Genomic DNA, 139726 nt, shown 5'->3' with positions numbered 1-139726 from the left:
TTGTGGGGAGGGGTTGCTGAGCCGAAAAGTTTGGAATTTAGAGCTCAGATCAGTTTATTTTATTGATTCACGGGGTACCTGGGGAAAAATGTGGTACGGTCCATACCGTAGTGACCGTTACATTGTCGGCGCCCCTGTTGTGCATGCGTAACCAGCTGCCACTGTCGTGCATGCTAAACCAGCTGCTACACTGACCCTGCAGCATCACAAGCTACTGGTATCAGCCAGGATAGATCACTGGTATTATCCAGGGTAGATCACTGGTATTATCCAGGGTAGATCACTGGTATTAGCCAGGGTAGATCACTGGTATTAGCCAGGGTAGATCACTGGCATCATCACATGTCACTGATATCATGCCTTATGACTGGTATCATCACAGATCCGTGCCTTTATCACAGATCACTGGCTTTATCACAGATCACTGGCTTTATCACAGATCACGGGCTTCATCACAGACCACTGGTATTATCACAGATCACTGGCTTTATCACAGATCAGAATTTAAAGTTCCTAGAGGCAGAGGCGGCGTAGCAGAAACGCTAAGTTCTACATTCACCAGCTGTATCACATTATTGCCTGGTGTTCTATTTCCAAGGCAGGTCTAGGGATGCTGCCATCATACATCATGCCTCCTGCATGCCCCTGTCGCCAGTAACATATGTGTTCTCTTCTCTCTTGTGTTTTCTTTTGTCTTGTCAGTTGGTGCTGTTTGGTGGGTTCTCCAAATGTCTGAGTGCTGTGCTGGATGTCTCTACCCTGGTCATGGATCCGGCGTGCAACCGGGGATACTACGCCGCTAACTTCACGTCTGATGTGAGCACTGTGTGTGATGTGTGCATACATGTACTACATAGCACTGTGTGTGGTGTGTGCATACGTGTACTACGTGCTTGCTCTTTCGTGACCTGTGTGTACGTTGTGTGAGAAGGGAAAAGTCTGAAGTCTCGCGGCGTGGCCCACGTGACCAGTATTGGCAGTGAGTAAGTACAAGCGTATATTATGGGTGCGTGTGTGGGTATCACTGTATGCATGTAGTTTAGCTACACTTTCAGATAACTTCCTTCGCTAGTATTCTGTTCCAAACCTCTTCTGTTCTCTATGGCGTTTTGGTCTCATTGCAGAGATGTCTGGCATGCGATAACACTAGCTACTCATCGTACGCTGGACGTCCTTTTTGCGATCAATGTCCGTCGGAGACTAAAACTGCGGCGGTTGGCTCAACGGCCATCTCGGCATGCAGCCTGTGTCTATCGGACAGCTTCTGCAATAACCGCGGCGTTTGTGAAGTCAAGAAAGCACGAGGTGTGTACACGCCAACATGCACAAGCTGCAATGACTTTGGTTACGTTCCGTCCGATGAGTGCAAGTCACCCATCTACGCGTTCATCATCGTCGGATCTATACTGGGTGTTCTTGCGGTCCTGGCCATTGTGCTGGTGGCCATCAATGTGCGCAGGTGAGTCCACACACACACACACACACACACACCTGTCCTGTCCTGTCCTGTAGAGCCACTGCCACAGGGGTCACGTGGGCCCCGGAGGGGCATCAAAGAGGAAGATGGAGCACGCAGCCTGATGGCGCCGGAGATGGTGGAGCAAACGGAACCGGCGAGAACACACGCATACATAACTGAACGAATTACGCTGCTGGGCAGTCGGGCGCGGGCCAGTCCTCGAGCACCGGTGACGACTGCGGCCTTGCACAGTCCGAAAGCAGCGGGCACACACAGCACAGTGCGCAGCACAGCAGGCATCCTGCACATAGACTTGCCGGGGCTCGGGAGGCTGAGGTGCGGAACAGCGGTGAACAGCTAGACCACCCTTGCGAAATCAACGCCCACAATCTCCACAGTGGCAAGCCCCTCGCTGCTCAGCAATCGGCTTTGCCCGCTCAACCACACATTTGTGGCGAGCACGATCTCCAGGGCGCGAGAATGACCGATTGCAATCCGCACATACCACTGGGTCAGGCCGAGGCACATTCTCCACAGGCTCGGCGTACATAGCCCGCCAGTCAGCGCGGGACTCACAGGCAATAGGGTACCACACACACACGCACACGCACACACACACACACACACACACATCCACATCCACACGCACACCACACGCACCACGCACGCACGCACACACACACACACACTTTGTGTAGCTGGGGGATCATGTATACATAGCCTACTCTTGGCCATGCTACGCACTATTACGCACTATTACGCACTATTGCACCAAAACAGAGCAGCGCATAGTTTGTATACACAAGTTTTGTTTTCAAACAATCTACGATAAACAAAGAGGATGCTGGGAAAACAATTGGTCCATTTGAATGTATGTAAGGTGACCTGGTGGGTTACGCTCGGCTTAAGTGCGGTGTTCTGAAGGGGTCATGTAAGAGCCGTTTCTATGCGTAACATACAGGTGATGACTTCTAGGGTCCCTCTGCTATTCAATACAATACAGCAGTGATGACCTGTGTCTGCCTTGCAGCCTAGGCCATTCCTGTTTTCATGTAAGAGTACAGCAGTCTATGTGCAGTAGAGTCACCCCGGTGTTTATACCGGCATGGTGTCCTTGGTGAAGTTCTGACCTGTTTCTTCTTCTTGGGCGCTTTGCTCTTCAGCGCCCGACAGTACTATATCAGTATAATGTTACTGTTATTATGTTACACTCAGTATGGCATCATTCCTCTATTTGTCATCACTCTCTGTATTTGTCATCACTCTCTGTATATGTCATCACTCTCTGTATATGGCTTTTTTGGTTCACAACTTCACCATATGATGCCATAATTTGGAGTCATACAGAGAAAGTCTCAACCTGAGTGGAGATATAATTATTACAGGGAAAATCGCGTCTGGAGTTATATACTATAGAGAATGACCTGGAGTTATATAGAGAATGACCTGGAGTTATTATAGAGAAAGTCGCAGTGAAGCCATATAGGCACGAAGTAAACAGGTGATGACGTATAGAGGAGTGAACACATAATTATAGAGAGCTGGTGAACTACTGAGTGCTACATATATTTCACATCTACTTCACCCGTATAAATAAGCCAAGCCAGCTTGATCATCCATGTTTGGCAGGACTAAGTGGAGTCTAATTCAACGGATGAGATAAGTACTATGTTTGTTGAGTACTATTTATACACAGCATAGGTAGAGCTAGCTAGAGTGATCTCTACTGATGAGCTAATGTCTTGTTTCTCAACCTCCATTGTTCAGGATTGTTCAAGCACGTCATGAGAACGAGCGCCTGTTGAGAAACTCCCGGCGTGAAATCAGCGAAATGACGGATGCCTGGAAAATAGACTCGACTGAGATCGTGCTGAAGTCACGCATTGACTTGGACTGCCCCGGCGGCTTTGGAGAAGTGTGGCTGGCTGACTACCGAGACATGAAGGTGGCGGTGAAAACGATATCCGCCGGGCAGCTCATGCTAAACCCCACGGCTCTGGAGGACATGAAACAGGAGATGCTCCTGATGAGGACCTTACGTCATCCCAACATTGTCCTCTTCTTGGGAGGTGGGGAGCTACCCAGCAACCAGGTATGTGTGTATGTGTTTTAGAATTTTTTTAGAAAACAATCCTGCTCAATGAAATCCAGGCATGCCTTGCATCATTTCTCAGCCCAGCGTCTGCAGGTCTGGGGCTGTGCAACGGCCGGCGCGTACTTCGGCGACGGGACTGGATTTCATTGAGCAACACTGTACTGTGGGTGTTCAATTGCCAGATGGCGGTACCGACATGTCTCATCCATACAAGACGGGTTGAGCACCCACCAGATCTCCTTGTGGAAGGTATTACATGTAATTCCTGAAACACTACCAAAGCCAGGCTTTTGGTGATTCGGCATGACCTGAAGGCAGCAGATCTCTCCGTGTGTTGTTGTTGTTGTTGTTGGTGTTGCTGCTGCTGCTGCTATTGTTGTGTGTGTGCACGGTGAATCCCTTTGAAAAATAGGGATTCACTGGCCGAAAAAAATCACTTCAATCAGCAGTGCGGTGTAGGCCAGGCTAACATTAGTAGCGGTCAATTCATCAGCCTTGCAAGCTGTTGAATGGTGTAATCCCAGCACAAGTTGCTATGTCTAACATAGTGTATTTGCTATCATTGCTTCAGCGATTGGCATGTTTAAGTGTAAGTTAAAGTGTTTGTATGGTTATTGTGAACACACACACACCACACACACACATACAGGGTGCATTCATCGTGATGGAGTACATGAGCAGAGGAACACTGACGGACACGCTGCGCGACCAACGGGTGCACATTGACAGAGAGCAGGCGCTACGCTTTGCCATGGACATTGCCAAGGGCATGCGGTTCATCCACAGCCTGACCCCGCCACGACTACACCGGGACCTGAAGAGTGCTAACTGTTTAGTCAGTGAGAAGTGGATAGTGAAGGTATGCTCTTCTGCCGTGTGTGTGTGTGTGTGTGTGTGTGTGTGTGTGTGTGTGTGTGTGTGTGTGTGTGTGTGTGTGTGTGTGTGTGTGTGTGTGTGTGCCATATGACAAGTAACCATTACCGTAATTTCGGTCGCCTAAGAACTGGGAGGTCAGCGTCCTAGCCTAGACCGTTTTTATTTTCATGTATTACAGTCTAAGCACAGTTGGGTCACCGCGTATACATTGGTATACAGTGCTGGTGAAATTCTAGCCTGGTCGTTCCACGGCGCTCCGTTCTACGGCGCTCCGTTCTACGACACCTGACAGTTCTCTAAGCAGTGATGTAGCGTGCGAGCATTCTGCATGTCTGTTGTGAAAGGTGGCGTGGCTATGTCTGCATAACGACAGTGATGCTGCTGTGTGAAAAGCATGCTGATGTACTTGTTCACGCGTGTGCAGATCTCTGATTTCGGCGCATCGAAATTACTGAAGGCTGCTGATATGAATCGCGATGCAGTCTTATCGTTCCGCAAAGGCTCTAGCAGGGATGATGAAGACGAAAGCTTTGTCGAGGTATGTGGATACGTGGATATGCCTAGTGTCCCTGAAGATACGTTTCCGGTATCCAGTGATATGCTTGGAGGTGCAATACATCCAGGCGTGGTTTTTAGACGGAACCCATTTATGTGTTGCTGGTGTGTTCTATATCTGATCTTGTCACCATTCTGTATCTTTGGTCCTGTCTGAGCATTGTCCACTCTTTCGTAACGGATGAAGCACTTCCACCAAGAGAAAGCCCAAAGTAATGTGAAAGTATTGATGGGGGTGAGACAAGACACTGTTCTGGAACCAAATCTTTGCTACTGCAGTGTATGTTTGTGACATGAGCACGCATTTCATTTTTCCTTGCCTTTCGCTTTCGTGAGAAATCACACCTTGATATTTTAGTGCTGTCATTGTGTCCTCCTTACCTTGCCTTGCTTGCTATATTATTTCATTTGCTCTGAATTGATCTTTAGTACACCGTTGATTCCTGATGAGTGTTGCACGAAAACTAGTTAGCTTATTTCCACCACTTTTTCTTCTTACATGTACTTTTCCTTACCTTTTGTTTTCGCATCGTCTCCATTGCTTGGCATTGTAATCCAATGTCACTTCAGCTCGTCCTCCTTGTTGCGATATAATAATTGTTGTGTCCTCGCCGAATATTTAAATGTTTTTGTTTTGTTTTCTTTTTCTTTTTCTTCAACGGTGTCTGGATGGTGTGTGCATGGTGTGCGTGCATGTGTGTGTGTGTGTGTGTGTGTGTGTGTGTGTGTGTGTGTGTGCATGCGTGCGTGTTGTAGTTACTGCCTGATGGTCAGAGTGACCGTCACTTCACCTTGCAATCACCTTTGCTGGGGACGAAGCAATGGGATATGACGACACAGGTTAGTTAAACAATGCTGCTGTGGATACTTCCAATCTCAATTTACACAAGTTGTTCTTTAAACAAGGCAGAACAACAGAGACCAAAAATCGTTACTCAGAGTTTCGTGTTCAAAAATACTCATCAGATTATTTTTAACAATCACTGCGTCATTAGAATGCTACTGGTGGCGGCCGTGTTGCTGCTGCTGTTGTCATCATTCTTGTGTTCTTGTCATCATTTCCATTCCCATTGGGAGGAGTGCCAACAGTGGTGGAGGAGGTGGAGGAGGTGTATTTTGGCGGCGGCTCAATAAGCAGCAGGTCTTGCCCATTGCACACTCGGTGGTGCTAAGTAGCCGAAGGGAAGAATGGCCGAAGAAATAGGAAGAAGCTGGCAGGGATGTAGCACAATGCAAACTACTGACGCGCAACGAACAGCGTTCATTTCATACTCGGACCCCCCCCCCCCCCCCCACGCACGCCCATCAAATTAACGCAGTTCACTGACGAAGTAAATCGGATGCATGTACACACACATGTACTGTGTCGGGCTCGCACCCCTTCTCTCCCCCCCCCCCCCCCCCCAACCTCATAATAATGCTCGTTTTAGGGACAACATTAATTTTTTTCGACGACCCCTTACTTTAATAGGGACTGGCAACTGGCTTTGACCTGAGTGTCATGCCGGTCTTGTGTTAGAGCAAGAGCCGAATGAGTTGGGTGACATCAATCTGTTATTTGCCACTGTAGATCGGGACTCTGCTGTGGAGAGCGCCCGAGATGTGGAGAAATGAACCGTACGGAACGCCGTCAGATGTTTACAGGTTGGTTTCTGTGTGTGTGTGTGCATGCGTGCGTGTGCTTGCATGTATGCGCGTGCATGTGCGCGCGTGTGTGTGTGTGTGTGTGGGGGTGTGCGTGTGTGTGTGAAGGATGCTGCATGGCACCGGTCTTGTTTAATATCTACATGTGGGCCATGGTCCAGCAATGGTACAAGGCAATTGCAGACATTCCGGATATCAGGCTTCCTGTGGCGACAAATGCTGGTGGTCGGCTACTATTCCACATGTCATGCACAGATGTTGTGAAACGGCACGGCTGCCATTTTGCAGACGACTCTGCACTGGTTGCTACCCACATGAGGGTGCGCAACAAGCCCTGGCTGCATGTGTGCATGTTTGCGCAATTGTCTGAGTGACGCATGCAATCTTCCTGTGCTTGACACTTTCTCTACAGCTTTGGGGTAGTCATGTGGGAGATCTTCACACGCGCCCAGCCCTACGAGGACAGGTCGTTCCGTAACAAGTTTGAAATTGAGGCATTGGTGCTGGCAGTAAGTTACTTCCGTCCGTCTGTGCTTGTGTATCGCCTCGTGTGTCCCTGTGCTGCCTTGTCTGTCCCTGTGCTGCCTCGTCTGTCCCTGTGCTGCCTCGTCTGTCTCTGTGCTGTCTCGTTTGTGCTTGTTCTGCCGCGCTGTGCCAGTGTGCTGGTGTGCCTGTACCTGTCTCGGCAGCACTGAACTCTCCCTTAGTATTCTCCATCAGTCTCTCCTGGTTGAGTGTTCAGATCTGCAGAATGTTTTAGTATGTTCTTCTGCTTTTTGCCTAGAGTAGATTTTAGAACGATTGTCCAGAAGCTATAGGTTAACAAGAATTGTAACGAAGAAATGACCCACGTTGAAACGTTAGATTAACATCCTGGTCACCGTATAATGATTACAAGTCTACCAGTGCGTATGCATGGTATAGTACATCGGTCAATGCCCAGCATGGCCTCCCCACTGCGGCCACCTTTCAAAATCCCTTCACCAGTTTAGACATGGGTTGTCATAGGGTGATGGAATGATAGCTTACAGGGGGCGTCGGACACACTACGATCACTACGGTATTGACCATACCACTATTGGTCCCGAGCATGATCTACCCTGTGAATCAGTAAAAGACACTGGTTTGGGCTCTAAATTTCGAAAGTTGTCAGAGGAGCTATCTCAACCGCGTGAGTAAATTGTACAGTTCAGATGGCCGACAGTACCATCCTAAAATACCTTCCGACGTTGCCCCTGACTAAGAACTGAGTTGAGTAAAGATGATAATCACCTTTGTTTTGCCCTGTGTACTCAGGGTACAAGACCGACCATACGCAATGACTTCCCGGATCTGTATCGGGTATTGATGGAGTCTTGCTGGCACGATCAGCCTGATGAGAGGCCCCCGTTTGACGACATCGTACGTAGCCTGGAGAAGCAGCTGGAGACGGCGCGCATCCCTACCATGTCCGTTGAGATCGACAGGTCCGACGCAAGCCACCGCAAGATAGTCCGCAAGCGTGTCCTGATGTAGCCTGAACGTTGAGAGCAAGTAAGATGTCCGGATATGTACCCCAGGCCCACTAAGGCCAACACGCGACGCGTGCTTAGGCCAACTCAGGCCCACAAAACCTAACCCGGGCTCGCCCACTAAGGCCAACTCTGGACCACTACATTGTAAGGCTCACTCGGTTCCGCTAAGGCCAACTCACTCCCACTAATACTACTAAACTGTAATTGCTGACTTGGGAACCATAACAAGCAACAAGTAATGCTCGTTTGTGTTGTTTGCGATCACCGAGCAGCTGCAGCTGTAAGAACATGCCCGGTTTCTTCGATAAGCCTCATGTTTGACTATTCTGCTAGAGGGTTAGCTGGCTACCCAGTAACGCTTCCAGTCATGCCCTGCAACACTGCAATTCACTTGAATGCACCTATAATAGATCATACTCTCAGATATTAGAATGTTGATTTTATCCAATAGCACAAGACCAGTAACGATGCATGGTACCAGTGAGGTGGACATTATTGTCTCGTCCTCGCCGATACAAATCCAGTAGCACAAACAGCTAGCGTAGAGCAGCAAGACGACTACATGCAGTGCCTGGACATTTGTTTAAATTAAAAAATTGGTTTTACGGCTTTTATCAAAGGAAATGCTGTCGTGGAAGCGACTAATTTGGCTGCCAATCAAACAGCGCCCGTTATGTACACGATATTGGCCCGTCCGTTGCCGAAGCGAATTACAGGGTATGCTAGAAATGTGTTGATGCTATTTCGATCTAATCCATGCCATGTTTTTCTTCTCATTTCACAAGAACAATTTTATTTATGAAAATGAGTACATTTTCATCAGTATAAAAATAACTTCGTATTCGTAGTGTAAATTCTTGATGTAGAATTGCTTTTTGGTAAGTTCAGGATTTCTAGGTATCATTTATTTTATTTGCATAATATTATGCTTTGACATGATTCTTTGAAATACAACAATGCCCCCCTCTCTCTCTAACTATAAAACTTACTGACACATGACAGCATCAGTTAATTGATTACTTTGAAGTATATTCTTTGAACTAGGAATGTCATGCATGGCAACTAGTCATAAGTCATTTTCAACGAAACTCGATCTGTGCAAGTCAGCTAGCACCACGACCTGTGAATACTGGGCAGCACGCACTCACCCCTATCCACAACCTGGCTGGGTAGGGGGGGGGGGGGGGGATACGGGGCTTCAGGACCCACCAGCATGGATGGGGCATGGTAGGGCACGGGGACCCGTACAGGGCAGTAGGACCCACCAGCATGGATGGGGCTAAGTGGTGGGGCAGGGGAGGGAGAGGGTACAGGGCAGCAGGACCCACCGGTATATGGGGCTGGTTGGGGTACGGGGGTGGGTACAGGGCACTCCTTATGCAGTCCATATAAAGGCAGGGGTACCGGGCACTCCCCTGTCCCCGGGGAAAATCGCGGAAAAAATCGCAAAAACGCGGGGGAAAAACGCGGCACAATATGGCATAATTTGCGGTAAATATGCGGTGATTATTATTGATATGCGGCAAGTTTGCAGTTGATATGAGGCAATTTTCAGTGAGTATATAGTGAAATCAATCAGTTACAAGTCTCTGGTGTAAGCACTCGTCATATTTGAGACGTTGCTGACCGAACAGTGCACTGTGTGTACGTGTAGTGCAACAAAAGAGTTCAAAAAACACGGGAAAATCGCGGAAAACGCGGTCTTTAAAAAATTTTTAAAAAATCGCAAAAAGCGGGGAAAAACGCGGCCGCGGAATCGCGATTTTCCCCGGGGACAGACTCCCTATCCCCGTACAGGGCAGCAGGACCCACCGGCATGGGGCTGGGTGGGGCATAGAGGTACAGGCAGGGCGCTCCCTATGCAGCTCATACAGCTACAGGCAGGGCCTGCCAACAACGGGTGAGGAGGGGTGTACAGGGCACTCCCTATCCCAGCCCTGCAGGACCTGCCAGCATGGGGCAGGGTGGGTAGAGTGTTCCGGGCTGCGTGGGGCACTACTGGCTATGCAGCCCCTGCCAGTATGAGGCTGGGTGGGGTGAAATGATCACAGGGCTGGGTGGGATGAAATGATCACAGGGCTGGGTGGGGTGAAAGGATCACAGGGCTGGGTGGGATGTGAAATGATCACAGGGCTGGGTGGGATGTGAAATGATCACAGGGCTGGGTGGGATGAAATGATCACAGGGCTGGGTGGGATGAAATGATCACAGAGCTGGGTGGGATGTGAAATGATCACAGGGCTGGGTGGGGTGTGAAAGGATCACAGGGCTGGGTGGGATGTGAAATGATCACAGGGCTGGGTGGGATGAAATGATCACAGGGCTGGGTGGGGTAAAAGGATCACAGGGCTGGGTGGGATGTGAAATGATCACAGGGCTGGGTGGGATGTGAAATGATCACAGGGCTGGGTGGGATGAAATGATCACAGGGCTGGGTGGGAGGTGAAAGGATCACAGGGCTGGGTGGGGTGAAGGGCACCACTCACTACGTAGCAGCAGACCGGCCAGGTTGCCAAACACAGGCACTGTATAAGGCATTAAGGGTGCGGAACACTGAGTAGCAGCAACAGCAACAGCAGCACTGTCAGACATTGTGAACGATGCCAACCCTCTCCAATCTCCTCTGACAATAACACTCTACCCGTACACCTGGTACACGTGCCTACAAGGCAAGGGCAAGGGTAGAAGATTAGGGCAAAGGGGTGGGATCGGGGCAGAAACCTCACCCTCTACATGCACCCAATGCTCTATCCTAGCTGCCTAACCCTCCGCTCTAACCCTGACACATAGTTTACCCGTGTGAAGAAAACAACAAGAAGAAAAAGATCAAGAGGTGCGATGAGGCATTTTACACCCAAGCAGTGTGGCTCTGTTTCACAGGCATGCCACGGTGGCTTTGATACGGGCATGCCACGGTGGCTTTGTTACGGGCATGCCACTGTGGCTTTGTTACGGGCATGCCACGGTGGCTTTGTTACAGGCATGCATGCATGCACGTGCCATGCACAGGACTTGTGTACTTCGGTGCCATGCACATGAGCATACATGCCCAAACCAAATTCCCTTTAGGCGAAATTTCACCTCCAAAATCCGACTAGAACCACTTCAAAACTGGCACCCAAGTACTAATTTTGATACAAACCGCAGATAAAAGAATCCTTTGTTGGTCATTATCCGTAGCGTGCTGAAATGGATTATACTCACGTTTTGCACCTTTTAACTTTTCATGCACATGTACCGTATAGGCGCGAATAGGAGCCCCGGGGCTCTATTTTCCAGAAAACACATTGAGGGGGGGGGGGGGGGTTATATTTGAGTGAGGGCTTTATTCGAGAGGGGGATTTATTTTTATTTTTTAATAAAGCCAAATAGAAACATCAATTGCTTCACCCAATTCCTGCTGATCAGTACATATACACAGAAGCCTTGCTTGGTAGTTTAACATGTTTTTAGATTTTGACAGCAGCGTCCTCACCTTGTAACATGCTGTCAAAATGATCAGTACATGTAGTGACTGCAATTGGTTTGTTGTATGGTACTTGAAGTAGGTACATGTACAATAAGTACACCCTGTTGCACTTGCATACCGTACACGGTTCATGTACTGCACTGCATAGTATGGACGTTGCGTGCTCGATTATAGGCCCGGGCTTTTATACGAGACGGGGCTTTATTATTTCGATTCCCTCTGACACACGGGCTCTATTGGAGAGGGGGCTCTATTCGAAGGGGGGCTTGTATTCGAGCGCGTTCGGCAATTGCCTATGAATAATTTTACGACGCTTGCAAAGGGTGGCCACACACTAAATGTATGTTTCCTGACACTAGTTCGTACAGGATCAAATAGGGATTCGTCCACCACGGGTTCAGGACGTGTTTCTTAATTAATACGTGCATTGCACCATAAAATGATGCCTGCTGGCTGTCGGGACAGCACTGATAATGGAGTTGCCCCCTCTTGGACGCTATGATTGTACCTTCTTGATGACACCCAGGGAGTCGTACACAAACAGGTTTGGGTATGGCTCCCTGCTGAAAAGCCAGCTCACAAACACTGAATACCCAAGCACATCATGTATGCAATTGTGCAGAGACAGTCACGTGATCTCAAGCACACAACATGGGCAGAGGCAGTCACGTGACTCCATCTCAAGCACACAATATGTGCAGAGGCAGTCACGTGACTCCATCTCAAGCACACACCATGCACAGAGGCAGTCACGTGACTCCATCTCAAGCACACACCATGTTCCAGTCATGTTCGTCACTGCATAGCAATACGACCACATCTTTCGTATAGATTGAGTATCAGAGCTAAAGGGGATCATTCAAAAAGGTACATTTTCATTTGAGCATTGAATAAAAAACAGTGCCGCAGTGCATGGATTCTTGAGAGCGCGAGTGAAAGCAACTAGTTAAACACACACAGTAGTATGTACAACATGATGGAGTGTGACTGTGCCACACATCACGTGGACATGACTCAACAGCAAGCAAGCAATCACTGCACTTACATGGCAGTGGGCAGTGTGCAGTGTGCTGGGTGCTGTATGGGTGATGTGTGCCGTGTTGCGTGCTGTACACAGTCATACTCTAGTACTGGCGGGATACGTAGAGGCAGCAAATCAATCAAGGTAGTTGTCTAGAACTTGCCAAGACGCTGAGTGCGGGAAGACGATGATTCCTGGAAGCGCTCGGCGAATGATGAGTCTGCACAAATAATGACAACACCAACACAAGACCAGTGAATCCATGATCAGGAGTTGTCCGGGGCTAAAGATTGTGTTTTTTTCTTCTTCAAAATGAACAATAGCATTTTTCAGCCTCCACCCACCCACCCTTTCTGCAGGAAAATCGAATTTCACAATATTATTGTTTCAATCTCCAGCACCCAGAAGCACCTGGGCACTCTCCATGTGCAAAAATTATTTTCAAAACAAAACTCCTAAAACCCACCCATCCCCAAACAAAACTATTCGATTCGGGAAAAACCCATTGATAACCTTGGACGACCCCTTTGGCCATGCCAACTACTTCATAAGTTTATTGAAGAGCATCTCTGCCAATCACATGCTTGAGAGCTGCCTGCCTGTGTTTCAAATATCACCGTGGAGTGACACAAATTCACAGCAGACTGAGCAGACCACCGCCAACTCACGGTTCAATGTGTCATCAAAGCTGATGTCTTCGTCCAAACCGAGAAGAACTTCAAAAGACGCCATCGAGCTTTGCAGCGGACCGAGTCGCTGAAGCTGCACGGAAAGATGAGGACACAGCAGAGCAGTACAGTGCACTTAGTTCACTACAGTACAGTACAATACAGTACAGTACACTACAGTACAGTAAAAAAGGAAAGTTTGCCGGATTCGCGGCCGCATCACCTGACGTGTTGAGTAACACATCAAGCAAAGACATTCATATCGGCGGGCCACCAATTCGTCCGTATATCCTGGGTGTCGAATGCAGACCTCACAAGTGAGTCAGGGGTACAGTAGAGTACAGTAGAGTAAAGTCTGTTCACACTAGAGGATACCAAACACAGACAAGGTGGCACATCTCTGTGACTAGATACATGTGTCCTGTACCGGAGAGGTATACTGATGACAGATTGCCGTAGTGCCTTGTATTAAAGCCTGTCTCATATAGAAGTCTGTATTGAATAGAAGCCTAATTTTCAAGATACTCTGTCGGCACATAAGCCTGGTTTTAGTGTTGACAACTTGACATACATAGAAATACCTGTCTTGCATAGAAGCATGTCGCATGTAGAATCCTGCAAAATTTCCCCCAAAAGTCATATAAGCCGCGGCCTTTATACACGACTTTACGGTACACAAACAATTGCACGAAAACAGTGTTCTTCAACGTGTGTAGTACCATTGGGGCACTCACCTTGGACGTGATGGACCGTTCGACCTTCATACGCATGACAGCATGCTCTCCCTGAGCACTGCGTACGGTCTCTTCTTCTTGTGCCATCTGCGTCTTGAAGAACTACACAGCACACAGAAAAGGAATGGAAAGCAGCAAAAGATCAGTTGCCTTGTCATACTGTACAATCAACCAGAGAAAGTGGATGCCCCATTATCATACTGTCCAATCAACAAGATATCGGTTGCTTCATCATACTGTCAAACCAACAACAAGATATTGGTTGCCTAATCATACTACCGTCCAACCAACCAAGAGAGAAAGTGTAGTGCACGTTCACCTAGACAGCCAGACTTTGTTTGTCCACTTCCACTGCCAGTCGGTAGGGAAAGTGGCCAGATACAGTGCAGCCTACTTCAGTTACTAGTGCCCAACCCAGTGACCTACCAGGCGCGTACCCAGGGAGGGGTCCACAAGGTTTGGACGAACTCCACTTTCTGTCAGCCAACTGAACGATTTTTTCGTCGTTTTGTTGCCCTGCGCTGCGGGTTGTGCTGTGCTGTCAACGAGTCGTCAAGTCGCAGATTCTACGACTACTCGACGTCGTGATGCACTGTGCATGCGCTGAAACACGCGACTCGCGCGAGAGTTGGTTGACGTGACATCAACGTACCCCATGTAACCCGCCTCCCGCCGACCCTACGTACGCGCCTGCCTACCCAGATATTTTCATGAAAGGTGACATCTAGCTGCACTAGAAGGCTAAATCACAACCATGTAGCCATGATTGTAGACACTACCCCTTTGAAACCAACACCTTGGAATAGAGTCTGGAAGGGAGGGGGGGGGGGAGGAGGGAGGGAGGGAGAGAGAGAGAGAGAGAGAGAGAGAGAGAGAGAGAGAGAGAGAGAGAGAGAGAGAGAGAGAGAGAGAGAGAGAGAGAGAGAGAGAGAGAGAGAGAGAGAGAGAGAGAGAGAGAGAGAGAGAGAGAGAGAGAGAGAAAGAGAAAGAGAGAGAGAGAGAGAGAGAGAGAGAGATGGATAAGGACAGGGATGGGATGACACAGTCACACTTACATTCTTCTCTGATGTCTCCAGCGCATGTGCAGGGGGTGGCATACCGTGTGCAGGCCTAAAGCAGTAGATAAACACACACACACACACACACACACACACACACACACACGCACACACACACACACACACACACACACACACATGTCGTGTCCACAGCAAGAAAAAAACCCAAGATAACTACACACACCGGATGCAGACAAATACATCCACAGTACCTATCAATGACTGGTTTAATACATTAGTAACAGTGACTGGCGCCATGTATCGGTTTTCATTACGCTGTGCGTTGATGCTAGACTGCTGGGTCACGTGACTTTCAGCACTGTGAGTGACTGAGTGTACAATCATGTACACAGGTCCTGGGTTCACTTGTACACAGCTGTACTGCACTTTCAAACACTGTACCCCATTCTATGTCCTTCCACACAGAGAATGCCTACACGTGCTCGCGAGTTGGTGAGCGTAGTATCTTCTTTATTTCTCCAGTCCGAAACAACAAGACTCCAGACTCAACTCATGCACAGCAACTAAAAGCCGCGAAGTCCGTTTCACGTGTGTGCGCGCGCGCGCGCGGGAAGCGGCACATGCTAGATGCATAACATGACATTGTACTATTATCACGAATGTCCCGGGTGGCCAAGGAATGCAACAGCGCATATGTAGATGTGGGTACTGCAGTGAGCTGCCTCGAACTCTTGGACGGAAAGTTGACATCGCCCAGAACGTCTCCGTGCATTAATAACCAAAATGTGCCTGCCTGAGATCAGTGTTTCAGAATGTCTACAGGCTTGGACTACTACATGTAATCCACAACACTAAACTACAAATTTCAAAAGTGGTTTGAAATGTTTTCGTGAAAGTACTCCTTGTGCCGGCTGGACTAAATGAGTGAATGCCTGAAACAATCTTAGGGTTTATCAAAGACAATGAACACAGTAGGTTTCCATCTGGCATACAGAGCCTTTTCATCGTCCTTTATTTACGCACGTATTGCAGGCAAATGCGAAGCCCTGCAGCAATGCAATTTCAATTAGCAAGCTGAAATGCCGACAGTACAATACAGCACATTGCCTACCCGTGCCTCATGGCATCAGGGCCACCCATAACACCATCATTAGGTCCAGACAGCTCCTTGGTGTAAGTGGTCTTTGGCAGAACGGTAGCCTACAACACCAGAAAGAAGTCATGGTGTCAATCAAACATTCAAGCCTGGGGTGTTCTCCGTTCAAATATTCTGTACCATTATCGAGATGTGAAGGTTCTCGGCTAGCTAGCAATATGAGTAAGGGCGCAAAGAGCAGACAGCGGCGTGCTTTGACTTCTCTGTTTGCAAGAAACAACCGTAGTTATTAGACTTTCAAAGATTTCAAGAGGAAACAAAACTGCTTTCGTAGTCCTCAAGTACAGTCGTCGCCAAAAAAATCCGGCCAATGCCAAGTATACGCGTACATAGGTATGGTAGGTAGATCTACGCACGCGGTACTTGATCGCGGGTTCATGCACTGGAGTGGCACATGCACTAGACTCTAGCTCTAGACGTCTAGTCTAGCCTCAACTACAAAAATGTAGGCCACTGCCACTGGTATGGACAGCACTGAACAGTCTGCGCCGCACTCTGCCTGCTGCAGTCGGTTTGAGCACTGCATGCAAGCGCCGAGCCTGAGTCTGAGTGAGTGTAGCGACGGTTTCAAATAGGACATACCCGTAGGTTGCAAACCGGAACGGACTCCATATTCACTTTCTCTCTTAGTATTTTGATTAGAAAACATATGTCACAGTGAGACTACGATGTGTTATAACTAACTTATACTCCGAGCCAAAATTTCATGGCTCTGCGATGAACAGAAGCGCCACACCAAGAAGGGGAGTTTTTCACGTGTTGAGTTTGACGACTTTCGAAAAATCAACTTCTTGTCGCAGGTAAACAGCGGTTCGCCTCTCGCCAATAAAGAGCCGCATACCAATCGAAACTAATGGAGAAGCACACACAAGGCTTATTGTTATTCTGTACTGGCCGTCGTGGAGCGATAGCAATTACCTAATTTCAGACTAAGAGTGAATTTGACGTGCACTCTAAAACCTTTCCGGTTTGGAGCCACCTCTGATTTGAAGCGGAAAATTGGGCAACTTGGAGGCAATGGGTCAACACAAAGGAGTGGCTCAGTTCGATTGACTCTGGCCTCAGATCAAACTTCAACATGCCAGTTTCCTTCCACAAACATATTTCGAGTGAACAATCTACGCTGATGATAGGTTTGCATGGTTTGGGCCTATACAAATTTGGCTGACCTGTCAAGCCGTTCCGGTATCCACTGCACGTATCGAACCGTCGCCTCTACATGGTGTACATGGTGTATGCGCCGCTATGCGGGCCTAGCCTGTCAGCATGTGAACAGTGAAGACATAACTGCAGTACATGCAGACCCGGTCTACCAGGGCACTACCACTACATGTACCAAGTATGATACAGTGCATGCGGCCCAGTACAGCTACCGGTAGCTAGCATTGCATTTGGCCGGATTTTTTTGGCGACGACTGTAGTTACTTCTTCAAAAATTTCTTTGGTGTGCATCATCATAATACATATGCATGCATGTGATGATGGGACGCGTAAAAAGACGTTTCCAGAAATCATGCAAAATTCACGCTGGTTACGTCATTGATGATGCATGTGCATGTGTACATCGATAGTACAATAACGACGTAGATCTACGTGCGCAGTGCGTATCTACTCTTGGTATGATGATCATGAATGATGCATGATGGTCAAGAACAAGATTGTAACTTTTTTTGTGTGTGTTGAAATTTTGGCTACAAATAGTATACAATACATACATGCTGTTGAGATTGCTTCCGATTGATTGGGCTTTACTGCTCAAGGTCTCACGTCGAGATGAGAATGCACAGTTTGCAGTTTTCGGTACACCAGCTCCAGGATGGTAGTGTATGTGGATGGGCCACTCTGTGTTGCTGAGTCTCAGGCAAACCCAACCACACAGTCTATGCATCCCAATACCCAACATTGGTACATGCATCCCAATACCCAACATTGGTACATGCAGCACTGCAGAACAGAAACAACTCAGCATCATCAAGTCGACAAGACTCGATGCCACACATACTAGTATCGCGCACGGCACACCAAGCACACCATCGCAAAGTACGTGTTTGATTTACCTGACTTAAACAACAATCACCCGAGTCGACGGCTAAGAATAAGAAACTACTACAAAACTATGGCTACCAAAATAGAGAAAGTCCCCTGTGTGGGACAGGAGGAATAACTAGGAAATATGGACAAACTACAAAAAAAGAGCTTACTTGTAGCTGAGCTGTGACACACAGCAGTAAACATAGGGAGCTCACAACAACGGATAAAAGAAACTGACAAACTACAAAAAAAGACGATAATAATATTAATAAATACTAGATAAAGCGGAGTATCCAGATTATCCAGGCGCTAGGCAGGGCTGGATAACAGAGAGGAAAGGCTAGCAATGACGTGGCGCATCGGGTTTTGTGGCACTGCAAGGCACACACCCAGTCCAAGATGAGTGTTACTAGTCGTTGCAGATAGCATGGTTGCCTTGAGCACCAGCTAGCCGATGATTTCAGTGACATACAGCACTGTCTGGTGAGCAGCTGCCGGTTGGATGGTGGCTGACAGCCGGCAACCCAAGACCGTGCAACAAGGACTACTCCGATCACCTTAAGGTGATAAAGATCAAACTGGCAATGCAGCTGTTCCAATTATCACAGCTGGCGTATTGTGTATGGCAGCGCGGAGTGATGCGCTGAGAGATGAACTTTAATCCAATCATCTGGTAAAGTCTCTGCAAGAACGACTTGCACTTCTTGATAAATACGAGAAAATCTTCCCTTCTGATATAGCTGTGCTGTGTGTGTAGGCTGAACAAGCACTGAGCCTAGAATTGTGACCAGGTCATGTGCTGCTCCGTGTGTCGGGCTTGGGCTTGCGCAGGTCAATTAGCTGATCCTGGCGGTAGTGCAGGCCTGATACACAGACACACAGACACACATAAACACACACCATGTACCAACACACACACACACACACACACACACACACACACACACACACAGCAATACAAACATTTACGTCGGGACAGAAGGGCACAAGAGGTATACACAGCTGTCGTACTACAATTATGCCAGCTGGGAAATCTAGGCAAAGGTGAGAACCATCACTCCATGCACTCGCAATCATGCAAAATGGCAATTTGTTGGCAAGTACAAAAGTTTTCTGAGCGAGTGGCACTAAGGCCGCGGTCACACCGAGCTCGATTCAGCCGTTCAGCCGAAACAAGCGCTTGTTTACGTCACTATTACCATGGAAATGGCTGAAAAATGTCCTACAAGCGACTTTCAGCCGTGGCTGACTCTCAGCCGTTTTTTTCCGGCTTGTTTCAGCCACAGCTTGTACAAGCGGCTGAAAGCCGAAGTTCAAAAAATAATTTGAGTGCGCTTGGAGCTCCGGAGCACACCATGTAGCTAGTTGACATGATGAACTGATATTGATGTTCTTTCTTGTGTCCGTGGAACCGTGCTATCCCTGTGCCTTTGGTTTTGACCGTGAGTCTGTCTACCCCAACTACACTGTATTCAGTTTGATTTGGATTTTGTCCGACGACCATGGATTTCTGCCGCTGTGCCTCTAGACTGCTGCGTAGATTGTTGGAGCTGTGGTTTGAGGCCAAGACAAGGCACCACACTCACGACCGAATTCATGAAGAAAGCCGGGTACGAAGAAGAGAGTGGATTGCAACTGAGTTCAAAAACGGCAACCGGCGGGGCAGAAAGCTCGACATCAGGAAACACCACCCGAACCATCGCGTCCATGCACACCGAACAAATAAAAAGAGCACGACTTCGCAATTCAGAATCCGGGCTTCCTTTGCTTCTTCATCAAAACTGAACTGTGAACACTAGAACAAGTACAGTTTTAGATCGCGAACGTTCTGCTCACGGGCTCCAGTTTCTTGCAAACATTGGTGTGTTTCGAGATATTCAAAATTTGGCGGGTAAGAAAAACAAGCCATTCAAGCTTTGCACTCAAGGTCTGGTGTGACCGCGTCACAGGGATCACGCAAGCCAGCTGAGCGCCAGCGATAACAAGCCCAAAGTGGCTTGTTTCAGTGTGACCGGGGCCTAAGGTACAAGAAGGTGACTCAACAGTTCAATACCATACAGTATACAGTTTTCCACAAACATGACCTGATGCAGATAGAACACATAGGGCTGAATAGCAGAAGCAATACCTGGCATCGCAAGGAGCCATTCAACGTGCTTGTGAAAGCTACACACACGCACATTACACTAGCAGTCAGGTAAGGCAAACGACTTACGGTATGTGCCTTCGGTGTCCGTTTCCGTCAGCTCGTACACTTGCTTGCGGAAGATGTCCTCAGCCATGCCGGCAGCACGGAGCATCTATCCCCCCCACACACACACACAGATCAACAACACGTGATACAGTAAGATAGGGCACCGAAGAAAGCAGGGGCTCAAGGTGCAGCCTAGCATTGTTCTAAAATGCTCAAAAAAATGTTTTTATTCTGCGATCATGGAGAGCACCATACGATTCATGCCATTTTCCAGCCTAAGTGTTCTTTGCCGCCCGATCATACTCTATTATCATACTGTATTATGCATAATTTCAGCGAGATTCTCTTGCTGGCTATGAATGCAGTAAAGAGCACCGTGTCGACACGCGGACATTGGTCAAGAAGAGGACAGCAAAATGTGGAGCGGCCAATATCGATACGACATGTCTCAAGTCTCTGCCACCAATAGACGAACTCAAGGAAAAACAGAACATATCATAAGGAAAGACTGACAGGGACATACAATCTTCAATTCAACTGTACCAGCTATGTGCATGCGTGTGTGGACGTGTGTGTGCGCGCGCGCGTGGACGTGTGTGCGCGCGCGCGTGGGCGTATGTGCACTGGATCTGTGCATTTGCAGATTTGCGTGCTTCTCTTGCGACGGGCGCATACATGGTACCAAGAGTACATAACCCCCCCAGAGTGTGCAACGCCGATCCAGCTCTGTGTAGGGTCTTGGTCGAGCGGAATCGGATCTTCTGATGTCATGCGTACACTTCACACCAGCGCAAGGCCGGTCTCGAGGCAGGGCACCATTGTTTTTGATCCAAGAGTACCCGCGACTCCCCGGGTTCCCCTCAGATGTGTACGGTATTATGACGCAAAGATCCGATTCCGCTCGACCAAGACCCTATGCAGAGCTGGATCAGGTGTTGCACACTCTGGGGGTTATGTACTCTTGATGGTACATGGCGCGTGTATGCGTGTGTGTTGTCATTGTACAGTCAAGTAGTTTTAATACAGAATGAAAAGTGGAGCAAATAACACAACAGTACAGACATAACCGAACAGCTTGCGACGTACCTTCTTAATTTTCTTCGGATCGGTCTCTGCCGAATTGGCCATGAAAGCTTGGCGGATATGGTCGGCAGTGACTACCAACACCAGTACAACACACCAAACACATCATTGTTACATGCATTCGTTTAACACTATGGGTAACCTGAAGCCCAAAGGCAACGGTGCCTGCACCAGGGATGGCTCCGGACCAAACAAAGAGATTGAATACCACATCAACAGTATCAACAGAATTGTTCATGGGTTCCTTGAGCCTGAGTCAGAATAAGTTTTCCGCATCCGTAAGAAGGCCACCACCCTCAAGGATCAAGGTGTAGATGCAGCTCCTAAAGCGGTGGGAGGTGAGTAGATCAGACCCACCAGAAAGTGGTGAACGACCCCAAATCACAATCAACAGCATATGTGAAAAAGGCACTGGGACACAGAAATAGAGACTACACATGATCGATTGAATTGGTAGCGGCATTGAAAGGGTGATGAAGCGCCCAATACCACTGACCAGAGCTTTAGAGACATGTTTGAAAGTTTCTCCCGCTGAGGCACAATCAACACGTGGCAGGTTCTCACAAACTAGAGCAGTGAGAGACCTGGTGACAACGAAAGGGCTAGAAGTGCAGAGCACATTCGCTGAGGCAACGACTTACTTCTGTCTTTCTCCGTGTTCTTGCCAAACGCTAAGCGCGACGCCAGTAGTAGCTTGCGGTACGCGCCGAGAACCTACCAGCACATTGCAGCAAAACAAACATTATCAGATACACTCATACCTTGGCTATCCGGACCCTGAAGTTACGTGCACTTTTGATCTACGAGCACCCTATGGGTGAGATTCAGCGGAGATATTACTACTCTTTCGTTACTTTTTGTGGAAATAGTGACGTCAAATACCATATCGATGGCCTTTCCCCATCAAAATGTACATGTATGTGAATAGGAGTTGTGGACATTTCAAAGTAACGAGCAGAGCCCGGTCCCGGACCGCCCGGATAAACGAGGTACGCAATACTGAAGAAAGTACGCCACCAGTGAAGCAAACCCCTCGTCACAGTTCATTACAATTACAACTTTTACAAGCACGTCCAAGCGCAAAGAAAATATGGTACGCTGCCAATGAAATGTAAATAACAAGATGCTCCGTCTCGAGATACAGCAGGGCTCGGTGTGTGCACCGCTGCTACACTGGGCTCGGTGTGTGCACCGCTGCTACACTGGGCTTTAACAGTGTAATGGACCACACAATGAACCGCTTCCAGTTCGCAGACGGTTTTTCGTTTTGCCAAATGTGCAACGAACTGAGGGCCCCCGCAGTGCACGAAGACCAGCTACGGCAATGGCCAAGCGAAATATGACCACTGTTGAGATCTCGAGCGTGCCGCTGAAGCCGTGCAGTTGTGCCGCTCAGCTTAGTGCACACGCTCGTCATGTAACCCACTGCACATCTCTCGAGTGAGCGGTCGCGTTGAACTGACCGGCACGGTAACTTGTTCTTCTGCTTGCCGTAGTGATGCAAGCTGGGTATTCTAAAGCGAATAACCTCTATCCTGAGACTGACAGGATCAGTCCAAGCTGCCATTTTCGTTCATATACATTCAGCATGCATAACTGTATATCCTTACAGCCTGCTATCAAGAGTAGATAAACAAGAGTGTGCAACTCCGGATCTCTCCTGCACAATCTGCAGATACCCCGCGCCCACGGCGGAATTTTTTGTTTACGTCACCTTTTTTCAGAGAAACGCGGATTCTGCCGCAGAGCAGTGTGAGAGCACGTGCTGGGCACCGACCTTGTAGTGTAAAGCCCAGCCAAGTGCACGAGGGAAAACTCTCCAAAAGGCTCGCAGCGCGTGCGTCGTCGAAAAGATTACGTCAACAAAAAATTCCGCCGTGGGCCAACCCATCCGCGAGTTGCACACTCTTGTTTATCTACTCTTGCTGCTATGTATAACACTGTCTCTGCAGTCTGCACTATGCACAGATACTAGTATGGGTTTGCATCACTCAAACTCTTAGTCTTACTCATGTGCCCTGATCATCGTGACACCCAGAGCTGTGTGCTGTGCACCCAACAGAAAGGCAAATCATAACGTTCACGAACAACGAGAAACAATTCACCCAGTCACCGGGATCTTCCCGACCAAGACCGGCAGGCCCACACACCCTCGAAAATAATCACGTGGTACAGGACATAGGGCACTTAGGGGTCAGGCAGGTGGACGAGGAGTCCCAAGATCGGGGTTGTAGGTAGTAAATCTACATCTATCGAGTTATAGAATGTACACGTACTACTGCCGTACTGGGTCAGAAGGACAAATGGAACAAACTACTGCCTATTACTAGTACATCAAAGCCTAGAACGAAGCTTGACAACGACTTCAAGTGCAAGCGCCGCGATTGCAAAGATGTGGGGCAATGCCTAACTCGTCAAAAGTGTATGAATGGCAAATAAAAATGTAATCTTCTTCGAGATCGAAGGAAAATCCGAACACGAACACAGGGAGGTCAAATCGCTGCCTTCCGACAGCTACACAGCGTTACATGGTCAACATAGAACTCACCTGTGGTCGAAGAGGAGATGTTGCCATGTTGATTATTGTAGTTCGTACAGAAACAGCGATAGTCACAAGAAGAAATCAGCAAGAAGAGCACAGCTCCAAACACAGCTCAGCTAGTCAGAAGGGAAGTGCACGTGCCGTATCTCTCTCCCTCCCGTTTTGAGCCGACACACGTGAAGCAGAAAACGCGCTCGCCGCACCGTACCGCCAATCACGATCACGTCATAATTGTTGTACATTATTATGTCCCCAAGAGTTCATAACCTCCAACAAAGGCCCAAGAGGGTGCAACGGGGCATCTAGACCCAGCGCTCGGGGGGTTATGAACTCTTGATGTCCCCTATAAACCCGTACTCACCCCCATGTAGTACCGGTACATCGTACACACATCATGACCTCCATATTTGATCCATTTCCCCCAGGGAGTCATAAAATACGACTCCCTGATTTCCCCGCTGCCATGCCCCTGCATGCACATTAATTTTGTAGCCCGTTTTCCCTCCTTCTGACCCTGCACATGCACATAAACCACCGTACATTTGATCTAATAGAGAGGTTCTGCAAAACGAAAATGTGTACGAACTTTCGCTCTACGTCATGAAGTGAGTTTAATACTTCGTACGAACTTTCGCAACTTTGGACGCGAAACTAATTACTTGCAGGGAACGCGAAATGAACTTTCGTAGGAAGTTTCGTGAGACCATGGCGTACGTGCACTTGGCGCGTGCAAACTACGAAAATGTGCAGAACACAAAGTTCGTGCGAAAATTCGTACACATTTTCGCAAGGCCTGTCGCGAAACTTCGGTCGAATTTTCGTTGTGCAGAACCTCTCACAGCTGCAGCGTGAATCACTTTCAAATGGGTCAAATGTGGAGGTTATGAAGTGTGTACGGTGAATGTGTATCACTATTGCATGCAGGGCTAGGGGTAGGGGGAAATGGTGCAATTATAGGGGTTATGAAGTGTGTATGAACTATTGCATGCAGGGGTAGGGGGAAATGGTGCAATTATAGGGGTTATGAAGTGTGTATGAACTATTGCATGCAGGGGTAGGGGGAAATGGTGCAATCATGAATGATAGGGGTTATGAAGTGTGTATGAACTATTGCATGCAGGGGTCGAGATCCAAATATGGGGTGCGTATAACAGTACCGTGCTTGCAGATCCATGACATCCATACTATGACCATAGTAACTAGTCAGCTAGTCTCACTACAGTGCACTGCGTTCATGTTTCATATTGACCTTAGAAATACTAGTCTAGTCTAGACCTTTTGCTGCACTTTCAACCGCCTCTTTTACGCCCGGCCCACACCGTCATTCAGCTCCTTCTTCTGCATAGAACCAAATAGCATTCCTTGTGCATTGACACTTTCTACTGCCCACGCATCTACTTTGACTTTTCTTCTTCTCTCTGCTGAGCTTTGCCGTGACCATTGCTGTTGCAGGACGTATGCTGTCTGCCTATAAAAGCTGCTGTTCACAATTCTCTACAGTTCAGTTAGAAATGCCAGTTAGAAAGTTCAGTTAGAAAGTTCAGTTAGAAACGACAGTTAGAATTGCCAGTTAGAAACTTCAGTTAGAGACGCCAGTTAGAGTTAGAGTCAGAGTTAATGTAGTCTTCAGCTTAGTTCAGTAATAATAAAGTTAACAACAGTGTGCTCACTGAGACCCGTGTGCATTTGCCTCCGAGATAGACTGCGGCCCGCTACATAATTGATGCCAGCGGTGGGATTCGCTACAATTACTACATAATTATGTACACTCTTTTCTTCACTGGCCAAGACATTCTCAACCTATAAGGTCCCTTGTAGACTAGAGCTTTAGGCCGGTAGATAGTTTGGTTTCATCGAAGGCAGTTGCCTTTCTATCTCTCTTTCATTGCTTTGTCAATACAGTCGTCCCTCTCTAATCCGGCACTTTATAATCCAGCACCCTCGATAAACCAGCACAATTTTCAGTAGCCAAAATGTCCTCTTCATGCACATTGCAGCAGTAAATCAGATTTGTTAATCCAGCACCCTCCCTAATCCAGCAGATTTTCGTGGCACAAATGGTGCCGGATTATAGAGGGACCACTGTATTACAGTAATAATACAACTCTATCGATTTACGCCATTTGTGTGCGTTTTAAGACTCATAATAAGAGTTGTGCTAGGGCTAGGACCCCCCCCCCCCCCCAAATATCCATGATTCGCTGCTTTTCCTCCTGCCGCACTTCACGATTCGTTTGTGACTTTCTGCGTCGCTAGCTCTGTACTAGACATTGTTAGCGTTTTACCGTTCACGCTATTTCGACGGTCGGCCTGCACCGTTTTTTGTGTGTGTACGACTCGACTCGTACTAGACATGGCATTTTATAGTTCACGCGCTAGATCCAACAGCACTCGTACCCCAAACCCAAAATACCGTCGGTTTGCAATTTGGTACCGTTTCGACGATAGAAAGCTCTTTTTAGCGGGAGAACGAAACGGTACTAGGGAGGTTCTGCTATACGTGAAACGTAGAGAAATCACGTAGAGAGCAGGCGTCTGGGTTAGAGTCTACGGCTTCGCGTGTTTTGGCTCCAGATTTCTACGCGGAGGTGAGGTTCTCTACGTTGTGGCACACGCAGAGGAAATGCGTACGGATCTGCTGGGTATCATTCGAGTGCAGGCAGAAAACTGCCAAATATGGAAAGGGAATTCCCGGTACACATTCCACGTGACTTCTCTACGTGAAACGTAGAGCAGAACAGGATTTCTTTACGTTACGGGAACGCGAAGAGAGTTCGCGTGATTCTTTGCGTCGCGTTCCCATAACGTAGAGCAGAACCTCCCTAGTAACTTGTAGGGTTACCTCACACGCGTCAGGAGTCAGGACTCAGCTGCCGAATGTTTTTTTACCGTGTCTCGATATTTTACTACTCCCTGAAAGGAAGTTTTTTCTTTCTTTTGTATTTGTGGTACGAAGTTTTTTCTTGGCTTTTGGCTTTTCGATTGGTTGATTCTTGAGCTTTCTCCAGTCATCTCCCCTGCTATTTTCCCTCAGGACCAAAGTCAGAAATTGATAAAAATGGTGATCCGGCCTGTCGATAGGCACCGGCGGATTATGCCCGCGAAATCATGGAATTATGCTTTCATGGATTCTCGCATTATGCTCGCAAAATCCTCATAATGCTCTGGTACGCGGGGATACATATTCACTTTGTTGTGCTTATGGAGCCTAAAAGTTCGGACAATTGTGCCTTTTTCGTACTTGCAAGTGGCCATAAGTACAACAAAATACATGAGTATCCCCATACCAAGGTGTCCATGCATACTAGAGATCAACCTGGAAAAGAGAAAACATTACTTCTTCTATTCATTAGTTGACTTCTTTTGCTTTGAAAGATTTTTTCCTTACCTTTGAAAACTGTCATGTTCAACTGTCTTCGTAATCGTCATACTCGTCCAACCGACTGTCACCCTAACCCTGCGAATTCTCATAATCAGCTCATCTCTCCCGTAGCTCCAGCTCTCCTTCCATCATTACCGAACATCAACTATACCTCAATTTGTTGAATTATTAGAGCAATACCCATAGCCTGCACAGTCATAGCTGCTAAGATCCAGACGTCATGACTTCCTAACAAGCATAGTGTACATGTACGCGGAATTTTGCGGACTACCCATCACTATCTCGTCCGCCCCGGGATCCGGATACCTGATAAAGGCTGATTCACTCGCATCTTCTGCTACATGTGCTGTATCAGGGTGAGAAAGAACTTTGAGAAGACGAGTTCGAGCACGCAAAATGTATTTCCATGATTTCCACCCTGCTTTTCATTGAAAATACTATCTGCATGACTTCCGAACCCTTTGCTATGCAGACCACCAGCACTGATCAGGTGCATTGTACACAATTGTGTAGCCTACATACTAGAACTGTGATACAATCATGTCATGCAGTTATGCTCCTACCTCCGAAAGGATGCCAAATTATGCTCCAAATTTTCAACCACCAAATTATGCGGCATAATCCGCCGGTGCCTACAGGCTGTCGACGGAATGCACGGAATGACTGTGCGCAGGTGTAATTACTCTCAGCTTCAAGCTCGTACCGTGGGGTACACGTGACCTACCCAAATCGTCGGCACGGCGCTCACGGTACCGTAGTGGGAATCGGCCCACACATCAAAAACAGTAGACTCGCCCTCTGTACACGCCGACCGTCGAAATAGCGTGAACGGTATTAGGGCCGATTCCCACTACGGCACCGTGAGTGCCGTGCCGACGATTTGGGTAGGTCACGTGTACCCCACGGTACGAGCTTGAAGCTGAGAGTGATTTACACCTGCGCACAGTCATTCCGTGCATTCCGTCGGCAGGCCGGATCACCATTTTTTTCAATTTCTGACTTTGGTCCTGAGGGAAAATAGCGGGGGAGATGACTGCAGAAAGCTCAAGAATCAACCAATCGAAAAGCCAAAAGCCAAGAAAAAACTTCGTACCACAAATACAAAAGAAAGAACAAACTTCCTTTCAGGGAGTAGTAAAATACCTACTACTCACTGCATTCGACCTCACGGAATACCACGGCATGCCATTTCCACCCCCCAGAGACCCTCGGCACCGGAATGTCCACGGCGCGGTACGGCAGGAGCCACGGAATGAACTCGCGCCAAAACTGCCCCTCGCGTGAGCAAATCACCATGGGTACTCACGGCACGGCACTCACGGTACCGTAGTGGGAATCGGCCCTTAGTGAGGTTTTGCATTCCGAATTTCGGTACAGCGTTCTTCGGTCATTTGTCGAACATCAAAATGTCGAATTTTCGCACCAACGTTTGTTTTGCAAGTCGAAAATGATGTGTTTTCATTTCGTGAGCCCCAGCATCAGCAACGTCCTGTCCCGTGCTCCTTTTCTTGCTGATTCCAACGAACTTTGATCGCCCAAAGAGTCGAGGGCCAAACCTGCCTCCTCAGTCGTCTCAGAAAAACCAACTCCATGGCCAAGTCAAATTTTATGCGTGTCGCCATAGTCTTTTCAGCCACACAGATGACGGTGAGGACACTCCAGGCGAAAGAGAGTAGACAGGCAGTGGAGAGGAGCAATCAGAGGTAGCTAGTAGTAGTAGTAGTATTCTTTTATTTTCCATCGGAAGCCTCAACAGTGATGAACACAACTCTTAAGAGGGCCGATAACAGGGTAGAGGGGTGTGGGGTGAGGAAAAAAAAATAAAATAATAATAATAGGAGATATTTAAACTAAACTAAACTGATACTTGGAACAATAAAGCAGCAGTAAGCAGTAAGCAGTAAACACAGGTATACAATACAAGCGATGCAGATGAATGAGGCCGTTTGCTGAAAAGAAGATCTAAATACTTCTGAAAAGACGCTGCGTCTTTAAGCATGGTCATAATGGGATAGTGCAAGAATTAAAGAGATGTTTTTAAAAACGAATTTAAACTAGGAACGCAGTAAACACAGTTATACAATACAGGCGGTGCAGATCAATGAGGGAGTTTGCTGAAAAGAAGATCAAAATACTTCTGAAAAGACGCTGCGTCTTTTAGCATGGTCTGAAGGTGCTTAGCAAATGTAGTGCGGTGCTGGGTGCGCCACTCCACAGGCAAAGAATTAAAGAACAGGGCAGCACGATTTGAAAAGGAATTGACACCGTCAGTCGTCCGGAATTTAGATATTGCAATAGCAGCATTAAAAGAGCTTCTTGTTGTCCTAGGGCCGGTTGAAACTTGAGGGAAAAGGTCCGTCAGATTTGGGAGAGGGAAAACGACATGATTAACATGGATAAATTTAGCAATGCTACGAATAAGGTAATGTTCAAACGGATCAATCGACAATCTAGCTAACAGCGGCATGACGTCCTCTTGTAGTTTCGAGCCACAAGCAGCGCGTACAGAACGACGATAAACGGACGAGAGTCGCTGTCGGTCCTTGGCGGATAGCTTCATTGCAAAGCAAGAGCAGCAGTATAATAAGTCAGGCAGGATAACCGAGAGGATAAACTGCCGTGTTGCCTTCAAACTTAGTTGCCGAAAACACCGTCGAAGAGCGCCAATTTTCGTGCAAGTCTTCCTAACGATAAAGTCTATGTGACCAGACCAAGAAACATCACTGTCTACAATGACTCCCAGGATTCTCGTGCTAGACACTTGAGTCAGAGGCTGTTGGTTAAAAACGATTGGAGTTGAGAGGGGTTGAGAAGACTTAGAAATCATCAAAGTTACAGTCTTTGTTGTATTAATGCGCAGCCCAAGCTCGTCTAGATCCACAGAAATTGCAGATAACGAATCAGTAACGGTAGCGACGGCCTCAGCTTGTGTACGTCTGCTGGCATACAACGTCATGTCGTCAGCGAACATCGGGAGCTTGCAAGAAAAGGCCTCTGCTGTCAATGGGAGCTTCCGTACATATATGTTAAATAGCACCGGACCCAGAATGGTGCCCTGTGGCACGCCACTAGTGATTGCCACCAACGGAGATGTTCCAGTGTGGGTAACCACCCGCTGTTGTCTGGCACAAAGGTATGATCGGAACCAGGCCAGGGCCACTCCCGAAATACCGACAGCTGCGAGAGCAAGAAGAAGCTGTTGATGCTTCACCATATCGAACGCTTTTTTCAAATCAATACAGACAACCGCCGTATGCAGTCCAGCGTCGCGCGAGACAAGCCAGTCGTTCGTAACCTTGGTGAGAAGCTGTCCGGTAGAACGGTGCTTCCGAAAGCCAAACTGGTCCACATGGAATGGGCAACGATCATTAAAAAAAAGATGTATACGAGAAAACACAAGCCCCTCCAGGAGCTTGGCTAGGATAGATGTTAAAGACACTGGGCGGTAGTTAGAAGGGCAGTCGCGGGGGCCTTGAGTTGACTTCAGAATTGGTGTAATGTTTGCAATTTTGAACAAGGATGGGAATTGACTAGACGAGAGGGAAGTGTTGAATAAGATAGCAAGTGATAGAGCAATTACGTCTTTTGATATTTTAAGTAGACACGGAAGAATGCCGTCCGGTCCAGGGGCTTTATTACTTTGGAGGTCACCGATCCGAAGCTTCACCTCTGCTACTGTAACGGCTGAAAACGTAGTAAGGTCGTCGGATTTAGCAGGTCCCATTGGGAGCTTGTAATTCGCTTCCTTATCTGTGACAATCGAGTGAAAATAGTCGTTCAATCGCTCAGGTGGGATGGTAACTGTTTGCTTCGGAGAGGAACGCTTTGTGATCATATTCAAGGCTTTCCAGAACTGCCGAGGCTCCCGTTCATACCGCTGGCACTGGTCTGAAAAGTAAAGATTCTGTAGGTGTCGATACAAGTTATTGCACTGGTTGCGCAGCCGCTTGAATTGTACAGATAGGCTCTCGTCTCGAAAGTTAGTAGCTTTTAGTTTCTTGAAGACCGATTTGCGCTTTCTAATCAAGGCAAGGAGTGGCGAGGTCATGAACGGGCAATTTTTCCGACGGGACTTCCTGTGTTTCCTGGTTACGTACGGTGCGATGATATCAAGCACAGCATTGACTTTCCCTGTCCACTCGTCCAACATCAGGTCTGGGGTACGGGATGTAAAGATATGAAGATCGGAGGACAGCAGCATATCGCAGAAACGCTGAGCGTTGAAGTTCCGGTAGTCTCTGCGTGTTTGATGGGTAGTAGTATTGCTCCGCGCATCCATGATGGGCACTGGGACGGAAGTAATGACGAGGCGATGGTCTGAAAACTCACAGTCCACGACAGAGGCTGACGGAACTCGATCAATGTTTGTGAGAATACAGTCAATGGATGTACGGGTAGAGCCTGTTATTCTTGTTGCTTCAGTTACTTTATTGGCCAGTCTGCACGGAAGTAGCAACGTGTCTTTGAGATGGTGGAACGCACTGGACGTCTGACGCAGAAAGTCCACATTTATGTCACCTAGCAACACAATATTCTCGCCGTCCAGCTGCTCCGTGGATGTAGCGAGCCGATTCCAAAACTCTACCGGCTCGGATGGGGGACGGTATATGCAACCAAACAAGGTACTATCTTTGCCTGTGCCAGCTCTAAGCCACATCAACTCTAGACTGGAGTGTGAGTGGTCCAAGATGTGCTTAGCCTTAACATGTTCCTTTACGAAGATGCAGATCCCGCCTCCTTTACGACATGGAGTGCAGGAGGATAGGCAAGTGCATCCATCAGCGCACGGCCTGTCTCGACGTAAGAGAATTGTGCCTGGTACAGAAACCTCAGTGTCCGAGATGCTTGAGTCGAGCCACGTTTCCGTAACCGCCAGCAGATCTAGGCAGTGCTCATCTATTAGCTTAGTTATAACATGGGTTTTATGTCGTAGGCTGCAAATGTTTATGTGGCCAACATTTAGTCGGTTGGATGGATGAATTGTAGAGTAGAATGCTGGGGTTGAGGGATTTGGAGACGAAGGGGTGAACACAGGAGCATGCGGGTTCAGGGGCTGTGAATACCGGTAGGTGGTGTGTGGCATTATGTGAGTGCTGGAGCTGTGCCGTCAGCACCAAAGCGCCATTCACGAACTGCAAAACCGAGCGAGTCCGGCCAAAATGCTTTGTCCTGTACGGTGGTGGCGTCCGACGCCAGCACTGTGACCCTGGCAAACCCTGTTCGGAAGCGCTCCGAGGTGTACACAACACTCTGCACGATGTGTACATCCTGTGCCTGACAATGCTCTGCAATTGATTTGGCATCACATTCGGGGTCCACGTTGCCAACGTAGAACACTTTGACTCTTGGCTTACCCGTTAGTGCACATCGGGTGGTGCTCTTTGGAAGCTTGGGTGCCAGCCAGCGAGACGATTCCTGTCGCCTGTACGGCTTGGGAGGCTGGCGTTGTGGCCTTTGGGCAGCTGGGGCAGCTGCAGGGGCAGTATTTTTGGGCTGCAATGCTGGTTGTTGGTGCAAAGTTTCTGCATACGTGGGTCGATGTTGTGGGGTGGAGGATACGGTTTTGGTAAAGCTTGGTTCAGTGGGGTCATTGTTCAAAGTTTGAATCACCGTATCGTACCTCTCAACTTTGGCATGCAGGTCGTTCCTAAGTTCCCGTACTTCCGTCTTCAGGCACAACACCTCTCTGGCAGAATCGTTGAATTTAGCTTCTATTTCTCTCATGGCGTGTAACTCAGTCTTCAACTCTCGGACGACATTAGTGAGTTCAGACAGAGCTGAGCACAGGCTGGCAACAACACCCTCATTAGCAGCCAGGGGGCTCGTGCTAGTAGGTTCACTTACTTCTTTGTCCTCATCCAGCGATGTTCTGAGCAGGGCAACAAGATCGGGTCTGGTGGCTTTTCGTGGGATTTCCAGTCCACGCTGCCTGATGAGGTCCCTCAGCTCCCCGTCGATCAGGACTGCAATGTCCACTTCAGCAGCGGGCTTATTAGCCATTTTATTACTAAATAAAGGACTTTTCCGGTGGCCTAAAGCCCAGGAAATTACAAAAAAGGCCGCTTTTCGGGAGCCAAAAAAGGTGCTGCCGCCCGTGACTGTACATAAATATTAGCTGACGATGCTATGTCGCCAAAGACGCCTGCCAAGCGATGCCGAGATAAGAAACCTCTTTGAATAAATCACGCGCTAGCGCTCTTCCACAAGAAAATGCATCCGAAAAATATTTTCGGCAAAGTGAGCTTTTTCCGAACAAACACTCCGAATCTTCGTGTGCATTTTCGATCTCGTTCCCGCGTGCCGAATCTTTTTGCCGAATTTCGGAATGCAAAACCTCGCTAATGTCTACTGAGTCTGTATACTGTACCAAGAGTTGTTGTGTTGTTGTTGTTGTGTTTATTTTAATTCGCAAACCAAACGGGCAGATCTGCCCAATGAAAAGGGGGGAGTCATGGACTATGGGTTATGGACTCTTGGGTTATGGACTCTTGACTGTACGAGGTGATTCGTAATTTTTTAACATTGAGTCATTTCTTAAAGGGGAAGTATACCCTAAAATCAAATTTTCACCAGTTGTAGTCTTCGGGGTGCTGAGTCGAATGGTCTTGGTCCGAGGAAGCTGCGACGCTCCCTTCCTACTTGAATCCCAATCGAACTCGCGCACTTCCACCGAAACTGGGTGACTGCGCCCTACTAGATGGGGATTTGTATGCAAAATGTCACTAAAAGCGCCATTTCGTTCTTATAAAAGCACGGATGACCGCGATTGGCCCATATGTTGTAGTCTTTTGGACGCTGAGTCGACTGGTTTTGGTCCGAAAAGGCTGCGATGCAGCGTTCCTCCTTTATTCCCAATCGAACATGGCTGAACAAGCGGTCACGTGCTCCTGGGTGCCCAAATCACCTGGTCACCGCGCCAGCAGGCGACAACTTTCACACCAAGGTTCAACTCGAGTTCAACTCGAGTGACAGGAGTGCACCCAAAAAAGGTCAAACAGGCTAGTAAGTTGTACCCTGCAGGCACGGTGACCAGGTGACTGGTGTACGCAGGAGCACGTGACCGCTTCTTCAACCATGTTCGATTGGGAATAAAGGAGGAACGCTGCATCGCAGCCTTTTCGGACCAAAACCAGTCGACTCAGCGTCCAAAAGACTACAACATATGGGCCAATCGCGGTCATCCGTGCTTTTATAAGAACGAAATGGCGCTTTTAGTGACATTTTGCATACAAATCCCCATCTAGTAGGGCGCAGTCACCCAGTTTCGGTGGAAGTGCGCGAGTTCGATTGGGATTCAAGTAGGAAGGGAGCGTCTCAGCTTCCTCGGACCAAGACCATTCGACTCAGCACCCCGAAGACTACAACTGGTGAAAATTTGATTTTAGGGTATACTTCCCCTTTAACAAAACGGTAAAATATCTCATTGCCAGCGCCTGAAAAAAGTCACGTCAAAATTCGTTTTGCCATTGCCATTGCCAATGTTCTGTCAAGTTCCCCTCCAAAATTGAGACTGATATTCCTTCAGGAAGTGACATTGCAAGAGCTTTCAGTCTGCAGTGCGCGATGTTTACGGTAAAATAGAGTATAAGAGAGTCATAGCCGCTGGTTTCAACCTTCAGTGACAACATATCAAGTCTGCGCAGCACATCATCTTGTCCAGCATGTCACCCAGCCAACCTGCGGCAACAATACTCTCGATCTTATCATCTCTGATTTCTCACACCCCTATGCACCACAGCCTATGCACCACTTGGACGATCTGATCATGCCGTTATCATTGCCGAGTTTCTCCAACAGCATCCACGACGCGAAGATCCTGCTGTTCGACAGGTTTGGAAATACGCCCTTGCTGACTGGCACCGCCTGAGAGCCTACCTCCGCAACATAGACTGGCCCGCCAAGATCCATGGGTGTGCGGAGCAGTCCTGTCAGCGCGTAACTGATGTCATCATGCATGGAATGAAACAGTTCATACCATCCAAAGAGCTTGTGGTGCACCAATCCAACCCTGTATGGTGGACACCGGACTGTTCTAACGCCAATCATGCCAAGGAGCGGGCATGGAAGCTGTGGCGACGCGATCCCCGCAACGATAACCACAAGGTCCAGTACATCACAACTGTTAACCACGAAGTGGAAGCGTGTCATGCAGCGCGATTAGCACATCAACGTAGAATTCCCAACAAGCTTACTGCAGGTTCCCTCCGGGACAAAGAGTGGTGGTCAACCATTAAGAGCGCAGCAGGCAAGGGACGTTGCTCTGACATCCCCCTGCTGACCAACCATGCAGGACAAGAGTTCCACTCTTCTCGTGAGAAAGCCGAGTGCTTTGCAGCGCATTTTGCGAACAAGTGTAGCCCTGGCAATAACGACCTCTGTGCTGCTGACCTGCCTGACCTGCAACGACCTGCCTATGCCACGCTAAAGCACATTCACTTCCGCGCAGCAACGGTCAAACGGCACTTGGCGAACTTGGCTGTATCAAAAGCAACTGGACCGGATGGCATCTCTGCTCGTGTGCTCAAGATGTGCTCATCTGAACTTGCAGACCCACTGGCAAAGCTCTTCGCCCTCTGCTTCTTAGCTAAGCCGGTGTGCAACCTGGGGCATGGAAACTTGCCCATGTAGTCCCAGTTCACAAACGGTCCTCCAGATCTTTGGCATCTAACTACCGACCAATATCACTGCTATCGATCATGTCGAAAGTCATGGAGGGCATTGTAAACACGCAACTGGTTAACTACCTAGAGAAGCATGAGGTGTTGCCAAACAGCCAGTTTGGATTCCGCCGTGGTAGAGGAACGCAGATATCTTAACGGCTCTCCAACATGAATGGGTCCACACCATAAGTACTGGCGGTTGTGTCCAGGTCCTCGCCGTGGATATTGCAGGCGCGTTTGACCGGGTATCGCACACAGGAGTGCTGTACAAAGCAAAGCAGGCCGGCGTCGACGGACGCCTGCTTGTATGGCTACAGGACTACCTCACCAACCGAAACATCCGCGTTGTGGTTGGAGGCCAGACGTCAGATGCTCAACCCATCCGGGCTGGTGTCCCCCAAGGCAGCATCCTAGGACCCAGCCTCTTCCTTCTATACACCTGTGATATTGAACAATGTTTAACTCCAGGAACGCAGTTGAGCAGCTTTGCAGACGACACCACACTCTACAGCTTAGTACAGCCAACTGACGATCTCCAACAGTCCACCGCCTCCCTCCAAGGGTCCCTCAACAGTCTTGAGAAGTGGGGCCGCAAGTGGCGTATCTGTTTTGAGCCAGCCAAGACACAGCGCATGACTCTACATCGCAAGCACGTTCCCCCCTGCACTCCACCAGTCACCTTTGGAGGTGAAGCACTCCAGGAGACAGATACCCTGAAGCTGCTGGGAGTCATGCTCGACCCTACTCTCTCCTACAGAGCGCACACTCGCAGTGTTGCACTGCGCGCCTCCCAAAGGCTGGGTTTCCTACGAAAGGCAGCACCCATCCTGGACGACCATGCTCGAGTGACGGTCTACAAGGAATTCGTGTGACCCCTACTTGAATATGCCCTACTGGCCTGGTCGAGCGCAGCCGCAACTAACATGGCCCAGCTGGACAAGGTTCAGCAACGTGCCCTGCATTTCCTGGGACCTGGAACCATCCTCCAAAGTCTTCAGCTTCGTCGGATGGTGGCAGCCCTGTCATACTTGTTCAAGCTGCACTACATTCCAGGGCCTCCCCAGGTAAAGGCCATGCTGCCACCAACCAAGCCCCCTGCCGTAGCTAGCATGTGCACACGGCAAAAACGTCAGACGCACCATGCCTTTCAGCTGAAGTGGACAGCCCCTCGCACAGCCCCTGACTACCTCCTGCGATCCTTCCCCTTCTTCGCCATCACACCCTGGAACAACCTGCCTGCGGACCTCCTGCTTCACGAGCCTCATTCAAGACGCCTCCAAACCTTCAAGGTCAACGTATGTAAGGATCTAATCCGAAAGAGATGGCTCCGCTGTGGTCCACACAGTACCTGTGACGATGATATTGAGACCCATTTAGTATTTACCTCTCTACTAGTACTTGCTTGTTATGATTATTGTTCTCTTTCTTCATTTTCCCTTCTTGTTTAGTCATTACACGTATTTATATTATTTGGTGCAATACTAGCGCCCCTTTCTCGCACCAAATTATTATTTTTGCTACCTGACCATGCACCCCCCCTTTTTTTTGATGCCAGGTTGCAACGCTAACGCCGAGACCCCTGGTCGGTCGAGTTGCTCCCTGTACATCGGCACGTCGTCCCTACATCCCCTGTGTCTTGTCTTGTGTTTGTCTCCACATGTCTCTTTGTAGGGCTGTGTTCCCAATAAAAAAATATTTAGCTGAAGAGGAAGCATATGATAGCTACATACTGGAAACGACGCCTGGGAAGGAGGAATGTCGGTGTGTTGACCCTGGTAATGGCCAAGCATTGGCATTCACTGAATTTGCTAACAGATGTTGATCACAATTGCACATGAAATCAGGGTGACACACCTATTGCTATGCAAGCTTGAATGGCTTGTATTTGGATGAACATTATCTTGATCCAGTCTTGCTGGACCATCCTGGATACGTAAGGTCTCCATCTATTGAAAACTGACTTGAAATTGTGCTGCTAAGGCCTATTTTACCACAACAAATAATATGCGGAAAAATTGCCATTTTTCAACTGCCACCTGCTTCCCAACACCAAGGATTATGTGAATGAGAAACCCAACATTGCAATCCAAGGACATCAGTATTACATTTTTAGAGGAAGAAATGGAAAGATTCACACCTCGAACCCTACGGAAGGCTATTTTACTTTCGTGAAGGGGAAGTTAAGGCAAAAATTAAAATTTCACCAGTTGTAGTCTTCGGGGTGCTGAGTCGAATGGTCGTGGTCCGAGGAAGCTGAGACGCTCCCTTCCTACTTGAATCCCAATCGAACTCGCGTACTTCCACCGAAACTGGGTGACTGCGCCCTACTAGATGTATGCAAAATTTATTTATTTATATTTATTTATTGCAACATCTCAAGACTCGGCGGAAACACCGGCCAATATTACGAGAGTGGGTGATTGCCAACCACGGCGATAAATAGAAAGAAGGGGAGGGAAAAAGAAAGAGTAGCAAAACGAACAGCAACAACAACTCCGTAAAGAAAGATAATGTCAAATAAAAACAGTGAAAAACACAGAGACGCAAAGGACATGTGGATAATGAGCTATGCATGTCGTAGTAAATAAGGGGCGGCACGGATCTTAAACAGGCGGAGTGAGGTCAGGTCCTTAACTTCTCTAGGTAGAGTGAGCCAAACTGAATAAGCAATAAAGAGAGGGGAGCGCAAAAGAGTGGATGAGTTACACTTAGGGAGTAAGAGTGAGTTTCTAGTTCTTAGAGAAGAGAACCAATTAAAACACATGAGATGAGGTGGGCACAACTCAAGCTTAATAGAATGGACAAGAGAAGCCAGGTGTGCACTGCGTCCATGTGATAACGGGGTTGTGTGAGCGATTTTATAAAGGGTGGATGATGAGAGCATGCGGGGTTGACGGAGGAGAATTTTAAGGATTTTCTTGTGATGTATTTCAAGCTTTGCAGCAGCGGAAGAGGATAACCCAACCCAAGACGTATCTGCATAATGAAATATTGGGCGAAGGTAGGCGAAATAAAAAAGAAGCTTGCAAGAAAGTGGGAGGTAGGAGCAGTGGGGGGAGAGAATTCCTAAGGATTTACTTGATTTTTTACAGATATATTCGATGTGAGGTACCCAAGAGAGTGCAGAGTCAATCACAATGCCAAGGTGTTTGTGAGAAGACACTATGTCAATTGGATTTGGAAAGTTGGCATGGATGAGGGTTGTGAACTCCGGCTGGGGCGGGAAGAGCATGATCTTTGTTTTTGATAGATTTGGGGACAACCTCCAGGACGACATCCAGGAAAGAACCTCCTGAATGCCAGCACGCAAGTTGTTTTTCAGGCCAGTGAGGGAAGCTGATGAGGTGAGAAGGGTCGTGTCGTCAGCAAACAGAGACGTTCCAGGGAAGACTGCAGGTAAGTCGTTTACGTAAATTATAAATAGTAGGGGACCAAGAATTGATCCTTGAGGAACGCCCGACAATACTGGCTCTGCAGCCGAGGATGTGCCAAGCACAGTTACGTACTGATAACGCCCAGAGAGATAAGATTTCAGCCAGGAGAGTGGCTGTTTGCGTACCCTGAATGCATGCTCGAGCTTTGCCAAAAGTCCTCGATGCCAGACGGTATCAAAAGCCTTGGCCAAGTCAAAGAAGCAAATGCCAGCAAGCGCTCTGTTATCCCTATGCTGGCACACCTGCTGCACGATGCGGGAAATGTCCCTAAAAGCACCATTTCGTTCTTATAAAAGCACGGATGACCGCGATTGGCCCATATGTTGTAGTCTTTTGGACGCTGAGTCGACTGGTTTTGGTCCGAAAAGGCTGCGATGCGGCGTTCCTCCTTTATTCCCAATCGAACATGGTTGAAGAAGCGGTCACGTGCTCCTGCGTACACCAGTCACCTGGTCACCGTGCCTGCGGGGTTACTTACTAGCCTGTTTGACCTTTTTTGGGTGCAGTCCTGTCACTCGAGTTGAACTCGAGTTGAACCTTGGTGTGAAAGTTGTCACCTGCTGGCGTGGTGACCAGGTGATTTGGGCACGCAGGACCACGTGACCGCTTCTTCAACCATGTTCGATTGGGAATAAAGGAGGAACGCTGCGTCGCAGCCTTTTCGGACCAAAACCAGTCGACGCAGCGTCCAAAAGACTACAATATATGGGCCAATCGCGGTCATCCGTGCTTTTATAAGAACGAAATGGCGCTTTTAGTGACATTTTGCATACAAATCCCCATCTAGTAGGGCGCAGTCACCCAGTTTCGGTGGAAGTGCGCGAGTTCGATTGGGATTCAAGTAGGAAGGGAGCGTCTCAGCTTCCTCGGACCACGACCATTCGACTCAGCACTCCGAAGACTACAACTGGTGAAATTTTAATTTTTGCCTTAACTTCCCCTTTCAATAATGACGAATCACCTCGTACTGTATACAATCACTAGCAGCACCCCAGCCCAGGCCAGCGTTGCCTGGCCGAATGTGGCATGCGGGTGAAGTAAGTACATGAACAGCACACTTGCTCAGCACGTGGTGGTGGCCAGACCGCTGAAGTCCTGGTGAGGAAGGTTCTTCATGGTTGGAAGGAGAAGGAGGGACATCTGTTACGCCTTCGGGAGGCTGGTCAGGGTTGTCCATCACCTGGTGGCGGATGAAGCGGCTCAAAAAATTCATAAACTTTAATACGAACAAAAGTGCGATGCGCTCTTCACTGCAGATCAGATGCAGAGTGCAGTCAGTGCAGATCTTTTGTATCCTTTTGTTGCAGATGTTTCTATTTGCAGAGAACGGTTCACGTGGTCCGCAGCGCTTGTGCGGCTGCTAGTGCTACCTAGTACCTATGCTGTACCTATACCACCTACAGCTACACTGTTCGCACGCTTCGCGTGCTCAGCACGTGGTGGTGGCTACACGATTCGAACGCTTCGCGTGCTCAGTGCTTCTGTGGCTGATTCCGCTAGCTACAGTCTACACGATTCGCACGCTTCGCATGCTCAGTGCTTCTGCGGCCGCTAGCTACACTGTGCTACACCATTGTAGTATTTGTACACTGTTCGCACGCTTCGCGTGCTCAGGCCAGCGCTGCTCCGCACACGTATAGCGCAGCGCTTCAGCGTGACATACACACACACGTCACAGGTGCCTCTTCTTTATAAGGAGCGTGACACACACACACACACACACACACACACACACACGTCACAGGTGCCTCGTAAAGATGTAGCATGCTGCACGTAGATCTACGTTAAAGGGGAAGTCCGGTGAAAAATTTAAATTTCAGGGTTGGTAGAGTTTCGGCCGCTGAGTCGAATGGTGTTGGTCCCACATGTCCCCGACAAAGCGTTCTCGAGATATTTCCGTTTGAAAAACTGAGTTTCGGGGGCTGCACCATGACGTCATGCGGCCGCGCCACACCCTCCGCAACGTCATAGCGTGCAGCTAGGTCAAAAGGAGTGCGTGAAAGCAATAGTACAGTCAGTGCTATTTCAAATGATTTGGCGACCCATAGTAGGTGGTGCAAGCGACTCCGAAGACGTAACTCCTTGTGAGAGTGAGGATGCAGCCATGGCTGACCTTCATGAGTTCGGTCTGGGGCTGAGAACCTCGGTATTCAGCTGAAGAAATGGCCGCGCGGGCCGGTCAAGAGTGAGCGCTACTGAGTTTCCGACTGATGAAGAAGCAGCAGCTATTGCAGACGAAGCCGATATAATTATCAGCTCGCTGGAGAGCAGAGTCGCCAAAAATGAAGAAGAGTGATGCGAGTGCTCTAAGACTAAATGTTGTTCCATACCGATTCGCTTAGACTCCAGTAACCCGCCACATGGTGATGTTTTGGTGCGAACTTGGCGTATTTCGGACACTCAATTGGAGAACAGTGCAGGCTCTTTGAACTACGTGCACGACTCTTCGCTCGCAACGCTACGGGATCTGAAAGTTCTAGGTTCGGGAGCTGTTCGCTGTTTTGTCACTTATCACGGTTGTGCACTCATCGCTGTAGCATAAAATAATGAGGCGGGAGCGTTCTCAAAGCACAACCACCACCGGCAAGGAGAAACGCTCGTTCTCTGACTACACGACTGACATGATACGAGTGTAGTACATGACAAGTCCGTGTGTTGACTAGTTTTCTGAGTCTTGTGACTCGAGTCTTGTTGTACATAGCCTAGTATAGGCCTACCCCAGCATGGCAGTGCGGGAGTAGTTCCGTGTGTGATGAGTTTGTTGACTACACTACACTCGTCTACAGGTAGCATGCACGCAGCGCATTGCTAGAGCCGTAGATAGAGGCCAGTGCATGTCGACGGAAAAAGTCCAACTCGGAAACGGCTAAAATACGGTATAACCTCGAGGTTTACCGAGCTGAAAATCACAGGGTACGTAGTGTTTGTAACACTGAATCGAATGGTGTTGGTCCGAAGAAGCTGCGACAAACGGTTCCCCAATCGAACGCGCTCCGAATATGGCCGTTTTTGTACACATCTAGATGGTGTGGCCACCTGGCTGCACGCTGTGACGTCATCACCTGGATCTGGGTGAGGCGCGCTCAAATCCGCACATGTTCGATTGGGCGTATCTGACGAACCATAGGCCGCAGCCTCCTCGGACAAAGACCATTCGACTCAGCGCCCCGAACTCTACGGACTGTGAAATTTAAATTTTTCACCGGACTTCCCCTTTAACCGTCGTTCGTGCACGACTGCACGAGCGATTCCTTGTCGTGCGATCGTACTAGTATACTACTATAAGTATAACAGAAGCCTTGCTTGGTAGTTAACATGTTTTTCGATTTTGACAGCATGTTACAAGGCGAGGACGCGTAGTGCTCCTGACTACAACCATAAACCGGTTGGCAGAGTCCCGGTCTTGCGACCATTTGAACCGTATTGGGAAAACCCGTAGAGTAACGAGGGTCCGAACCTGGGTTTTCCCAATACGGTTCAAATGGTCGCAAGACCGGGACTCTGCCAGCCGGTTTATGGTTGTAGTCAGGAGCACTACGCGTATACGCGTCCTCGCCTTGTAACATGCTGTCAAAATCGAAAAACATAGTATACTACTACTCAGGGAGTCGTAAAATACCGGTATTTTACGACTCCCTGCTACTACTACTACTAGATCTACGAGTACGATCGACAGTACTCGTACCGGTATCTAAAAAAAAAGCAAGAAGTTGCCTCTCGCACCTTGACCAGGGAGTCGGAAAATACCGGTATTTTACGACTCGCTGATCGATCTTGATCTGACTCTTTTCCTGCCGTTTTTTTGCGGCCACGTGTTCCAGCTTTCAAAAAATCTTGTTCATTTTTTGAACTCAACCTGAAATTTCCTGTGATATTCGCTTGCCTTCACTTCAGAATAGAGTTGTAGTAGTTTAGCTGACTTCTTCCTTCTCAACATAGTCGTACAGAGCCTATTTCACTGTTCATAATGTTTGGTCGTCTGGGCCACGTCACCATTGCCGGTGCGGCGATGGGAGCCATTGCTGCCGGAGGGTACCTGAGTGCGAGCAAAGAGAGAAGCTTGCTGGGAACTTGCTTCGCAGAGCGAAGTTTCCTGCCTACTGTGCACGCAGCATCTGTGGATCAGGGAAGCAGTACGTCGGCACAGCCAATCCCAGTACCACCACCTTCCTTCGTGCCGTATACTCATGACTTACCAACGGACAGTGCCTACATGAGAGACGCACCATTCCTAGGCGAATATGTTTACTGGGATGAGAACTGGGATAAACGTGACCCGGAATATATCCGAGCAAGCACGCCACCCAGCAAACGTGAGCCCGATGGACCTGAACTGCAGCGGCCCACGGCGTCACGTCGTATTATTCTCATCCGCCATGGTCAATACAACACATCGGCACGTTCAGATCTCGAGCGGACTCTCACTGACTTGGGACACGAGCAGGCCAGTGCGACGGCTGCACGTCTCGAGTACTTGTTAGCAGACACGCAGCCATCGCTGCTCATTCACTCTACGATGACACGGGCCGTGCAGACATTCCAGCCGTTCATCAAGGCCTTCGCCGCGGTCGATTCGAAGAGCTGCGACTTGCTGCGTGAGGGTGCACCCTACCCGCCGGAACCGCCATCCAAGAACTACAAACCAGCGCATTATGTGAGTATGGCCAAGAGTACATTAGACCCAGAGTGCGCAGCTCTGATGGGTTGTTGTCACGGAGAAATGCCGGGATGACATCATGTTAGTGATGTAGTGCTCACAAGCAGAATTCAAGCAGGTCTGTTTCTGCACAGCTGCAGCTCAGTTGTACGCACTACTCCACTTCCCTCCTCAGATCTGCAGCAAATAATTACGATCTACAAAATTGTAATCCTTAAATTTCGCCGTGACAGACACCCATGCAGAAAAAGTCCAAAGCAACACACTCTGGGTTTCATGTACTCTTGGTATCATTTAGGACTAAGTTGCTATGGTTACTGAGTGGGCGAACATGAGCGCAAATGATCTCAACTACTTACACCGACTAGCCAAGAATTTTCTGTTCGTAACACAACGTCGGTGTGATGCAGCTCAAACCTGGCCCTGAGATCGTGCAGCTGGGTGTTAGCGAGTTCGGTCTTCAGTGGGCGATTACTACAGTTGGGGCCATGGAAATCCAATCCCGTTCATAGCGAACCGCACCCCTTCCGGGCCCTCCTGGAGAGTCGGGTTGCATGCAGCATGTCCACATGTCAGACCATTTGTTCACGCTGCCACGTAACGTCGGGGATGACTTTGGTCCCAGCTGGAATACAGTCCATACTGGTAAATGCAAATAAAATCCAACGTTCATGGCTATAATCGACCCCAAGGTGGGTAAATCCTCATTTGCGTGTTTGTGAGTTCATACTTGCTGCCATTGCCTGTAGCGTGATGTGAGTTGATACATGCTGTGATCACCTTTGCATGTTGTGAGTTGATACATGCTGTGGTCTTTGTGGGACCCTGCAGCAGTTTCACACCGACGGAGCACGCATTGAAGCAGCTTACCGACAATACTTTCACCGTGCCGATGTAGACCAGAAGACGGACAGTGTGGAGGTGATTGTTTGTCACGCCAACGTCATTCGCTATTTCGTCTGCAGGTAGGTGTGTGTGCGTGTGTGTGTGCGTGCACGTGTGTGTGAGTGTTAAGCTCTCGCTGAACAAGAAGCACATGACCTTCGGCATTGTATACCAGGGCATGCCACCATGTGTGGGTGTGCATGTGCACTGTACTTGGGCTGCATACATACGATCTATTAGTCTGATTCATAGACACAGCTCTAGGATTCTAAGTTACACGTACTGCCTTGTAGATCTACTCGTCCTCGTATGTCGAGTACTGACCTCTGACAACTGAACCACTCACTTGAGAACTGAACCGCCAGTGTTGCACTGGGGATCTGAGCTGTGTTGTGAACCTACTTTGAAGTACCAGATGTCAAGAGCTGCTTTACTCGGGGCAAATATGTACAAAAATGTTTGATTCCATGTGCTAGCTCTTTAGTCTTTACTTCACTCTCTTTTTGTGTTTCCGTTGTGTACACGCACCCTGTAGGGCTCTGCAAATCCCCCCATCAGCATGGCTACGTATCAGTCTGGCTCACTGCAGCCTGACAGTATTGGACATTAGACCCACTGGACGGGTGTCGTTGCGTGCGCTGGGAGACACTGGACATCTTCCGCGCAAGCTCATCACATTCTCATGAGAGTGGATTGCTCTCCATCTGCCCGGGTTATCCGCACTCTGCACATTCTCATGAGAGTGGATTGGGTTCCATCTCGGTCACATCTATACACTGTATGGCTCCTCTTTGCACGTTCTCATGAGAGTGGATTGGGTTCCATCTCGGTCACATCTATACACTGTATGGCTCCTCTTTGCACGTTCCGAATGGGATACAGTGATATCTACTCGTAGGTCTTTTCGCACAACTGCCTGGTGCTTATATACACTATGATGTCACTATTGGGCAGACCAGCATGGCATAATGTCATTATGATGTCACTATTGGGCAGATCAGCATGGCATGATGTCGTTATGATGCAATAGGATATGCATAGGTAATGGGTAGGTGAACAGATACCAGTATATTGCTGTGATATTTACCGCCCAGCAATCAGTGTGTGAATCTTGCCTTCGCCAGACATAGCCCCCTAGCCCTAGCCATTGTTGAATTTCCCGAGTTATTTTCAACCCGGAAATGCACCATAAAACTATTGCTTCCTCTTCGCCTTTCCTGGGATTTTTTAATTTATTGCGAATTGTGTTCTGTCTAAATCAATCAGGACCATGCTAGATAACTAATTTTGTATACGCTGCGTTTTACAATAGCCCGGTAAATTCAGAATTTGTGTTGCGTAAACGTAGTCTACGTCTTTTTCCATTGTGCTGTGATCCTTACGTGTTTGGTTGGGTTGAGGGTATGGTCGTAGTAGGAGATGGCTTCTTGTTTAAAGCCTGATTCATACTTCATTTAGCATACGGGAAACGCGCCGCGTCGCGAAAAAGTTGATCTGAGGTCAACTATTTCGCGTGCGGGAAAGTCATTGCGCGACGGTGGCGCAATACCGGTAACTTTCCCGCACGCGAAATGAAGTATGAATCAGCCTTTTGGCTATTCCACGAATCCCATATCCCCAACTCTCTTTCTCTTTCTCCTCTCTCCTCATGCAGTGCAATGCAGCATTCCTGCAAGCATGCATGTGTCATGTAGGCATGCATCCACCACGTTCAGGTCGACATTAGATGAAGTCAGCGATCAGGATCAACTTGTAAAGAATACGCGGAACATAATACAGTGCCTTGCAGAACAAGGCATGTTCTCTTTCTCAAAGAATTATGGTAGTATATGAAGTACTATTGTCTAAAGCACTATAAAGTTACAAAATTACAAAATTACAATCATGATGGTGTTATCTGATAATGATGTTGCAAAAGAAAATGAAAAAAGAAGCTATGCTATTTTCTATCAAGCCTGCATCGTAGATGTGATTTCTTCTACTTCAAGTTCTAGTACTTTGAAGTAAGTGCATGCAGGGATTGGCGAAGTTCCTTTTCAGACAGAGCCTGCAGCAACAGCACATTGCCACTTGCGTGCCATCAAGCCCAGTCTTGGCCCGGGAGAATTGAGTCTATTTGTCACGGTTCTGATCAAGCGGGTTGCTGACAATCGACCCGTGGATCTCCAGGAACAGTGGTACATAGGTCAAGTAATCCAAGAACTCCACCAGTCCTTTCTTCTCCCGATTCAAGTGATTAGTCACCTGCGCATAGCACACATTGCCAGTTACACACTGAATTACATATAAACTGTCAAAAATTGATTGAGAAATGAGGTCGAGTTTGCAGAGTGAATGGGAAGAGAGCAAGTCTGCTCTGAAACCTTTTTTCCTACTCTGAATTACACTGACACAATAGAGCGCTTCTTAGGGGTGGTCGCAAAAAAATGTTGTCGTCCCCGAAGCGAACATGATTCGTTTGGCGGAGGGGTGCGAGCCCAAATAGCAAGTCGACCGACACTGTACATAATGACATGTACATGCATGCGATTTTCGTCGTCCAGCATAACAAGCTGTGTTCGTTTCAGAGGGAGGGGACGGGGTCGGAGTACGAAACAAACGATGTTCGTTTCAGGCACGATAGAAAACCTTTGCGACGACCCGTTAATGAGTGCCAGCTCCACTGCACTGTGACTGCAGCCACTTCATTACACAGAAAACCCTACATCATCACCAAAGCAAGTGGTCTCTTTGGTGCAAATTTCTATTATCTCAATGAAATTTTCGGTAATAGACTTCTGGTGCACATCTATCATACGACCACACAGGACAGCCATGTTGGCTCCCACTCCAGCCAATCCCTGCATCAATAGGTCACATGATGTTGGCGATGTTGATTCCTATGTCCACATGTCACGATCACATTCTAGACAAACTTAGTCACATGACAAATACATGTGAGATCACTCTATACAGGCTCGTGATCATCTCGTTCACCAAATACGATGTCAAGTCACGCTGTGCACTCTTTCTTTGTGCCTTGATCCCGGCTTGAGGGTGGTGGCGTTCGTGCAGATGCGGAAAGCTCGGTCTCTAGCCAAGTCTTACACGAACCGTGACTTTCTGTGCATTATTTCGCCGGCTCGTTCACCCCCAGTCCCCCCCCCCCCTTACATCCCCAGGTTGTCCATCGGCTGTGTATCATACATTGATGATCACAGACAGCGGACAGCTCACCAGGCTGACATGCTCCGGTGTCAATCCACCAGCAGTGAGCTCTATGGCCAGGTTTCCAGTCGTGACCACTCCACCCCGGTGCTCCATGTCAGCTAGAAGATAGAAGAGCTCCTGTAAGGAATGGGAAACGGCATACAATCACAGGATACAATCACAGGTGTTTAACACCGCCGTTGGAGGTGGTCCGGTCGGAAGGGGGTCCGGGGGTTTCCCGCGGGGAAATTTTGAAATTTAAGGGTGCAAACATCCTGCATTCTAGGCACTTCTGGGCGAAAAAGTGGTCCGGCTTTGCATGCAGGCGGACCGGCTGCTACGCCCCTGAATCAGATTAACACCAAACCAGGTTCAGTGGTGCACTTAAAACCAAGACTAAAATAATAAGCAGCCCCAGTAAGGTACTACTGTAGTGACGTTAAACATGTACAAGTGCCCACCCACGCCGAAGTTTTCATACGATATCCCTCCACTCCTGGAAATAGGTTCCCAAAGAAAACGCTCCACTATTTGCTCTTGTACTGGTACGTTGCGCAGACACATACAGACAGCGTGGATGCATGTCTAACTACATACCGGGGTGGGTGCTCGCTTATGATAAGCGGTTTATGACACTTTTCTGCACTGTCCTAAGTGTCAGCTAGGCCAATACATCTGGCAATTCACACAGAGTGCAACGCGAAACTGACCTTAACTTTCTTCATTTTGACCTCCAATGCTTCAAAGTCCATCTTGTTCACCAGTTTCTTGACCATATCGCTAACAGTGAGACAAAGAGATACGCCGCATAAGCACTTCTCAGTCTTGAGACCATGATGAGCACACGTTGACCAGGCAAATCGCCAGGCTGCTGTATTCTTGTCTGAACTAGTTACTTGTCCAAAGCACCCACACTCCACAGTATGTATTGTCTAATGGTCAAGAAAACAGGATATTGTGTATATCGTGGCTACGTTACAAATAGTAGATGGTGGGCAAGAGAAGTGTAGCAAATTGCCACCGTTGCCAAAGTGTCAGATGATAATCTTGCAGAGTGTGCAAGTGGGTTGAGCTGCAACAAAATTCAAGCATTATTTTAAAAGCATAGCATCCCAGGGTTTCCAGGCACTAAAGCATTGAAAGTTGTACAGCTTGCAAGAAGATCCGAGTGTAACTGCTCTGTGGACATTATGTGTCCGTTGCTACCACCTGTGTGCGTACTGCCATGAAAGGCGTTCAGATTCTGCAGCAACCGAAGTGACGCACTCTTGGTATTATTAATCGCATTTTCGCGTCAATGTCAGCAATTTCCAAAGGATAAATGCCCACAGATTCGCATATGCTGAATGGAGATGGTCTGTTGCAGCCATAAAGTACTAAAAGAGGCCAGATAACGAGTGGCAGCAGAGGAAAGAGAGAGAGAGAGAGAGAGAGAGAGAGAGAGAGAGAGAGAGAGAGAGAGAAAGAGGAGCCCGATAGAGCAGATACAGGTGATTCATGCATGGATGGATGGCATCACCCACTGTGGCAGTCATGTGCCTGTGCGTGTACTGGGTGACGTGTACTTACTCCAACATAACAACTCTTTCAGATAGTGCTGCTACCAAACAGTACAACTTGAAGTCAAGCTTTGGTCGATGAGCTAACTCCAGCACCTACAGATGTTTACAGCCAAGAGACAACATTAGAATATCATTATCTGGAGAGGTAATCTGTCTAAATTTCCCCAAAGTTGCCTCCCTACACATGTGCAGATCAATGAAATGCTGAGGCTCAGTATTAGTTATCATCCAGCTGCATGCTGGGGGCTCAAATGGGCACATATCAGCATCCTGGCCTGCTTCCACAAAACCCTTACCCCCCCCCCCCCCACACACCCACAAACCCACCCGGTACACTCTCCCAGCTCCTGTGCCCATAGTCCTCCATGCTCAACAGCAGGGGCGTTGGAAGGTAATTTAGTGTGATATGGTCAGCCATCTGAAGTACAATTTACTCGTGGGCGAGGGGTGGCTGAGCCGAACATTTTGGAAATTTAGAGCCCAAATCAGTGCATTTTATTGATTCACGTGGTACTTGGGGCAAATAGTGGTGCGGTCAATACCGTAGTGACCGTACCGAGTGCGACACCCCTGCTCAACCTCAAGAAAAAATGTTGGAACAGACCGGGAGATACTGTGGCTTTTCTTACTAGTCTTGTATAGTATGCATGTACATGATACACTGGTACTCACATGGAAAACAAAGTCCATCTCCGGATCAGAGATCAGCTGGTTATTGACTGCTTTCAGGGCAAAATCCAATTGTTCCAGATCTATCTCATCGTCCTGCAGGAAAAAGGCGCACATGCCACAAGCACACCTTGCGTTGGATACGGTGCATCCTCTGAACTCAAGACATGAATGAATTTTGGGAGACACAGCACACGGCAAGCCTTAGTTAATGGATGGCAAAGTATTTGCCTGCACATGGCAAGGACCAAATGTACCTGCCCTCCCCCACCTCCCCAGAAAAAGGGTCATAATACCCATCTTTACCAACATTTTGGTGGAGAACTGAAGTTCACAAAGTCATCATGCATTGGTCAAAGCTAGTACACCTACCATACAGTCCACACGACTACATCACATGGGAAACTGATAACATAGCATAGCCTATGGAACTTAGAAGCTAGAAGTGATGACCAGCTCACCCCAGCCATTACATACACCAGATGATGTCATTATGATGTAACTATGATGTCACTCACCTCGTCCAGATCCACATTGTTGTAGATGCGCTCATAGGTTGGAATTCTCTCTTGACTGCAGGAAGAGAACAGGGAAAGTCATGGCATACATTTACCCATAGTCAATGTTGGCTTCAGAGGCTACGCGGCTATGATATCATTGTGGCAAATTTTGTGGAGTGGCAGTACAAGCTCTGATTCATCACCCCATCTTAAAAGTGATGACATCAGATTCTAAGTCAACAAATAGCGACGAATAACCACTTCTGGCTCAACTCTGCCCATAGCGAAGTACAGTACAATATCATTCATATTGTGGGCAGGCCACCCGTATCGCATGCTGGTGTGCATTTTCAATCCTTATGCCAGGGGTAGGTCCTCAACTTGGAGGACCCAGGCCAGTTGTTTCTGGCAGATGCGTTACCCTGCTGTAAGGAAAACCATTCAAACTTGAATGAATTTATATACTGTACAAAACCTGGATCCAACTAGACCCAAGAGTCATATATCATTATGACTCCTGGCTGTGACATAGCATACATTAACACAAGCATCTGCATGCCGCACTCACACAACGAGCAACCAGTTTGGGGAATAGGAGGGTTTGTCAATTGCTTTGCCAGGCTCCGAGTGGGTGACAGCTTAGAGCTGTGTGAATGTGTGTGTATGGCAGCTGGGCAGGGCCCTGCTGCGGAGGCTGAGTGAGCCGTATGGAGGCAGCCGGGCAGGGCCCGGCTGCGGAGGCTGAGTGAGCCGTATTGAGAGGCTGAGTGAGCCGAGGCTGAGTGAGCCGTCTGAGTGTGAGAGGCTGAATGAGCCGTATGAGGAGCCTGGTAAGCAAGGTTGACTCCCCAAATAGAGAACCTTCTATTCACTGTTAACTGTAGAGGGGGTGCCACAGATTGTGGACAATAGTAGAGTGATATTGAGTTACTGAGTGTACAGTCGGTACATAGGTGACATTCGGTTATGCTCTGGCACCCACAATAAGTGGGCTCAGTCTGTCTGATCAGCGCTTACCCAGGACCGGTGCTGCCAGCTTTCATGGCAGTTTGCATGTGGACTTCCGTCACTCGGCAGTGCAAGGCACGGCCGAAGTCTCCCCAGGAATGGACGGAAGAGCACGCACGGGAGTGGGCATGTGAGCGGCGGTAGGGTGGCACGAATGGAATCGCTTGAAATCTTGCCTGGAGAGAGCGTCAGCAAGAATGTTGGTAGTTCCAGGTATGTGACGGGCGGTGACCATAAAGTTACCCTTGGCGCAGATGAAGAAGAGCTGCCGTAGGAGTGACATCACATTAGGGCAGCGACTGGTGCCAGACTTGAGAACAGCGGCGACAGCTTCGTTGTCGGTATGGAAGCGGATACGCTTGCGACACCACTGGTGGCCCCATGTAGCACATGCAATGCAGATGGGATACAGCTCCTTGAACGTAATGCAGAGCGGAGTGTGTTGTGGTGACCAGGTGTCGGCGAACCAATGCGTGCCGTAAACTGCGCCATGCCCAATGGCGCCAGATGCGTCAGTTTCTATCAGGATGTCGCTGGCCAGCGTCTCCTGGAGATCGAGGAAGAATGACTTGCCATTCCAGCCATCGAGTAGGTGAGACCACCAAAAAAGGTCCAGATGACATTCTGGAGAGAGACGGATGCGGTGGTAGGGCTTGGAAACGTTGCGCGTGGCATCATACAGTCGGCGCATGAATGTACGGCCCGACGTGATGACGCGGCTGGCAAAGTTCAGCTTGCCCAACAGCTGTTCAAGCTCCCGTAGACGGCAGGATTGGTGTTGGCGAAAGGCCAATAGTCTGGAGCGGATGTCGTCAACCTTGTCCTGTGGGAGACGAGCCACTTTCTGGACGGAGTCCAGTTCGATGCCCAGGAAGGTGAGACAGGAGGTTGGGCCGACTGTCTTTTCGTCGGCAATGGGAACTCCCAGGTAGCGGAATACGGAGAGGACTACGTTCAGACGCTGCGCACATAGCGTTGAGTTTGCAGGGCCACAGAGCCAGAAGTCGTCCAGAAGGTGCAGGAGGTGGGGAACCTGGAACAGTTCACAGCTTATCTGGCAAAGCGCGTCCGCAATGCAGTTAAACAAGTAGGGTGCGGACCTCAGCCCGAATGGCAGTACTTTGTCATAGTAGAATTGGCCCTGCCACTGGAAACCCAACAAATGGTATGCAGTGGGTGCGACCGGGACCAGTCGAAATGCATTGCGTATGTCGAGCTTCGCCATCAAGGCACCGGTACCTTGACGTTGCAGAAGCTCAATGGCATCGTCCACTGTGACATAATGTAGGGAGAATGAATCCTTGTTTATTCCATCATTGACAGACATACGGTCAGGGTAAGACAGGTGGTGAATGAGGCGGAATTTCCCGTTGTTCTTGGGCACTACGCCGAGCGGAGAGCATACAAATGGGTGGAAAGGCTGGACAGGGAAAGGACCGGCCGATTCGTCACGTCGGACCCGGTCAGCAATTTGTTGTTGTACAAACTGAGCATGTTCAATGGCAGTTGGGAGGTTGCCAGAGATGATAGATACAGAAGCACCAGAGTGGCCAATGGGGAACCCGTGTTGCAAGCCATTAAGGATAAAGTCAGAGAGGACACGACTAGAAATACGAGGCAAAAGAGTCATTAGGCGGGCTATGCACAGAGGCGTGGGGAGACTACTTCGCTGCGACGGGCTTGTCTGTCTGGCGGGGTCCCCGGCGACCGGCGTTGGTGCAGCGAGCGGCGGGATGACCTCGGTCGCCGCAGGTTGAGCAGACGTGCAAGCGTTCACAGGGCTGGTGTTGGCATGGGCGGCCACGGTTGAAGTTGAGGCAGATCTGGCGGGTGCTGCCCGCCCCGGCCAGAAATGGCTGCGTAGGACGGCTGGTGTTGGTGCCAGCTGGAGCATGTGGCCCTGCCAAATACTGTGGGCAACGGTCACGGCTGTGGTGCGTTGTGCAGCGCGGACATGATGGTCGGGGTGCCCGGATCAGGTGCAGGCTCCAGAGGCTTTGGTCGATTGCGTCCCAACGAGCCGAGGTTGTTGCCACCGCTGCACGGAAGGCACGGTCATACCCCAGTACAGCTGGGGTCGCAAACTGCTGGTTGGCAGTACAGATAATGTGCTGGTACGTCACCAGCTCCAGTGCTCGGAATGGCACATGTTTCAGTGCGCAGGCCATGTATATTGTGTAGGCTTCCAGCCAGGCAGTGAAGTCGACGATGGAGCGCTTCTTAGTCACACATAAATTGAGGGACACACGCCGGCCCTCTCCGTTGGCGGTACTGAGCTCCAAGGGCTCGGACCCTGCACCCACATTCTCTGGGAGGAGATCCTCCAGCTCAATATATTCGCCGCGTGTGATTTTGTCAAGCAACTTACGCGGGACCGTGGGAACAATAGAGCTGGACTCACGAGTGTTCGCCATGGGCGCTGCGATCGGAGGCAGCGCGGGTTGCATGAGGGAAATGTCCATGGGGCCGGAGTCGACCTGCGGCGGGTGATGGGTGACGGTGTTGGACGCGGTTTGGACCACATCTGCCACTGAGGGGACCGCCGCCTGAGCATGGCCGTCCGGATCCTGGCGAGCTGAAATTCGCTCCTCAAGGCGCTTGACTCGAGCCAGCAGGGGGTGCAGGGCAGTCGACACGGCCGCCGTAACGGAACGTGGATTTAGGCCAGTTGTGGTAGGCTGGCCGGCTGGGGAACGGCGGACGGGATATCGTCCTGCTCCGCACGGGCATTGCCGGAACGATCGGCCGCATGGTCCGCAGGGGCTCGATTTGGAGTGTCGGCATACGGGGACGACGAGGCGCGCCTGCGACTGGAACGCCTGGGCCCGGGAGCCGACTGCTTACGTGCACGGGGCATCTCCGTGAGCTGTGGTAAACCTTGAGATTGAGGTTGAGAAAGAAATCCACTGCCAATGCGGACAAAGCAAGAACTGAAGTCAGGAACAGTGGACTTCGGAGAACAATGAGCGTGTGAGAGTTTGTTGGGAACAGAGCATGCGCCTTCTGTGTTAACATATTTTTTGCGCGTGCGCAAAAAATCATCTCTCAAACCCTATACAGTGAGTCTTCCATTGGCTTTCACTACACTAGACTTACTCAACAATGCAGTACTTTGCAAGATAATCCAGCGGGTCAATTCCTACAGAGGTCCAGCAGAACAACAACAACAACAAGGCGATGGTGCCATCGTGAGAATAAAGAATTCAAACAACAACAACAACAACAACAACAACAACAACAACAACAACAACAACAACAACAACAACAACAACAACAACAACAACAACAACAACAACAACAACAACAACAACAACAACAACAACAACAAGAGTTGCGGCAGGGGTGGCAGCAATGGCGGCAGAGCCAACAACAATATACGTGCTCAGTCAGGATTGTGGTAGGCTAGTGCAGTGGTACGGATATAACAGTAATCAACCCCAGCTGTTTCAGGTCCCAACTACTGGTAGTAATAATTTTACTACTCCAGCCCGGTGAACAGCTCACAAACACTGACTCTGTTACCATGACAGCAGATATGAGAAACACAAGCTAAATGGGACAACAAGAGTATATAGACCAAGGACAAATTCCACGCAGATATCCCGTGGTCAATGGGGGTGAGAGATGTGCATAATTACAAGTATGTCGCAAAAATTAATAGCACTACACAACAATCTACTCAGCGGCCTGACGAGTACCCGTCACTGGAAATGCGACAAGGAAAGTAATGGTATTCTAGTACTAATGAGCACGTGACTCTTCACTGGTATGCTACTAGTATGGGACGTTTAGATTTACCTTTCAGATCTCGCCAGTCGCACTCCTTAGCTCCCATACTGTCTTTGGGTTTTCGCTCGTACTTGAACTTGCGTCTGCATTGCACAGCAGCACGGGATACAGCATTCAAAGGCCTCCACCACAATACGAGGACATCTGGATTTTCAGCTGAGGATCTGGCCAAGCAGTAGGCAATTGAAGCCAGCTAGTAATAAAGGCTAGTGACCGTTTGTGACATCCCCTAGAAACACAAGTTCTGTGACATGCAATCCACTTTGTATAGGACAGAAGACAGAAAATGACATGCCATAGTTCTGTGACATGCCATTTGACTCAGAAGTTCTGTGACATGCCATAGAAGCACAAACCCTCACTGAGTTACACATTCACTGGGTAAGCACGGATGCCAATATGGACATAAGAGTAGCAGGTGATGTCTCGCGCCACTTACAGCTTATGTCGAGATGTTGGGTCAAATTCTCCTTCGTCATCATACTCCTCATCTGATTCTTCCAGGGCATCACTTCCAAGACCTGCTTTCTTCTTTTTGCGCAATGTCTGTTCAAGTATATGTACATGTAGAACAGAATGTCAAACTGGTGTGCGTGAGGGAAAGCTTCGAAAATGCACTTGGACCTCGCTCTCTATATCATCTTCTCTTCTCCCACCCCATGTCTCCTTGTCCTGGCACACCTCAGGCTTGGCTCCTTTGCTTTCCCCTATTCGTCTCTTTCTTGTCAGGCACTCTTTCAAATTCCACTCAAAAATCAGTGTTGCATAAATGCACACTCAGACACACACACTATCTTTCTGGCTGTCTGCCTGTCACCAAGGCCTTCACTCAAAGTGAAGCAAATGACATTGCACCAGGAATACCTGGTGCCTGGCACGGCCTGATCATTGAGTATAGACCAAATCAGGCCAAACACGGAATCATCATACCAGACACCGTGCAAGATCAACAGTACCTACATCTTCAGCTCTGGGTGTTGGCGGTGCACTCTTCATCCTGCTCTGCATCTGGCTGTTGCTCCTGGGACTATTGGGGTCGAGGTTATTGCCATCGGTCGAGGGAGATTTGCTGCGACCTCCACGGGCGCTGTGAAAACCACCGCCCTGAAAAGCCAAACCAGAGAAAAGAATTGAAAAGGTATCTCCAGAGCCACTGTGTTCATCACAGCCACCTTCCTCACTAACAATTGAGCAAGCGATGAACGCAAGTCAGATACACTTTTGGTATCTGGTTCTGAGGTTAGTAAGAGCCTTGGACAAATACCCATATATTTGAGCGTGTAGCTCCTCATTTGTCAGCTGCTCCAACTAGATTTTCGTCTCCATTCTGTTTACCTGGGAATGCAAGTCTTCATTATCTCTATCTGCGGTCTCCTGGCTCCACTTGATGCCACTCGGTACATAGAATGTGTGGAGGAAAGGTGTGGTCAAAATTTGCATCGGCACCGATGGTGTGCTCTTTTGGGGAATTCCACATCTACAAAACTAGCCACCTTGCACACATGGAAGACAGTCTACTGCTGCAGTATCACGTGACCATGAACAAAAAAAATCAAACTCTAGTTGAGATCTTGCCTACCTTGCAATCCTCAAGTGAGTGTCTTTGTGGAAGGTCTCATAATAGTGTATGCTAAGCCGCACAATAATCGGAATTAGCAACTTCAGTCAAATTTTCCTTTCTCGCAGGTCCACTCACCCCATCGTTGTCGAGCTTGTGTCTCTGACGGAGTGTGCGAGGGCCCCTTCCTGTATACACACGGACACGGACACGGACATGCACATACACATACACATCATGCACACACACATATGTACACACGTGCGCGTGCAAACGCACATGTGGTGGAATAACGTTGAGACCAGACACATTGATCAAGCTGGCATTTCACCTGACAAGGAGTTGGGCAATGGCGGCCAAAGTACAAGCAAACAGCCATACACACGTTGATACTGCAATGAGTAGCCATTATAGTTGCAGACCCAAAATCACTATCGTTCCATACTTTCCAAATACTCAATCATGATAGCAAAAAGAATACTGAATAAGTGAGTGTGAGCAAGAGAGAGAGAGACTCGGAGAGAGGGAGAGAGAGAGAGAGAGAGAGAGAGAGAGAGAGAGAGAGAGAGAGAGAGAGAGAGAGAGAGAGAGAGAGAGAGAGAGAGAGATAGAGAGAGAGAGAGAAGAGAAGAGTGGGAGAGGGAGCAGAGCCCATCAACCATGTCCTTACCATCCTTGGCTGACGGTGGTCTCAAAGTGTTGCCTTGGCCAGATGACTGGCCATCTATACACACATGCAAGCAGCACAAATACACATTGCATACAGGTCCTGTGTGGTAGCTACATGTATATGCCATCTGACCTGGGTTTTTCAGTTTTGCAGGTGGTGGGCTCTCTTGATTTAAATATGGATGTGAAATTTGAATACCTGCCAACGTTTACAAACCTGAGATCGGCACAATGACATATCTAAGTATGGAAATGTATTCAAATGCAGCTGTGAGGCTAGCGATAAATGCAGTTTTGGGTGCCTATTACCACCCTGTATATCGGTACGTTCCCGGCCAAATAGGGCTGGTTGGCAGGTAAGAATTTTACCTCTACAACGTACATAAAGGGATGTGAAGTTTGACCTCTACAGTGTACTGTACATATATGGATGACAGTGTGTTGCAGTACGCGACACTAAACAGTTCAAACGCACAGAACGCATGCCGCAACGCTCACCTTTGCCATCATCTCCTTCGTTCCCGTCGCCACCGGATCCTTTCGGCCCATCGTCACGCTCCGCTCGGTTCCTGCAGGAAACATGCGAAGAGAAATGATCAACATTTGTAGTTTCACATAGCATAGTGTCAACCTGGTGAATAACAAACTCGGTTAAAACAACAATTTGTAAACGACACAATCGTTGGACCCAGTGACCATTTGACTGCATGCTTTCAATATCACAAATCACGACAAACTCATGAGCAACGATACATTTCTCCTGCACGATCAAGGGTTGTCATTCGCAAGATGGACTGCACTTTCCCCCACTGTCTGGTGCAGGAGCGCAATGTGAAGGTGCTGAAGTTTCTGATTATGAAGCGGCTGATATATCTGCTGCAACATCTCATTGTGTGATTGAATCACATACCGCATTTTCGGCAGCATAATCTGTACTGGAATATAAACCGCACCAAGATTTGCTCACACAAATACCAACATCTACCCTGTCTACAATGGGTAATTAGACCGTCCTAGTATAAGCCTTTGTTTGGGCGAATTACCGGTGTTGAAAGTGCGGCGTTTACTCCGGAGAACACGGTACCCCTTAGAATTTAGTCGAAAAAAAGAATCCCATTATGAAGCAAGAAAAGAGAAACCAGGCTAGTGAAGTGAGGTGAATGCACTTATAGCAACGCACACTTTGACGGATGGTCGCGGTGAGCCTTTGCCACCTCCTGCACCGCCTCTGGCTGACGGCACTCTTGCCTTGCGCGTGTCTGCAGTGCTTTGCCTTGCACTGGGCGGTCGGTTCTGCACAAGTAGCACAATAGCACAACAACAGTATACTGCAGAGTAATGAAGTGAGTTAGAGAACAGATTATTACAACCATGCAATACATCTATTCTTCTTGGTGCAGGTAGAGGTGAATCCATCCTTGTAGGATGATAAATTAATTTTATGACTACACCATCAGTGTCTTCTCTAGGATTTCAAACCAACCGGGTACACATGTACCTGGCAAAACCATTGTAGCCATGTCAGAGCCAGGTCCGTTCAATTGCGGCTACTGCATGAATTGTACATCAGGGAGTTGTACATCAGGGAGTTGTAAATAATTTAGGGCTCACTCATGTACATGTATTATTGTATTCTCAACCGGGTCAGGTGACCCAGCATTCTTTTTCCAAACGGGTCCAAGTACTCCCCCCCCCCCCCCCAACCGGGTCGCTGGCCCGCCTCTGGCCCAGACGCTGCATTATACTTGTACAGTGAAGCAGCTCATGGCTCAGTATTAGCATCACTGGCCTACAGTGCAGTTCCCGGGATCAGTATTAGCATCACTGGCCTATAGTGCAGTTCCCGGGATCAGTATTAGCATCACTGGCCTACAGTGCAGTTCCCGGGATCAGTATTAGCATCACTGGCCTATAGTGCAGTTCCCGGGATCAGTATTAGCATCACTGGCCTATAGTGCAATTCCCGGGATCAGTATTAGCATCACTGGCCTATAGTGCAGTTCCCGGGATCAGTATTAGCATCACTGGCCTATAGTGCAGTTCCCGGGATCAGTATTAGCATCACTGGCCTATAGTGCAGTTCCCGGGATCAGTATTAGCATCACTGGCCTATAGTGCAGTTCCCAGGTTCGAGTCCAGGCGGCGGCAGAACAAAATTCAGACTCTTTTCTTCCTTTTCAATTCCCCAGCTTCTGAACACTCTCCGGTATGAAAATTATTTCTAGGTCATCGCCATCAGCTGACATTCTATGATGGTCATCCTACTGAGATAAGAGTCGTTGAATATCCCCCTCTTGCGCCTCAATACCTCCATCCATCCCCGAGACAGGAAGAGTGCACAATCAAACGCCATCTTAGAAACTGTCCACATGTTCTCGAAGGAGCAATCCACTCAATATCTGTAGAGAGGTTGGCTGTAAACATCCCTGTGCTGCATTGAATGCTGCTTAGAAAGGCCACATCACAAACCATTGTACCGTATTTCCCCGAATATAAGTCGCACCTTTTTACACTAAAACTCAAGGGTAAAAAAAGGGGGTGCGACATACAATCGAGCATGACTCACTAATACTGAAGTCAATACATCAAATCAATATTACTCAAGCCTGAAAATGGGGGTGCGACTTATAATCAAGTGCGACTTATAAACAGGGAAATACGGTACATGTAGACTGACTGTGAGCCTGAGCCAGCACATTATCAACCAGCTTCACTCTACTGCGATTCGCTGGAGCAACCCACCTGTCCAGTTGACACTGTGGAACGTCCAGTTCCTTTCTCATCACCACCTCCGCCACCAGATTGCACAGCTGATTTCTGCCGAGATGCCGCAAGCCGGGCGCTTTTCAAGCGCTCCGCATTCCCATCACCACCACTGCCATCGTCTTCTGCATCACCACCATCATCTTCGTCAAGTCCATCCCCGTCTTCGGGAATTGTTTCGTCGGCACCTCGCCGCGACGACGTTCGTCCATTCATCTCGTCCTCTTCCTTGTCGGACGTAGTGGAGATCTTCCATCCAGCACGGAATCCGGTGCCAGGCCGACTGCGAAGCTTCAGCTCACCACTATCACCTGGACAGAAGAACAAACAGCACGACGTACAAAGAACAAGGAACTCAACCTTCTCTGATGAGGTCTAAATGACCGAAACAGCTGAAGAAGGAACTAAACATATTTTAAGTACTCCAAAGGAACCTCTTGTTGCTGCTGTGGGGAATGAACGTGGTCGGCCGCAGAGCACGACAACGGTGTTGGTGGTGAAGTGGACACAGAACCATACAAAGAATACACAAGAAGAAGGACGAAAAGTTGCAATTTCGGAACTCCGAGGTTCAAGAATTGAATCGATCCTCACACGAAAAATGATATTGTCTTTACCCAAAGAACAAACAGTACAGCATATACCACGGTGATCATGCATGTATAGAGAGAGGGGGGGGGGGACCAAGCGGTGTTGTTACTCCGAGTTTCACGTTACTCCAAGTTTCATGCTTCACCAATCAGCACTGACTACATGTTCCTAAAGGATGTGATTGATATGCTACAAGTACAGTGCTGATAGGTATACTTTGAAGTACAATAGACTGAGGGTCCACTGTATAGTGGCATGCCCTTCCCACTTCCCACTAAGATGATGTCTTCTCTTTTTGGCGTTCTAAACTGGATACGTACTGGTGAGGTCTTGATGGTTCTCGCATAGGTATGCCTTCTGCCGGTCCGTTAGATCTCCAGCTTCCAGTATGACGTAGCCTCCACCAACGCGTATCACAGTGCAAGAACTGCAACTGCAAGCACATACAGACATTATACATACACCATGTCCATCACTAAATGAACACATACTGTATCAGGGCTAAAATGTCTGGAATGATTCTGACAGAAACTTGCGACTTTGAAAGTCATTGGTTCAACTGCAGTGTGTCTATGAACGGGTAAGAGCTGTAATCGGGACAAACTGATTGCATAGCCCTAGGAATTGTGTTTTTAACTCTGCCAATCGCAGCAAAATGTAATACTCCAGGTAGGCTCACCGTCCCGCTTTGTGTTGGCATCTCTCACACGGAACCCAAAGTAGACCGTCACGTTTCTCCACTGTTGTGTGCTTCTCCCCGAAGGACACCTTGCCGACAATGCTCACGTACTCTGGCTGTGCATTCCGTCTCTCCTGCAGTCGCCATAGGAAGATATACAGAGCAGAGACAGATGATCAGAGTACTGGACTGGACACAATACATTCTCCATGGAAAGACCTATAGAGGAAGTACAGATCATCAGATCAATAAACTACACATGATCCTCATACTCTACCGTCTGAAGGTGTCCATGGATAGTGTCTGCGAGGTGCCGCAGTACAGGCTTTTGTGTAAAAAAGGGTGTCTGATTTATCCAAAGGATGTTGCTTTTTCTATCTTCATTAGCGCCCAAGCTGTCAAACTGACCGGCATCAACATCTGCGTACACACATCTAAGTATCGGGAGTGAAGTATTGCGGAGCGTGGTCCTATGCACAGGCTTATCCACACACTGTATATGATACCAATTTACTGTGTTGTTGTTGTTGTTTCTTTATTTTACTTCACCGTGTGTATTTCATTCAAAACTAATTTCACTACATAGGAGGTTGCCTGGGAAAAGAGTGTACTCTATACTTCTTTCGTATAAAAAATGCAAATTCCAGAGATGTGAACACGTTCAACTTGTCATCTAGTAAGATTACCTCCAATCTTGCTTGCTGACTGGCTTGCCGTAGTTGTGTGGATGTATAGGGTGAGAACGGAGTTCTCTGCTTGTGCGGAAAACAGATGGAAATGTAGATGGAAATACAGATGGAAACAGAGATGGAAATACAGATGGAAACACAGATGGGAATACAGATGGAAAGACAGATGGAAATACAGATGGAAACACAGATGGGAATACAGATGGAAATACAGATGGAAATACAGATGGAAATACAGATGGAAATACATGGTTTAGCATCAGCAAACTGGAGATAAAGCTAGTTGTTTAAGTAGTTGCTGGACGTGTTTCATGGCCAATGCTTGGTATTGCAGTCATGGCGTCATTCTGGGATTATTTCTATCTTTTTATACTGAAGTATTGCTTTGCTTTGCTGTACCCTGACTGTGCTGGTAAACTTGCGGGCATAGCATCATACACCAACCAAGGAGCAAGTCGGTGCCAATGATGCACCAGTGAACATGGATACTGGTAGTAGTCGTCGCCGAAAATATCCGGCCAGTGCCAGTTGTATGGTACACGTTCACGGCAGTGCTTGGTGGCATGCATGCATGCATTTACTGCAGTCTGTACCAGCAAAGCACTGAACAGTCTGCAGTGACTGCAGTCGAGTGCAGTGACTGCAGTCGAGCACTGCACTGGAAGCAGGCCATGCAGGCCCGGAAGCAGGGCATAGCCAGTGCATGCGCCGCATGCACTGGCGTTAGTGCATGCGGCGCGTGTACAGCTAGCATGGCATTGGCCGGATTTTTTGGCGACGACTTTGTAGTATTCAGAAAGTGTGACCTACTGGAAAACCTCTGCATTTCCACATTGTCCACCGATGTGCATAGTTGAGTTCATTTCACCCCTAGATTTTCTGGTGCATGTAATAATCGCTGGCATGATGTATTCCGACATGCACACCACACACCACAGACCACAGACTCAGTGCTATTCGCGTTCGAAAGCTTCATATCATCGGGCCAAGGGTACCGGGCCAAGTACGATATGCAACAAAAAACAACAGCTGCCATTGGACGATGAAATAAAATAAATAAATAAATGAACAACAGATCTACGATGTTACTCTTTTTCTTTCTTACCGTTGCGCGAGTCCCGTGATGGGTCGCCTGAGACCTCGGTGTTTGCCTGCGCGAGAGATGCGGCGGTATGTTGTGTCTCAGCGGAGGCAGCTCATAGCCGTACTGATCGCTAGGAGACGAAAATGACACGTTAGTCGGAGGCGGCTGCGAGGGTAGCCGCTTCGACGGCGACTGTCTTGAACGGGATTTCTTGCTCTTCGCGAAAGTTCTGTTTTTGCTACTTCTTTGCGTGCTCGACTGCTGATAGCCAGGTGTCGTGACGTAGTCGTCTTGGCCTGGCATTTCTGCACCCGGCGGAACGGGTGTGGACGTGTGAAACCTATCCCCACCCGCACCCTCCTGCTCATCATACATTTCCGCAAACTCGACTCTCTTGGCTCTCTCTTCTGCAGCTTCAACCTGGCCGACATCAGGAGCCGATGCAGAGCTCATCAAATGAGCAGACTGCTTGTCCGAAGAGCGGGTTTCCAGCGAAGTTCCTTCCAGCATTTGGTCTACTTCGACTACCATGACCGGTGCTGCCGCATACACCTCTGTCCCTACAGCTGGCGGGCCATCGCGGTCACATGCTGAACTTTGACCCCGCGTTGCCGGCGGACCGTTCTGCAGCAAAAACGAGAACGTAGCTCGCAAATCGGACCGAATACCGTCGATGATTTCCCGATCAGCACTCTTGTCCACTCTGATCGAACGTGACATAGGCGGGTGTTTCTTCTTGGTTGGAGACACGGTGTTTGGCGGTGTCGGCTTGCTCGACTGAACGCCTTTGGCAGGCGGCGAGCGAATAGATGAGAAGTCTGGCTGCGTCGGAGCTGTTGCTGTTGCCTCAAATGCCACACCATGGCCGACAGCGAGGCCTTGCCGATTGACTGGAGTGAGAGGCGGCAATATCTCGACGTTGCGTTGCTGCTTGGCACCAAGCATTGCTCAGCTAAGCGAGGACGCGTAGCGCCAGTCCCTATCTACCAGTATTGACCGTGATCGGTTGAAAACATCACAGTTACTGAGTTAGACCAGCTAGTGAATGAGTGGACAGAGCACTCACCTATCCTAATACTAATAGTGGTTTATTGGCATCCCAGCCGACCTGCCGTAGGAAACCGTACTCACAACTGACAATCCAATGAGATACAGGTATTGGCCAGTAAGCCAGTGTTGTTGAACAGAGACCTCAGTTACCTGTATCACCATTCAGTGGCACACAACCGCTCAAATCAACCAGCAACAACCCAACTCTCCTTTCTGTCTCTCACACAGTGTAAGGTCTAAAGCGTCAGTGAGCTTGACACTGCCACTGGTCCCTTTCTTTGAGAGAGTTTTTGTCTCTCAAACTTTACACGGATTGACAGGTTGGTGGTGGTGTTGACTCATTTCAAGTAGATCTACATGTCCTGGACCTTGGCCTAAGGTATTTAGATCTACTTGACATGTGCCCATTCCTAACTACATACCGGTATTCAGTCTACACTACAGTGATTTGGTATCCGCACTCCCAACCATCCAGCGAAGCGGCAGAAGTGACAGTGTCACCGTGATCCTGAGAATCGGTACAAACCATGACGTTTCCATGGCAATGCCAATAGGTCTCCGGCCGGCCCGACCTACGAGTCCAAGGAACAGTCGCAAAATCATGCAATGCATGGTAGAATCTACTGGTACAATGAAAGGCAAACACCAAGGAGTGAGTCAAAACACTGGTCTCTCTTTTGTTGCATACATGACTTGTATTGATCTGATGCTCATCGCTCCCTTAGCCCTTATCATTGGACAGTTCGGTGCGCTCGGTTTGTGAATTCAAATTAGTGAAAACAACATTGAACAACGACCAAAGCGATGACGACGACGATCGCAAGGCCAACTACAACAACAACAACAACAACAACAACAACAACAACAACAACAACAACAACAGCAACAGCAACAGCAACAGCAACAGCAACAGCAACAGCAACAGCAACAGCAACAGCAACAGCAACAGCAACAGCAACAGCAACAGCAACAGCAACAGCAACAGCAACAGCAACAGCAACAGCAACAGCAACAGCAACAGCAACAGCAACAACAACAACAACAACCACAACAACAACAACAACAACTACTACTGAAGCTCAACTGATGAGGGGTGAATTCCCCGAAGCACTGTGTATTGAGCAGGGAGTGATGCTTTCCTGCAGGTTTGCCCAGTGAACGGTTCGATGGACTTCTAGTGTGCTCTGGATGGCAGTCGTGAGTCAGTCAAGTGAGAATTCAAGTCGGCAGGAAAAGCGCGAGCTCCCATGCAGGGAGCAACACGCAATTCCACAACATGTTTGTAACGTGTCAATACAAGACTACAACAGTGAGTGATACAAGTAGGCTTTGGGTTGTCGTTTTGCTTTGGGTTGTCGTTTTGCTTTGGGTTGTCGTTTTGCTTTGGGTTGTCGTTTTGCTTTGGCTTGTCGTTTTGCTTTGGGTTGTCGTTTTGCTTTGCTTCTCACATGATGGTTTCACGGGATTGGCAGTTTGTGAATACAACATTGTCATGTTGACACATACTCAAGTAGGAGCTTTAAGGTGGAACTACCAAGTAATTATCATGGCGAAGCACACAACTAACGCTGGATTGTGATCTAGGAATTAGTGCCGTGATAGACATTATCCACTCAGAAAGTGATAGACATTATACCGGTTCTATTCTGGCATTGTACTAAGACTTGGTATTAATTTTTGTATTCCGATGGATGGGTTCACCACAGACCTTAGCCTTAATCGAGGGAGCCACCGGACAAATTGATATGAATGACTGCGGTCTGCGGGTTCAAGTTCCTTGCCATCAGCATTTCACATCTCCGATCAGGGGATGGAAAGCCCTGTCTGTCCCCTGGCTGTCGGTCCACTCAAAAAGGCAGTTACATACTAGTACTGCCTGTTTGGTACAGTAGTCAGCTTCGCTAAAGACGACTGCGGGTATACAGCTATATGTAAGGACAATTCGCGAATAACGACAGAACTTCCATGCCCAGAGCAAAGTCCCATCTAACTCTAATACATTATTAATGAGACTTCGGGTATAAGGACACTTCGCGAATAAGGACACTTTTTTGATACGCCGCCGAGTGTCGCTATACCCAAAGGCAACGATATTTTGGTAATTGATATTACGGGAAGCAGCTAGCTCATCTTTCAACATACATGTACATGACTGTACCCTACTTCGAAGTAGTCATAACCATTCCGTTATGTTTCATGTACCAGTATATCTACATGTACATGTACATGTAGTAGTCAATCTGCGGACAGAACTGTTTCGTCCTTTGTAATAATAATAATAACTTTATTAGGATGACCCAGAGGCAAATCGCCTATCGAAAGGGTTCACCGCGTTGAACGGTTGTGGTATGACAAAGCAAAGAGGCAACCATTGTGTGTGTGGAGGGGGGGGGGGGGGGGAGTTTCGAACTATGCACAGTGAAGGGATAATTATTGTATGTACATGACCAAGGATAGGGTATACCGGACAAAGTTGCCATTTTTGGGAGCAACGGATTGGGAAGCATAACAGTATTGTGGTAATGAGTGCAGTTGTGGACTCATCAGCGCAGCCCAGAATAAATGAGGCCGAACCTGGTAGAAATGAAAAATAAATTCCAAAGCCAGATTTAAACCAGGCCCAAACGTACCTTGCCAGAGTGCTCAAACTGACAAGTCAGTGAGCTCTGCATGTGACGCAAACAGCAAAGGCACAACCCCACACATGAGGGCTCAACTGCTACAAGAGCAGGAGCGAATACTCAAGCTGCGGACAGAACTGTTTCGTCCTTTGTGGACTCATCAGCGCAGCACAGAGGAAATGAGGCCGAACCTGGTAGCAATGAAAAATAAATTTTCCAAAGCCAGATTTAAACCAGGCCCGAACGTACCTTGCCAGAGTGCTCAAACTGACAAGTCAGTGAGCTGTGCATGACGCAAACAGCAAAGGCACTACCCCACACATGAGTGCCCAAACTGCTACAAGAGCAGGAGCGAAACTCAATCTGCGGACAGAACTGTTTCGTCCTTTGTGGACTCATCAGCGCAGCACAGAGGAAATGAGGCGGTTGCCTGACAGGCTGTTACATGTATTGTTTTAAAGCTGTGTGCAGCTTTTAACCATGCACAGTTATCGTATACGCTGATTCCGGTGATGTGTACAAACGTATAGCGTAGAGCGTATACCCACGTCAGGACCTTGCCACTAGGCAGTAGGCACTATTGCGTCCAATGACGTACTACGCACTTAGTTGGACAGCGCTAGCGGTGGTGACGAAGAACCCACACTGTGTGTATGTGTTTTGGGCAGTCCACGCCAACCACAGTACGTACATCATTCATCACCTTCTCCTGAATGAACATCGACCTGCTCACTGTCACTACTTGGTTCGGGTGAGAACAAGCAGGGGATGGCGGCAGAATGCGAGCATGCACCTGCAGAGATAGGCGCTATTGTCGGTCAGACACCAGTCGTGAAGGAGAAGCCGCTATGTGTTCGCATCCTAGAAATCTTAGCACGGCTGTATAATGGCATGCCGGCCATCACTGCCAAGCAGTCACCACAACAGGAAGTGACCAGTCCGGTCCCTCCCCAGCCCGAACCACCCGAAACTCAGTATCGGCACAACCGTATCAACCTACCGGACGGCAGGGCAGTGGACGTCGACGACTATTTCCGAATCCCTGTCCTGGAACGCCTGGAGCGTGAGCCTTATTATGGGTTCCAGGGTAAGTCGTGAAGCTCAAGTGCTGACTGTGAAACTAGTATGTATTAGCGCCTGTTTGTTCTTCGCCTCTAACACAGGCTGTGTACATGAAGTAAAAATCAAGCCGTGTACTGTGTGGTGTTCTTGTCCGATGATACATTCATGTGTTTTGTTACACTGTGTGTACTCCCTTGGCTTCCTGCAGTCGGAGAAAAGGGCACTCTGGAACACTTGTCGACAGAGGACCTTGAGTTTCTGATTAATCATATGGAAAGCGATCTATTCAACCTGCGGGACTCGCGCGATCTAAATGAGATCGAGTTTCAGGACCTGCGACGGCGATTGGCGGATCTTCAGCGCGACGAGGTGTATTTGGCGTACAGAGAGCGAATCATGAGCAAAGAGCATCGGGCGGTTTTGGAGGCGCAGGCGTCCAAGGCCGAGTCCAACTGGCAGAGCTTGCAAGACAAGACGCGAATCGAAATCCTGCAGTCCAAGCTGAAAGCAGTCGAGTCCACGAGTAAGGTGCAGAGGGAGCAGTTAAACGCACTCACCCAATGGCAGAAGGTATATCAAGATCAGAGCCAGGCATACACGGTACTGAATGAACAAGCTGCTGCCATGACCGGGATATTCCGCAATATCTGAACAATCAGTCCTTCTTCAAATCATTCATTATGCCTTTCTCCCTTCTTCTCGTCTACCGTTCGTACAGAATCTACATACTATTTCCTACTCTGATGTTCTCTACAGTTCGTTGTATAAAGGGCTAACATGTATTCGTGTTGACTCTGTGGACGCTGTGGCCCTGTGAAACTTTCGTGGAGACAAATCTAGATCTCTGCTGGCTGAAATCCGATACTTATAGCATCAATCCATGTCCAGTGGCCGGCCTGTCTCGTATTGTAGTATGCTTTCGTTATTCATAAAATACATGTCATTTTCATCATAACCCTATCGTGGATCTAACCGTTCAATGGATCTATTCATCTACCGAATATAGCCTGTTCAACTCTCTCAAACTAGTGAACATCATCTTATCTACCATTTATCCTTCTCCCTTTGTCATACCTTCATTGCATATTCTTCACCTCTTATTGAGTGAAGTTGGTTGCTCCAACGAGGAGCACACGCTTCTTGCCGAACTTGACACTTGACTGACTCACGACTGCCATCCGGAGCACACCAGGAGCACGTCGCACCTTCCGCTCGGCAAACCTGAAAGAAAGCACCACTCCCTGCTCAATACACAGTGTTTCAGGGAATTCACCCCTCATCAGTTGAGCTTGAGTAGGCTGAGGAAGATTGTGCCTGAAAAGCACCACTTATATACTGCTCTCCAGGCCAAACCATCACCAGGGATACAAACTTACAGAGACGCTTTGTTTCCAGCGCGACAAACACCTCGTGAAGCCCCAGGTAGCAGCGTGAGTCAGAGTCGCTCATGGAGTTGTGCTAAACAGACGTTGAGAGCCAGTATAGCTATTCGCAACGCTGTCACCTCCAACAACTAGTCGCACGTCCGCGTGAGGGACAACAATACGAACTTAGAAGTTGCGACTTCGGCGGTAATGTCATGAAGTTGGTTGCTCCAACGAGGAGCACACGCTTCTTGCCGAACTTGACACTTGACTGACTCACGACTGCCATCCGGTTGGAGCAACCAACTTCATGACATTACCGCCGAAGTCGCAACTTCTAAGTTCGTATTGTTGTGAGTCAGTCAAGTGTCAAGTTCGGCAAGAAGCGTGTGCTCCTCGTTGGAGCAACCAACTTCATGACATTACCGCCGAAGTCGCAACTTCTAAGTTCCTCTTATTGAGTATTTTTTAAATACGTACAGAAAACGAAATTGGTCTCTCCTCCCACAAAATCTAAAATTCTGCCAATGTTACAATACATTCACACAGCTACTGCAGAATGCAACATACTATGTAGTTGATATCCAGCCCTGCCCTAGCTCCCCGCGCTTCTCTTACTTTTCAGTTCCCCTTTCATTCTTTTTCTTTCTCCCCTCTAGCTCTCTTACTGCCATGGCTGGCTATCGCCCACATCACCATTTCATTGGCTAGTGCCACGTGATTGTGAATAAATAATAATAATAATAATATGTAAATAGGCGTCGAGGCGACAATAGTTTTAGAATTGCGATCAACAGAACGAGCTGAACCGACATTTTCACAAAGGCTTTTATTGTATTCAAAAAAACGAGTGGATACGAAGGCAGTGAAGAACATGGAAGAAAGAAAAAATGTGATATGGAAGAAATGATGAACAAAAAATTGTACTTCGAACTAGTTTTCGCACAACACTCCTCAGGAAGCTACGTTGTACTAATAAAAAACAATCCAGAAAGATACTAATAAAGAGAAATGGAGTGAGAAGAAACAACACCTATGAAAATGATAATCCTAGCACTAAGGTAATAACAGGAAAAACTGCGAAAGCACTTTTAAAACGAACTTGTAAGGACTACTAGTATACTGTGACACAAGATATGACACCATGGCCAACCAGAGCCAAACAGACAGAACAAGCTGCTACTAAAACAATTTCAAACGAATAATGCTGTCCTTCTGGACACACAGATTAGGCTTATGAATACGTTGACAAACAGCTTCTAACACACTCAACTGCAACTTATAACCATGACGAGCACGGCACAAAACAGAAAAAGAAGAATCAGAATAAACCTTGCAGCAATCAGGACGAGAAGCAAGATGCTATACACTGATGACTTTCTACTAGAAAACACACGCTCGCACCCACTCTTACTCACGCAATCATTCTCGCTCTCACACTCACCGGAATCACTGGACTCACTGGTCGAATCCTCCTCAACGATGTTCCATGTTCTTCACTGCCTTCGTATCCACTCGTTTTTTTGAATACAATAAAAGCCTTTGTGAAAATGTCGGTTCAGCTCGTTCTGTTGATCGCAATTCTAAAATAATAATAATAATAATAATAATACAAAAAATGTATTATCTACGCATGCATCTACGCAAGATTCACCACCAGCCAATTAGGACATGTGTCAAAGTATTGAACGTTTTCGTTCCCTTCTTGTCAAAATACTACAGGGAATGATGGAAATAAGCTAAAAGACTACAACTATAAGGAAAATAAGTTCAGAAACATATCACTCCAATTATGTGTAGAAGTGACACGAAAAAATAGATGTGAAGAATCAAGAAAACAGCATGCAAAGAGTGATATGTTTCTGAACTTATTTTCCTTATAGTTGTAGTCTTTTAGCTTATTTCCATCATTCCCTGTAGTATTTTGACAAGAAGGGAACGAAAACGTTCAATACTTTGACACATGTCCTAATTGGCTGGTGGTGAATCTTGCGTAGATGCATGCGTAGATAATACATTTTTTGTAATATTTTCTGCCTCCGTCCTGCTTTCAAATAATAATAATAATAATAAATTACCAATAATGAAGTCAATTGCTCGAACTGATGCCAATTGCAGGCTTTGCAAGGGCAGCTTAGAAACAATTGACCACATTGTCAGTGCCTGCCCAGTTCTTGCTCGGACCAGTTACATTGAACGACATAACCGGATAGTAAAGTATGTGCGCTTCGAAATGTGTAGAGCACGAGATCTACCTACTGGTGCTTCACGCTTCGACCACCAGCTTAAGGCATTGGTCAAAAGTGATCGGTATCGCCTCTATTGGGAGTATTCGGTCCCAACTGACCCGAAACTATCAGCAAACAGGCCCGATCTGCTCCTTGTTGATGACAAGGAGCGCATCGCCTACATTATAGACATCAGCGTTCCTGGTGAGAACAACATCAATGAGAAAATGGCTGAAAAGCGCTCGAAATATTATGATTTGAAGCGGGAGATTTCCAGGATTTGGTCCCTCACCCAGGTTGACGTGGTCCCTGTGGTTGTCGGTGCCCTGGGAGGCTTGGTGGGAGAGACTCCTCAATGCCTTCGGAGCTTCGGACTGTGCAGGGAGGAGACCTGGCTATTGTGCAACAGGAGGCTATCCAAGGTTCGATTAAAATACTAAGAACTATCCTTAACATATAGATGCACCTCTGCTGCGTTTGCATGTTCAATAGCTAAGAGACTTGAATAACGACTGATACAGACTGATATTCTTTGTTACTCCCTTCATTGGTTGATGTACTTTGCCTGTCGCTGCACATTCTTTATTATTGTTTTGATGTTGGAGCTCGGATTGAGTTTCTTTCCTTTCTTCCTCTTCCTTCCCCTATTTCTTGTCCCTTTGGTTTTTAGCTTTATATTTTTTCACTTTCTTTTTGCTGTCCCACCCATGGAAATATTTCCCGGTGGGTCTGGCTTATCCCCTTCGAAAGAAGTGAACAAAGGAGACATAATAATAAACTACTAGACGTACTAGCGAACGTTGGGTACATCTAGGCATCAGCGTTGTACTGTCGTTGAAATGTTATTGTATCGCAGACCAAACTGGCAGTGATGCTTACTTGTATGATAGCAACAAAGTAACGGCCAAAAGCCAAGAGTATAACAAACCTCTACGAAAGAGAGAAGAACACATACTGCAAAATGTAATACTTAAAAAGAAGAAAGGAAAAACAGTACGAAGTAGTGGTTGCGACTTCGGCGATGATTTGTAAGAAAGGGTTTGCTTCCCACACCGGAGCTCGCGCTATTCCGCCGACTTTACTTTACGGAGAGTCTCTGTAAGTTTGTATCCCTGGTGATGTTTGTGCCTGGAGAGCACTATATAAGTGGTGCTCTTCAGGCACAATCTTCCTCAGCCTACTCAAGCTCAACTGATGAGGGGTGAATTCCCCGAAACACTGTGTATTGAGCAGGGAGTGGTGCTTTCTTGCAGGTTTGCCGAGTCGAAGGTTCGATGGACTTCTCGTGTGCTCTGGATGGCAGTCGTGAGTCAGTCAAGTGTCAAGTAAAGTCGGCGGAATAGCGCGAGCTCCGGTGTGGGGAGCAAACCCTTTCTTAGAAGAAAGGAAAAAGAAGAAGAAAAGGAAGGAAAATGTCGGGTGTGCAGACTGACTAGCCAGCAGCGGAAGCGGACGACACATCAACAGACTGTTCGGGTTTGTTTCATGCGTGTTTCGTACTACAGTAGATAAGAGGCATAATCATAATTGTTCGTTCGGCAAACTCCGTGAGACCGGGGAGGAGAAAGAAAGGGAAACATACGAAACGGTGAGTGAAAATGAAGTGTCCAGGACTCCAGGTATCTTTCTGCCATGGCATGAATTATTATTATTATTTTATTATTATTATTATTATTATTGTGTATCAGCAACAAAAAACAAAAAAGTGAGAACGAATGATAATAATAACAATAATAAACAAGAAGGTGACAAAACACATTTAGGCACAAGTGGCAACAACGTTGCCACACTACACAACAGAACATTATTTGAACAATTTTAAGGTAATAACACTATCTTTCTGGACACACAAATTCGGCTTATGAATGCGCTGACAAACAGCTTCCAAAACTTGTAACTGCAAAAGATAACCATGACGAGCACGGCACAAAACAGAAAAACAGGAATCAGAATAAGTACGACAACAGTCAGTACTAGAAACCAAATGATTGTATACTGAAGACTTGTTATTACGAGACGGACGCACACAATCTCGACTCACGCGCACACCCTCACACTCACTCTCACCCTCACTCAGCTCACCTTCTCCCTCACTGTCCGAATCAGAACCTGCTCCGTCATCCACCGCGGTTTGACTCTCCTCCTCACTTGCATCGTCCTGCGTCTCACCTTCACCACCCACGCCAACCCTGAATGCCGTTGCCTTCACGTCAGTCGTCGTCCTTTCCGATTGTTTCCTTTGTATTTTTACCGTGAATTCATAGGTCCGGTTGTAATCTGCTGTAGATCTCCGTGGTCTGTCATTTGCTGCTTTGTTTTGTGGATTAGTTGTTGTTGTTGTTGGATGTGAACCTGGTGTTGTTGTTGGATGTGCAGCTGGTGTTGTTGTTGCAGCCATGGTTGTTGGTCTTTCTGTTGGATCCAGCTCTGGTTCCGGTGGGACAAATCGACCGCCGCGGGTGCTAACACTATCTTTCTGGACACACAAATTCGGCACAACACCAGGTTCACATCCAACAACAACAACAACTAATCCACAAAACAAAGCAGCAAATGACAGACCACGGAGATCTACAGCAGATTACAACCGGACCTATGAATTCACGGTAAAAATACAAAGGAAACAATCGGAAAGGACGACGACTGACGTGAAGGCAACGGCATTCAGGGTTGGCGTGGGTGGTGAAGGTGAGACGCAGGACGATGCAAGTGAGGAGGAGAGTCAAACCGCGGTGGATGACGGAGCAGGTTCTGATTCGGACAGTGAGGGAGAAGGTGAGCTGAGTGAGGGTGAGAGTGAGTGTGAGGGTGTGCGCGTGAGTCGAGATTGTGTGCGTCCATCTCGTAATAACAAGTCTTCAGTATACAATCATTTGGTTTCTAGTACTGACTGTTGTCGTACTTATTCTGATTCCTGTTTTTCTGTTTTGTGCCGTGCTCGTCATGGTTATCTTTTGCAGTTACAAGTTTTGGAAGCTGTTTGTCAGCGCATTCATAAGCCGAATTTGTGTGTCCAGAAAGATAGTGTTATTACCTTAAAATTGTTCAAATAATGTTCTGTTGTGTAGTGTGGCAACGTTGTTGCCACTTGTGCCTAAATGTGTTTTGTCACCTTCTTGTTTATTATTGTTATTATTATCATTCATTATTATTATTATTATTACGAAGTAGTGGTTGCGACTTCGGCGATGACTTGTCAGAAAGGTTTGCTCCCCACACCGGAGCTCGCGCTATTCCGCCGACTTTACTTGACACTTGACTGACTCACGACTGCCATCCAGAGCACACGAGAAGTCCATCGAACCTTCGACTCGGCAAACCTGTAAGAAAGCACCACTCCCTGCTCAATACACAGTGTAAGTGTCAAGTAAAGTCGGCGGAATAGCGCGAGCTCCGGTGTGGGGAGCAAACCATTATTATTATTTGAAACTCGGATGTTGAGCCATAAATAAATGTGGAAGAGAAAAAAAGACATATAGATACGAGTTAAGAGTAACTCTCCATCACTGTAACATGATACTATAATCAGAAAGTGCAATAACTAGGCACAAAACTGACAAGAGTACTGAGACATTCGACGTCCTGGCACCTAGCTTCAACACATTTTTATGACCCACCCAAGTTGGGTGATGTGCTGCTTTGCTGCTTCGAATTGTAGTTAGACCGCTTTGTCAAATATCGTACTGGTCTCGTCATCGTCCAGTAACAATCGACATTCTTTGTTCCGTTGGGACTGTAGCTTTTGCTCGTTTTCGTTGCGCTTGCCTTCCCCTCTTTGGTCTTTCCATAACCTTGAACCTTCCAAGTTGGAAGGCTGTCGGTTAGCGCTACGGAGATGTGTTAAAGCTAGGTGTCAGGACGTCGAATGTTTCAGTACTCTGTCAGTTTTGTGCCTAGTTATTGCACTTTCTGACTGTATATAGTATCATGTTACAGTGATGGAGAGTTACTCTTAACTCGTATCCATATGTCTTTTTTTCTCTTCCACAATTATTATTATTATTATCAGTCTGAAGAAAATGTTGAACGGCCTCTGCTGGGATGACGACTACACCATAGCTCAGTGGTTAGAGCATCACTGGCTACAAGCGAGGGTCCCTGGTTCGAGTCCTGGTGGTGACAGTCAATTTTTTCTTCAGACTTTTCCCGTTTGTCTCTTTCCCTCAAACCAGTCAATTATTATTATTATTATTATTTAAAGAGTCGGCGTGGAGAAAGCTATTATATTAGTGCAATTAAGAGTATAATCATTGCATTATGTTAGCACTATGGTTGACACCTATTATGTAATGCTGTAGCACTTCCATTTTTTTGTTCACACTTTTAATTATGCTGTTTTAAAATGTTCTATTTTTTGTACACAGTACCCTCAGTTCCGATACTATTCACTGATGAGTGGAACACGAAAATCGATTTTGAATAACATAAAAATCTTTAAAAAATTTTCCATGAACTCGTAGTTGTCTGGCCATGTCTGCATCGATTATACTCTTAATTGCACTAATATTATTATTATTCTCAATTCATGGATGACATGGTGTCAACCAATATTATGAATGAGAAGATGTATTCAAGTCGATATCATGCACCGGTATACATGTAATTAGCGGTAAGCATTATGCCGATTTGTTCATCGAATAAAACAAAACCAACAAGCCAAGAAAAGATAGAAAAGGTCAATTATTTGCGCAGCGCAGTGTGATCCGGGTTAACGCACTGTCGCGCACACCGTACCTGTTACCGTATACAAACTGTGCAGTGTGTACGTCGTGTCGTCGACCTTTCCCTCATCCGGGATCCCGCAGATCCTGGTAGGAATGTGGATCTAGTTGTACGGTAATATCGTGCCCGGGTGTACGTGGGCTACGGTAGAGGGTGAGCACAAGTACAAAGTAGACACAGGCAGCAGATAGCACACACATTTTGATCAGGACAATCGCATATTGACAACGTTCTTCCAGCTTCACCTTGCCACAACTGTATATGGAAGATCACACCAGAGCGAGATACCGGTATATCTCAAGTTTGCTGTCTGATCCCCCGTCTGGATAGCACCAATCCTTCAGTTTCCTTATACCAGAATGGCTGAATACTCCAAAAGCAAAGTGGATGCGTATGCTGCCAAGGCTTGGTGGCACCCTTCGCATCAAAATGCACTGAGGAAGAGTGGCGGAAACCATGTGCAGGCACGTCAGCTATTTCGAAATCTCGTAGAGCAGGCCGAGCGCAATCGAATCCAAGAGCAAGGTGCAGAGGAAACAGTCAGCGGACAAACTCGCCAAATGCCAGAAGATGTCCCGACATCAGAGCCGCAGGCAGGCGCTCAAGAAACTAGTTGACCACGTTACACTTCACGTTCTCTCGCACCGGCATAGCAAGAAAACATAACCGCAGGGTTGTGTCACTTGTGTTCCGGCTATATCTGCTATGACGATGGGAGTATTCCGAGATACATGTAGATGTCCTACGACACCCCAACTCCCTGATGCTGTTGCTATCCACAAAAAAAACATCACAAAAAACATTCATAGTCAACCATCTATTATTTTCAATGGGCCTTTCCATCTGCCCAACCATGTACCTGTTTCACCTTCGTCAAACTAGTAATGGATCTACTCCTCTTCTCTCTATGAATTAATCGCATGCTGGTCATCGCATCTTTTTACATCCTTTCTTGAGAGTTTAGCAATAAAGTCAATGAAACAAAAACAACGTGTTAGGCACCGTGCTGATGCTAATGATGGATATATCCCACACTCTGGCAGTGTCGGAAGCCCACATCTCGCGAGATTAGTTGCCATACCGCCTGAGTTGGGATGTGCACGTCAGCGCCATAGTGACTAAAGTTGCGAGGAAGATTGGCGCCTTGTGGCGAGCCCGTCGATGCCTCTCCCGCAACTCGCGCAAGATATAATTATGTAAAGGCTATTGTCATGCCGGATATGATATATGGTGCCTGCTGCTTCTCTGCAGCCCTCCGCGTGACCCAACTTCAGCTTCTGCAAGCCATGCGAAACCGGGCGATCCGATGCATTGATGGCAGCCCGCCATGTTCCACGATGCAGCCCCTCCTGGCTGCCAACTCGATTTACCGCGTCACTGAACTTTTTAAACAAAAGCTCCTGATCTTCATCTGGCGGTGTCTAAATGACTCCACTAGCCTTGCTCTAGCCCAGCTTCTCAAACCAGCTGCATGCAGCGGCAGAAGTACGCGCCATCAGCATGCCAATGGTCTGCTCAGCCAGCCACCTCGCAGTCGGTGTGGCCAAACGAGATTCGCCACCGCAGGAGTATTGCTGTGGAACAGTTTGCCTAGAGAGGTGCGCACCGTATCCAGATTGCAAGATTTTAAGCTAGCCTGCCTTCCTTATGTAGGCCTGGAATAGGTTGTGTTTCGTCAGGTTTTGGCATGTTCCTTTTCTTCTCAGTATTCTCGCTGGCATAGTACTCCACTCCTACGATGATGTTGCCTATGCTGTTGCTCATTAGGATTTTGGCAAATTCTATCCTTCGCTTCCATATAACTGGGCCAGGAACCCGTTTGAACTTGCGAAGTAAAATAGAATCAATCAATCAATCAATCATTTCTCGCTTCCCTCCTGTGCGTTTATCGCTTATCGTGTTGTTGTTTGTATTCAATTTGTTTTGTCAACTTTCTTTAATTATTATTGTTGGGAACATAGCCCCATGCCGTGTGATCAGTCGTGACTCGTGTTGAGCCATCAAACAAACCACCCTCTAGGCTAGCAGCGGGCAGAGGTCACGTGACTGTTATGGTTATCACAAAGCGTTAGCTTCGATAGTGTATTGAAAGAATGAAGCCATCATTCCGTGAGTTAGGCAGCTTTACTGATCTGCTGATCGTGAGACCACGGAGGAGGAAGGAGAAAGAAAGAGCGGGTTGTTGTTGTTGTTGTTGTTGTTGTTGATTTTTATTTTACTTCGCAAGGCCAAACGGGCAATGGTGCCCAATTCTATGGAAGCGAATTTCAAAAGGGAGAGAGCTACGGGGAGAGAGAGAGAGAGAGAGAGAGAGAGAGAGAGACAGAGAGGGGGGGGGGGAGGGGGGGGGGAGGGAGGGAGGGAGATGATAAGCAATTTTGCAGCGTCAACAGAGCGACTTTTCAGTGTCAATAGAGGGAACAAAAAGAGTTCATAAGCGCACAAGCACGCAGAGAAAAGTAAATGACGTGGTGTGTGGACGGGAAAAGTCAGACAGAGCATTCATTGCAAGGTGTAGGGGATGGAGGCAAGCTTGAATTGCTGGGCAGCCTTGATCTCCCTTACACTCCTTGGGAGAGCGTTCCAGGCCAATGTAAAACGTTACTCTACTTTGCAGGCTCTGTGTAACCTGCAAACACGCCATGACCATGAAAAAGGCACTATATTATACTATAGTATATTCGTTTGGCTTCAACCAGTGGCAGTTATGCATTACATACCAGGGTGAAACTAAGTTCTACAAGTAAATAAATTAAAAAAAAAAAATTATCGTGTCCGTTCCCGAAAGGAACGCACGACGGCCGCTAACACCCAATAAACCCTAGCGGCAGATGCAGCGCCTGACGGTGGGGGTGAGCGGGTAAGTCTCACAACCACTGGCACAAGTGCCGAAAACGACCCCATTAGCTGCATCCATTCTACAAGTAGGTAGCAGCAAATGAACCCAGGAGAAAGGCATTCGTGTGGAGCCTCCCACCAACCCGCTAGGCGGTAGCCCTCAGCGGATAATGCAGACTGAATAATCGGCTGCAGGATCTGCTGCATTTCTGGCATGTTACATGCATGTGGAGTGTTGTGGATAAAGAAGAGGAGCAAATTACGAGAAATGTCCCGCCATACGCTTTGTATAGTTCGGTCAATTGTCAGAGCATTATCATTCAATCCTCTCCCCCCCCCCCCCACCCGATGTTAGTAGTTTGTCTCCATCGATCATATCATACCATCCGAAGGACATAACACGCATGCACCGAGGTTCCGATCGTTAAAGGTTAGTGCATAGCAGGAAGGGAGCGTCACCAAAGATTACTACAGTATTTGTAGTAACAACAACGATTGAACGGGCTTTTCAAACTCTGATAAGGCCCGGTAGGGGGGGGGGGGGGGGGTCATTGACTGGTCGTCCCCAAAACGATAGACTGACTTCAATCTAATTGGATGTCTAGTTACCAGCACAGGAGAGCATAGATGGTTTCGTCAATGTCAAGTAGTCTATTCAAATACCCAGATCAGATCAGATTGATGAATTATTGATTCTGAAAGTACATGTACCAGATTTTGAACTGGTCGAAAGAGAGACAGAAAGAGAGAGAGAGAGAGACAGAAATACTGTCTTCAGATGATATGAAGCAATGGAAATACATCTGAAAAAGCGGTAATAGCTAAACTCAAAATCCTTAGCTGGAGTCAAAATCTGCTTTGTTTTGTACACGGTGTGTGTGTGTGCTGGAGGGATGATGCAATTGAAAACTGTGGTGAGTTATCCATATTGTGTGTTTGACCAACAAAACTTAGTTGTATAGTATATGCATCATGGGCGACAGACACCGGTGGGAACTGAAATCACTGAGAGTGGAGTTAGGTGGAGAGAGAGAGAGACAGACAGACAGAGAGAGAGAGAGACAGACAGACAGAGACACAGACAGAGACAGGATGAGGGAAGATGAGCTAACAAGAACAGGAGAAGCAGAATCAGGCGGATATACCCAGCGGAGCCAAGCCAGGATTAACACATTTCGCACAAGGCACACACAAATGTTGATAACATCTGAATACAATAATTGTTCAAGTTCGAATCTAGGATTGCGGCATGACACTCCGCGCTTCCACTCACACCACCATGCAGGGACACTGTGATAGCCGTGTGCCCTTCTGAGCCGAAGAGAACCTTTCCACGCTGACAGTCAGAAGAGAGGAGTCCGAATCATTGCTGGCCAGAACTCACGCAGTCACGGAGGGTTATCGCATGGCGAATCCCAGTACTATGGCGGCTAGCATCAGCAGGTCAATGTGCGTCAGTGTGGATGCGGACGACTGGAATCCTGTTCTGGCCGTCTGTATGTTGGCCAGTGTCAGTGCAGCCGTGACGGCATTCTTCTGTAGTGTTGCTCCGGTGTTGACCAGGGTTACGAGTGTCTGCACGGCTTGGAAACAATACAGTCCCTGTTCACCACTGCCCGGCAGAGTCTCCACTCTCAGCTCCATGACATCATCAAGTGTCACATGACCTCGCACGGCACAGTGTGCTGATGTCATCGGTGGCAGGGCGCGCTGCAGCGACACCAGAATGCTGGCTATGTCATTGGCAGTTTCATAACCGGATCCCACCAATGCCCGAGCTATTGGCTTGCTGATTGACACCAACGCTCCACCACCTGGACAGTATCATAATAGAGAAAGAGACAGGACAGTGAGACATCTACTTGTACATTGAGTACGTGCCAGGCACATCTGAATGTCTATACTGTTGTCTAGCACACCTGATGGCCAAGTATAGACGCATGACATGCACTTCTTCTACACACAAATATAATTGTAAAATATATCTAGAACCCTGCTGTTTGTCAGGTGATGTTCTTTAATTGTTGTAGTACCTTACATCCTCGGTTCACGTATATTTTGAAGTTACAGAAAGCATATATTACTAACACTTTTCCACCATCAGTTTGTTTATGAACTAGATGTTCCGGTTCAAAGATGTCAGAATGTGTGACGCCAGAGGACTAAAGTCGAGTAGCCATGCTATCCATTCAGATGTGTGTTTGAATGCCTTTAGTAGGTGGAGGGGTCTGCCTGCAACTGCTGATAGTCTCTGTTAGTGCACTGGTCAATGCAGAGTATGCTATGCTACATTAAACCACTCACCACAGAATGAGCAGCAGTCGTTGGGCATTCTCGTCGCCACCGTGCATTCCGGCTCCAGCGCTGGACACTTGACCAGGTCACATGATCTCTGGCAAGAACCGTCATAGTCGACTGGGGTCACACTCGAGTGGGCATGGCAACGAGACTCGTACGTTACCTTGTCTGAGCCGCATACCTGAAGCAAGCAAAGCAAAGATACTGTCAGTGATTGGTGAGGAATGCCAGAGGAAAGGTTGCATTAAAAAACCTTGCTCTCTTGCATTCAAAGTGTGATAAGAGCTAAATATGAGATGCTAGACTATTCAAAGCAATGCCTCACGCTATGCAATGCCTCACACTATGCAATGCCTCACACTATGCAATGCCTCACACTATGCAATGCCTCACACTGCCGGCAATGCCTCACACTATGCAATGCCTCACACTATGCAATGCCTCACACTATGCAATGCCTCACACTATGCAATGCCTCACACTATGCAATGCCTCACACTCTGCAATGCCTCACACTGCCGGCAATGCCTCACACTGCCGGCAATGCCTCACACTATGCAATGCCTCACACTATGCAATGCCTCACACTATGCAATGCCTCACACTGCCGGCAATGCCTCACACTATGCAATGCCTCACACTATGCAATGCCTCACACTATGCAATGCCTCACACTATGCAATGCCTCACACTATGCAATGCCTCACACTATGCAATGCCTCACACTATGCAATGCCTCACACTATGCAATGCCTCACACTATGCAATGCCTCACACTATGCAATGCCTCACACTATGCAATGCCTCACACTATGCAATGCCTCACACTATGCAATGCCTCACACTATGCAATGCCTCACACTATGCTCACACTATGCTCACACTATGCTCACACTATGCTCACACTATGCTCACACTGCCGGCAATGGACAAATACAGGCGAAAGCCATGGTACTTTAAATGTGTTATCTATCTTTATCCAAATCAGGAACAGTAACCGGGACTTGAATCTATTGCATTAAAAGGCATTTACACCAGTAGTGCTAAGCGTGTCCTCACCTCTCCTGAGCACTCCTCATTGCATGCACCAAGATACTGAACATGGCCACTGCGCACCAGGCCGTGACACAGAGACGTGTGACTGACGTTACCATGGAAACAGGCATGTGCATCTTCGCTCATCGGCGGAGCAGTCTCCACGTTCTCGACTGCTTGCTGAAAACTAGCCGCTGGCATGCTGGGCATATCACACTCTGCATTCTCTTGCACTGCAGCAGAGAACAATGATTGGGAAGCAAAGTGCCATCTGTAAGTCTGTGAAGACATGTAATTGTAGTGTATATGTACAACTGAGGAGTTCAATTATGCATGTATAGCTTAGTTTGATACCCCCCCCCCCCCCACACACACAAACAGACCAAACGGCTTGATACGTCACATATGCATAGCCATGCATTTTAGAGGATATGGGTGCATGTGACAAAGGCAGACATGGAACTATACCTACGACACACTGTCACACACAAGCATCCAGGACCTACAACTCATCATCCCTGAGTGGCGTGCTCATGACAGTGTACAATCAGGTGCCCATTCAAGTGTTCTCCACTGACATACTATCTTTCATCAGTTTCCATTTTTTTTACATACATGCATTTTCACCCTTGAGATATCCATCATAGGCATCTATTAATTTTGCTTTTGGAAAATCTATAAAATACAATGAAATAATAAACGAAGTAACACGTACCACACAGGTGTTGTTGGCATGGCGCCACAAGGCATTGCCTTGGCGACGGCACACACTTGTAGCCGGGTTCACACAGTCCGGGACGACACACGTACTGCAGGGAGAACACAATCAGTCACACACACACACACACACAGGTATCAGGGTGCAATCTCCTAGCACAAAGCCGGTCAAGGCCTGTTGACATTTCAGCACATGCAAGGCTATCGCATAACCCAATATGTCATAGTGTTTGATTTGACAAAACAGACATGCTAACAGGCAAATAAAACAAAACCGTTTGAAAGATTCGATCTTTTTTCCAGAACTGTCAGAAAGCAGCACCGGGAAACATACCCATGCAGACTGCATAGCTTGCCCTGAAACTACCCTACATGCTCTTTAGCTATCAGTTAACTTGTGTACAAGTACAAGCTTTCTAAGACCTAACTGTCATTAATTGTTTACCTTTGTTGAGCACGGTCCCAGCAAGAGTTGATCGGATGTGAAGCCTCCGCAGCTGCGTGCCGCACTGGCGCTGGGGTATGTCCTGCCGTTGGGAGCACACAGCTGTATTCTGGCAGGTATGCCGGCACTGCTCATGGCAGCACTGCATGGCCGTGCTACTTGCAATGTTACCGGTGGCACGGAGCAATTCATCTGCATGGAGACAAAATGGACGCAACAAAAATTAATAATGAAGGCACCATCATATTAGTACCTATGGTGCCATGTCCATAAGGAGTTACAAATTGGACCCGGTTTTGCAAAATTGGAACAGGTGATGTTATACCAGAGCGAAATGGTTGGAGCAGCAGGTCCAAAAAAAAAAAAAAAATCGGATTTCAAGTGGGGTTCGGCCTGTAATTCATCCAAATTTAGGATTTCCAAAGCAAAAGGTACTATGATTCTAGTATTACATCTGGATGGACTGTGAACAACACAGAGTGATATGTAACCAGTATCACTATAAGTAGAGTGCCAGTACCCATTCTTACCTGAGTGCACTGTACACGTCCGTTGTTGCACACACAGTTCCTGCAGTCGATAGTCACGCGCATACCGTCACCCAGGGACGTCACATGACCAACCTTGGTCTGCACAAAGCATGGCTGTGACGTCATGCATGTCGACTTGGGCAGCTGCTCACAGGCTCTCAGGGCACCGTCGTGACACGAACACAACTGACATGTTAGCTGTACTAGGGTGCGCGCTCCGTGTAGAATCGTCCTTCTGTTTAGCGAGCATGCCTTGAGTGCACCGTCATCCTCGACTGGGCGTGATAAAACACATAAAAAGAGCAAAATTGTATAAATTGTCAATATGGTATGATAAAACGGCCAGGTGTTAAAATGTACTCGTGATGCACTCGTTTCACCAGTCGGCAAATACGTGTGTTGTTATCAGTGGAGATCAATGCGTGACATGAACACATACGTGAGCTTGTATGGCTTTAGCACATACATGTATGTGGAGGACACTGTCAGACATGAACACGCATGATGTAAGTGGAGATAAGCGTGTGGCTTTAGTCTATACATGTAAGCGGAGATCACGGTTTGTCACGAGCATACACATGTAAGTGGAGATGATCACCGCGTGTCATGAGCACATGCATGTACTAGTAAGTGGAGGTCACTGTTTGACATGCACACATGCATCACAGACTGTGGAGATGATCACTGTGTAACATGGACACATACCTTGGCACAAGCCAATGCCGATGTGCAGTCCGATATCTCTGCATGCCTGCCCGGCGGGACACTGGCGCATTGCAGCGCGCAGTGCATGACTGGGTGCTTGAACACGTACATGACCAGGGAGCATACACAGTGATTGATCTGAAACACGGAAACCAAGACAACCAAAACACCGAACAAGAATGTCAAGAAAAGCAAACCAGTTGTGAGAACACACACAGCAACATTTCCACATCACATTCCAAGATACCATTTCACTTTTACAATTGGAAGCTACAAATATACCCAGTGGAATACGAGAACTTACATTGGAACTCCATTTTGGATGCAAGAGATGGAGTGTGCCAATGCGCCCGATTATCATCAAGGATTGAGGACATAAACCAGATTATGTAAAGATTAATTTAACTTGCTGAGAATTCCCCGAGGATGACTTACACATGGTGCAGTCGGTAGTTTCGTTGCGTCTGTGCAGTGTTCCCTCCACCGGCTGTCCGTCACGGTACACACACCAGCAGGTGGCGTTGAGAGCGCCACACTGCCGTGGCGCATACCCGTACATTGCGATTGCATCGGGCAGCGGCTCACCAGCTCGACTCATCGCCTTGGCAACGTGCCCCGGCACGGTGCATTGCGGCACGTACTCTCCAAATGACTTTGCAAGCTGACGGTTGACCATGGCGTACACGCCGCTTGCACCTCGCTCTAGCATCACGCCGTTCAGCCGACGCAGCAGCTCCAGGACGGTCTCCTCGCAGTGCGAACGCATGTGGCAGAAGTGCTTTGTCGACGGCGAGGATCGCACGTAGCGATGTTCACCTGCGGCTGTGCGTGATCCGGGTATCTCCAACCCTGTCTTGGTGTCGACACAGAATCGTTCGGCGAGTGACTGATGCTGTCGGAGGGTATACTGAATTTTTTCGAATGAATGCGACGGAGCGTTGGAACTCAGCATGGACAGGCCGCGCTGGGCACACCGATGCACGAAAAAGTTGGGAATACGCTCGTAGTACTCTCGTTTCTGGAAGAGCTGCGAGCCATTCTTCAGTCCGTACATTGCCAGCCGGTAGTCGTATATGTTGGATGCTACGTCTTCCTCGCAGGGTGTGGGTACAAAGTCAGTGCATTCCTCCACGAAGAGTGGGTGACCAGGAGGCATAACCGTGTCCAGGATAGCTCTAATGTAGAGCAAGAAAATAGAACACACACAACAATCATTAGAGTGTGCAGAGCACATTATGGATAATCTTGAGCACATGTATACTATTACTATATTGATGACCCAGTCTCGACTGCATGTGTGTGATTGATCACTAGGAGAGCAAAGGAAGTAACGCCATAGCTTGCATGCATGCACTATAGGCTCTGCAGATGGTGTGCATTGTAGAGAAGATCACAATATTTTTGCTCTCCTCTGCCCATACCACAAGGTGCTAGTAGTAGAGTGGTGGCAGCTGAGATCCGACCCTAATTCGGTGCCTTCTCATTGCAAAGACTCAACCCGGGCTTGTAACACTACACAACAGAGACGGCTAGAATCGGTGCTACCTTTGAGCATGAAAATCAGGGGTCGGATTTCAGTTGCTACCTCTATATCCATTTGATTAGTTGAAGAGGTGTTGCTTACTTTCCCTGGCCTGTCGTGCACCAGCACAATCCACTGTTTGTGTCGCACTGCAAGTGGCGATGTGACCGCACTCCCCCACCCACAGCTGTCTGGTGTATGCACTCCGGTATCCACACGGAAAGGTCTTCAACGGCTGACATCATTTCCGGCATGTCCATCGAGGCATGCTGCTCCAGAATCAACAGTGCTTCGATACGACAGGACGAGTACATCTCGGAATCTGCGGGTTGACAGCAAGAAGAGTATATGTATATGATTGAAATATACTACATTAGAACAAGACATTCACAAAATGATATCGACACTCCCCATTCCGAGAAAACCGCTAATCAGAACCACGCATGCTGACTCAAACATTGAGACCACAGTTTCAATAACCATAAATTCACAGAATGGGAGAAGGTTCATCCACCGCCGTATTTCCACAAAGAGGATTCACACCTTCTTACACAAACAGTCAAGATCGAAGAAGGGATTGTGACTCACAATCAAAGTCAACGTACCATCCATGCAAATGCATCCAAACAAAAAATTACATGACCTGAAAGTGAGATGTGACTTACAATGCGTTGCGACCTAAAATCGGGAAAATACACTGAACTTGAAGTGTATACACTAAGTACTTACTGAGGCGACTACAGTTGACTGGGGCCTGGTCAGACCTGTAGCGTGTTCCGTCCATCTCCTGCCCCGTGGTCTCGTTCACGCAGAAGCACACGTCGGACGCGGCAATGCACTGCGTGGACCTGTACGTGGGCCCGTGCGGGTCGCTGGGCAGCACTTCACGGCGTGTGCACTGCGGCACCCACATCATCAGAGAGCTGCGATTGACGCGTTCATTAGCGTCAATCAGCTGCTGGAGTACACGGTGTCGGTGCTGCTCGCATCGTGTTGTGGTGCCCAGGACTATACAGGCGAGAAAACAAAACACACAACATCTTAGGTCAGTACTACAGTATAACAGCGAGGTACACCACACTCCATCATTCACCCCAGTGTCGGGAGGCATGTGGATTTTGTAGAGAAAAAATATCTCGATGGTCCAATATTTGGGGTTTGGTTTACCCAGAGTTGAGCACAGTATTTATAAAAGGTAGGTGAGTTTCACATTGCTGTATAAAGTTTATATGGGAAACACAACATTAAAATTCAATTTCCTCAATACTGCGTGAAACTACATAAGCCTCCTTTTCACATCTAGAGGCTCACATAGTACTTGAAAGTATGTGTATGGCTTACCTGCTTCTAAACAGATCATCTTTCCCGTGTGTCTTCCTGTTGCGCTATCGGGACAGGTTGTGGGACAGCATTTTGCATTGGGTCGTGTAGCACAGCTATGGTCTGTATGACAAGAGTCTCCGCTACACATGTAGTCCTGACCGTCCAGCAGCATTGCAGGGCACGTTCCTGCACGCGGCGGTGGCTGAGAATAGTCTGGTTCGCATTCACCCGCTGGAGTAAGACATGCATACACGTGCACAAACACACATATTGTATGGAGTGTCCTGGTCGACTCAATGCATTGCGCACGCATGTACAATGGTAGCATCCACATAATATCTGTACCAACAACAGGCCTGAAGTGGGTGGGCGTATGTGTGTGTTTGTGTGTGTGTGTTTGTTTGTTCATGTGCACGATCCTGGTAGCGTTGTCCACAGGACACTGCCTGTCCTGTCAAGAGAGAGGTGTTGAGCAGGAATCACGAATCACGCCCATGAAATCGTCTTCTGCAACAACGCCATCCACTTACTGTCTTCTGCACCATTTTTGTTGAAGCACTCGAACGCAGTGATCTGCTCATATTGAGCGCAGTGACCTGGCAGGGACACTGGAGCTCCAGGCCGTACAACACACTTCTCCAAGCACTCGGGAGGAACTCCAAACCTACAGCAACATTCTGGACACATGGAACAAAACAAAACAAAAAATAGGAGAACGCAATCAATCAGTATCGACGATATAATGCTGCTTTCTCATTCTTCTCAGATGTATTTACACACTCCAATGAATACTGGCTGAATGTGTGTTTGTTGTTACTGACAATTAGTGTTTGCTAACACTAGCAGTGGATTGGTTTTGTTTCAGTCTCAGCAGGCTTTCCATCAAGGCTCTTATTATCGTTTTGATTTTTCTTTTTTCTTTTTCAATTCGTTTTTTTACAAGAACTACTGCTGCATTAGCACTAGTCAGCTTCGTGGGGAAGCTCTTCTCCGCAGCTAGCTGTAGCTGTTTACTGCTGGGCTTGGGGATTTATATTTCATACACTCTTATTTGAAGGATAATACCACAAGATTAGCTGTCTTCATGGGGTTGGTGTGTACTGGGACAATATATGACAAAGATCAGCTGTCCCGTCCTGGGGGTGGGTCTGCACTACCAACACATGCAGGACTTACTTCTATAGTCAGCCAGCACGCCTAGAGGTGGCAAGCCACCCCCAATGCCTCCAGCTCCACCCAGCGTGAACAAGTGCGCTGGTGGCCCAAAACCGCCAGGCAATCCAAACTGTCGTTTTGCACGTGCCTTGCTGATGATATCTGAAGAGAAAAAAAGAGAGAAAGAATGCACCGTGTCAAAGTGTGTGGTGATTCTCTGACAAAGCAGGGTGGCAAGGTCAAAAGGTCAAAACAACACTAACGACACGCGTTAGCGTGCGCGTGCACATGGCGCATGGCACTTTCATTTTCAGAGATTTTGAAAGCCGCTGTGGTAAACCGGAGTGCGAGCAGCTTTCTTGCCACGTAAATCTCATTGCTACATGCAGATCTACACACACACTACTACATGTTGTCGACGACATGCAACTCAATGTAACGAGATTTCCCATTGTTTGGTGGAAATAATTGTCCTGCTAAATTTGCTTGACCTCACTCCCAGTGTTTCCCATCGTTTCTTGCTTGACCTCACTCCCAGTGTTTCCCATCGTTTCTTGCTTGACCTCACTCCCAGTGTTTCCCATCGTTTCTTGCTTGACCTCACTCCCAGCGCTTCCCATCATTTCCAATAAGGCTGGCAATGAAGTCAGACGTATTCCAGTACAGGTGCTACTAGGTTAGAGCAGGGATTTGTGTTCAGGTGCTTTGAGTTCTAGTCGATGATGAACATGCACGGGCATCTGATATGGTTACACTGATGGTTTAGTGATAACTGTTAGGATCTCAGAGGGTCCAGGGTAACCGTGTTCATGGTGTTTTGTGCACCCCTTCATCGCAACACGGTACAGTCCTCCACAGTCAGTGGATCTACCCTAAAAAATTTAAAAAAAACCCAAGTCCACCAGTAAATCTAGGACTACTAGTACTAGCGATCCCTTCACATCCATAGCTCCATTTATCATGCATGGGCTGCGGTGCGGACACAGCACTTGACACTGCAGAGTCTGTGGCAGTATACTCCTCTGGCATACACGAATCACACCATAGCAATCACATAAACATCAAGTGACCATTCCCAGCATGCCTAAGCGAGCAGAACATAGATAGGGAACAAGGAGCCACTACTACATAATCTGTTGCTACAATGATGAAGGAAGTACATGTGCCAGTACCTAGCCACGTGATAATGGCCTCCACAAAGTTGACATAGTATGCTACAAGCTGTGCCATTGTTGCAGCAACAAACTGGTGCACTTTTAACATGATCACTACACCACACAATGACTGAGGATATCAACACACCAGGAAACACTATCAAATACGGATATGTAGCCAGGAAAATACCTGACTCAAGGTCTTTTGTTTTGAAGGTGTAAAGAATAGCAGACACACAACACTAGATCATGCTTGACTTGAACGCCTCCTATTCATGGAGGCATGTACACATGTACACCATTGTAGTAGTCTGCCTACTCTATGTCCTGTACATGTACATGTACTAACAGTATACGATTATTTGTAGTACAAAGGCATCACCCCCCCCCCCCCCCCCCAGAGACACATGCACACTCCCTCCACCTCCACACCCTCCCTCTTCCCTCCTCCATGCCACCATGCATGCGGTTTTCGTCTCCACCAAAGCCATCAATGGCTATCTCACTGATGTTGGTGTACAGAAGTGAGCACTGTCCACGGAATAACCGTGATTAGTTTGGTGCTAATAATGAGGGAATACACGCACTACACTCGTTACGTGTTCAATTCTGACACAATTTTCAAGTATAGTAAGTAGTCTTACCATGTAGATTGTGCGGTGTTCCTTCACAGATACTCGCCAGAAGCACTAAACACACAGACACACACAGACACACACAGACAGTCAGATACACAAGCAGTCAGAGTGCAAAGCAAAATCAGAACACATGTCGCTATCACAGACTAGGACCGACCGGTCAGGCCCTTATTAATAATGCACACCCCAGCTCCCAGTCCCAGACCACACAGCCGCATACACATTACATTAATAACAATACACACACGCATACACACGCACATACACTCAGGTTTTAGCAGTGAGTGGGACAACAGCTTTGCTTGATCCACATCTACTCCAGATTCTACTCATCCCAGTGTGGATGACATGGTGCAGTCATTATCTTACACTCTGATACAGTATACCTGTTATCTAATTAGCTATGCGTTGTATGTACATGTACATGTGCTAAGGCCAGTAAGGGTCTAAACTAAAGTAAAGGCAACACTTGCACAGCAGGTGCAGGGTCAGTGTACATCACAGACTGACCAGCTGCAACGCATCTGCACAGTACGGTGGACAAGTAGATATGTGCGTGCTAGATGCTATGCTAAACAAAGTAGCCATGATACAGTAGAAAGTGAGCTAATGCCGTAATGGAGAGTGTTACTCAACACAGCAGACACACTGATGTCATCAAGGCTGAGGTGTAGCAAACTGTCTCTCGGAAATCTAATATGTAGTTATACTCACGATGTACATAGGGTTATAATAGAACTGGAAGAGAACAGGGTCTACCCAGTACTGCAGTAGACTGTTGGAGTAAGTAAGTGTCCTCTCTCCTAATACCCCTCCCCCCCCCTCCCCCCTCCACGCCATATTATCATGGAATCTCTCGCCAGGACCTTGATCATGTGCATACAACACCCACTTCTGTACCTAGGTGTTGATATGATTATTGTGTTTGCTCCAATAGCCTAGGTAGACATGCGAATGCTCTGCAACTACAGCAGCTCTCTGTTTCTGTGGATTGGACATGAATGCAGCCATCGCCAAACACGTTTGACATGGAAGGAGCGCAAAATGTGTATTGGAATGGTGCCTGTGTTTGATAATAGCGAGGTGGGGTAAATTAGGTGAGTTGAGTAGGGCACACGCTCAGAAAGGGAGAGAGGGGGAGGGGGAGAAATTTAATAATAATGACAAATGCTCAGTTGACAGAATGAGAACCGACCGGAAGTATAGTTGGATTGCTTCAGACAACCAAGCCCAGCCTGCTAATACTAGAAAGCGGGCCGAGTGTCAACAGACAACTAATCTTGCTGTTGTTCACTCGCACATACACAACCATATCCCCCCACCAACGCCACCACCACCAACAATAACGACATGCAGTCTTCCAACCAACTTCTTTCAATCCAAAACACTTTTCAAACATTTCCTCTGAAGATAATCCAAGAGAAAGGAGGTTCGGAAGCTGGGATAAATCTCCGAATATCGCAAACAGCCCTAGTAATAGCAGTAACCAAATTTTCAAATGTCTCACCTGCAGCCAGCAGCAGCATGATCGCCGTGAGTCCACCCATCTGTCTTGTGGAGGCCATTGCCGCCACTCGTCTGGTATTACAATCACTGAGGTTTGCAGTTTGACAAACCCTCCTTCCGGCTGGGACAGGAGTAGCGTCCACCACTAGAGCACTTGTGTCCAACAACACAGTATCAGCTAGTCCCTGGTGTTGGTCAGTGTTCTCTCTCAGTGAGGCAGGGTCTAATTCTCCCACTCACGAACAATCAGCTGATGTAGAGTGTCCAATCAACAGCAGAGGTGTCAATACTCAACTCGCACACTCTGAAGTAATTTTCCAACACTTTGCAAGATGCGTGCGTACACACTGTTCGCTGAGAACTGAGATCTGGCGGAGAGGAGGCTATTCTTGTTTGCCCGTGCACCGCGCGTCTACACCCTGTTGCGCACCTATTCATTAGTGCATATCTTACTGCAGAATGGACCGTTCACAGGGTTGACGGAAATAATTCTCCAGCTCCGTCCTGCCTGGGCCCGTTACGCTGAGTGACTTGGGATAGACCTGCGCCCGGATATCTTATACTCAGACAGAGCACCACCACGCAGCACCGCAAAGAGTAAGTAGAGAGCACAGGTACTGAGATATTCGTGTTGAGGCACAATGAGTTGTAAGGAACTCAGCTTTCCAGGGGGATAGGTTTCGTTAGGCTAGCTGACACTGCACCTAGTATGTTCCTGCTAGATATATGTACAGGAGAAGTTCAGGAGAGGCACTGCCAGGGGTAGATCTCAGTACAACGCAAGTGGAGTGTAACACCGAAAGGCCCAGGCCCTTGTCCTCACCACTTCACTTGCCTTTACTTAGCTCAATGGGCTGTGTGAGAGGTTTTCGTGTACACCTCAACATCAGCCATCCAGCAACTGCAGCAGTAGAAGCAACATGGTCTGATCATCCATGACCTGCACAGCACTGTCTTGCACTGCCCTGCCCTGGACCTTTACCTACAGACTTCAGTTGTGTGTACAGAGTACAGAATTCACATCATATCCGTGACCACACAGCCCAGGTCACCGAGGTCTTGAAAACTAACTTGATGGTGCTGCCTCCTCACTCCGGTATGGCCTGGCTCCAATTATACTCACGAATGATGGAATTATGTACTAGCACTACCAGCCGAAGAAATGATTGTACTGCCAGACGCTCGAACCCGCATTCAAGCAGCTCAGGCTAACAGATCTACCAATACTGCAAACGCGGAGTGGTAGGAATTCTTCGGCTCTGGTCCCCGCGCTGTCAAGTCTCCGCAATCACTTCCTCCAATACACAGATCCTGACAATTGCTGTTGTCGAAGCATTTACTGATTTAGTGTACGTGGCTGTAGGCTGTGATAGGTAGAGAGGGGTCAGGTAGCGTGGTTCCACCTGAGCCGGCACTTCTTCGGCTAACACCAACTGTGTTTAAGCGATCCACGGCCAAGCCGTACTGTTAGTCTTTGCCTGGAGTGTAAGCTACTCACGTTTAGGGCTTTGCACAGTGGGAGACCGAGAACGAGAAGCCAAGAGGTCACCATGAGGCGAAATGGAGAATGCTACGACGGGTATTCACGAACACACGTTCTGCTTTGATCTAGTCTCAACTCTGAAGGCCAAACTGCAGGGAAGTAGAGTATGTACCCAGTGGTCGATCAGTGGCAAGCACTCATCTCCGAACACACCATTGCCTTCCTTCAAGAGCCTGTGACCCGGTCACGAGCCACTGCCATTCATGGCACTGCAAGGGGTTCTGAGCCTTTCCTGCCGGTTAGGACCAAGCTCTAGTCACAGTCTCTTTGCCAAGCTAAGGCCCTGGTTTGCACAGAATCCTAATGGCCTATCGTCGAGGAGGTCAGACCTTGTGTTTTCGACCACTTCATCTTCAGCAAACGGCGGCTGAATACTACGAACAAGGCGAAGGCACGAGCGAATGTGCGCAGGAATCTCTGGCATTGCGGGGTAGATGTGTAGTGCATAGTACAGTTGTTTGGAATTCGGGTCTTGACGCCATCGAGCCACAGTGTGAGAGCGCAGAGGAGATCCGTATCTTCCCTGCTGGCCCGCTTCGGCGAATCGGCGTCGAACATTTCCAGCAGCATACTGCGACAGAACCTCGCTAGCTACCTACACGTACATAATGCGGTGACTCTTTGCAGACTGTGCCTTGCCAGTCAAATGTTGGCTGAGTGTCGAAAAGACCAACAGTGGACACACGCGGAGTTACTTGTTACACATATACCATACCCATACAAACGTTAGCCTGCAAGTCAGAAAGCCGATGAGTCTAGGTTGATAGCCGAACACACGAGCCTTACCCATTCCTATTTCAAGGTTCTTCGCCCGGCCCGTGGACGTGCCAGAACTTATCTTTTTAAAGGTTTCACCTGCGAACTGGTGGTTCAACTGTCCCAAAATCATCGGCTTTTCCTGTTTCCATTCGCACCGCTCCATCGGCCATTTTGGCCAGTGTACTACTTGTACTAGCAAGCAGAATGTTGTGCTGAGTGCGGGTAGGTTCTGCCCCAAGCATGTCTTGTTGATAAAGTGCTAGTATGTATATCCGGATAGCAATACAAATACGAGTAACTGCTCCCCCCCCCACCCCTTTCAATGTCACATTGGCATTGTCTTCCAATGCTACATTGTCAGTTCTGTGGTTGAAGAGATTTTCCTCCGCACACACCCACACGCACACTATAAAGCGTAGATTCTGAGAGAGCAATCATGAAACTCAATATTCATCCGCACCTTCACACTCATCATTAGCCCTTGGCGGATTGGGGGCAGAAACATACACAGAATTTGGTACTTTATCTGGTATGTTTTATGCATGTCTGGAATGTGGGTAAAGAAATGGAGCAGAATTCAAGGAAGCGCCCGTCTGAGGGTTGTGTGGTTCTGCCAATTATTTCACGGCTTTGGGAGCAGAATCCGCCAATTTCTCCAGCATTATCCGCCTAGTGCTGCTCACCATACCGTCTACACTGCTATACTTGTAAGTGTGAAGTCCATTAGCATAACTTTATCTGGACAGCAGCGCCAGCAGCAGCAGTAGCAGCATCATCACCAGGGAGTCGACTACAAAAAAAGAAAAGAGCTAGACTATTGCAACGTAAGCAAAGAGATCTATCTCCTTTGACAACAATTGGCAGCCAAATAACTCTCTCCTGTTCAGAGGCGACGAGAAGCCATTACGGTCATAAATCCGACATACAGTGTATCTACAATTATAAGATGAGTGATGTCATAATTGTGATAACGTCGGTGACACTATGTTACGTAGCAGACAGAGGGCTCAGACTCAAACCTTGAAAACCATGTCAATACGCCATGGTAATATGGGCCTAGCTGTAGTTCATACTGCCGGTAGGCCTATATGCCCGGTAGGTACTGCACTGGTGCTGTATGACCTCACCTACACTGGCTACAGGTTACATGATCTGTGATAGTACACCATGTTCACACACAATGTTCATACACACACACACACACACACACGCACACATACACACACACACACACACTCTCTCTCTATCATACACATACACTGTAACACACACACACGCGCACACTCCCTCTCTCTCTCTCTCTCTCTCTCTCTCTCTCACACACACACACACACAAACACTACCATAGTCCTTGGAACAACCGGTACAGTGTGTGGAAGAGAAGTGGCAAAGATCACGCTCTAGCTGTAACAGCCACTAGATGTACTTGTCCTTGATGTGTGATGTACTCGGCATACATTCATTGTCCGTAACCTATCTCACAAACGTATTGAACACAAGAATGCTGAACCAAGTGGAAAAGCTGAGACTAAGAGGAATGAAGGGGAGAAGCCGGAACACAAGCGATATTATTGCCACGCCATGACCTGTCACAATGTACATGTACATGTAATCGCATTATGAACTACGATCAGTACAACATAAAACATACAGGCTATTACTACAGGTACATGCACAATAATTACTAGTAGTAGTAGTGGGTTGCGGCATGCATGCATGCAGCTCAAGAGAGTGCTCATTACACCTACATGTACATACGTCGTGTACAATGTACATGTACAGTAGGTGCTGAGAAGTACGTACACAATACTGTGCATGAATTCTGAATCACACCAATACATGTACACATTCTCTCCACGATCGTCATGTACATGTACATACATGTTGCAACGATACCAGCACAATGTATGCCTCCACAACTATTTTAATAGGCTAGTGTGACGGTGCAAGATGAGCATTTAAAACAACCGTCAATGCATGTACACACAATGACTATGTAGAACTAGTACATGTACAAGGCACACATTGCCGGCCCCACATCCCCAGAACACTTGGTCCCAGCTGACTGGGATGTTGGTTTGCAAAGTGAGCTCCGATTGGCGTCCCTAGTGGCAGAGATAGTCCTCTAGAAAACCCAAGTGTGGTAGACTTGGCGCCACAGTCTAGAAGGGTGACAAGCAACGCTCTACCTGTCTTGAAGTGTATGCCTTCACATACATGTTCACATACACAACAGCTACTCAGCCTAAAGAGACTTTGGTGCCTCTCAGCCCTTGACACACATCTCATCAAGAGAAGCTTTCTCTCTTCATCTTACATATCCGTTTGTGCCAGTCAGCTGATGGCTTTACGGACAGGATCGGAGGCACCATTATTATGCCACACACACACATGTACACACGCACACCGTGACGCACGTATACACAAACACACAATACGCCGTGACACACGCACGTATACACAAACACACAATACGCCGTGACACACGCACGTATACACAAACACACAATGCTCTTTGTAGGCAAAGCAACACTGTGACTCATGACCGTTGTGTAGTCACTCATGCGCATGTACTGTACATGTACTGCCACAACTGGCTTGCATGATTGCTATACTGCAGTGAATGCCAGTAATGCATGTATCCATTATGCAATGTGCAAGCCTGTGCATTGCGGCGATTGTCAGTCAAATATTTCAGGGAAGCCTACATTAGATAGTACCGTTGAAGTAACTGTTAGTTAATGAGAGCCTTACATGTACATGTACATGATTGCAGTCTTTCCAGACCACTACTCACAACACAAGAGCTGCATGTACGTACATCAGTAACCATTCAGTATACCACATGATTTCAGGCAAAGACTGAATCTCTATGCAAAGACTGAATTGAATACAATCATGGGGAATCAAAGCACCTAGGTATAACCTGAGATTTGGTGGAAACTGTACGTACATTGCACACTACTACAATTTTAGTTCACTACAAAACTCGAGGATACCTTGCCAAGTACCCGCCCTTCTTCAACTCGAGTATACCTTGCCAATTACCCGCCCTTCTTCAACTCGAGTATAACTTGCCAATTACCCGCCCTTCTTCAGGGTGAAAAGGTAGTCACGTGTGAAGATTCTTATTCTTATGCCAAGTTATGGTGGAAGAATCCAGGGAGTAGGACTACTCCCCTGCTACTGTATCTACAGGTCGCAACATGTGAATGTTGTGCTCAGCTGCTTGTTCCGAGTCATTTGTACAGTAAAACCTGTCAAGGCGACCACCTGTCCTAAAAGACCACTGAAACCAGGCCGAAGGAATTCTATTTCCAGTCAAATGATCCTGGATATGGAGACCACCTGGTAACAGAGAACACGTTTTCAAGGTCCCTTGAGCGGTCGTCGTAGACAGGTTTCACTGTACTTAGAAGTGTTAGTAAGAACAGTCAGTACAATTTGAAACTCGGATGTTGAGCGAATAATAAAAATAATGGAGAAAGGAAAAGGACAGTCAGTACAATCCTAGTCATTACATAGACAGGCGTGTATTATGCCATCACATGCACATGGACTTGCACAATCATGCTGTAATGATACTCAGACTTGTATCACGCAGTATCTGTACAGTACAAATTGTAACGATGAAACTTGGAAGGGACCTGGACAAAGCTGCAGCCAAGTGAAGACAGAAAAAAGGCTTCCATCCTCTGGACTGCAGTGCAAACATCATGCACTAATCGGATGTGAATACATGATGTACACCCCTCAGCTGTAATGACAGTCAATGTCCAGTGAGTAATGCAGATGACCTGGCTGTATGGCTCACTTGCCAGGATCAAGTACAACACAATACTGCAGAGAGCAAACAATCAGGCTACAGTATTCACTCTGCAAAGCAGCACTGAGCGTGAATGAGTACACATCTTCAACGGAACACTGATCAAGAGATATGGCCATGGGAACGTCAGGCTCCAACATTGCATGCTACTACTGCTGCTGCTGCGGCTGGTTTTCAGTGGAGCTGATATCCCCAAAACATCCCCAAAACATCACCAGCTCAGTACACTTCACACTGCACTGCAGGCCAGGGTTTACTACAGGTCAGCTGAAAGATGCACAAAATGGCACACACTCTCACAAACATAACCATGTCATGCAAGCACAGAATAATCAGTCACAAGTCTGCTGCAAGAACTGCTGACAGGAGAACTTCAATACCTCTTCCCCCCCCCCCCCCTCCCCACATACAAACACACAGCACGAAGAAAATGCCATGCACCCCCCCCCCCCCCCAATGCATGAGATGCAAACATGACCTGGCTCAAGGCAATACTTTCAAAACAAGCCAAAATGCTCCACAATCCTCCCCTGCAACACACACGCATCCAACAATCCAGCCGGCACATGACTTCATTTGCTTTGTATAATAATAATTATTATAAAAATCCACACCAGATTTAGGGGCAATGCTGGCATGGGACGTAGAGCGTGAGAAATGCGATGAGTAGAACTACATCCGTGTTACCACTATGTACACATGCTCAGTGTAAACAAAAAATATCTTGAAACGTAGCATCAAGCACATGGCTGGTGGACTGTGCATACGTCCAGCAGGGACACACCAGCATGCAGCACAGAGCAGATAAGAGATGTAGACAGAGTTCATGGACATGCACACAGGTACAGAGATGACAGTGCTGCTTGGTACACGTCCTGTACACACCATAGGCTACATCATGACCTCAGCAGGTACACACATACTCAACACACCATCCCACGATCGCCCCGCACACAGTGACAGGCGACGGGGATACATTGTTACACAAAGTGCTGGTTGGTGCTGCCACGTCACAGCCCCGCAGCACACCCACCAGCACTACCAACAATGCTAGGTAAGCCACGGTGACAACGCGAGGTACATACCACACTTCACTGCTCAATTACGCCAGTTCACTGCGCACGGAAGGGATGAAAACAGAAAAAAGAAAGCGAGAGAAAAATCAGCATGTATAGATGGGCGGATAGAGGTACAGTGTTGCTTTATAATCCGGCACAATTCACAATCCGGCACAATTGGTGCTACGGAAATTCTGCTGGAGTAGGGCGGGTGCTCTGATTTACTGCTGCAATGTACATGAAAAGGACATTTTGGTTACTGAAAGTTATGCTGGGTTACAAAAGGGTGCTGGTTTATAAAGTGCCGGAATAAAGATGGACGACTGTACTAGTGAACCAGTCATCCCCAAAAGCAAAACTGTCCAATACCGACAGTCTGTGTGGCAAACACAGCTAGAGATACTCATACAGGTCCATACCGACAGTCTGTGTGGCAAACACAGCTAGAGATACTCAAACAGGTCCATACCGACAGTCTGTGTGGCAAACACAGCTAGAGATACTCAAACAGGAACGTTACAAAGAGGTATTCATCTCTGCTGAGGCAACGCAGATCCTTACTTCCTCCTTCTCTATCAATACTGTGCGCACTGTGTGAGTTCTGCACATGTGTTTCACCTGTATCTTAGATAGCTGATACCAGGTCTATCTAAAGTACAGCACTGCTGTGGACATGGAAATGCGGTCGGAGGTCAAGCGGCCCAGGACACTGGGCATGCAGCCGTGAGTACGCATACGACCAACACGTGCACTGCATGCAACGTTCTGTACGCACTGACGGCGCCGGCCCCGAGTCATTTCACAGCATTTCCATGTCCACGACAGTACCTTTCAGGTACATGTACATCAACATGCCATGTGTTATCTTACACCCCCCCCCCCCCCCCCCGCCCGGATAGCAAGACAATGGTCTCCGGTGTCTGCTGGTCTACCGGGATTGCTGCTGCTGTTGATGATGATCTAACACCCCCCCCCCCCACACACACACACAGACACACACATAACCTTACACACTCACCTCAGTATAGCAAGACAAGGGTCTACAATGCCTGCTGGTCTACCGGGGCTGCTGCTGCTGCATAAGAGCCATCTGCAGCTGCTTGTACTTGCCCTGCACCTTCTGGATGTTGTCGCGCACTTTCGTAGTCTCGCCTTGGCCGTCCGCTAGTAGTTTCTCATAACGGGCACTGAGGAGCATTGGGGCAGAACAGTGTGCATACATGAGATGAGACAACATGACCGTTCACACGGAATCACACACGGCAAAGAGACCAGCAAAGTTCACGTGACGTGAACGCGCGTACACACACACACACACACACACGTAAACACACACCTCTCTCTCACACACGCACTTACACACACAGACACACACGTAACCACACACACACACACACACTTTTGCTAAGCGATCCAGTACACGATTGTAAGGGCCCGGTCACACATGCACTCAAAAGTAGCGGATCCGCTGAAGCGACGTCGCAGGAGCGAAAATACCATGGCAACGGCGAGAAGCGGAACTTCCGCTTCGGCGGAAACTCCAATCCGCTTCCTCCAAAATTTTCGAAGCGAGACTGTCGCTTCTGCGGTTTCGCTTCAGCGGAAAACACCGCGGTCTGCTGTATATGGACTTGCTACGAGAAATTTGTATGCGTATAATGTCCGTGCAACAAAAATGCGTGCAAGATGGTCATTGACCTCGTCTATTCTTCGTACCGTATGCACCACAGTCCACTTTACTCTCATTTTCCGCCAAAGTAGGAGTTTGCCCTGTTTGTATGTGAGCCCCAGCCAGCAGAAACCTGAACTTGTGTAATTTTTTCGCTCGAAATTGATTCTACACTATTAATCATTCAAGTTATCAAGTTTGATGACAATCTGATAAGCGAAAGCATGGAAAATAGAGTTTGAAGTCACACAGGTCAAGATTCGGTACAGTTGGCCTAGCATCCATGCCTAGTGACTCCATGCAAGTTGATCCTACAGTTTCTGATTGTGAAGTGGAACAGGTACATGTAAGTAAATAGAATGCAAGTCAGGCTTGCCCTCTTGGTGCTGCAGGCATGAGTAGTTCAAAAGTGTGACGATATTCCGCATACATCACTACCTTCTTTACAACACCAGAGTGCACAACGATGATTGGTGGCTGGCCTTCCAAATTGTGTTCAGGGACCTCTGTGCTGGCAGTTTGAGCGTTGTCCCAAAGCTTGCCATACTGATAGATGTACTGACCAATACCACTAACATCCACTCCCTTGCACACTTTCACTCAGACCATGATTTCAGCATAATAATTGTATTTCAATGATATGAGCGACTACTCGCGTTTTGTAGCACGTGAAGATGTTGCCCCAAAGCGTTCAGCCGGTTTGACTTTTTAGGGATCCCCTTTCTCAGCACAGGCAGCATCCAGCTTAGCGTCGTCTGGCAAGGTAGAGTGCTGATAATACTACGCTCTGTTTTGCGTCGTGAGAAGCCTTCCAATGCTCCATCAGTGTCTGCAACATCATTGTTGTCGATGTAGAAATACGGATCGCTCAGCGGGTCGACATTCAGCTTCTCCTCGCAGTCGCTATTACTCCCGCACTGACTATCGTCGCCACCAGTATCCAGTGTCGATTTTTTGAGGGCTCTTCGTTGCTATGCATATGAGACTCGCCACTGCTGGACAAACTCAGCGAGATCGCCACCAAAGAAATAATTCCGATCGCGAACTAACTTTCAGCGCCGCTTCCTACAGGGAGTCTCACGCTGACAACTCTGGACCTAAGTCTTTGTCGCGACACCTGTCGCCATCGCTGTGTCTAAACTCAACCTCCGTGTGACGAGCTCTCACCTAGCGCTAAAATCAATTGACCAGAGACATTTGAAGACACTTGAAACTCCTTTGACAACAAAGACACCCACTCGATCGAAAAAGAATCTTCAAAAGCCAGCTCACTGCGCGTCCCAAACTTTGACGTCACATTTTGATGATTGATATCAAGTACACAAGTGCTGGTTTCCGCTGGCCGGGGCTCATGTGTGACCATACACACGTGGTTTCGCTGGAGCGACACCAGGCTCGCTGTCGCAGAACCTCCACGCCGAAGCGAACCCCAGTGCATGTGTGACCGGGCCCTAAGGAAGATTAGCTCCCAGTCCCAAGAAAAGGCAATGTGGATGCAATTCAGCTCATGACTGCATTTTCACCGGTTGTTGGTGATTACAGTCTAGAAGTTACATTCAGTTCTGTGGTGACAGTTTTGGATGAATAAACTGCAGTGCAAGAAAGTGACTAAGAATGCACACAAGCTAGTGGCTCACTTACATTTCTTTATTGATATATTCTAATCTCTTGTCCACCGTCATGCGCGCCTCGCCTAAGTCCTGCTTCACAAGAACGGGTCCGACCATCTTGAACACGTTTGCCTCTTCGGCCAGCAGATCCAGCTCCTACACACAAACACCCACACCCACACACATCCACATGTTGCATAAGGAACAAAACACAGAAAATACAGGACAGCTGTAAAAAACCCAGCTATAGAGAGGTTTCACATCTTTGACATGTGACAAATTTGTGTTGAAAGCGATAATGGCACGTGGACAGTGGAACCAATATGGCCGACATCACATGACCTATTGATGCAGCTGTTGAGTGGAGTTGAAACCAACATGCCTGACCTGTATGGTCATGTGATAGATGTCTCCATTTAAAAATACACTCACACACCGTATGCACATGCATGCATGCACACAATGGCGCATGCGCACCTGTCACACAAGATAATCATGCAAATCTGCAAGAGCACTGGCTGTAAACACACTGGTCTTCCCGCATCTAGCGGCAACAACAGCAGACTATCGGAATCACACAGACACACAGACATGGGGACATCCGTACCTCTTTGACCATGACATTTTCTTGCCGCTGGGTTTCCAGATGCTCGCGGGCCCTTGCACTTTTCTGCAGATCTAGCGATGAGAAAAGTAAGAACACAATACAAATAGCAACAAACATAATAAGTTGAACACGAAGAGAGAGAGAGAGAGAGAGAGAGAGAGAGAGAGAGAGAGAGAGAGAGAGAAAGCCCCCAATGAGCAAAGGAAAAGCAGGCTGACCTCTACAGTAAAAGAGGGTAGACGAATGACATCGTCGTATACAAGAGATGATGTTATCGATACGCGTTGTACAGAGAAAAGAACGAGCAGTTGCTGTTTCGTAACTCTGAGTTTCACGAACTGAATCGATCATCAGACGAAAATTGAATTGAAACAGCAACTGCTTGTTCTTCTGTGTGTGTATTCCGCTCTTTGCCTATTGAGCCCTCCACGGTCAGTGGATGAACTTCACATGGTATATGCTTCGTATACAGTTATGTTTTGTATGGAGAGTTAGGGCATGTTCGATTGGTAGGATCGGGATCCCGATCCACCGGATCCACTGGATTCGCACCCTTTCGATTGGTCGGATCCGGATCCGGATCCTTCGGATTTGGATCCGGTCAACCCTCCTCGGGGAGCAGGGTTGACCGGATCCAACGGATCCAAATGTGACCTTTGTGCGTATATGGCTGGTAAAAATCATTTTTGTACACATTGTGGTACGCACACGTGGATGGAGATAGAACTTGTTGACTTTTTGTACGACGCACGGGATGAGTACGACGTTCACCCTTTTGGGTGCCTTAGGCGCCTTGTGAGCGCCATTTTCAACATGGCAACAGTCAAGGTCCAAAATAAAGTGTTCAGTTGAATCTGAAGGATCCGAGGGATCTGAGATCTGGATCCCGATCCTTACCAATCGAACATGCCCTATAACTCGTGCTGGTGATGTCACTCCATAAAAAACTCACATGACCACGTGAGTGCATCTCGTCTATCATACAATAGAGATTTCTGGGCGTTCCCCGTACCACCTGGGATGTGACATTTCAGGTTTGTATCAGTTTGTACTGAAAATGGCAATACCTTGCATGACGTGCAAGACATATTTCAGGCCTACATATCGTCCAGTCTATTGAACCGGCAGTCTAAACAATTGCCCGGTGATGTCTACTTCCCTGAGTATAATGCCTCAATTGCCATACTGGATACGCTTTCCGTCTCCTACTACAAGCAATTCGATTCTGCTTGCACCTAGGTATTGTATGTGATTGTGAGTGCCACCCATTTTCAAATCGACTGGCTAACATCACACAGGCCATAGAAGTAAGTACCCCTGGGCCAATGTCACAAAGGTACATCATAGGTGGAAGTACTCAACCACACGAACAAGAAAGGATCCGAACTCGTATCACCGGGAGACACTAGACATGACCTGCAATGCTAACAACAGCCAGCGATAACGTGCCTGCACAACTTCAGAAGGAATTTAGTACCATCATCAACGCAGTCGTTATCCCCAAGAAGTCAAAACCATGATAAAGTTACAAAGGTCATGCAATGCAAGAAAAGGCGACTATGCGCGTACCTTTCTGTTTTTCTTGGAATTTCTCTCCCAATTCTTGGAGATGCCTCTCCATCGCCTGTAGTTCCTTTATAGCAGCAGCCATTGTTACTGATACGACACTCCACACGTACTTCCAAGAGGAAACACAGAAGTGAAAACCTGATAAAATAATTTGCTTCTTGGGGAAAATAGGTCTAGTCTACACAAAAAAGGTAGAGCAAAAAATATTTTCAAAAAGCCTGCAGCCATCCGTCGTGATGACACGTGCATTCGATTGGCTAATCCGAGTGCTGTGCTGTGCTTGTAGTAGTCTACCAGTTCTATACTGTTTTTCTCGAACACACCCGTGGAAGAATTTTGAAAAGGACATGTGTCACCAGCTGACTGTGGCTGTGGCGATCTGGAAGTGGAACTGGATCATTTTGAGCAGTAGCTTACTTGTTTCAAGCAGTCTTCTATTTCTTCTTCATCGCTCATTTTCTCAAACAACACTAAGATGCTTGGTGGTGCTAAACCTGCTCGCCCAGCTGATGCTGAGGTCCAAGGCGTTTGTGACAAGGTATGATCAAATCAGTAGCGATCTGACGACTGAGGTCTTTGAACATGGATAACATTTGTTTGAATCATAAAATTAATAATGGTGAGGAGCCTGCTCATATGTATGTGGTAAACCTCTACGCTTTTTGATGGGCAACAAAGACGTTTGGACTTCTAGCTGAGATTATCAAGACTGTTTTGTGTGTAATTTAGTGTTAGCATTCAGATACCATGGTACACTTGGACTTCAGCTGGGAATGTTTCAGACACACATGTACACGTACCATTGTAGCTATGTTTGATATGAATGTAGCTTAGTTGCAGTTGATCATTCTTGTTGGGAACGGTGATTGTAACAATGCTAACATGCTGCAATGGGGATTTAGAGCAGGTTAAAAGGGCAACACATGGAAGCCTTTGGTGGTACTAAAAGTCTAATCAATAAATTAGATCACGTCCGTATTGTTATTTTGATATTCCTGGACAACATGAATTGTATGTCTCCCAACGTGGGAGCTCGCGCTTTTCCTCCGGACTTGAATCTCACTTGCAGGAAAAGCGCGAATTCCCATGTAGGGAGAGCGGCACACAATTCCCTAAGTACAGGGCTGCTCAATGAAATCCAGTCGAGTCACTCAAGTACGCGCCGGGCATTGCGCAACCCTAGACATGCGAACACTGGGTTGCAAAATGGTGCAAAGGGCAAACTTCATTGAGCAGCACTTTATCACCCAAGTCGCAACAACCTCTCCTTCCCATTGGACACCATGTCCATGGGTGCTTTATGGATATAGGACGAATGCGGCAGCAATACACGTACCTCGCTCGACGGCACCCATCCCGTACATTTTTTGATCAAAAGTGGTATGTGTGCGTGTGTGTATGTGTAGCTTTCTTAGATCATCTCAATGTTGCTTGCACTCTGTATGTGTGTGTACTCTGTGTTTCCTAGGTACGGCAGGAGGTTGAGCAGAAAGCCAACGGTGGAAATGCGTATGCTATGTTTGTTGCTACCACTGTTAGCACACAGGTCGTCGCTGGTATCAACTACTTTGTCAAGGTAATCCTCGCCACGCATCTCTCTGTATTTCCTATCTGTCTGTCTGTCTGTCTGTCTGTCTGTCTGTCTGTGTTTCCGTCTCTTTGTCTTTCTGTCCGTGTTTCTGTCTCTGTCTCTCCCATGAGCATGACCCACCTATAAACAAGTGCAGTCCCCGACCACATCTTTCTACTGTCCGCTGGACACACTTTGGTTGAGCGACTCTTTTCTTTCTAAGTCTTGATGAATAGTAGCTTCGTTGTCTGTTTTTGGTTACTGTAAGTCAACAAATATTCGGCGCATATTTGTTTTCGGCTATATTCGGCCTGGGTATTTTTGGCCTAATATTTGTTGTGGCCGAAATTTTGTTTTGCAAAGTTCAGTGTGACAGTGTATACAGGCAGCAGCAATACAGGCTGAAATTTTAATGTGGCAGAAATGTGTTTTAGCCCTGGGAGGCCGACATTTAATAAACACGCCGACAATTTGTAGACTTGCAGTTTTAAATTGGCTCACCATCCGGGTTCAACTTACTGTTTTCATTCCGTGGATCACTTCCTAGCTATCGTAATGAGTATGCTAGTGGGGTGCATGCTGTACTTAAGCTGGCAGAGGCCATTAGTAGTCGGCACGTCGTCCCTGCATCCCCTTTGTCTTGTTTCATGCTGTCTGTTCTGCACATGGTTCTCAGTAGGTCTGTGTTCATAGTCAAACAAAAAGAAGTTCAAACAAAGTTACAATACGCTGTCCTTCAGACTGCTAGAGGTTACTAGTAAAATTTAGTATGACATGCTGTCCTTGAGGCTGGCAGAGGCTACTGCTAACGTTAGTTACAATATGTTGTCATGTTGTGGTTTGGTATCATGGCACCGCAACATGACAGCACAAGGCACATGCAGTGTTTTGTAGCCTGGCGTGTGTGTGTGTGTGTGTTTGTGTGTGCCATGCCCGTGTGTGTGTGTGTGTGTGTGTGTGTGTGTGTGTGTGTGTGTGTGTGTGAAAAAAGACCAACAAGTAGGGATTCTCTGGCCAGAAAAAGCCACTTCATAGCTGTGTGGTGTAGACCAGGCTGAATAGTGGCGGTCAATTCTTCAGCCTTGCAAGCTGTTGAATGGTGCAATCCCAGCACAAGCTGCTATGGCTTCTGCTGTAGCATCGCTATCATCGCCTCCGGCGATGGGCGTCCAATGGTGTGTGTGTGTGTGCGTGTGTTTGTGTGTGTGCCATGCCTGTAAACTCGGCGTAAAGTAAAGTCAATGTTCACAATGACAATCTTATGAAAACATTTTGTGGGAAATACAGTGTTGCTCTATGAAGTTCGGTCGGTCGCGTAAGTCAAGTTTGCGCCTTGCACCATTTCGCAGCCCAGTGTTCGCAGGTCTAGGGCAGCGCAACGCCCGGCGCGTACTTGAGTGATGCGACTGGATTTCATTGAGCAGCACTGGAGAATTGAAAATCTTTCAAGATACACCTTCAAAGTGAAAAAAAGCATTCTAAGGAGTATTTGTGCCAACCATTGACAATGATTTTTGAATGAGTTTCTGTGATGCCACTTCACTCCTGTCGGTTTTTTCTTCTTCTCTGTCCTCTAACCCCCCTCCTCCATCTCTCTCTCTCGTTCACCCACTACCTCTTGTGTGGAGCAGGTGCAGACGGGTGAAGGTGCGTACATTCACGTTCGTGTTTACGAGGACCTCTCACAGACCTTCACTCTTTCGGCCTTCAAGACTGGCATGACACTGGATGATCCCATTGGTTATTTTGAGTGATAGTGTTCTTAGCACAGCCTCCACTGATCCGGACTCATTCATGCACTACCTCATTCATGCACTACCTCATTCATGCACTACCTCATTCATGCACTACCTCATTCATGCACTACCTCATTCATGCACTACCTCATTCATGCACTACCTCATTCATGCACTACCTCATTCATGCACTACCTCATTCATGCACTACCTCATTCATGCACTACCTCATTCATGCACTACCTCATTCATGCACTACCTCATTCATGCACTACCTCATTCATGCACTACCTCATTCATGCACTACCTCATTCATGCACTACCTCATTCATGCACTACCTCATTCATGCACTACCTCATTCATGCACTACCTCATTCATGCACTACCTCATTCATGCACTACCTCATTCATGCACTACTTCATTCATGCACTACCTCATTCATGCACTACCTCATTCATGCACTACCTCATTCATGCACTACCTCATTCATGCACTACCTCATTCATGCACTACCTCATTCATGCACTACCTCATTCATGCACTACCTCATTCATGCACTACCTCATTCATGCACTACCTCATTCATGCACTACCTCATTCATGCACTACCTCATTCATGCACTACCTCATTCATGCACTACCTCATTCATGCACTACCTCATTCATGCACTACCTCATTCATGCACTACCTCATTCATGCACTACCTCATTCATGCACTACCTCATTCATGCACTACTTCACATTTTTTTTTGCTTTTAAAGTAGTATATTGCCAACAGGATCACTGAAGAAAACAAAATATTTCTTATCTCAATAGTAGCGCAACAGCAGTCTTTGCTCCAGTCTTCAACTGGACTCTTAGATCAGTTTGAGTTGTCAGCCACTGTCATGCTGGGGCTTAGACACCATGCACTTGCTCAGTGGCTCTGCAATTCTGCTTTCCCTCCAAATATGACATACATGAACGACCGATTTACGTCTAATTTCCGTAGTTCTACCGGTGTTACAGTTTATCTTTCTCAATCTGCAGCAGACTGCTCAAACTATCACAGTCATGTACTCATTACTTTCTATGTTGGAAAACTATTTTCGAAATGCCCCCCCCCCCTCCCCGACTCAGGTCAGTATTATTACTAAAATTAATACTGTTTTCTCTGTTCTAGAAAGTTAGTAGAAACCATGTTCTCGGGCACAAATGACATTCACGTTGTAGGAGGGATGGGGTTATGCCTCATGAGGCATATTGTCTTTGCGGCGAGTGAGCAGTGTAGCGAGAAGGAGCTAGGGGTGTGTGTGTGGTCTCTGGCAGCCAAACTAATCGGTAGGGCACTGTTCCCGGGAAAGACAGGGCTGCTGGGTTGGAATCCCGTTCGCGTTTCCTTCTTGTGCAACAGATGTACATTGGTAGTCATGATGCAACATAACACCGGATTCCCACACGGCACTACAGACACCTCAAAGTACACCTCAAAGTATGCGGAGGTCTATTTCCTTGATAACTGTACATGTGAGTGTTGAGTGTGGAGTAAGAAGAGTGGAGGACGGAAACGAAAAATGAATACACATGTATGGAAAAAGGAAAGAAAACATTGATGCATCACATCAAAGCACAACTGGGAAATGATTAATGAACATTTCGGAACATGCGACCACGGCTAAGCAGTAACGACAAGTACTATAGTCACGTGATGGGTAAGTGCATAAGAGGATTAGAGAATATAGACTACTGACTGGTGAAGAACAGAATCATTCAGCAGATTACTGGGGACATTGAAGAACACGCCGTCAGCGGCAAACAGCAACTAAACCAGCCATGATAAAATCCAAGATGCCTTTAGGCATCTTACAATGGTGCATCTGCCTTAGCCCATGACAGGACGATTTTATCTGCATCATTCTGTACTTTCTGGGCTTGAATGCGAATGAAGGAGATGTCACTGACTTGCACCTGAACACGTCACATCACAAGACAACACACAAACGCCTCAAAATCATCACATCATTGGACAACATGGTCATGTACTGCAAGGGCTGGGCGTGGTCACGTGCTAGCGTCGCCTGCCGGAGTGGCGTGATGATTGCCCGCCGCTCCGCCCCCCCCCACCCTCTCTTTAAAAACTTATCATACCATTTTAACCCTTAAGTCCTGTTACAACTGGTTTGCGCCATTACTAACATTATTCACAATCCTCCGTCCTAATGATCAGCGTTCATTCCCAACAAAACAAATCAGATCGCCAAGCCGATGAATACTGACCAATATTCACAATCAGTTTACTAGGCTCGCACTTACATGTACATGTACATGTATAAGCCAAGAAATGACCGGCAACAGTTTACATGTGTATGCACATGTTATCCATAGTTTGTTCAACACTGACAGACGTGCAACAATTATCACACTCGTGACACGTGACACTGACTGATGTGACACTGATATTCAACAGTTTGATGAGCCTAGCTCTATCAATGGCTGGCATACTGATCTAGGATAAAGATTGCTTCAATGGACGGACAAGGTAGAATGCTACATATAATAATTATGTTTGTGTGTACGCGCCCAATGACAATATACATTGCAAAGCACTGTATGACAGTGCGTGGCACCAATAATATTATTTGAAGCAAGTTAAAATTTGTAAGTTACGGTCACCATGGTGATGAGGACACTGTAGTTCAATTTGCTTACCCTGATGGTATACGTAGTGTCCGTTGAATCGACTGTATACTCCAAGCTTGTAAACTGGTAGTAGGGATGTCTGCCATTGTGGTGATTCTGGACATCCTCCCTAACCTGTCAAACACAATTTAGAAGGGATCCAGCATGAAAATCTCACTTGCAAAGAAAAGTGAGTTATCCACAGACAATCACGTACAAGTATGGTATCCAGATTCGAGCATTGCTTTTTTGATTCTCACGGGTTTACCGAAAAAGGGAAGGCGACACTATCTCTCAGAATTCCAATCTAAAATATTGTGTTCCCGAATTGAAGAATCAACATTGAACGTTACAGGATGCGACGGAATCCTCGTACATGTACATGTACATGGCATTATGTATACTCGTACACGCCGTCCGTATGTTACATTGCGTGGTACAATCATTCGTTTGCCTTTCACAGGGTGCCCTGTAAAAAGACAACATTGTCTGTAGGGATATCCCTGTTCAAAGAATTAATACTACGACTACTTTATGGTGTTTGTACTGAGTGCCCAGCTTACTCTATTTACTGCGTTAATTACATTTCTATCTCCAGGTTTAAAAAAAAACTACTTTATACAATAATTACAGCTGCTAACTTTATAGCTGCCAACAGGTTCGCCAAAACGTCACTCAACTTTGGTAGATAGTGAGTGAAGAAAATGTTTTACAGGTCGAAGTAAAAATGTCAGGATTGTGTTAAGAACAGAAAAATGGTAAAGTAATGGAGCGAATAGGGGGTAAACGCAAGCCTGCCCATACACAATCCCTTCAGTTCTTCAAAACAGTACAATTGCGTACGGTCTAATTTTCGTCTATCACTATCACTAAATCATCACTTACAGCGTCACAGACATCCTGCGAGACTTTATCTCCATTGTGCGACATGGTGATAGGTAAAGAAGTGATTGGCTGGAAAAGCTGGAAAACAAACTGAACTTTCAGGAATAGGTAAACTGATCTCATTGCTACCGACATGGTTGTTTTATACTGTGCCTGGCCAACCCCGTTACGGAGTGTTACGCTACATGTATGTTGCTAGGATGGCGTGACCAGTGAATATGTCCTCTCGTACATATTGGATATAGGACATGTATTGCGGATACTGTTGACACTAGGAAGCAGCGACGATGTCATAATGACATGCAGACGTTGAGTGACTGGAGCAACGCAGGAATGCTGAATTCTGTTGTATTTGCTGATGGCGAGCATGCTGGCGAGCATGCTCCATGTCACGAAGTATTTACCGCCAGTGTCAGTATTTGTCACGGACAAAACGTGGAGAAGAGTGTTGCAGAATGTGTCGGAGAGATATCCATGGTCCAAGGCCTGTGCTTCTAATCGCATGCTCCTTAGGCCTTACAATCGCAGTGAGTTAGGAACATACTGAGTTAACAGCTTGTGTAACTTGCTTTCATCTCCCCTGAGATCCCCCCCCCCCCACACACACTCTCCACACTACACTCAGCACAATGTTAAGCATACACTAGACTGATGGTTCCAAAATGACGCCATAATTCCGAGTATGGTCCTGCATACATTTGTCAGTTTAGACCAACATCTCAAAGGACCTTGAAGTCGCCCACACGTAAATCTACGCACACTCACACCAACTAACTACATAATTATAGACACACGCAGACATCCATCCACAACCAAACACACAACCATGCACAAACCAACACACACGTGTCACTGACGCCCACCAGCACTGAGAATAACCGGTTGTCTCTATTATCATTTTCTGTTTCTCTCTCTCTCTCTCTCTCTCTCTCTCTCTCTCTCTCTCTCTCTCTCTCTCTCTCTCTCTCTCTCTCTCTCTCTCTCTCTCTCTCTCTCTCTCTCTCTCTCTCTCTCTCTCTCTCTCTCTCTCTCTCTCTCTCTCTCTCTCTCTCACTTTTCCTCTCCTGGAAAGCTCCTCATGCTCATTCTCCCTTTCTCTGTCCATTTCCCCTTCCTGATGCGTAGACCAACTGATGAACCCGAGACCACTTGGTCGGGGGAGATTGACCTACCTCATTGGCACTCATGCCAGGCTCCTCTGTGTTGTCAATGTTCGCTTGTCCAATTTTGTCTACCTCCCCTTTTATCATGTTTATGTTGCTGGCCAGTGCTTTGTAGTAAAAACAAAAACAAAAAAAACACACACACATGGACACCACAGTCACACACCAGACACACACACCACAAACACACATACACACACATACGCACGCCTGGAGTGGTGGACCTCGGGCAAAGGCAGCCATGACCTACAGCTATACTATGCGAACCCGTGGGATGAGCAGTTAAACACGCATGCAGATGATACTCTGGAAAAATTGAACATGCTTAGAGCCCGCCTTTGCAAGGGTGTGTGTACTGTGTGTTTGTGTTTTTGCGTGAACGTTTGTCTGGTGTGCGCTTGTGTGTGTGTGTTTTTGCGTGAACGTTTGTCTGGTGTGCGCTTGTGTGTGTGTGTGTTTTTGCGTGAACGTTTGTCTGGTGTGCGCGCTTGCGTGTGTGTTTTTTTGCGTGAACGTTTGTCTGGTGTGCGCGCGCGCGTGTGTGTGTGTTTTTTTGCGTGAACATTTGTCTGGTGTGTGCGCTTGTGTGTGTTTTTGTGTGAACGTTTGTCTGGTGTGCGCGCTTGTGTGTGTGTGTGTGTGTTTTGCGTGAACGTTTGTCTGGTGTGCCCTCTTGTGTGTGTGTGTTTTTGCGTGAACGTTAGTCTGGTGTTCGCTTGTGTGTGTGTGTGTGTGTGTGTCTTACTGTACGTGTGCATGTGTGTGTACGTGTGTACGTGCGCATGTTCCGCAGACAATGGGCGTCTTGAGGCGGTTGTCCAACTGAACGAGTTACGGCTGCCTGGACCATACGAGGTCTCGGTATCATGACAGCTTGTCATCAAAAATTGGTTCTTGTCACACAGCCATGCAGCCCATCAGGATATAGTGAAGGAACCAGGTCAATGGCAGTGTACAAACCTGTACTTCTTGACAGCAGCACTATAGCCTTGGACTTGACAAGCAGACGTGATCGTAAGTCAGAGAGATGAGTATGAACCAAAATATGCTAGAACTAGACTTCATGCCAGAACTACATGTCAGCAAGGATTGTGCACGCGGAGTAAGAATTGACCGTGAGTGAGTAACATTGTGACGTCACGCAAGGCGTTATGAATAGTACTGTTACTGTACTAATCCTCTGCGGTCGAGTTGGAAGACGAAATACGGAGAAAGTCAAAGAAATCTCTGCACGTTGCCGCGCCCAGCACACCGCACGCACGGCGCAACAATACCTTGACAAGTCCGCATCGTGCAGCGCTATCGGGCTTGAGCAGCATAAAAAGCAGCTTTGTTGTTCCCTATGAGATCAGTTCCAAAGTGTTCTTGCAATTCTTGTCTGTTGAGCAGTCCTTGTAGCGATTCTTCTCTCATCCAAGCACCATGGCTACTATTTGTGAGAGCAAGCATTCCGCAGACGCAACCTCACGAAGTGTTTGTCATGATGTAAGCGATTACGCAGCCTGTTTTCCATTATCTGGCTGCCCCCAGTAGCTGGTATAGTGACTATGTTCCAGATGATTCCCTATTGTGGACACACTATTGAAGTACTTCGAAGTACCACAAGAAATATAGTGTGATTACTGGTGTTTTGAATCATGAGCTGAATATCTGGCATAAATTCACTCTAGTTTTGTGGTTGGCTTTCACCCCATCCCCTTTGCTTGGACACTACATACTATGAGTATGAGATGTGGAAAATAAAGTAATACTTGTAAATTTGTCTATGCTATTGACTCCTGTGCATGCACATGTACGTGTTCGATGTGTAGGTTCGGCAACACACCACGGATCAGTACAACGGTCAATTCACCTACCAGGAATTTGACGATTTGTTTTACAAAGTCGTTGCTAGCAATCCAGCTACCTACATCATCCAGGTATGGAAACACAGCGTCTTATACATGAAAATCATTTTGCTAAATGATCATGTGCATGGTGTTCGTGAGATGAAGCAGCTTACATTTGTTGGGCCTGGCTTTGCAACGGCCATGCCCTTTTTGACAATGGCGGTCACCTCTAGGCGCAGACGCCTCTCACCTGTGACATGCGGCTCTTCCTCAATGAGTCATTACTTGTACAAGTACTAACATTAATAGCCGCTTTTGTTTGAAGTTGTATTTTACATCGCAAACCAAAATGGGCATGGATACCCAATAATTAAAATGATGGGGATAAAATGAAAGATGGAGCGTTGCAGTAGACCAGGACTGGCTCGGTCAAGGGCCAGGGCAAATGTTTCGACTATAAATCAATTATTACGTATAACTCGTTAATCACTATCCCTCTCGAAAACGATTTCTTCCATGGGAACAATAGTTCCAGAACAATCCACCAAATGTTCGGGAGCGGAGCAGATTTAAGGTGGCAGCCTGGTCGCAAAATCCCTGAAAAATCGAATTTGGAAATTCATATCGAGTGCTACATCAGTTGAAAAAGAATGAACAGCTGCAGGAGTTTTGCCACCACCCTCGTGACGTGCTGAAATGTGGCTTGATTATTGTAGTTGACGTCGTTGATTGAGTGACTTTGGCAAGTTTGAGTCGTGTCAAGAAGTCAGGTAGGATTCAGTACTAGGCAGTAGTGGAACGTCATTGGTAGTCTTTTGCCGATTTTGGAGGGTATCCTGGATTCGGTTTGAAGCGCTGTGGAAACGGCTTGCTGTGAAGGTCCCAGCACTGGATGTTGTATCAAAGGTACGACCTCGTAGAACGCCCTAAACCTAGAAGAATTCAAAAATAATAATTGACTTGGGTCTCTGGGAGAGTGTGAGAGAACGCCCACTCCTGCCATTGTGACAGATTCCAGGGCCACGTTGAAGGGCCCTATCCCACCACCCATGGCTGCTTCTGAACTTTTTTAGGTTTGGATCCCGCGCACGGACAGAATGGGCAAGAAAATGTGAAAAAATTGTAAATGCATTTTGGCTCCTGGGTAGCTCGCAAACCGTGGCACTATGTCGGAATTTGAGTTTTTCCGGCCTGGAAAGCCTATCAGTGAGGCGTAAGAACTTTGAAATCATGTCCAAAGGCCAGCATAGTGGCAGGAGTGTGTGGTGAAAAATTCACTCAAATCCATTGAGAGACACCAAAGTTACGGTCAATTGAATGCCATATGAAATTTACGACCACGCTGCTGGAAAACATGTCAACTTGTCTAGTCGTTCACTTGGTATTACCGTAGACAGTGTATTAAAATTTTGCGATTTTTCTGTGTTCATCAAGACAACAGGAATGTTTGTTCACTTTTGTTTTGTGCATGAAACTTGTAGGTGAGTGTCAGCCCTATCATCAAGATTATCATCAAGGCCCAGAAAGTCGGAAATGAAAGAGCCACGCTACTTGCTGCCAAGAGGAACGGCAGCTTGAGTGACGAGGACTGGGCTTAGTGGATATGTGCACGCAGCTGTCTAGGATCTAGGTCACCTCAGCGAACACCACTGTTCCCACAGATAGTAGGGACTCGAATTGTTTTTCTGAAGGTCACAGTTCCACAGTCCACCACTTTCCAGCCATTGTTCCGTTGGCTATTATATTATCCTGTTTTATTTTTCTTGCATTTGCTACTCGTTCTCTCCTTCCACATTGACATCCGCTGGACATTGTCATCAACTGTCCTATCTTTGCCACTTTTTCACGTTCATACAGTTTTCAGATGTGATTTGATGTCCTGTATCATCATCATAATGAAGTTGGCAGGAAAACCGCAAGCTCCCATGTAGGGAGCAACACACTCTTCCCATGCTATCGCCGAAGTCGCACCAACAACTTCTTCACATCATAATCATTTTTATAATCATTTTTTTGCTTATTTCGTGTTTGCTCCACCTGATTGTCTCTCTCTCCTCCATGTTTCTTTCATGTCATTTGCAATTACTAAAAGAAAGTGTGAAATAGCATGCTTCCTATCTCTAGTTACATGGTCAATGTGTGGGCGTCCGTACGGTATGTGTGTGTGTGTGTGTGTGTGTGTGTGTGTGTGTGTGTGTGTGTGTGTGTGTGTGTGTGTGTGTGTGTGTGTGTGTGGTAGGAGTGTGCGGATGATGCTCGAAAAGGTGGCAGATTCTGCTCGAAAAGCAGTGAAATTGGCAGAACCCTACAAACCTTATGGCGGGCAATTCCTCGAATTCTGCTCCATTTCTTTATCCACGTACCAAACATGCATGAAACTTACCAGAAAAAGTACCGAATTGTGCAAATCTTTCTGCATGCATTATCCGCATATGCCTAGTGTGTGTGTAGGGGCGGGGGAGGGGGGGGGGAGGGGAGGGTGCGTGTGCCTTGCAAGCTGTTGAATGGTGTAATCCCAGCATAAGTTGCTATGCTAACATAGCAACTGACGTCAGCCCTAGCCTTACTGATTAAAGTCAAGGCACTTCCGAGGATCCTCTCTCGAGCCAAAATCCTGTTGGTGAGCGACTCTGTGACGCGGGTGGAAGAAGCAAACTGTGCGCTCAAGGTCCTTGGATTGATTAGCCCCGATCCACCCAGGCAGCAAGGTAGCTCAAATAGGCTACGTGAAACATTGCCTGGGAACGTACGGCAGGTTAGCTCTGGGATACAATTGTTGCGTGTGGTATTCTCAAGCGGCTCCAGCAAATGCTCCGGTACACTCATTGCTCGACAAAGGGAAGTCTATTTTCCCCGTAATCCCGAGGTAAAGACAGAATATTTGAAACTCAGATGTTGAGCCATAAATAAATGTAGAAAGGAAAAGGACATATGGATACGAGTTAAGAGTAACTCTCCATCACTGTAACTGGATACTATATACAGTCAGAAAGTGCAATAACTAGGCACAAAACTGACAAGAGTACTGAGACATTCGACGTCCTGACACCTAGCTTCAACACATCTCCGTAGCGCTAACCGACAGCCTAAGTCAGCCTTCCAACTTGGAAGGTTCAAGGTTTTGAAAAGACCAAAGAGGGGAAGGCAAGCGCAACGAAAACGAGCAAAAGCCACAGTCCCAACGGAACAAAGAATGTCGATTGTTACTGGACGATGACGAGACCAGTACGATATTTGACAAAGCGGTCTAACTACAATTCGAAGCAGCAAAGCAGCACACCACCCAACTTGGGTGGGTCATAAATATCAAAGATAAGTAAAGAAAGGGGAAGCTTTGCGAAAACGAATTGTACAAGCCGAAAGCCAAACTCTTACAGTACTCCTCATGCATGACATTGTGATGGACTAGTTGACTACAAAACAAGTACTCTTGTCAGTTTTGTGCCTAGTTATTGCACTTTCTGACTGTATATAGTATCCAGTTACAGTGATGGAGAGTTACTCTTAACTCGTATCCATTATGTCCTTTTCCTTTTTAAAGACAGAATACTGTGATTATCTTGATGGTAGGACCGGGCGGTTAAAGTTGATGAAATGAACTGATGATAAATTCTTCTCTCAAAACTATATTCCCTGGAGTGTAGGGAAATGACGAACTTAAACATGCACAAACAAGGCCGGTCTAGTCAGGTAGAGTGCTCAATGCACGAATGTGCAGAGCAGTATACAATGTACATACACAACAGAGCAGTATACAATGTACATACACAACAGAGGCGAAAGGCTGTGTAGCTGTGACTTTTAAAAGTTTCACGCATCGGAGCGATCATCAGACAGCGGCATTCACTATCCAATCCTCTACGAGCAGGCCTAGATATTTGATGCTAATGGACGTTAGTGCATATGTGTGAAGTGTATACGTGGCATTGGGGCAGTGGCATTGAGTTGTTTGTGAGAGTTAGCGGATGTAGGTGAGAATAGAGGCGATAACAGGGCAGTATTACCTAGTCATTGAAGGCGATAGCGAAAGTAAAAGCAAGAACATAGCAGGCGTGAAGACGGAGAGAGAAAGCACCATGGCGCCAAACCTGGTGCAGGTTGCGCCATGTGGAAAAACAATTCGTGTACCTGATGGTGAGAATTTGGACAGGCACATGTATGTATAATTGAAATCAGCATTGACAGTCTACAATCGGTTGGTACTTCTCCTATAACTGCTGCCAATCGCTCCGCGATTTCCCGTGCAAGAGGTGTTAAAGGAGAAGTATGACCTCTTTTTCACAAAGAGGAAGTACCGGTATACCCTAAAATCAAATTTTCACCAGTTGTAGTCTTCCAGGGTGAAACTCTGAGTTGTAACTGCATGATTGTATACTTTATCGCACCCCCCCCCCCCCGCCACTGTGTGTATGGTTCGGGCTCTACCTAGCGGTTTGGAATGGTCTTCATTCCGTGGAGAACTCTACATGTTGATGATTGGTTGAAAACATGTCACAAAGCGGCTATCAGCCAATCAACATGTTTTCAACCAAACCAGGCTAGCAACATGTTTTCAACCAAGCCAGGCTCACCCAATAGAACTCTTCGCAATTGGACACCTACAGAGTATCCGAGATATTCAGGCAGAAGTTCATCGTTCTGGTCTGGAGGTCTCGGAATGAGCACGCAAGTTCTGAACTGCAAGCCCTCCTAGTTCCTTCGGCAGCTGGCCCAACTAGGTTGCACTCCACCATGGGTCTGCGCCAACCGCCAGTTTCCACCAGGTTCGGCAAGGGTTGCCTCGCGTTCCGGGGCGCCCAGCTGTGGAACACATTACCCAGCGATATACGTGCCATCTCCACGCTCCGCCAGTTCCGCGCCAGCATGATCCCGCACACACTTACTGGCCTTAGTACCTAGAGTACCAGACGTCCTGTTTGATGATCAGCTGGCTTAGTTTTTCTCCACCTCTATCCTAATTACATCAGTCCCCAATTTCATTTATTACTGCTTTCTATCTGCATTCGCCACCTTTTCATTGGGCAGATCTGCCCGTTTGGTTTGCGAATTAAAATAAACACAACAACAAACTCTACGTGTGCCTTTGTCGCATATCCATGTAGGGTGATGTGCCCCCACCCCCACCGTCGCCACCACCTCCGTCCATTCCCATTATTCTGCTCTATCACCAATGTACATGTTCACTTATGTTAGTGACCCATAGAAATGTTGAGCGCGGCAAAGAACGTTCTCTTGATTACATTGCAGGATATGTCCTGCATGGTGGAAGGTGTACTTCAAACTCAATTGCCTGACGGCAAGAACGGGTGGCGGGAGTCCAGTCGATGAAGACTGAATGAACGGGTGCTAAACTCTTCACTCCAAACTATAATTCCCTGGGAGTGTTGTGAAACGACACATGTACGTACAGTTGAGATCAGCATCCACTATGATTATACATAAACATTCGGTTGTTACCCTAGTCTACTATAATGTTTGTCATTTGCTCTGTGATTTCCCGGGCAAGAGATATTTAAACAGCATACGGTCATCTCGTCCTCCCGTAGCGGTATATAAGTCAGGCTCTGCTGCTAGTCGCGAGTATTACTTTTGAAGGAATCTTTTGTCAATTGTTCACGGCCCCCAAGTCCAGTATAATAATGTCGACGTCAGTGCAAGAAGCATCAGTCCAAGCAGATTCAAAGGGTGACTCCTGGGACTGGAGCTCTCTTCCATTGCAAGTTGCAGATGTCAGCATTCAGAATACCTGCTCTGAGGTACGTTATGTACATGTTAATGTGCATGTAGTGTGCTCATGAATACTAGTACTTTTGAAGTATATGCACACGCACCTAATACTAAGCAGGCTGGTGTACTGTCTGTAATTGTTGATTACACCGACCTATCAATGTGTGCTTGTTGTGAGTACTTTGCTCAACTGTGAATGATTCTAATCCATCGTTACGATGCTTTTGGCAAATGCCCTAATTTAATCTTCCATATTGTGGATTCCCTCTCGATGTGGATTCTCTTCGATAGAGAGGTTTAAACATACCCGAAGATTCCACTACTGCTAGTGAGAAGTCGTAGAATTTCCCTTTCAATGCACGTAGATTAACAGTCGTTCATAGGCCACACGGCATAGTTGTGCATTCCTTGGTGATGAATCCAATACTCATGGCTATTTGGGGGTAGAGATAGCACATAAAAACACCATGAACATGTTAAATTATTAGAGTTTCTGCGTTTGAAATAATCGAACTGAGTGTAACCTTTGTTCTGCCTCACCTACCCCACCCATGTCAAGGTGCAAAAGGCAGTCGAGGAGAAAATAAACGGCGGAAAGCCGTTCGGTCAGTTTCATGCATCAGTTTACATCCAAAGCGGTACTGAAACCATATCCTATCGCATAAAGGTGAGTGACTAGCGACAATCATGAAAAAAACTTTGATGTGTATGCTGGCGGTGTGTTCCAAGTTCTTGTAATATATCTTGCAAATATAATGACTAGGCCGCAGTCAGCTAAACATGTCTTTACTAGGGCTTCGTAAAAATTTCGAGACATGACGGAATGAAGAATTGTTACTGTCGAGCACGTTCACACTGCGCTTCATTCATCAATCGGTGGCGTGAGCATTTTGTCGAACTTCGTTCTCACACTTATTTGGCGTTCTAGTCCAAGCAGCTGGCGAGCAAAGTGACATTTGTCTGGAATACATGTTTTTCACCCTAAGACATGCTTTCGCTGGCTGTGGTTCATGCATATCTGGATCGTTACCCTAACTCACTGGGATTGTCCTGTCCTGTGTGTCCTGTGTGCTGCTTTCATTTAAATTCGTCGACCAAGCAGTAACACGTGGCAATTTTAAAAGAGCGTACAATGTATATTAGTTTGGAAGGCTACTACGGTAATATTATAGTGTAAGTAGAAATAGGAGTGTGATGGACATGACACTCTTTGGTAGTTACAACGAATGATGTGCTCTGTGTCGTGTGTACGAATAATGAACACTCAACCAAGCCGGAGGACTCTCATTTGTAATAGGAATGCCCAGAATACAGTATGTAGTAATTATTATGTACATGTATGCCTTGTTTCTGTATTATTTTGTCTGCAGGTTCGTGTCAATACTGTAACGGAGATTCGTCTGCAGGTCTATCAGTTACCCTTTCGGGTTAGAGTGGCGAAAATGGCTCCTGAGCTGACTGCCGTGTCGGGTGATGGTCCGCTTGATGCACCCTTCTAACACTATCATCATCCTATGATTTTTCAGGTTCTTGTTCATTTCAGCCGCCAAAACAACCTGAATATTCATTCACTGCTCCCAGTTTTTGTATGTGTGTATTGGATGGTTCCTCAATTTTGTTTTCTTTTGCCTTGTGTTTGCCGCTACCCGCCTGTTTCTGTTGTATTACCCGCCATAGTGCTGAACAATGCGCTTTACGATATTCCGTTATTTTTGTACTTCTTTCTAACTCCTTCAACGGATGAATACACCCGGAGTGGAATTCAGTGTCTAGGTGCTCAGAATAGTATTATTCGGTGCACGAAGGATTGCCATTGTTTCTGCTCAGTGTTCTACTTTTCACGATAGATTCATGTAGTATGTATCATTGCCATGCGTTTTATACAACACTGAAAAGCAACGAGCTTTTAAAATTAACTTCTCTTCTCAATGACTGCTCGTTTTGTGGCAAGTGTCCAAGCACCAGAGAGGTGAGGGGGGGGGGGGGGGGGATTCTTGTTCATTCGGGTGTCTGTCCAGAACATGGTACATGTACGTACATGCTCGTGATGTGGATCACAGTCAACTGGTTGTACAATGTCATGTACATGTACATTGTAGCTACAAACACTACTTCTATCTACCCAGCATAAATATGCATGCTGCTTACTAAGCCTGATCGTGTGCAATTTCGACATCAACGCACATATATGTACATGTATAATACTTCAGAAGTACCACTTCATTAGCAGAAAAGGATTCTTACATGTACATGTCCCTCTGGGCATGCTCGTCTGCTTGCCCGTTTGAATCGCGAAATAAAATATACACCACAGGAACAGCAACATAAGATAAGATGCCCTCTCTTTCAAACACCAATTGCGTGCGAGCCCCATCCATACTGTTCCTGGTTCCTATGGGAAACACGTAGAGAATACGGCTGGTATGAAACATTTGAAAGTTGGCGGCTGAACAACCTGAACGCCTTATCATCCCTCGAAACGCTCTGGACATTCGAGCGATCATATTCAAGGGCACAGTTGTTTCAGGGGTGGACCGGCTTACTCTATGGGCATCCTGATCGCCCATAAGGTCTTCAACGTAAACTCACACAGGTATTAAACAGCTATTCATGTCAAAACACACTTCTTTCTGGTCGCTTTGAATACCGTGCAGCGTCCAGGCTACGTTCCCTTTGCACCGCGTGTGCGACCTACCCAGGGTTTTCTGTGGTAGACTCCACCGCGTGCGGTGCTAGTTGACTTTCCTATCGTGGAGAGGAGATGGCCAAGTGAGTTACTGTTGATGAAGGGAATGTGCCGGTAGAAGCAATTGTTGGCAGAACTAGAACGCTAACGTGATTATTGTGATGCTTTTCAGAGATGCATTGGTACACTGGAAATTCGTGCGCACCATACTGCCCTCTCTGTCAGCAGCTTACATACTCACGAAACGGTATAAAATAGCGGGTATCTACTGGCGTAAGGTTCATCAGGAACCACAGACAGGACTCCGCAAATGTAAACTAGTATTGCCTAGTCCAGTATTGTCGCCTAGTACACATTATGTCAGAGTCAGCGCAGAAGCTCGGAGGGTGGAGCTCCCCACCTAAAGAAGCGAATGAAAAGGTTCAAGCAATATGCTTTCAGGTAAATGATTCTTACATGTACATTAGATGATCGGGCTGATTCATTGTTTAAACGAGGTGAAAGGCACGTGGTGCTCAGGAATCACTGGGCAAATTCAACGAGCTTCTGATCGTATCGCCCTCTCCAATAATCTGCATAATGCATAATGCATTATGCATTATGTTGAAGGTATACTAGTAACTTCATGTACATTTGCACTCGTTAACCCTAAGTGTTCACTCATCAATTTAACTAGAGCCCTCCGACCCAATACACACGCCCCATGTTAGCTTTGATAACATTATAAGTAGTATAGAGCGACGGGGTACTGGACCACACTGCAGTGGCCCAGTACAGTCAATCTCGAAGTCCCTTCGGGGGTCCAGTATCGTCAATCTCGAAGTCCCTTCGGGGGTCCAGTATCGTCAATCTCGAAGTCCCTTCGGGACAACTCGATCGTCTCCCCCTCGATCAATACTACTGTAAAGTATGTATGATACTGAGTTGCTGTATATCAGGAGATAGTTCTTTCAAACAGTTCCCCCCTCCCTACCATAAGGTCTCAACCCTTTAATACAAATCCCATCAGCATTTAATGGGTATATTAAAGGATAGAGTGTAGGAGACTCTGAAACCCGAGATTGACGGTACTGGACCACCGTAGTGTGGTCCAGGTCCAGGACACCCTCAGCCTATACTACTATTATATTCATTACAAGATAATGGTTGTATAATTTAGCAAGTTCGCATTGACGTGAACAAGTGACTGGCTGATTGGCTTCGCAGGGACACTCAGAGGACATAATACATGTATAATTATAGAAAAGCAATAAAACTTCAGTGTCCTGATAGCCTGTTTTCTGTATCCTTTTCTCCTACATGTATTCCATTCCAAGGTCAGAAAGGCCGTCGAGGACAAAATCAATGGCGGACATCCGCTGGGCCAGTTCACGGCCAAGGAATATATTGAACAAGTCATTGAAGGGATGAATTACCGTATCAAGGTGAGTTATTTCTAGGGTTATCGTACATTTGGGGTGTCATCTTAGTTTTGTAGTCGATTCAATGATTGTTGGCGGATTCCGCCCCTTGATGCTAACGGGCCAAAGTGGATCGCCGCCAAAATTTTTCATCGATCCAAATGATACAAGGTTGTGAATGGGCCAAGTTTCATGACGGCCAGGAGTTTCACTTCAAGATCAGCTGAAGTTGATTGTTGATCAAAAGCAAATTGTACATTTTAAGTGTAGCGTTCACAGGCAAACCACTTTGGGACAATCACAAAGGTGCGACTTGAATATGTTCTCAAAAGTGAAGGTTCTGCTTATCAGTACTCCGTAAAAAAACAGTCATGCAGAAAAAGCGATGCAGTCACAAATACTGGTCATCACAAACTGTGACTTTATTCATACTATGGTGGTTAACACACACCTGGCAGTATGGCGGTAAATACACGCCGGCCATTAATTGAACAACAGGAAGAAAGGAGATAAATTGCTGTAAATACAGTCTGATGCCATACATGGCTGTAAATACACAAATACAAAATTATTACGGGTTGTTTCTAAAGCCACAGTTCGCCTTGTCAGTGAGTATTCTCACTACTACTTCTTCTTCTTTTTTTAGTGTTTATTTGAATTCGGATAGTATATGCACTGCTGGTGTTGGGGTATATGCACTGCTGGTGTTTGGGGTATATGCACTGCTGGTGTTGGGGTATATGCACTGCTGGTGTTGGGGTATATGCACTGCTGGTGTTTGGGGTATATGCACTGCTGGTGTTGGGGTATATGCACTGCTGGTGTTGGGGTATATGCACTGCTGGTGTTGGGGTATATGCGCTTCTGGTGTTGGGGTGTATGCACTGCTGGTGTTGGGGTATATGCACTGCTGGTGTTGGGGTATATGCGCTGCTGGTGTTGGGGTGTATGCACTGCTGGTGTTGGGGTATATGCACTGCTGGTGTTGGGGCATATGCGCTGCTGGTGTTGGGGTGTATGCACTGCTGGTGTTGGGGTATATGCACTGCTGGTGTTGGGGTATATGCGCTGCTGGTGTTGGGGTATATGCACTGCTGGTGTTTGGGGTATATGCACTGCTGGTGTTGGGGTATATGCACTGCTGGTGTTGGGGTATATGCACTGCTGGTGTTGGGGTATATGTGATGCTGGTGTTGGGGTATATGTGATGCTGGTGTTGGGGTATATGTGATGCTGGTGTTGGGGTATATGCACTGCTGGTGTTGGGGTATATGTGATGCTGGTGTCGCTGCTGGTGTTGCCCCTAGACTCGTGCATGGAGCTACACTTGAACGCTCAATGTTCGATTTTTATGAACACCAAAGACGTGATTGTTAGGTACCTGCTCCGGTACAACCTTTTCCAAGCTGGCCTGCATGCACCCTCGTACTCAACTTTTGTCTTCTTTTGTCACCTTTTGTTCCGTTGGCCCATATTTGCCATAGCTAGCCAGGCCCTTTATCTTGCTGCCCTCACTTGATCTCTTGTCTCTCTCTTCCACAATGCAGTCGTTCTGTTTGTCGTTGTCTGAGTCTCTTGATCTTCCCAAATTAATGTCGTCCCATCTAACTGTTCCCGTTGTCCGTTGTGTCTTGGGGAGTATGAATCGTCCTTATTAGTACCAAACATGATGTACGGGTATTATGAAAGGAATTCTAGACATTGCCTTCTTTTCCTGCTTTCTATCTTTTCTTGATTTCAGGTCCAGATTAACACCGTGTCGAAGATTCGTATCGAAGTATGCGAGAGTCCCATCGTACCAGTTCCGCCCTATCTGACTGCAGTTGCTGCTGATGGTCCTCTCAACGATCAACCCTTCTAGTGCTAGCATGATCGCCATCGTCTTCTTATTATGACCATCGCTATGTTTCTTGGTTTTCAGTTGGTTGTTTCATCTGTCGTGTATTTCTTCAGTTATTTTGCCTCCTGTTTTCGGCCATGCATAAGGACAACACTGGCCAATTACCCTTCAATTTCTCGTGCTGTTGTTGTCTACTTGAAGTAGGTCTCAATGTATGCCAGTATATGTGGAGCGAGTAGGTTCTGAAACGCCTTTCCTGTACCCACAAAGCAATAATAGTAGCACTTGACAATGCACTCCCCCACCCCATTCCACGTTTTGCTACAAATTACCTGAAACGGAGGGAGCGAGGGGAGTTTCCCTTTGACAGGGGCGGGGGTCGCTTACAACACAGACTAGGGCGACAAAAATATAATATTAGGCCCAAACAAATAATGACCTTGTTTCCGGTCGGCCGACCGGGCCACTTTTTCCCAAATTCTGAAACTTTTTTTGGTCCCAAATGTATACAAACGATGGCATGCAATGCCATGTATATGTGTGCAAGTGCACTCAACGAGTCATAACTCAGTCAAATCTCAAACGAATTCCACAATCGAAAAACCTACAAGGTAGCAAAGATTCTCAGCTGTCGGCTCGAAAACCTCTGGGGTCGATACGAGCTAGAATAACGGAGCTGGAAGGACTCGAACTGTTTGCTTGATTTCTCAGGATGTACGAAAACAGGAATACACCGCATGCTGTACAAGAACAGTGAGTCAGTCAACTCTGACATTGATCCTTGCCATGAATATGTACAATGTACATCATGTACGTACAATGTGCATGTGTAGGTGCTCTTGTCCGTCAATACCACCACGATTGAGGAACCAAAAAAAGTATCCAAAAAAAGTTTCATTCCGGCCGGCCGAGTCTCCCTTTTGAGGGGTTGCCGACCGGAAACAAGCCTATTTTTTGTTTTGGCCTTATTGTATTTTGTATATTCGGCGAGGAGACAACAATTTTAATATTGCAATAAGGAGGACGAGCTGAAGAGATAATATTATTGGATTACTTTATTAAACGGTGTCAGGCGATGGAGATGATGCGAAAACAATAAAAGGTGAGGAGAAAGGTGAGGAGATGTACATGTATTTCTCCTTACCTTTTAGATTGTTTTCGCATCATCTCCATCGCTTGACATTGTTTGATAGAGTAATTTTAATGTCACTTCAGCTCATCCTCCTTGTTGCAATATTAAAATTGAATTTTGTATTTGTATTTATCCAACATTTCCTGGCTCGTCAAACGACTGCCAATGACAGAATAATGAATGTGAAATGAAGGGTGCTAGCCAACCAGGGCAACTATCCGAAACAGTGCAAAGATGTAAATGACGTGAAGGAATCGAGAGTCGAAAATAAATCCAGGTCAGATCAGGATAAGCAGAGGCAGGCGCAGTTAGATCAACGCATGTGGCTGATTGGTTTGTAGGCCTGTCTGCGAATCATGAAGTCCCGAGTTCAAGACCCGCGCTGGTTGCAGGGAGCATGTAAAAAGACTTTTCACGCGTGTTGAACTGCGCCGACACCCACGGTCAACTGGGTACTCACAGCTCGGAGTGAGAATAACAAGGTAAGGATGCAGTTTACAGGGTTATGGGCCGTTACACGCCCGATTGGTTGAGAGGCTAACCTCCTCTCCCCTGACTCACTTGTGAGGTCTGCATTCGCGACCAAGTATTAGTTGAACAGGCATAGTGGTGGCCTGCGGATGCGAAGGCTAGTTTGTGTGTTTCTGATAAATTCAAGCGATGCCGTCGCGGATCCCGCGAATATTATAGGCGCAGTTAGCCAGAGATGATATTGATATCAGGGCATGATTTGAGGCTTAGAGGCAGAGCAGACAATAGGGATATGCGGAGAAGAAAGGAGACTTCAGGTACAGGGAGGATCGGACACGTGGTACGGTTAGCGCATCAGGAGTTTAGCCATTACTAGAAAACCAGTTACTTGTATATTATGGAAGAATATGCCGTGGAACCTGCGCGCGACCTACTCTATTGACAATGTGTTCTGGTTTCGGTCAACAAGGGGGGATAAAGAGCAAGAGTATAGAGAGATTCAGATGAGAATGTTGGGTCTTTGCGGAAAATTACTTTTAAGAATACGTGCTGATGTACTCCTAGGTTATGATGAAGCTGTTGTGACAGGCCACACCAAGCAGTATCACAATAGGCAAATATGGGTAAGATATGGGCCTGAAAAAACAACTATCTGCAACGATCAGGTAGATATTGACAATGGGGCTGTAGAATGGCTACAGAAGAGCTGGCTTGCTTGCATACAGAACTGACTTGTTGGCTCCTATGATAACACTGAGGTGCTTGTGCTGGTCCCCAGTAAGTATGGGGGTATGATGACCTGGAAAATGCAGTGGCTGAGCGGGAGGGGAAGCCCCGGGAAGGAGAAATGTACATTGCCTCGGTTTTCGCGAGGTTGGGCTTCAGTGCCCATGTCTCCATTCAGGATACGATGATGTTAATGCCATGCTGCATCAAGACAGCCAAGCTGTCGGACGAGCTGTCTGTGCACATACATACATGTAAGTGCAGTTTCGTCTGCAACCAGACTGACGCTGTACACGTTTTGTAAAGTAAAAAAGTAAATAGTTATCGAGTCCGTTCCCGAAGGAAACTCACGACGGCCGCTAGCACCCGGTAAACCCTAGCGGCAGATGCAGCTCCCATTTGTTGTGGTAGATGATTTTAAGTTAATGATTCACAAACGTATTTTAGCTACACAGTATGTCGTTTGTGACCTCTTCGATAGGCCCTAGCTTTTGGGGTATCAAAAATGACGACAAATGCATTTGATCCGCTGTGGTACATAATTGAAGACAAGTTGGTACTGAAGTACCACTCGTGACACCATGAGCGATAGAACACCTCATGGCATGAACTCCATCGCCCCAAAGTGCCCATGCATCCCTGGGAATATCTTTCCCCGTGCACGGATACCCGTGCAACCAGCAACGCGGTACTGTACATGTGCGTACATATCAGATAAACCTTGTTTTTGTTCAAACAATCGTCATGTTGTTGGTTGACAGCATGTACCAAGGTGGAGGACACCGTGTGGCTCTACTAACCGTTGATGGTTGTAGAACGGTCACTGGTTCCGAACCGTCCCGGTGTCCTCCACCTTGTTACATGATGCTGTCAACCAACAACAAGTGTGTGCATGTACATGTACAATGTACACCCTTCGGTTATCTCGGGCCCAGGGAACGCTAGAATTAACAACATCGATTGCAGTATACCGGGAGATGTACCCAGTGTGCTGACAGTGCTCAACACCCTGGCGGAAGCAGAGCGTAGCACAGAACAATAAGAGTACATTGTATCAGGCAACACCAATACGGTACTGGCCATGCCGGTGTATATGCCAGGAGAGGGTGGATCTTGTAGCGCTGTGCGATAAGCTGTGTGTGAATGTGGGGGCTGTAGAGGTCGCGTTGCAGTATATAAAGGCTTACACCAGCACCCTGGTCTGCAGACAGGATTTACTAAGCGTCTGTCATTGTTTCGTTAACAATACGGTTGTCCTTCCGTACTCAAAATGTCAAAGTCTGCCGTCACCAAATTACTGGAAGATCTCGGAGAATGGAGCTGCGAACCCAAGTTGCCCCCAGATGATTTTATTGACTCTTGTATTCAGTCAATCTGCTCGAAGGTATGTCCAATGTACATGTACGTTCAACTGAATTGTGAAGTTATCTCCCAGGTTGAGGCCTTCTGTTTGAGTTAGCGTTTGGAATTGTCCATGACTTGGAAAAGGGTTCTATTCAAGAATGATATCCTAAAACCCCCAACCTTCAGCCCACCAAACGTACCTATCTGCATGACTGCATTGACTACTGAGCAGCAAGAGTAACTACAGCGAGATTAACTACTGTGCTTTTTGAAGCCTTGTGCAGAGGGCGAAATTGTAAGCTGTCACGTGATAGATCATTGCTTAAGCCTGTCCATGCGTGCATAGATTATAATATGAGCTACATACAGATGGTATATGTCACGTTATGTGGTGTGATAACGACCAGGGAGCAGGAAAGAGAGGAAAGGGAAAGTCAGTTAGTCAGTTAATCAAGTACTTGTACGAAAAAAGAAGAAAAAAAGTACTTGTACGAAATAAGGCAAAAAGATTGAGTGATCCAAGCAGAATCAAAAATTAATATGAACATCAGAGTTACGAGAGTGAAACTGAGTTTATGCGTTCATGTACTTCGAAATAGCAAGTTTGAAAGAAAGGTAGCGTTAAAATAAATCTAGGCCTGGAAAATCGAGTGGAAGACAATTCCAAAATCAACCAATTCTCTGTATGAATAGAGAAGAGCAGATGCGGTCATGCGAGTTTCAAACGAGCGTTTGGGATTTAAGTTCACTGTGCGCATTGATAATGGTAGAGCATTCCAGGTCCTCGGGATGACAAATTTAAAAAAATGTATTTGAATAGAACAACAAGGGAGAGGAAAGTTCAACGGAGTTGGAGGGCCAGACTGGAATTGTGTATTCAATTGTTTGCCATAGTTGCTAGAGATTGAAAATAAAATCAATTTCCACCATTTAAAACCAAAACGAACTAATGACCTTCATAATCAAATTGATACAGTATCTGTTGTTGTAGATTTGGAAATCTTGCAACCTCAAATTCATCTTCTTTAGAAGCTCTCTTGGGTTGTTTCTTCAAGTACACATATGTACATACATGTATATATCTAAAGTAGACTTAGAGTGCCGATTATCCGCACACCTCGGGGCGCGGGCTGTCTCCGCTCCAGGGAGTTCGAATGAGAAAAATGTTCGAATAAGGGAGCAGTCACACATCCATCTAAAACGTGCATATTCCCCCATATTTTCCCCCATGCTTTCTTTCATGTTTTCCCCCCATGTTTTTCCCCATATTTTCCCCCATGTTTTCCCCATGTTCCCCCATATTTACCGGGTGTTAGTGGCCGTCGTGAGTTCCCTTCGGGAACGGACACGATAATTTACTTTTTTTACTTCCCCCATATTTGTCTCCCATATTTCCCCCTGTTTTCACCGTTTTTCATTCTCGCTGTAGGTGCGAAAGGCCGTCGAAGAGAAAATCAACAGCGGAAAGCCATTTTCCCAGTTTCACGCAACACTCTACATGCAAAAGGATGTTCTCGCTGGTGAAGGCACTAACTACCGTATGAAGGTGCGTGCTGTGCATCTACCTGTGTTCCCAAATCTGTCTGTATGCGGGAGAGTAATGCTATGCTAGTATTATTAAAGAGTTGGTGGACAAGCCGTTGATTATTCACTCTCATTGTAATATCAAAAAGTATTCTTTCTAGACCAAAGAGTGGTATATTTGATAACATTTAATAACGATAGAAATTTTTACGATACTTCTCCAGACGTTTCGTTGTTCTGAACAACATCGTCAGTGGATAAAGAAGCTAGTATTATTATTAACTTTTATTTCACTAGGGTGTTTCCCACAGACCTATGGTCTTCTTACGGGAGCCCCTAGGAAGGTTATGCATGCTAGATGTTTACACAATGTGTTCTGGAGAACAATACCTTGCGGTGCTGGAGTTTTTCCGCGTTGTGTTTCTGAAACGAGTGTACGGCGCACTCAGCTATCAGTGGTAACTTGGATACAGTCCTCTAAAGTGTTTTGTTTTCAGAATTACAAACATTTGGAAAGCTTTTTATCGACACGTGAGTCTTTCACACAGGATATGCCGGTATCTTGCCGGTATTGTTAGAGCACCTTCTACGAGTAGAGAAGCTACTTCCACTATGCACACAATGTTTGTGACAGATATTGTGAAGTTGCATGCTGAGTTTGTTATCAAGCACAGCTAATTACAGCTAACAGTGCTATCTGAACATACATGTATGACACAGCCACTGTCCAGATCAGTGGGACAAGTATTCAATGATGCTCGTCTTGCTACTGTCGCCTGCTCTCTTGTGTTCAGGTTCAGATCAATACGGTCTGTGAGATCCGTGTTCAGGCATACCAGATGACACTCATTATGCAGGGAGCGGATGTACCTGTTGAACTGATTGCCGTTGCTAGCGATGCACCTCTTGGTGCTCCCTTCTAGGAGCCGCGTCACGTGACTCCTTCAATTCTTCCCCCCTCTATGCATTACGAGTGCGAACTGGGTTTTTTTTTGTTGGCTGCTATCACTTATCAGTATAGCTTTCTAGCCCTAGAAACCCTGCGTCATCAATCACGTCATTCGCTGCTTCATATACTTAAGTTACGCTTTCCACACTTTCATTGCCTAATAATGGGTTCCAGTCTCGTTGATTGAATGAAAATAATTATGGTGTGGAATCAGTTTTACAGAGTTCAAGCGTAGCTTGTAAAAGGAGAGGGGTGACGGATTTGGGAAACAGACCGGGCTGTCAATTGTGAGATGTACTGGATATTGGTCTGTTGCCGAAATCGTACCGGAAGTTTATGTTTGCGATATATTCGCAGAGCATTTTGTGTTGAAAGCTTGTTTGAAATGAATACTATTGTCAAAGGGAAACGTCCATCACTCAATCAGTTTCAAATATATAGCATTACTAGTACCTGGAAGTTGAAGCCAGTCACTAGGGAGGTTTAGTCCCACGTAATCCGTGGGTACTTTACGTGTGTAGCACGTGATACTCAGTGACCCACGTACAGACGTTTTCTGATTCACGACATACCGTGTATGGAGGCTCACCCACCGTTCTGCCAGAACATGGGTGAAAATCAGAATGGAGTGCATTGTACGAGCTGTGAGGGTGCTCAGCTGAAGAAGTTTCCAAAGCACGAATTCAAAATATTGGATGAGCTTCTTAGGCCCGGGTAGCTTCGTCTTTGACCAGGTTTGGGCCTTTCGCGTCATGCTTTTGTTTGTTCCGTGTGACTAGACACAACATTGCAACGTGGGTGCCCTTCATCCACTTTACGTGGATCACCCACGTACGCGTTTCCGTTACGTGGGAACTAAACCTCCCTACTGTTGAATATGAGCTTAGTGAGTAAATAGCACTAAGCACACACGCACACACATATAAACACAAACACGCACACACACATATAAACACAAACACGCACACACGCATACACATACATACACACGTACCGTAAGAACACGGACACATTGACCAGGAGACTATTTCACACTTTCTTTAATAATTGCAAATAGCATGAAAGAAGAGTGGAGGAGAAAACGACAATCAGTAGAACAAACCCGAAATAAGCAAAAAAAAGAATGATCATATTGATGATACAGGATATCGAATCACATCTGAAAACTGTATGAATGTGAAAAAGGGGCAAAGACAGAACAGTTGATGACAATGTCCAGCGGATGACAATGTAGAAGGAGAGAACGGGTAGCATATGCAAGAAAAACAAACAGGATATTATAGCCAACGGAACGATGGCTGGAAAGTGGTGGACTGTCGAACTGGGACCTTCAGAAAAACAATTCGAGTCCCTACTATCTGCGGGACCAGAGGTGTTCGCTGAGGTGGCCTAGATCCTAGACAGCTGCGTGCACATATCTACTATTACTAAGCCCAGTCATCGTCACTCAAGCTGCCGTTCTTCTTGGCAGCGAGCAGCGTGGCTTTTTCCTTTCCGATTTTCTGGGCCTTGATGATAATCTTGATGATAGGGCTGACACTCACCTAAATTTTTCATTAACAAAACAAAAATGAACACACACTGCTGTTGTCTTGATGAACACAGAAAAATCGCAAAATTTAATACACTGTCTACGGTGATAATGAACGACTAGACAAGTGATGTCTGCGGCCTTCATCCTATTCATAGCTATATTAAAATTATTATCTCCACGCAGGTTATTTGACTAGACAAGTTGACATGTTTTACTTAAATTTGTTCCGCTCTCGAGCATTCGGTGGATTGTTTGGGAACTATTGTTCCCATGGAAGAAATCGTTTTCGAGAGGGATAGTGATTAACGAGATATACGTAATAATTGATCAGGCGAAATATTTGACCTGACCATTGACCGAGCCAATCCTGGTCTACTGTAACGCTTCATCTGTTATTTTATCGCCATCATTATAATTATTAGGTTTCCATGCCCATTTTGCTTTGCGATGTAAAATACAACTTCAAACAAAAACGGCTATTAACGTTAGTAATGACTCATTGAGGAAGAGCCACATGTCACAGGTGAGAGGCGTCGGCGCCTAGAGGTGGCCAGTTTTGTCAAAAAGGGCATGGCCGTTGCAAAGCCAGGCCCAACGTATGTAAGCTGCTTCATCTCACAAACGCTATGCACATGATCATTTATCATTTATTAAAATTGATTATCATGTATAAAACGCTGTGTTTCCATACCTGGATAATGTAGGTAGGTGGATTGCTAGTAACGACTTTGTAAAACAAATCGTCAAATTCCTGGTAGGTGAATTGACCGTTGTACTGATCCGTGGTGTGTTGCCGAACCTACACATCGACCACATGCATGTGCATGTACAGGAGTCAATAGCATAGACAAATTTACAAGTATTTATTTATTTTCCACATCTCATACTCATAGTGTGTAGTGGCCAAGCAAAGGGGATGGGGTGAAAGCCAACCACAAAAATAGAGTGAATTTAAGCCAGATTTTTAGCTCATGATTCAAAAAACCAGTAATCACACTCTAGTTCTTGTGGTACTTCAATAGTGTGTTCTCAATAGGGAATCATCTGGAACATAGTCACTATACCAGCTACTGGGGGCAGCTAGATAATGGAAAGCAGGTTGCGTAATCACTTACATCATGACAAACACTTCGTGAGGTTGCGTCTGCGGAATGCTTGCCGTTACTAGTAGTAGCCATGGTGCTTGGATGAGAGAAGAATCGCTACAAGGACTGCTCAACAGACAAGAATTGCAAGAACACCTTTGAAACTGATCTCACAGGGAACAGCAAAGCTGCTTTTTATTCTGCTCAAGCCCGATGCGCTGCACGATGCGGACTTGTCAAGGTATTGTTGCGCCGTGCGTGCGGTGTGCTGGGCGCGGCAATGTGCAGAGATTTCTTTGACTTTCTCCGTATTTCGTCTTCCAACTCGGCCGCAAAGGAATAGTAAAGTAGTATTGCTATTCATAACGCCTTGCGCGGCGTCACAATGTAACTCACTCGCATGCCAATCCAGGAAGGAGACCAACAGCGAAATTACATGTTTCATATCAACATTGGTCCAAAGCGTATTGTACGCGAACTCTAACTCATTTTCACAACGTTTTGTATTGCAAGCATGATCCATGCGACGAGGTTTGTGGGATTTCACGGGTGCGATCCAGTATCACGGTGGCAAAGGTCGAGCAACAGGAGCTGATGTTGCGATGACGATGATGGACGTCCACGGTCAATTCTTACTCCGTGTGCACAATCCTTGCTGACTTGTAGTTCTTGCATGAAGTATAGTTCTAGTATCTCATGGTTCATGCTCATCTCTCTTACGTTTGCATGTCAAGAGTGCTGCTGTCAAGGTGTACAGTGTAGCCCAGGTTTGTACACTGCTATTGACCTGGTTTCTTCACTATCCAGATGGACTGCGTGGCTGTGTGACAAGAACAAATGTTTGATGACAAGCTGTCATAATACCGAGACCTCGTATGGTCCAGGCAGCAGTAACGTGTTCAGTTGGACAACCACCGCAAGACGCCCATTGTCTGCGGAACATGCGCACGTACACACGTACACACACACATGCACACGTACAGTAACACACACACACACACACACACACACAAGCGCACACCAGACAAACGCTCACGCAAAACACACACGCACAGTACACACACACCCTTGCAAAGGCGGGCTCTCAGCATGTTCAATTTTTCCAGAGTACATGTATAACAGAGTACGATTTGAAGCTGAATGGAAACATTGTGAAAGTATCATTAACCTTAATGCATGCATCACAAAACATGTACTACAGTGTACTTTGCTTAGCATCATCTGTATGCGTGTTTAACTGCTCATCCCACGGGATCGCATAGTATAGCTGTAGATCACGGCCGCCCCTGTCCAAGGTGTCACCACACAAGGCGTGCGTGTGTGTGTGTGTGTGTGTGTGTGTGTGTGTGTGTGTGTGTGTCTGTCTGGTGTGTATGTGTGTGTATATATGTGTTTGGGTTTGTGGTTGTGTGTTTGATATCTGCGTGTGTGTTGTTAGTTTGTGTGAGTGTGCGTATATCTACGTGTGGGCGACTTCAAGGTCCATGAGGTGTCGGTCTAAACTGACAAATGTATGCAGGACCTTACTCGGAATTATGGCGTCATATTGGAACGATCAGTCACGTGTATGATTAACATTGTGCTGAGTGTAGTGTGGAGGGAGTATGTGTGTGTGTGTGTGTGGGGGGGGGGATCTCAGGGGAGATGAAAGCAAGTAATACAAGCTACTAACTCGGTATGTTCCTGACTCACTGAGATTGTAAGGACTCAGGAGCATGCGATTAGAAGCACAGGCCTTGGACCATGGAATTCTCCGCGACACCTTCTGCAACACTCTTCTCCACGTTTTGTCCGTGACAAAAGTACTGTCAGGGATAGATACTGGCGGTAAATACTTCGTGACATGGAGCATGCTCGCCAGCATGCTCGGCATCAGCAAATACAACAGAATTCAGTATTCCTGCGTTACTCCAGTCACTCAACGTCTGCATGTCATCATGACATCATGAAAGGCGAAGTCACAATACATAACTGTACATCGTGGCTGCTTCGTGGTGTCCACAATATCCGCAAAACATGTCCTGAATCAAATATGTTCAAGCGGCCATAGTCGCTAGTCACGCCATCCCAGCAACATAGCGTAACACTCCGTAACAGGGTTGGCTAACGCTAGGCACAGTATAAAAACAGCCATGTCGGTAGCAATAAGATCAGTCTAGCTATTCCTAAAAGTTCAGTTTGTTTTCCAGCTTTTCCAGCCAATCACTTCTCTACCAATCACCATGACGCACAATGGAGATAAACTCTCGCAGGATGTCTGTGATGCTGTAAGTGATGATTCACTGTAATAGTATTTTTTCTTTGAATACGGATATCACGTAAGAAGAAAGTAAGTAATTGTAGCACTCGGCACTTGAAGTGGACGCAGAATAGGGAAATTCCCACAGACCGTGTTGTCTTATTGCAGGGTACCCTGTGAACAGCAAACGAATGATTGTACCCAGCATTGTATTATACTGACGACGTGTACGAGAATACACAATGTCATGTGCGTAATACGAGGATTCCGATCCGTCGTATCCTGTAATGTTCAATGTTGATTCTTCAATTCGGGAACACAATATTTTAGAATGGAATTCTGAGAGATAGTGTCGCCTTCCCTTTTTCGGTAAACCCGTCAGAATCAAAATAGCAATGCTCGAATCTGGAAATATACTTGTACGGGAATGTCTGCGGATAATTCACTCGTCCTTGCACGCGAGATTGTCATGCTGAATCCCTTCTAAATTGTGTTTGACAGGTTAGGGAGGATGTCCAGAATCACCACAATGGCAGACATCCCTACTACCAGTTTACAAGCTTGGAGTATACAGTCGATTCAACGGATACTACGTATACCATCAGGGTAAGGAAATTGAACTACAGTGTCCTCATCACCATGGTGACCGCAACTTACAAATTTGAACTTGCTTCGAATAATATTATTGGTGCCATGCACTGGCATACAGTGCCTTGCAAGGCACATTGTCATTGGGCGCGTACACACAGACAGATTATAGCATGCCACATCTTGTCCGTCTAATGAAGAAGTCTTTATACTAAATTATGCCAGCCATTGATAGAGCTAGACTCATCAAACTGTTGAATGTCAGTAGCACATCAGTCAGTGTCACGTGTCACGAGTGTGCTAACTGTTACACGTTATGACTCACCAACATCTAGCTTATAACTGTCATGACGTCACTGTTGAACAAACTACGGATAACATGTGCATACACATGTAAACTTTTGGTCCTTTCTTAGATTATAATTCGAGCCTAGTAAACTGATTGTGAATAATTATTGTTCAGTATTCATCGGCTTGGCGATCTGATATGTTTTGTTGGGAATGAACGCCGATCATTATGACCGAGGATAATGTTAGTAACGGCGCAAACCAGGTGTAACAGGACTTAAGGTTAAAACGTTATGAGAAGTTTTTAAAGGGGCACTCCGGCTTCATTTTCGACGCCGAGTTTTCGATGCCAAGACAAAGGTAGGTGAAAGAGAAGACCCCTCGAACAAGAACGAGTCTCCAGAAGCGATCGAGTCGAGCAGGAAGACGACTTTTGAATTTCGGCCGAGCGAGCGCTGATGACGTAATGAGGGATTAGCTTGCCAGTGGAAATGCATCTGCGCACATACATTTCACACACTTTTTGGCCAATTTTCAATCGAAGAGGAGGTTGTTTTCTATGTTCTCTCAACGTCGTGAGCGATCCCGTCTTCTATACCCTTCCAGGTACCCTGAAGGTCCTCCAGAGGAGAATTTATCTCCATCAAAGCGTTGTTGATCCGCTAAATTCGTCTCGAGACATATTCACCCAGTGCAGTGCTGATAACTGTAGAATGTTGAATCTGTGATAATTGTCGACGATGGAGAGAGAGGCTGATAGCCGCTGTCGCAGGGAGAGTGAAGCTGCTGGAAGTAACAACGGGGAGCCCGTTTGTATCACCTGAACAACCAGACTTCAAAGCAGCTTGACCAAATCGGAGGGTGCCTCGTTGCTTATCGTGAATATTACACCGACATGAATTACTACAAATATACTGGTGAGTTTTTATCTTGTTTTGTTCGTATGCTAGTACCCTGGCCTGGAGTT

General features: G+C 47.0%; 13 protein-coding genes and 1 long non-coding RNA gene across 16 annotated transcripts in view; 7 read left to right on the top strand and 7 right to left on the bottom strand.

The window, feature by feature from the left end:
* The window catches only part of LOC135822799 (uncharacterized), a 41014-nt gene extending 31765 nt beyond the window's left edge, over positions 1 to 9249 (top strand). The window contains exons 11-19 of the mRNA XM_065335624.1: positions 703 to 816; positions 1125 to 1459; positions 3227 to 3551; positions 4204 to 4413; positions 4855 to 4968; positions 5742 to 5825; positions 6556 to 6629; positions 7042 to 7138; positions 7926 to 9249. Coding sequence (XP_065191696.1) covers positions 703 to 816; positions 1125 to 1459; positions 3227 to 3551; positions 4204 to 4413; positions 4855 to 4968; positions 5742 to 5825; positions 6556 to 6629; positions 7042 to 7138; positions 7926 to 8144 — 1572 coding nt within the window. The 3' untranslated portion in view covers positions 8145 to 9249. The remainder of the gene's footprint in view (positions 1 to 702; positions 817 to 1124; positions 1460 to 3226; positions 3552 to 4203; positions 4414 to 4854; positions 4969 to 5741; positions 5826 to 6555; positions 6630 to 7041; positions 7139 to 7925) is intronic.
* A 3149-nt stretch (positions 9250 to 12398) lies between these two features.
* On the bottom strand, positions 12399 to 16496 carry LOC135822797 (proteasome maturation protein-like). Its single transcript, XM_065335623.1, has 6 exons — positions 16331 to 16496; positions 16166 to 16254; positions 15091 to 15145; positions 14036 to 14137; positions 13302 to 13395; positions 12399 to 12853 (listed from the first exon to the last, which is right to left on the bottom strand). The coding sequence occupies exons 1-6, from the start codon at positions 16331 to 16333 to the stop codon at positions 12786 to 12788; spliced, it is 411 nt and encodes a 136-aa protein (XP_065191695.1). The 5' UTR covers positions 16334 to 16496; the 3' UTR covers positions 12399 to 12785.
* A 1755-nt stretch (positions 16497 to 18251) lies between these two features.
* Positions 18252 to 24214, bottom strand: LOC135822795 (uncharacterized). The gene is made up of 5 exons (XM_065335622.1): positions 24067 to 24214; positions 22160 to 22232; positions 21522 to 21592; positions 20457 to 20541; positions 18252 to 19104 (listed from the first exon to the last, which is right to left on the bottom strand). Exons 1-5 carry the CDS (start codon positions 24091 to 24093, stop codon positions 19034 to 19036), a joined length of 327 nt encoding a protein of 108 aa, XP_065191694.1. The 5' UTR covers positions 24094 to 24214; the 3' UTR covers positions 18252 to 19033.
* A 19186-nt stretch (positions 24215 to 43400) lies between these two features.
* On the top strand, positions 43401 to 46430 carry LOC135822794 (serine/threonine-protein phosphatase PGAM5, mitochondrial-like). 2 transcript variants are annotated; one of them, XM_065335621.1, is made up of 3 exons: positions 43401 to 44190; positions 45028 to 45158; positions 45614 to 46430. In XM_065335621.1, the coding sequence occupies exons 1-3, from the start codon at positions 43504 to 43506 to the stop codon at positions 45762 to 45764; spliced, it is 969 nt and encodes a 322-aa protein (XP_065191693.1). In that variant the 5' UTR covers positions 43401 to 43503; the 3' UTR covers positions 45765 to 46430. The 2 variants fall into 2 exon arrangements, with proteins under 2 accessions (XP_065191693.1, XP_065191692.1); XM_065335620.1 differs by having other exon boundaries at positions 45025 to 45158.
* Positions 46431 to 46805: 375 nt separating this feature from the next.
* Positions 46806 to 65178, bottom strand: LOC135822793 (uncharacterized). Its single transcript, XM_065335619.1, has 19 exons — positions 63850 to 65178; positions 62742 to 62807; positions 62056 to 62189; positions 61697 to 61809; positions 60765 to 61096; positions 59203 to 59315; positions 58521 to 58591; positions 58024 to 58077; positions 57492 to 57541; positions 56756 to 56899; positions 56235 to 56341; positions 55805 to 55878; positions 55103 to 55145; positions 51017 to 51071; positions 50502 to 50594; positions 49837 to 49922; positions 48978 to 49047; positions 48295 to 48405; positions 46806 to 47322 (listed from the first exon to the last, which is right to left on the bottom strand). Exons 1-19 carry the CDS (start codon positions 64771 to 64773, stop codon positions 47191 to 47193), a joined length of 2772 nt encoding a protein of 923 aa, XP_065191691.1. The 5' UTR covers positions 64774 to 65178; the 3' UTR covers positions 46806 to 47190.
* A 2999-nt stretch (positions 65179 to 68177) lies between these two features.
* On the top strand, positions 68178 to 69661 carry LOC135823719 (uncharacterized). The gene is made up of 2 exons (XM_065336565.1): positions 68178 to 68586; positions 68770 to 69661. Exons 1-2 carry the CDS (start codon positions 68268 to 68270, stop codon positions 69210 to 69212), a joined length of 762 nt encoding a protein of 253 aa, XP_065192637.1. The 5' UTR covers positions 68178 to 68267; the 3' UTR covers positions 69213 to 69661.
* A 10678-nt stretch (positions 69662 to 80339) lies between these two features.
* LOC135822791 (uncharacterized) lies at positions 80340 to 94639 on the bottom strand. The gene is made up of 15 exons (XM_065335617.1): positions 92743 to 94639; positions 91242 to 91286; positions 89465 to 89605; positions 88819 to 88965; positions 88307 to 88519; positions 87695 to 87973; positions 87068 to 87287; positions 85879 to 86618; positions 85444 to 85581; positions 84739 to 85013; positions 84209 to 84400; positions 83762 to 83855; positions 83071 to 83279; positions 82018 to 82192; positions 80340 to 81527 (listed from the first exon to the last, which is right to left on the bottom strand). The coding sequence occupies exons 1-15, from the start codon at positions 92798 to 92800 to the stop codon at positions 81112 to 81114; spliced, it is 3342 nt and encodes a 1113-aa protein (XP_065191689.1). The 5' UTR covers positions 92801 to 94639; the 3' UTR covers positions 80340 to 81111.
* Positions 94640 to 99436: 4797 nt separating this feature from the next.
* Positions 99437 to 105554, bottom strand: LOC135822790 (prefoldin subunit 6-like). The gene is made up of 5 exons (XM_065335616.1): positions 105383 to 105554; positions 103814 to 103884; positions 103238 to 103362; positions 100946 to 101114; positions 99437 to 99984 (listed from the first exon to the last, which is right to left on the bottom strand). The coding sequence occupies exons 1-4, from the start codon at positions 105462 to 105464 to the stop codon at positions 100985 to 100987; spliced, it is 408 nt and encodes a 135-aa protein (XP_065191688.1). The 5' UTR covers positions 105465 to 105554; the 3' UTR covers positions 99437 to 99984; positions 100946 to 100984.
* A 208-nt stretch (positions 105555 to 105762) lies between these two features.
* Positions 105763 to 109786, top strand: LOC135822789 (cystatin-A-like). Of its 2 annotated transcripts, none has more exons than XR_010554543.1 (4): positions 105763 to 105920; positions 106851 to 106958; positions 108584 to 108771; positions 109428 to 109786. XR_010554543.1 is itself a non-coding variant. In XM_065335614.1 (4 exons), exons 1-3 carry the CDS (start codon positions 105858 to 105860, stop codon positions 108704 to 108706), a joined length of 294 nt encoding a protein of 97 aa, XP_065191686.1. In that variant the 5' UTR covers positions 105763 to 105857; the 3' UTR covers positions 108707 to 108755; positions 109428 to 109786. The 2 variants fall into 2 exon arrangements, 1 of the variants encoding a protein (XP_065191686.1); XM_065335614.1 differs by having other exon boundaries at positions 108584 to 108755.
* A 371-nt stretch (positions 109787 to 110157) lies between these two features.
* LOC135822788 (uncharacterized) lies at positions 110158 to 112397 on the bottom strand. The gene is made up of 3 exons (XM_065335613.1): positions 112235 to 112397; positions 111380 to 111484; positions 110158 to 110638 (listed from the first exon to the last, which is right to left on the bottom strand). The coding sequence occupies exons 1-3, from the start codon at positions 112367 to 112369 to the stop codon at positions 110534 to 110536; spliced, it is 345 nt and encodes a 114-aa protein (XP_065191685.1). The 5' UTR covers positions 112370 to 112397; the 3' UTR covers positions 110158 to 110533.
* A 734-nt stretch (positions 112398 to 113131) lies between these two features.
* On the bottom strand, positions 113132 to 118276 carry LOC135822787 (uncharacterized). The gene is made up of 2 exons (XR_010554542.1): positions 117794 to 118276; positions 113132 to 113504 (listed from the first exon to the last, which is right to left on the bottom strand). It is a non-coding gene; the product is annotated as an uncharacterized LOC135822787 (long non-coding RNA).
* Positions 118277 to 120800: 2524 nt separating this feature from the next.
* LOC135823713 (uncharacterized) lies at positions 120801 to 122882 on the top strand. The gene is made up of 3 exons (XM_065336556.1): positions 120801 to 120982; positions 121513 to 121620; positions 122324 to 122882. Exons 1-3 carry the CDS (start codon positions 120866 to 120868, stop codon positions 122450 to 122452), a joined length of 354 nt encoding a protein of 117 aa, XP_065192628.1. The 5' UTR covers positions 120801 to 120865; the 3' UTR covers positions 122453 to 122882.
* A 1023-nt stretch (positions 122883 to 123905) lies between these two features.
* Positions 123906 to 127051, top strand: LOC135823712 (cystatin-B-like). The gene is made up of 3 exons (XM_065336555.1): positions 123906 to 124080; positions 124956 to 125063; positions 126781 to 127051. The coding sequence occupies exons 1-3, from the start codon at positions 123997 to 123999 to the stop codon at positions 126898 to 126900; spliced, it is 312 nt and encodes a 103-aa protein (XP_065192627.1). The 5' UTR covers positions 123906 to 123996; the 3' UTR covers positions 126901 to 127051.
* Positions 127052 to 130294: 3243 nt separating this feature from the next.
* LOC135823711 (uncharacterized) lies at positions 130295 to 133239 on the top strand. Its single transcript, XM_065336554.1, has 3 exons — positions 130295 to 130592; positions 131982 to 132098; positions 132871 to 133239. The coding sequence occupies exons 1-3, from the start codon at positions 130479 to 130481 to the stop codon at positions 132997 to 132999; spliced, it is 360 nt and encodes a 119-aa protein (XP_065192626.1). The 5' UTR covers positions 130295 to 130478; the 3' UTR covers positions 133000 to 133239.
* The last annotated feature ends 6487 nt before the right edge of the window (positions 133240 to 139726 follow it).

This window comes from Sycon ciliatum, chromosome 8 (assembly GCF_964019385.1).
Source record: "Sycon ciliatum chromosome 8, ocSycCili1.1, whole genome shotgun sequence".
Classification (NCBI taxonomy): domain Eukaryota; kingdom Metazoa; phylum Porifera; class Calcarea; order Leucosolenida; family Sycettidae; genus Sycon; species Sycon ciliatum.
This window is presented reverse-complemented; position numbering and strand designations above follow the sequence as displayed.

What these genes read in the sequence shown, in the direction of transcription:
- LOC135822788 (XM_065335613.1), bottom strand. Translation starts at nt 112,369, where the DNA reads ATGTCGGTAGCAATGAGATCAGTTTACCTATTCCTGAAAGTTCAGTTT. An exon ending in CGCAGGATGTCTGTGACGCT is followed by an intron (nt 111,485 to 112,234) that starts GTAAGTGATGAT and finishes TGTGTTTGACAG; the next exon opens with GTTAGGGAGGATGTCCAGAA. An exon ending in ACACTACGTATACCATCAGG is followed by an intron (nt 110,639 to 111,379) that starts GTAAGCAAATTG and finishes TGACGTGTTCAG; the next exon opens with GTGCAAGTCAGTGACATCTC.
- LOC135822797 (XM_065335623.1), bottom strand. An exon ending in TGGAGACATCAGAGAAGAAT is followed by an intron (nt 14,138 to 15,090) that starts GTAAGTGTGACT and finishes TGTGCTGTGTAG; the next exon opens with TTCTTCAAGACGCAGATGGC. An exon ending in CTTTGATGACACATTGAACC is followed by an intron (nt 12,854 to 13,301) that starts GTGAGTTGGCGG and finishes TTATTTGTGCAG; the next exon opens with ACTCATCATTCGCCGAGCGC.
- LOC135823713 (XM_065336556.1), top strand. Translation starts at nt 120,866, where the DNA reads ATGTCGACGTCAGTGCAAGAAGCATCAGTCCAAGCAGATTCAAAGGGT. An exon ending in TTCAGAATACCTGCTCTGAG is followed by an intron (nt 120,983 to 121,512) that starts GTACGTTATGTA and finishes ACCCATGTCAAG; the next exon opens with GTGCAAAAGGCAGTCGAGGA. An exon ending in CCATATCCTATCGCATAAAG is followed by an intron (nt 121,621 to 122,323) that starts GTGAGTGACTAG and finishes TTTTGTCTGCAG; the next exon opens with GTTCGTGTCAATACTGTAAC.
- LOC135823719 (XM_065336565.1), top strand. Translation starts at nt 68,268, where the DNA reads ATGGCGGCAGAATGCGAGCATGCACCTGCAGAGATAGGCGCTATTGTC. An exon ending in GCCTTATTATGGGTTCCAGG is followed by an intron (nt 68,587 to 68,769) that starts GTAAGTCGTGAA and finishes GGCTTCCTGCAG; the next exon opens with TCGGAGAAAAGGGCACTCTG.
- LOC135822793 (XM_065335619.1), bottom strand. Translation starts at nt 64,773, where the DNA reads ATGCTTGGTGCCAAGCAGCAACGCAACGTCGAGATATTGCCGCCTCTC. An exon ending in GTCAGCAAGCAAGATTGGAG is followed by an intron (nt 62,190 to 62,741) that starts GTAATCTTACTA and finishes TGGCGACTGCAG; the next exon opens with GAGAGACGGAATGCACAGCC. An exon ending in CGAAGGAGATGATGGCAAAG is followed by an intron (nt 58,078 to 58,520) that starts GTGAGCGTTGCG and finishes ATGTGTGTATAG; the next exon opens with ATGGCCAGTCATCTGGCCAA.
- LOC135822789 (XM_065335614.1), top strand. Translation starts at nt 105,858, where the DNA reads ATGCTTGGTGGTGCTAAACCTGCTCGCCCAGCTGATGCTGAGGTCCAA. An exon ending in TCCAAGGCGTTTGTGACAAG is followed by an intron (nt 105,921 to 106,850) that starts GTATGATCAAAT and finishes TGTGTTTCCTAG; the next exon opens with GTACGGCAGGAGGTTGAGCA. An exon ending in GTATCAACTACTTTGTCAAG is followed by an intron (nt 106,959 to 108,583) that starts GTAATCCTCGCC and finishes TGTGTGGAGCAG; the next exon opens with GTGCAGACGGGTGAAGGTGC.
- LOC135822791 (XM_065335617.1), bottom strand. Translation starts at nt 92,800, where the DNA reads ATGGCCTCCACAAGACAGATGGGTGGACTCACGGCGATCATGCTGCTG. An exon ending in CATGCTGCTGCTGGCTGCAG is followed by an intron (nt 91,287 to 92,742) that starts GTGAGACATTTG and finishes CTGTGTGTTTAG; the next exon opens with TGCTTCTGGCGAGTATCTGT. An exon ending in CGTGCTGGCTGACTATAGAA is followed by an intron (nt 88,966 to 89,464) that starts GTAAGTCCTGCA and finishes CCATGTGTCCAG; the next exon opens with AATGTTGCTGTAGGTTTGGA.
- LOC135823711 (XM_065336554.1), top strand. Translation starts at nt 130,479, where the DNA reads ATGTCAAAGTCTGCCGTCACCAAATTACTGGAAGATCTCGGAGAATGG. An exon ending in TTCAGTCAATCTGCTCGAAG is followed by an intron (nt 130,593 to 131,981) that starts GTATGTCCAATG and finishes TTCTCGCTGTAG; the next exon opens with GTGCGAAAGGCCGTCGAAGA. An exon ending in GCACTAACTACCGTATGAAG is followed by an intron (nt 132,099 to 132,870) that starts GTGCGTGCTGTG and finishes TCTTGTGTTCAG; the next exon opens with GTTCAGATCAATACGGTCTG.
- LOC135822795 (XM_065335622.1), bottom strand. Translation starts at nt 24,093, where the DNA reads ATGGCAACATCTCCTCTTCGACCACAG. An exon ending in ATCCGAAGAAAATTAAGAAG is followed by an intron (nt 20,542 to 21,521) that starts GTACGTCGCAAG and finishes TGGGGGGGATAG; the next exon opens with ATGCTCCGTGCTGCCGGCAT. An exon ending in GGACACCGAAGGCACATACC is followed by an intron (nt 19,105 to 20,456) that starts GTAAGTCGTTTG and finishes TCTGTGTATCAG; the next exon opens with GCCTGCACTACCGCCAGGAT.
- LOC135823712 (XM_065336555.1), top strand. Translation starts at nt 123,997, where the DNA reads ATGTCAGAGTCAGCGCAGAAGCTCGGAGGGTGGAGCTCCCCACCTAAA. An exon ending in TTCAAGCAATATGCTTTCAG is followed by an intron (nt 124,081 to 124,955) that starts GTAAATGATTCT and finishes TTCCATTCCAAG; the next exon opens with GTCAGAAAGGCCGTCGAGGA. An exon ending in GGATGAATTACCGTATCAAG is followed by an intron (nt 125,064 to 126,780) that starts GTGAGTTATTTC and finishes TCTTGATTTCAG; the next exon opens with GTCCAGATTAACACCGTGTC.
- LOC135822794 (XM_065335620.1), top strand. Translation starts at nt 43,504, where the DNA reads ATGTTTGGTCGTCTGGGCCACGTCACCATTGCCGGTGCGGCGATGGGA. An exon ending in ACTACAAACCAGCGCATTAT is followed by an intron (nt 44,191 to 45,024) that starts GTGAGTATGGCC and finishes GGGACCCTGCAG; the next exon opens with CAGTTTCACACCGACGGAGC. An exon ending in ATTCGCTATTTCGTCTGCAG is followed by an intron (nt 45,159 to 45,613) that starts GTAGGTGTGTGT and finishes CGCACCCTGTAG; the next exon opens with GGCTCTGCAAATCCCCCCAT.
- LOC135822790 (XM_065335616.1), bottom strand. Translation starts at nt 105,464, where the DNA reads ATGGCTGCTGCTATAAAGGAACTACAGGCGATGGAGAGGCATCTCCAA. An exon ending in ATTCCAAGAAAAACAGAAAG is followed by an intron (nt 103,885 to 105,382) that starts GTACGCGCATAG and finishes TCTCATCGCTAG; the next exon opens with ATCTGCAGAAAAGTGCAAGG. An exon ending in AAAATGTCATGGTCAAAGAG is followed by an intron (nt 103,363 to 103,813) that starts GTACGGATGTCC and finishes GTTTGTGTGTAG; the next exon opens with GAGCTGGATCTGCTGGCCGA.